Below are 144,179 nucleotides of genomic sequence, written 5' to 3' on the forward strand. Positions count from 1 at the left end.
ATCAATGATAACAAAATAGGACTTTTTACGTCCGATTTCAAATAAAATAAATGGCAAAAATACAAACGACTGTAAAATCATGTACAATATAGTGTTGGTTATATGATTAATATATAAGTGAATGGCAAACAATCTTCCTTTAATTGATATTAAACTAAACAGAGTCAAAAGTGCAAATAACGGATAATTATATTGTTTGAGGGTCGAATACCATAATATAAGTAAGTTTAAACTTATTTTATTTTACAACGATTGTGAAACAAGCTATTGCAACTTATATTAATCACTCTCGTTGGCACGATGTTGCGCGAGAATGTGGTCTTGTGTCGTGGGGGAAACCGGAGTACCCGGATAAAAACCACTTGTCCGGCTTGGTGGCCACTAACCAAACTCACATGCGCCCAGGCCGAGGTTCGAACCCGGGTTGCCTTGGTGAGAAGCGAGTGCGCTAACCACTGCGCTAACCGCAGTTATAAAGTAAACATAATCCCAAACATTATATTTACAAAACAACTTGACATATCTTGTCCATCAGACTTAAAACCTAAGGACACCATCAATAGACTTTTTTTGGTGACTATCCGTGTGCTTTTACCAGTTCGTCTTTCCACATGTTACCTAATGTTTACTTTGCACAAGTTTTCACCAACGGCAGAAAATTATATGTATACCTAAAACATATTTAGTGTCAAGATGGTTTCCATAAATGACTTTAATTTGTTTAGCTAATGCGGTTCACTTAACCGGTAAATTCGTCGAGTGTTTCTAAAGCAAATGACGCTTTAAAATAATAACGACATACGACGGCAATCGGCCACCGGATGACGGGCAACGTATGCTTGTAGGGTCACAATGTCGAACCATGCGCACTAAATTACTAAGAATTAAACAGGGATAACTTCAGATTCCATCAAAACGAACAATTTAATATATGTACTAAAATCGATTACCTTGGCAGACGTTTGAAACGTTTCTACGTCGTGTAACGTTGCGATGGAGTCTACAGCGTACAAATACTCGAAGCCCGGTTCATATCGGATGAAAGATGTTAAGCCCTCCTTCCCGAACAGTAGCAATATAAATATGTATTTCATTTTAGACATTTTGTAAAAGCCTTTATTTTATGTTCATGATTCCACATACAGTGTATTCAATCAGACATCAAATAATGTTTTAAAATTTCTTCGAGTAAGCGCTATAGTAATATATGGCTATATTTCTATTGCACTATCGGTTTCTAAACCTCGCCCAGAGGTGGTATTTAATATGAAACATAAGTCAATCTTATAGTAATTCATCATTAAATTCATTCATTGGATTGGTCCGTAATTTATACCACGCAATACGATTGGCTACATTGTTCTTAGATACAGGTATGACTTATATTGAATACCACCCCTCTGGGCTCTATCAGATTTAAATAATGTTCATTCAAACGTCTTTGATACATTTCCACTGTGCTTTTTAAGCGAAAATGGACTGATTTATAATAAACATTTGTGAAGAATGAAGCCTGTAATCTTAACTTTGTTCTATTTGACGTAAGTACTGATTTCTTATTATTTTAAAATAAATGTACTAATAAACTCTGATGCAATAGTTATGTTACACTAGTGTTGACACGAAGTAATTTAAGAAACGAGCACCATAGGCGGACATTGAAAAGAAAACAACATTACCCGTAGATTATATTATAATGATATTACAAACTATTACAAATAAATATGTAATGTAATTAAAAAAATAATCATAAAGCCAACTTTTTGTCTGGAGAACAGAATGACAATAATGTAATTTCCAAAGCAGGACTAACGACATTTACCAATGCCGATATTTTGATAGTTTTAGTTTGTTGTCTTGTAGCGTTATGTGTCTCTTGTATGTTGTTTGTTTTGCCATCATAAGTGTTCCATTATACGGGATATTTGTTAATTTTGAGACTACTGAGCAATGTAACTATGATTTCTATTGTTTTATTAATCTTACTGCGTTCTAAATAACACGCTTTTTTATGGGTGTATGTTCACGAAAGCGCATTTGCAAATAAAAACACGTAATATTTGTGTTTGAAATGTATGCTATGATATCATAGTTATATCTTAATCTCATTCTCAGTGCAAAATTTTCATACGGTACCGGTATATATGAGTACTGTCAAAATGTACTGTATCACGGGGGGGGGGGGGCAATTTTACTGTCAAAGCTACTGTCTACCGGTACGGATATATTCGGATATAACCGATGTGTTTTTGCATGCGCATTCATCGATATTTAATTTCCGATTGATTTTAATTGATTGGCTTCATGAATCTACTTCGTTACACTTTGGCTTGAATATCATTTCAATGTTGTACCTACGTCGTAACATGGAATTTGTTGAAATAAACAACATGTACGAGTATATACATTCATATCATACCGGTTTCAAACTTAAAATATATTCTGGAAAAAAATTCTTTCGGACGCGAAAATACAATTACAAACAATTGAGGTAATTTGCTCGTTTTAATTCTAGCTGAAAAAGTTGTACTTAAATTGTAAATTTTATCAAGACGATATAGGAAAATGCTCTTGGTGTCAAAAACCCAAGTAAAGGAAAAAAATGCACATAAATTATGTCAATGATATCATGTTCTACAAGATGGGTCTGAATCTTGAGAAAAATTTGAAAATGTAATACGACCCAAAATAGTTTAAATGGGGTAAACAAAATGAAAACAGTAAATAAAACTGCGATTAACTGAAATCCATCTCTAATGCAAAGAACGGTGAGCATTTGACGGGTGTACCTATTATATTCTCTAGTTTCAAAGTCAATTGATTGCATCAGAATGTTGTATTTTTATGTTTTCCTACATTTTTGGCCTAAGACGCTTTTTTATTTGAAATTAAAAAAAAATTGTCTATTGTTTTCTGTATGGAAAGCTATTGGCACACTATATCCTCATGATTAACCAGGTTTTCATCGAAGACCGGGTTATTAGAATGAGGATGTCGTTGGGCGGGCGGACAAGCGGGCGTTACACATTGGTTTCCGACAAATAACTTTAATTAGGATTGATGGATAGTGGTGAGCTTGGTGTGTACTTTATGTGAAGAGCTAGCCTGAGATAGCTTTTGAGGGGGTTATGGTCTTGGTCAAGGTCATATTTTTGGGGGGATTTTTTTTTCTTTTTTTAGTGGGGGTCAGTAAGGAGTCAATGTCAATGTTAAAAAATAGAGTATCATATCCGCCCAATAGGTTAAGTTCGGATTAATGGATAGTAATGTTACTTGGTGTGTCGGTTACGTATGTGAGCTAGCTATCGATTGCTGTTTGAGTGTTTTTGGTCAAGGTCATTGTTACTTAAAACAAAATGGTTTCCGCCTAAAAAATTAGTTAGGAGTATGATGAATAGTGATTGATGTGTATTTAGCTTATGTTAAAGGCTAGATCGGGATTGCTTTTTTGGGTGTGGGGACAAGGTTAAGGTTACTTTATATACAGTAAAGTTTTCCACCTAATAATTTAAGTAAGGATTGATGGATAGTGATGAAACTTGGTGTGTAGGTAGATTATCTGAAGACCTAGTTTGGGATTAAATTTAACGGGGATTGGGTCAAGGTCAAGGTTACTTAAAACAGAAAAAAGTTTTCCGACCAATTTTTTGAGTTAGCATTGATAAATAGTGAACAAACTTGCTGTGTATGTAGCTTATGTGAAGAGCTTGCTTGAGAGAGGTTGGGATCAAAGTCACTCTTACTAAAAATGGAAAAACGGTTTCCGACAAATAACTTAAGCAAGGATTAATTACTTAGTTAGGATTTTAATGAATAGTGATAAAACTTGGTGTCTATGTAACTTATGTTAAGGGCTAGATCGGAATTGCTTTTGTTAGGGTGGGTACAAGGTTAAGGTTACTATAAATAAAGAAATGTTTTCCGACTAATACATTAAGTAAGGATTGATGAATAGTGAATACACTTGCTGTGTATGTAGCTTAAGTGAAGATCTAGCTGGTGATAGGCTTTTGAGATGGTTGGGGTCAAAGTCACTCTTACTAAAAATAGGAAAATGGTTTCCGACATAAAACTTCAGCAATTAAGCAAAGATTGATGAATTGCGAATAAAATTGGTATGTAGGTATCGTATGTGAAGAGCTTGCAAGAGATTGCGTTTGAAGGTGGTTGTGTCAAGATCACTGTTTAAATAAAAAGGAAAATTGTTTCCACACAATACTTTAGTAAGGACTGTTGGATTATAATGAAACTGAGTTTGTAGATAGCTTATATAAAAAGCTACTTTAAATTGCTTTTGAGGGGGATGGTGTGAAGGTAAATTTCACTGTTGCTAAAAAAAGAAAAAAGGTTTCAACCCAATATATTTAGTAAGGATTGATGAATAATTAAACTTGGTGTGTATGTAGTTCATGTAAAGAGCAAGCTTGGGATTTATTTTGGGGGCAGGAGTCAAGGTCAAGCTCACTGTTTCAAAAAAAAAGGTATCCGCCTAGTAATTTAAGTAACGATTAATTGTTAGTGATGTAACTTGGTGTGCATGTGGCTCTTGTGAAGAGCTAGCTTAGGATTGCTTTTGAAGGGGTGGGGTCAAGGTCGATGTCACTGTAAATTAAGATAGAAAATTGTGTTTCCGCCCAATAACGTTAGTGAGGATTGATGGATAGTGGTGTAACTTAGTGTGTAGGTAGCCAATGTGATGAGCTAGCTTCGGATTGATTTTGAGGGCTTGAGGTTATGGTCACTTTTACTAAAAATAGAAAAATTTCCGCCAAATTACTTTAGTTAGGATTGATGGGTAATGAAGACACTTGGTGTGTAAGTAGCTTATGTTAAGAGCTAGCTCGGGATTGCTTTTGTTTGGCTGTGGTCAACGTTATGGTTACTAATTATAAAAAAATGGTGGATAGTGATTGGACTTGGTGTCAATATAGCTCATGTGAAGAGGTAGATTCGGTTTGCTTTTGACGGGTGCAAAGTCAGGGTCACTAAAATAGAAAAAAGGTTTCCCCTAATGTCTTTAGTTGGGATTATGTTAATGTTTAAACTTTTGGCTATTGAGCTTGGTGCGTAGGTAGCTTATGTGAAGGGCTAGCTCGTGATTGGCTTTTGAGGCGGTTGGAGAGGTCACTGCTTCTTAAATAGAAAATGGTTTCCGACCAATAACTTAAAGATTGATGGATAATTAGTACAATGTATATGTAGGTATGTTGTGTGAAGAGCTAGCTTGAGATTGCTATTACTGAGATGCGGTCAAGGTCAAGGTCACTGTTACTGAAAATAAAAAAGGCTTCCACTGAATAACTTTTATTTGGATTGATGAATAGAAATGAAACTCAGTGTGTAGCTTAAGATTGCCTTTGATGGCACTGGGGTTAAGGTCAAGGTCACTGTTTCTATAATTAGAAAAATGGTCTCAACCAAATATCTTTGGTTTGGATTGATGGATAGTCGTGTAAATTGGTGTGTAGGTAGCTTATGTATAGAGTTAGCTTCGGATTGCCTTCCACCCAATTACTATTGTTATAATTGATGGATAGTGATGAAACTTCAACAGGATTGCTTTTATAGGGTTGGGTTTAAGGTAAAAGTTACTTAAAATAGGAAAATAGTTTCCACTCAATAACTTCAGTCAGGAGTAATGGATTGTGATGTGTAGGTAATTTATGTTAAGAGCTAGCTTGTGATTGCTTTTGACGGGAATTGGGTCACGGTCAAGGTTACTCAAAATGTAAAAAGTGTTCCGTTCAATATCTTTAGTTCAGATTGAGGGATAGTGATACAACTTGATGTGTAGGTATTTTATGTGAAAATCCAGCTCGGGATAAGCTTTCGAGGTAGTTGGGGTCAAGGTAGGTGTTACTAAAATAGAACAAAATGATTCCGACCAATTACTTAAGGTAGGATTATTGGATGAACTTGGTATATATGTAGCTTATATGAAGAGCTATTTCGGGATTGGCTTTTGAGGTGGTAGGGGTCAAGGTTACTGTTACTTTAATAGAAAAATGGTGTAAGACCAATAGAATAGTTAACGATTGATGGATAGGAATCAAACTTGTTGTGTACGTTGTTTATGTGAAGAGGCAGCTTAGTATTGCTTTTGATAAGGTTGGGGTCAATTTAAATGTTACTAAAAATAAAAAATAAACTTTTTGCCCAATATCTTTTGTAAGGATTGATGGATACTGGTGCAATTTGGTGTTTATATAGTTTCTGTGAAGAGTTAGCTTGCGATTGCTTTTGATGGTGATGGGGTCAAGGTGAAGGTCAAGGTCATGAAATTGTATTTGAATGTTACAGCGAAAGTACATAAGATACTGTACAAGAGAAATATTCAGTTTTGTCTCTTTTTCATAAAAGTAAAGAGAAAGGCTGGTGCTTTTTACTGACTGACCGTTCCAAGGCGGTACCTAACAATTCTTGATAAACATACCTATTTTTTTATATATATAGTATGTATGCACTGTGCTGTTTGTGGAGTTTTGTGCTGTTCTTCTATGTGTCTTGTTTGTTATTTAGTGTTATATGTCTTTAGCGTTTGCCCAGTGCCACTAAACCGGATTCATGTTTAAACTGTTTGCTACTGAGCTTGTTTCTGTAGCTTTTTGCATAAATATTGATACAGGAAATAAATTGATTACAATTTCTAATTGCCCATAGGACAAACCTGGTTTCGTCGCATTGCAGCGCATCTATTTTATTATTCAAATTGAGGTATATTACATAGTTTGGATAACAATGTGAATACAATAAACGAAATTGTGAATCTCTGGAATTTGTTCGTTGACAAGCAGCGGTGAAACTTTTGAGTTTATTATTATTTTCATATCATAAAATGTTCTAACATGTCATCATCTGTAATTAAAATCCTTAGTTATGTCGCATTAATGTTGTAATTTTACTCTCTTTGTTGGCTCTTAGGCCACATATTGAAAAGTTTTTGACGGTGACACTTTCTGTTATGGTAAAAATAACTTCAATTTGTCTAAAGTGATATTTCTTACATTGAAATAAAGACATAACACATCCTCATTATTTTATAACTGACATTAAGAAAGAATGCCTGTTGCGGATGAACGTGTACAAAATAATAAACAAACTTTGGGGAGATCATTGTTTTGATGTCATAACGAGTTGATAAAATTTCTTAATCCGTAGTTCAAATCTCAAGAAATGCCTTTAATTGTGTTAAAAACAAAGGAAATATAGTGATTTTGGAAAACGTGATTTTTTGGTCTATACATTTTGATTCAGTTTGCTATAAAGTATGGAAAAGTATTGACACTCCGTATCCTCATTATCTTCTATTATCTTACATTAACAAAATAATGAAATAATGCTTATTTTGGATGAAACCTGAATTCAGTAAACGAAACAATCTGCAAGTTCCAGTAAGGAATTATTTGTAAAAGCGTTGATGTCATTAAATGTTCAAACATTTTATTGTAGGATAGAATATCAGTATGTACCTTTTAAATGGTCAATAGAATTAACGATAATAAGCGCTGACAAATATGATTGTGCACTGCACATATTTATCAGTCAGACATTGTAAAAAATGGATATAAATATATACATAATTTAATTCTTATACCTATTATAGGTATGTAAATAATTTTATAATTAGATCACCCTCTCTAACTCATACTGCCACCTATGGTACTACATGTGTAAGGTACAATTAGAAGAGAATCATATAGCAGAAAACAAAAGGTATATACTACAAACAAAATACTACAAACAACTTTTATAATAATTTAGAGTTCAGAAATTGGTCCAATTATCTGAAAGAGACACACACACACTAAGTGAAAAAAACACACACATACCACACATACATTTACAAATATTTATTAACGAATGTTTGGGTTTCCGCCTTGAAATGGCAGCGAGACTGAAGATCACTTGGGTTTGAAATGGAGGCAATGGTGTCTAAAATTAATTATCAACTTTCCACAATTTATAATTAACGTTTAAAGAGTATCACCAGCGAGAAGTCTGTGCTAGGTTTGTCAGGGAAATCATCAGAACATTAATTCTCTGATTTTTTGCCGAGAAGTTTGGTGACCCAAGTGTATCTTTTACATTATGTCAGATGTTGGTCTGATCCTTGGTCTACAAGTATGTTTAGGCTAAAACTACATTCATTTGAAAAAACTTGAGTAGATGACTTACTCTGATTAAAAACCCATAAGGCTTTTCCATCTTTAGGAAAATATATTGATTATTTTCTATAATTCCATGCAATGGACCATGACTGACTTAGTAGGTTATGATTTCCTGTTACGATCAGGTAAAAAAGGCAAACTTGACGACAAAAATAATACTCGTTGAGTATTAACAATGCCTCAGATAGTTTATATATAGTAATGCATTGAAATTTGAAATGGTGTAAGCATATTCTAGAAACCAGAAAAGCATTATTTTTTTTAGATTCTTGGTAGTAATTAATGCATACACTACATAAAGCGCATAATCAACCAGGTTACTTAACAAGGTATTTGATTTACTGTTTATTTTCAATTTTGAGGGTTTAAAGATAACACTTAACCTTTCTAAGCTCACAAATATACGGACCCAAGATTATATTTTAATTGTATGCGATAAAGTGCACTCAGCTGATGTTATAAACCATCTAGGCAATAGGGCTTGAAGTTCACAAATAAAAAGAAATAATTGTTATTGTTCATGTTTTACCGCAACAATTCTGATTTCGCAAATTAATATCAGTCTAAATTACCTCCATGTACAAAAACATATTATGTGCCATGAATCCATAAAAATAATTCTGTGCATTGTATTTCCCCTTATTTTGTAATAGTACTCTGAACAATTTAATATTATATATAATTAATGTTTTGCTTGCTGTTTTCAATAACAGTTTAAGAATATGCTCTGTTTTTGCAACATGGTATAAAATGATCAAATCACTTCTTCATATAACACATCTAACAGCGTGATTAATCTAATGTGTATTTTATATAAAAACAGTGGATTTAGGTGTTAAAAATGGTCGGCTGGTCAAACATGGTCAAACTAGAAAATGAATATTGTTAACTGTCTGTTCCTCACTTTACTTGATATAGAGGTGTTGGTTGATATTCAAAATTTTGTAAAATATTTCATTATTAGGTTCTTATAATATTTAATATATTTATGTTGTTTTTAATATGGGAGATATTTGTTTGCTTCTTTAAAATGCTTATGATGGACTATGCTTACTAATTATCATAACCATTTACACGTATCAGGTATTGCTGAAATACTTTCTAGTATTCTATATCATCATTTAAAGTATGCTTGTCGGACAAAACATTATCTAAAATATAGAGTTTTCAAAAAGTATCGGAGTGCACCTACAGACGAACAACGAGAAAATGTTTTGGAAAATAGATTGATAGTTTTTCGACAAGTTGCACAGGTTGATTAGTGTGATGCACTCTCTTGTTGTTTAAAGTTTATGGTTTCCGTACCTTTGTTTAGGTTGAATGCTAAGCGGATACCTGACTTTCAATTGAAAACTTACGCTCATGTTGATTCAAATATATTTACAGCGCTGTTTTTCTCGAAGACGAATGTTATGCGCAAAGTCATCATTGCTATACTACTAGAATGACAACAACGGAAACGTGCACATCCAACTATTTTTTTTTCCGAAAATGCAAATACAAGTAGGTATTCGAGTAGACGTTTTAGAGTGTTCAGATACTCCTGTCCATTATTCCATTTGATAGCATAAAATATATATTTAACACCGGTTCGAGAGATGTAAACATAATGCAAAAACCGGTCTAAACAAATCTTATAAATACAAACACCTTGCTTTGATTAGAATTAAGAACAAAATCCAATAGTGCAAATAATTTGTTTCGGCAATTTCATGCATAAATCAGGGAGTGGTAAAAAGTCCACACACACACTTCTATTCCAATACAGGTATATATATATATATATATATATATATATATATATATATATATATATAAAGGTTACAATTTCAAACATGTGCTGATTTTGTTCAAATCCGACAGTGTACGAAACGTGTTACAAAACCCTTTTTTATGAATGTTTGTAAACGTATTTCGCAAGGAAAACACACACAAAACATTTGACGGGAAATACATTTTGATGATTGGTTATATAGTTAAACTCGCACCAAATTAAGAAATTATCCAAAATATCCACTTTAGAGTTTAATCGGCAATTTTGATGTTGTCATGAATGTGGAAAACATAATGTTGATATCATGAAATCACATTGAACAGCATCCGGTATAAGTTTGCAAATCCGGTTTACTTGCAAACTTAGTTTTTTTATTATCTTAGATATCAACTTCAAAAGCGACACATAGAAAGTTTGCCCATTAAATAAGAAATATTTTAAGTAAAATTAAAAAAAAAGTTTTAAGAAATATGAAAATTTTAATTCCAAAATTGATTTCTCCCGTTGGCCACCAATTGGATTTTAGGTCCCCCGCGGGGTTTTGGCAAACTCCAAATGGAGAATTTTCCATATGAGCCGAAACGGGGGAAAAAATCAGCAATTTGAAAAAAATCAAATATTACAATTTGGAACAGAAAATTACATTTCTATGTATGTCTGTAGTACTAGATTCATAAGCATAATTAAAATCTAATAAATAATCAAAAATTATGATTTTGTAAAAACGGCTCTCCAATTGGGGAAAATTCCAATTGGAGAATTCCACAGTCAATTTCTATAGATAAAAGCCACCAATTGGATTTCACAGAAGTTGGTGATCACAGAAGTTGGAGGAATCACCAGTTGGAGACTTTCACCGTATAACATCTGCTGGGGAGAAATAAAGTTGTGATATATACATGTCATGATATTATTGCTCATTAATTTAATATTGTAGATTATTCAAGAAAATAACATTGCAAGATGTTACCTGATTTCGAGTATTACATCGGTGTTTTCACTTGTGACGTTGTGTGCAATCTAAAACAGTGATCTTAAATACAACTGCGTCAGATTTGCGAATTATTTATCCTTTTCTGAAGCCTTCTGGTCCTAGATGCTCGAAAATATTAAATACTTTTAAAAAGAATAACTTACTAATTTTCATTTCCTGGTGGGCTCAATTTGTGTCTTTCAGTTAATCGAATAGGTTAGAGAACACCATCTTATATTGTCAGTAGGTACATTAAACTATGTTGACTTAGTGACAAACTTAATTTGATCACTCCAATTTAAAGAAAAAAACCTTTCGATGTGTATCTTTTATCCTATGCAAAAGTGGCTTCTTTTTATTATTTCGTTTCCATCACTCACGGTATGTTATTTTTCTTGTCATATGAAATGGGTACATATATGTATGATAGCACTATCACGAACCTATTACCAGTATAGGTTAAACAATTATTTATAAGTCAGTGATATTATTTATAAATGTTCTATAACATTGTGTATTGACTTAATACTTCGTAAAAAATAAGCTCAACAATCATTCTTTGTTTCAGAATTCATCCATTTCAAATGATTCTTTGAAAAGGAGCCATTATCTCGGTTCACTTATTGTCAGGGTTTAGGAGCTGTAGCTAAAAGCAGTGACGAAATTCGTTTACACTCTTAAATTGTGCTCAGTTACATTGAACACCTGTCGTAACTGAATGATAGCTTTACATTGATAAATAAGAAGTAAATATATCCAAATACTATTGCAAGGGGTATTTTTTTGCAAAAGTGTATAGCCCTTCACGCAATTCATGATAGTTTAAAAACTCATGTCTTGAATGTCATTATCTTTGATCAAGTATACGTTCTAAGCATTAGGAATGATATTGTTCATATTGTTTCATCCTGCTACCTGTTTGCATGTTTTTGTTCGTTTATCAAATATACGCATGTACTTTGCTTATCAATATCATGTCCACGTGTTTGTGAATGGAGGATAAAGATACTGTAATAATGTTTCAAAGATGAATATCGTTAAACACGTTGATTAAATATTAACATATTTTTAAATCACATTTATGAGAGTTAGGCGAAGATTTTGTGATGGATTTTATATTTGCTACTGTACAATAGGGGAGGTTACTGCGTAGGAGACGAACATTTTCTTAAACCGGTTTATAATCAAATCAAGTAGGACCTACTCCGGTGACCTCAGACGAACATTCGTGTAAAAAATGGATTGAAATGGACAATCATAAAATTTTGGGCTATGGACTTATTGAAGACAACTGTATGGTAAGTCTAAATGCCGTTTGTTTTCATGATGGTTTAAATGATAAGAATTGTTTGTTATTTTTGATCACGCACCCCCCACATAGTGACATTACTCCGCAAAGCTTTGTCTGCTTTTTCCCCGCAAAATTTCTTCGGGAATGGGCGTAACCTAGGTTCCCTTTGGTGCGAGGACATTTTACCATCAGTTCATTCCTGCAGGGAAGGAATTTAAGCGGGGGTTAGTCCACCTAAATGGCCTTCAGTCTTTTGAAGATTTTTAGACTATGGCAGACTCGAGACAGGGATACATAATGTAGTTAGTGTCGGTTAGAACCAGCCACCCACCCGGGTAGCCCAGTTGGTTAGAGCACCATGCTAGTGTTCCGGCGGTCGTGGGTTCGAGCCCCACACCGGGCGCACTTTTCCTCCCAAGTTAACTTTAATAACAAATGTCAAAATAATAAAAAAAAGTATCCCTGATTGCTAATTATTGTAGCTTTATAAAGCCGGGGTTGGCTGAACCGAAAATCCCACTATTCCCCGGACCTGGGGAGGCCATGGTTACAATTGACTGCAATCATTTTTTTGAAAAAAAAAAAGGTAAAAAAGTGTTAAAAAAGTGTTATTGTTTATCCTTCAAACTAAATTCAATTGACGCCAAGTCTATTGCTAACGGGTCCCTAGACTTACCGAAATACGATTATTTACCGAAAGACAGATAAAATTACCGAAATACGCATGAAAGTTACCGAAAGACGCCTTCTAATGCATTTATTTTTAAATAATCTTGTATATATAATGCAGGGCCCTCACTCTATTTCGGGGGAAGGGGCCCACAGCCGTTTTGAGGGGGAATTTTCGTGTCGTTTTCCCAAAATAGGGGAATTTGTATTATAGGGGAATTTGTATTAATAGTTAACTACAAAGGTTTCAAACAAACATAATACATTTAAAACAATCTTTAATCACTGAGTAACATTGCAAACAACTTCACATCAATTCAATCACTTGAACAGTCAACTTAGAATTTAACCATTCTATCTTTTTTTCTACCGAAGTAGGCAATGGCTTCGTTCAATTGTTCATCAGTCAAACATTCCTCTCCAATGCTGACGACCCTCATAAGCTCTTCAATCGTCTTCTGGGACATGGAAGCCCTAAGTGGCGTACACAGCCTATTCATTAACGAGAAAACTCTCTCGACCACTGCTGTTGAGGTCGGGATCAAAGCCCCGACCAACATTAGATATCCCATGGCTGGGTAGTCCTGCTTGATTCCTGCGTGCTGCCTCAAAAGAACGTCAATCTTCTTACATGAAAACGCCGTTTGTTTCGTTAACTTTTATCGATATGATTTCGAATTGTGCAACATTTTTCACAAACAGAAGTAAACAACGGAATGAATTAGTGCGCATGCGCATTGGCAAGGGAACTAACACCGTTAGATACAACGCTACTTATTATTCGAGTTACTTCCCCTAGCGTACAATGGCGCGTAGTTTAAAAAAATTGACAATGTTTTTGCATTTTTTAAACCAATTTTTAGGGGGAATTTTCAGCTCTGAAGGGGGAAAAAAAGATACTTTTTCGAGGGGGGACGGCAGCCGAATTTCGGCGGTAATTTTGGACGATCGAGGGCCCTGTAATGATTATACGCATTGTAGCCAAAAATTATAAAATAATATTTAGAAATAATGACTTTATTGACAAAAGAATTCCCCTTTTTTAGTCAAATAGAGTTATCTCCCGTCGTCAACCGAAATACGACGATTATGGATACAGTATGGTTAAACTGGAGTAAACATGATAGAAATTTACCGAAAGACGCTTGCTATTGTATTTATTTTTAATATTCATATATATTTGATGATTTTACACATTGTAGCCAAAAATTATAAAATAATATCTAGAAATAATGAGTTTTTTTACAAAAGAATTTCCTTTATTTAGCCAATAAGAGTATTCTCCTGTTCTCAACCGAAATACGATTTATTGATATGTTTAAGGTGAAGTAAGAACATGACAAATATATACAGTTAACTTAATACTAAATTTTTATTTTATTTTTCATCATTTCTCTACATACATGACACATACATTTGATTAACATCGAACATGGAAGGCTGCATAAAACATAAGTCATACACATACTAAAATTACATGAAATATTGAACGCTGCAAATACAAAATAAAATGATTAACTTACAATATGTATTTAGATCATTGACAAAGACATATACATGTTAATGACAAAAGCTATGGTAAATGTACATTGAAAATTCACCTTGTGTTACAAACAAATGTGTCAGACATACAAACAATAATGTTTTATTATTATGTGCATTATTTATTATTAACTATGTACATGTCTTCATCGTTGAAATCAAACAGTTAATGTTAAAATACTTTATTTTTTTATGGTTTAGCATGGTGCATTAGAAATAATAGCCTGCATTTCCAGTATCTGCAATGGATTTGGACTAGTCTTCTGACGTACATATCCCTACAATGGCAGACATTAACTCTTTGAATTGACCTTCAACTGCTCATTGGACAGGTGAACAAACTTTGTGAATGGTTGTGACCTCCAATCCACAGTTTGTTTTAGGACATGGTTAATGGACTCGCAATTGTTGTTTGTCCAGTTTGGGGGAATTGCCTCATTCCTTACAGGGTCGTTAAATCTGGGAAACTAGTTCAATAGCCTTGACCAAGGCCTTTTCATCGTCAGTTCCAATGACCAATATGAGCATCAGGTGATGAAAAAGGTGACTATATGTTTCAAAATCACTGTGGTCGTGTATGAACATGGGGCCTAAGAAAATTGGGGGGTCACCAGTGCAGCGGCGATTGACGGACAGTTGTTTGTAACAAGTAACTGTCACGTGTTTACAAATTCAAACTCAGTGATTTGGCTATCATTTACTAAAGGTACAAAATGGTTTGGTACAAAGTTGCTTATGTCAACAGACATCATCGTCAACATGACGGAAAATTGGGGTTGTGAGTTTCCGGCATCATATGATAATCCACTATATGCACACGATTTACAAACAAATTTGAGGTTTCTGGCACTCCATGACTTAAGGTCTTGCATAGCAATAACTTACCTTTTTACTCGCGATTGTTATTTATGAATCTTCAAATGAAGCCGTCAATTTGTGTGAAAATCACCCGCAATTATAAATGTACACGTAATGCGGTCCTTTAATGCGTAATTATTATGGTATTTACTCAACACGTGTCACAGAGCCGAAAAGGGTTTACCCAAATAAACACACTTTCAATAATACCAAACTGTCCCCCAAAAAACGTGCCGCTACTTTGTGGGGTGTCATATACCGGGTGATAATTATGTTGTTTTAAACATCGCCTGATTCTGTGTATTTGGTGTGGTCTGGTTATAAGTGTCCATAAGTAAGCTAATTTATCTGAAGATGAGAAATTCGCTGTTTAAAAACCTCTTTTTTTCAATTTTCATATAAACAAAAATTAAAATTTGAAAGCCCTGAACTATACTGTAGATCTAAGTTAGTTTAAAAGAAAATGATTTAAGCGACATTTTCGACCTATTTCAAAGGCAATGTTTCAAGTATATTCCAAATACTTTCAAATGCTGTTTATTGATCTAACATTTCCATAAGAATATAAATTCTATTATTTGAATCCAAATTCATAATCATTTTCATAATACAACAACTAATAAGTTATTTTTACCTGCGTTAAATCGTCTTTCGGTTGCGAAGGGAGACAACTATTTCACTGACATATTGTCTTTATTCAATTGAACAAGAAGTAAATATTTTCATGAACTTTTTCATTTTTATGAGTGTGTTTTAGTTATATGAATATTATGAGATCATCATTAATTGGAATAATTGATTATTTTGGAAGCTTTTATTTGTCTTTCGGTTGGCGAGTCGGCACGCGGAATTCGATCTCGAACACTGAAATTTCAACTGCCTATTCAGGGGTGTAGAAATGTTTTGAAGTAGCAGGGAAGATCCCAAAAGTAGGCGGGGGGGGGGTAGTCTGGGTGTCCTTCCCCAGTTAGGGGCCAATGCCCCTTGTGGGATTGAATTTAACCCCTTTTTAACCAAAATTTCTAGTGTTGAACTGTTCTGGTGCATGTTTATTTTGTAACATTTAGGAAACAGGGAAACTTCTGTACTTGAATATGATACTGAATCTGAGAACTACCCCACTGATCTGAGTTTTACCCCACCCCCACCCCCGACCCCACCTCCACCCCCGACCAGTGAGGGCCAACTAATAAACCAAATAACTGTCAAATTCAGATTCAGGATACTATTATAACATTCCAGACCGCATGCCTTGCCATTTGCTAGCAATTCCCTCCTAATCGTATGTGTACCTTCTTCTCTACCACTTATATACTTTCAGCCACTGAATCTCTGTGATCCTCTGAAAATTAAACATTTAACTTCATTTTCTGTGGTTCTAGATATCTCACCTGCAGCTAGCTAATTCCGTTTTAATAACAACCAAAAGAAATATCTGGACACTTTGTGACGTTTATTAAAAGCGTACGAAATTTCGCCAAAGGTACATGTAAAATTCATCAAAATAATGGATTATTTTTAGCAGTGACATCACCGCAAGCTTGTTTCATTTTGTTAAACATCCGGATAACACTCGTATACAAAAAGGAATGTTGCGTAAATGGTAATAGGACTAACAGAAGGACAGACACGCTCATGTTGCAAACTTACTACGCTTTTTGGTGTCTGGAAAAAAAAAATTCTTTTTTTCACCCTCTATTGCTTCGCTAATCATAAACTTCAAAACATCCCCATGGAGGATGCGACTAATGAGGTCATGTATCGAGCCAATGTTATTGTATTCGGAACGCTGGGAAACCCAAACCTAGAACTTGAAAACATCCCAGAGGGGGATGCGACTAATGACGTCACGAATCGAGCTAACGGTGCATTGTAGTCCGAACGCGTGGAAACCAAAATAAACAATACCATCAATCAGGGTTTTAAACTTATGTAAACATAAAAACATGACAAAAAATAACAGATTTTATTTTTGATGATGCGGGGATAAATAGCCGGGTGAAGATGCTAAAGTAACCGGGTTATTTTACCGGCTTCCGGCCCATTTCTACACCCCTGCCTATTACATCATTATATTTTAATATTTTTCTCTAAAATTTTGTTTGGTAATGTATTTGTATAATATTAATATAAAAACAATAAAATAAATGCACTAGAAGGCGTCTTTCGGTAACTTTCATGCGTCTTTCGGTAATTTTATGCGTCTTTCGGTAAATTATCGTATTTCGTTAAGTCTAGGGACCGTTGCTAACTATTGCACCAGTCAATTGTACATAGAAACAGTGATTCGTCACAATCATGAACATGAGAAAACTAAATTATTACATGATATAAGAAGTAAACAATACCGGTAACATTTTAAAACCACAAAAGTGTGATGTTGAGAACCAATCCTTTTGCAGTTAAATTACAAAGAAAATTTGTAATAAGGTACTGTAGTGAGCTACTGACATGATAATATGACTAGATAACACAACATAGTACCACATGAACATTTCAACATTAACATGTATTGACCTGAAACAAAATATATTTTCAAGACAATCTTTTAACTGGTAGTCGGTAGTGGTTACGTCTCTTGTTTCTATAATCGATTGTTCAAATTTCACTATCGATTGTCGCTGATGAAGGCCTTTCCGATCAATTGTCGATTATAACTGATCTTCGGCACAACACTATTGCTTATACTTCAGCGTTTTGAGATTTCATTAAGTTTCAAGTAATATTTTTCATATACTATATCAATATAATTTCCTTGTTCTTTTTTTTTAATAATGATATAGATAGACTATACTAATTAGTGATGTTCTGATGATCAATTATAATGAAAAAATAACTGGTATGTTCCTGAAATCAGTTTTTCTTCTTTCATCTTGTCAATTTTGTTCAGTTGTAATCATTAACAATATGGCTAAAGCAACAACAACATTAATAGTGGGGATTTTTGGTGAAATTTACTGCCTTACTGCCTTCTTCCCTAGTGAAAACTTGTCCATTTTTCACCATATTTTATGTTTTCCAAATTTGATAAGTGGAGATTTCATAACATTAATGAATAAAAAATCTTGAAAAGACTTACTATAAATTAACAAAATAATATATGCATAAAAATCTTTAAAACATGTAGTATATAGAATATTTTAGCACAAGCCCACAATCCTGCACTGGTGAAAATTATGTCACCGGGGCTTGTTCTAATTCTGAATTTAATATAGCAGGGCTTGAAAAAAAAAATATGCCAAGCAATAGAGTAATAATTCAGGCTTGTTCATCCCGAACTCCAATTTCGATGATATATTTTGCCATTAAAATCTAAATTAGATATTTAAGCCTGATTTTGTATTTTTCCCAATGTCAACTTTTTTCCCCAAATTGTATTGTACAGGTGGTAAAAATAATTCCATAAAATACACTAACTAGATATTTTCAATCCTTTACCTAACATAAGTAGAGTAAAGGATGATGAGTTTTTGTACAAGAATAAAATTACAAGTACGGTACCAGGTATTGTCAAAAAATATTTCTTCTATTAATAAACAGCAACGTGAGTGGAACCGATTACCAATAGTCAAACCAGTGTGTGTATACCACGTGATAAATTACGTCATATATGCTACGTCGGAAGGCAACATTTTGCTTAAAATGAACACTTAAATTAAAGATACCTTTTCCTTTACACCACCATTATAAATGAAACAAAGGGCAGTCTATGCCGCTTAAAGAGCCCCGCATTTGTTTTATTACCGACATTTGATAAAGTCATTAGTTTCATCAAACGCTTCGCCCGTTTTCAAAATCATGTTTTGACAGTGCTCCGTCTGACGGCCGTATTGTGAAAAGGTTTGTCGAAGTGTTTAAAGCAATTAAACTCGCAATCAAACTCTGGTAAATGGCCGAAAGCAAGGCTCCGTAGGTGGCGTAGACTGCGCTTTGTTTCATTTAAAATGGTGAAGAAATAGTAAAGTTATCTTTGTTTAAAGTCTTTTTAGCTCACCTGTCACTTTGTGACAAGGTGAGCTTTAGTGATCGCCTTTTGTCCGGCATGCATCGTGCGTCGTCCGTCAACAATTTACTTAAGACATTTCCTCCTTAACCGCTGGGCCAATATTAATAAAACTTCATAAGGATGTCCCTTGGGTGGTCTTCTATCAAAGTTGTTCAAAGAATTAAATTCCATGCAGAACTCTGGTTGCCATGGCAACCAAAAGGAAAAACTTTAAAAATCTTCTTCTTCCAAACCACAAAGCTTAGGCCGTTGATATTTGGTAGTTAGGATCACCAAATAGTCCTCTACCAAGATTGTTCAAATTATGGCCCTTGGGTCAAAATTGGCCACGCCCCGGGGGGTCATGGGTTTTCTCTATATGTTTATAGTGAAAACTTAAGAAATCTTCTCCTCTGAACTTACTTGGTCTAGAGATTAGATATTTGGCATGATTCATCGTCTAGTGGACATCTACAAAGTTTGTTCAAATTATGGCCCTGGGGTCAAAATTGGCCCCACCCCGGGGGGTCATGGGTATTTTCTATATGTTTATAGTTAAAACTTCAAAAATCTTCTCCTCTGAACTTACTTGGACTAGAGCTTAGATATTTGGCATGATTCATCGTCTAGTAGACCTTTACAAAAATTGTTCAAATTATGGCCTTGGGGTCAAAACTGGCCACGCCCCGGGGGGTCATGGGTTTTCTCTATATGTTTATAGTGAAAAAATCAAAAATCTCCTCTGAACTTACGTTGCTTAGAGCTTAGATATTTGGCATGATTCATCGTCTAGTTGACCTCTACAAAGTTTGTTCAAATTATGGCCCTGGGGTCAAAATTGGCCCCACCCCGGGGGGTCATGGGTATTTGCTATATGTTTATAGTTAAAACTTCAAAAATCTTCTCCTCTGAAATTACTTGGACTAGAGCTTAGATATTTGGCATGATTCATCGTCTAGTTGACCTCTACAAAGACTGTTCAAATTATGGCCTTGGGGTCAAAATTGGCCCCGCCCCGGGGGGTCATGGGTATACTCGATATGTTTATAGTTAAAACTTCAAAAATCTTCTCCTCTTAACTTACTTGGACTAGAGCTTAGATATTTGGCATGATTCATCGTCTAGTGGACCTCTACAAAGATTGTTCAAATTATGGCCTTAGGGTCAAAATTGGCCCCGCCCCGGGGGGTTAGGGTATTCTCTATATGTTTATAGTTAAAACTTCAAAAATCTTTTCCTCTGAACTTACTTGGACTAGAGCTTAGATATTTGGAATGATTCATCGTCTAGTTGACCTCTACAAAGATTGTTCAAATTATGGCCCTGAGATCAAAATTGGCCCCGCCCCCTGGGGGGTCATGGGTTTTCTCTATATGTTTATAGTGAAAACTTCAAAAATCATCTCCTCTGAACTTACGTGGCTTAGAGCTTAGATATTTGGCATAATTCATCGTCTAGTGGACCTCTACAAAGTTTGTTCAAATTATGGCCCTGGGGTCAAAATTGGCCACACCCTGGGGCTGATGGGTTTTCTCTATATGTGTTATAGTGAAAACTTAAAAAATCTGTGCAATATATGACAGGTGAGCAATTCAGGGCCATTTGGCCCTCTTGTTTTAAATCAAAATATTGCCTTCTGACGTAGCATTTATGACGCAATTTATCACGTGGTTTACACACACTGCAAACAGGAACTGATTCCCAACACTTTAGTTCTTTAAGCATTCTGTGCAACTCTCCAAACTTGCCCCAGGGTCTGAAGTAAAAAAAAAATTACCTAATAAATATTCTGCTTTGTGGCATGTTATTAACCCTTTAGCACATAGACAAGTGGCCAGATTACACCTCCCAGTCAATAGCCATCTTACTGATAAGCAGTCCTTATCTGCATAGGTACTTCTCTGGATATTTGAAAATCAGAAAATGAATACAGCAGTATGACCTTAAAATCAATGTTACTCCAAATAATTGTGTCCAAATCTTTTTTATGTGAATTCATTTTTTATAGATAATTTAATTATCTAATAAATGGTGTCAATGATGAAGTATTAAATTATTTTATTTCAGCTAAGAATGTATTTTTAAGATGGATTTGTAACATTTCTTTGAAATGTCATAATTGCATTAAATCAAAGGGTAATAAAATGCTGGGATCGATCTAATTTTTATTACCCCTATCATAAAAAAGACCCATCTGGATTAAAAAGCCGACAATTTATGTTCTTGTGTATTAATACACAGAAATATATCAGGAATATCCGGTGTCATCCAGCTGAGAGATCCAGTCCAAGGTGTCTGTTTAACTTTATTACCCCATAAAATTGTTTACAAAAAAAGAAAGCCGATAAATGATTTTCCGGTATGAATAAAAAGATCTAGATCAAACAAAGCGCTTGCACATGACCTATATTACAGCCAAAACTATGATGGACATTATATAAGCTTCACAGAAAATTTACCCATCATTTTCTCATTTACTAATTGTTTCTTTTGTTTGTAAACAAAATATTACCTTTAAGTAAATATAATCTCAATTGATTTTAATGGTAAACTGAAAACTGACGTAATATATTTAATGATTTACGCATCAATGAATTTGGGGGAAATTCCATACAGTACTTAGCTCGTGGTCTTATTACGTCACAATGGGATATCACACCTGCGATTGGGAGTATAAACACCTTCTCAATTTAGCAGACGATATTTTCAAGGGAAAATCAATACACAAAAGGTTAAACTTTAATTTTATAAACATCCGGGATATTGTTTACAAAAAGAAAGATGCAAAATTGAAATATTGAAATGACCCTATTGAAATATGCGGGCCATGCGTTTACATCCAGTAATGGATACGGTCGGCCAAATGCGTATACATCTGGTAATGAGCTATGTCGGCCTATCTCGTATACATGCGCTAAAGGGTTAAATGCTTGATCAACACATATCCACTGAATAGTATATATATCTTAAAATGTCTGACCTCATCAAATGCAAAAGAATCAGTTACTACAATTCAAAAAAAGATTTTGGTATTAATTTTCTGTCACATAGCTGAGACTTTAAAATTCTTATTAGCTCTTAAAACATGATTTAACATAAGTCATATATGCACTTGCCACTTGACCATTACAAGTTAAAAGGCCATAAATCACTGACTGTGTAAATCACTGATGGTGCAATCAATTGGAAACAAATGGAAATATTACTAGATTTTGATTGGATGCCTCCATTCAGAGTTTATTATATATCAGGATTTTGATCCAATCACATTGTGTGTTATACCTAATCTGATGACAAAACAATTTTTAGGCGGAGCTAAATTAGTCCCACCCAATCAAGAAAGGAACATTACTTTGAATTTGTGTCATTAAGAAACAAAACTCTTCCATAATTCTGTATATTTTCTAAGCATTCTCGTTCATTTAGAATGTCAAGTGTCATCTTTGATCCCATTTCTAAATGTAAATAAAATCCCATATTGCTGTTAGCATTTCTTATTACATCATCATATCATTTTATGTTTAAATAATTGCTTTGCTTATTTACTTTATAATTGGAGATTTTGGAAATGGAAATTTAAGGGGTTTGCTTTAAGAATGAAGGCAATGAAAAATAATAGATTTTACATAAAAAAGTTGTTAAAATTCAAATCTAAATCATACTCTTTACCTGAAAAAGATTTTTTTTATTTATTTTTTTATTCTTGAAGTAGAGATATATATGTCATATTTTCCATTTTAGAATTTTTAAAGAAAGTTGAAGAACTTGAGAAAAAGAAATTTTAGAAAGAAAATTTTCAGTCATATGATTAAGTGAATGTATCAGTTAGTCAGAGACCTAATGTTCTACTTTGCTTTGCAAATGCTTTGTCTTTTTAATTGTAGTGCAGTGAAAGTTGTGTTTCTTTTATGAATATATATGGTACTCTTTATAATAGGAGATTTTACTTAATCATACCCTCATTGAACAATTTCTTATAATATAAGGGAATGGTTTCTGGAAGAAAAATAATTAAAGTAATAGATTTTATAGTATCAAAAAGGCTATTGATTGAAAGTATTAAATTAAATCTTTATCAAACTCTTCACTTTGATAATAATTTAAGAATTGAATGATTCTAAAAATATCGAGCTATATGTAATAATTTAAACAAATTTGAAGAGCTTGAGAACCAGAAATTTACAACTTTTAATATTTAGTGTAGCATCTTTTCTGTACTAGGTAGTGTCAAGGTTTTTTCTGCAGTCCTACTGTGGGGAGATTTAAAAGTGTCTGACAAGTTTATGATATACACAGAATGGTGTCACTGTTTCCCACAAGGATCATAAAAACAATGAAAAGGCTTTTTTTCAAAGAACGAAGTCATTCAATACATAGGAAAAGCAATAAATAAGGCCATTTCATAGTAACTTAAATTTAGACTTAGAAAAAGAAAACTTACAAGTATGGTGGTGCCTAGAATTATACTATTTAAATGACTTATTAGTATGTGGAAAATGCAGCTATTATAATTTCAACAACTTTAAGGTTTAAATGACAGTATATTAATTATAAATTATTATTCACAAGTAGTTTTAAGGTCAATATGTTTTAAATTTTATTGGGACTTTCCTTAGTGGCGGTGGGGGACAATATTGTGCGAGTGTTCTTCAGGGTTGGAGCTGTGGAGGATGGTATATTAACGTTGACACACTTTAATAATTGTTGACACTCAAATAGGATTATCAAATATATATTTTGATATTTAAAATATCCAATCAAGTTCCATTTCTTGAAACACATATATGATATGTAAACGTGAATTAATCGCCAAATTATAATAAATTAAAGCTGCACTCTCACAGATTTACCAATATTACAACTGTTTTTTTATTTTTGTCTTGGAAAAAGCAAATTTTTGGTAAATATCTGCAAATCAATGATTGAAGATTGCTGACAAAAGCTAACATCAAAGATTGGCATATTTCGGTCAGAAATTAATAATTAATGGCTTAAGCCTTACTAACGATTTAAGAAAACTGCATAAAACATTAATATATATGTGTGGCATGTTAGTATTAAAAGTTTAGCAACTAAAAAAGAACACAAGTCATGCATTCAGTGACATATAAAACAATAAAATTGTATTGTTCAGAATTTAAGATATAAAGAAGAATATAGTAAAATTAATGTACATTTTTATTTATTTTTAATTCAATATACATAAATCACGGACCTATAAACCATAGTTTATAGGTCCATGACAATATATCATTGAAGGCTACTGACCCTGATCAAATTTTGATAAGAAATTTTTCAGTAGCAACTCTTTGACTGTTATCTTTGCCTTCATCTAAAAGCACCAAGTATTGTCATGGTAACTGTCTTTACTGTGTATAATTAAGATCTTAGTTGGTCATTTTCCTACTGATATTTATTAAATATAGTCAATTTGCCTGCTAAAAGTTTAAATGATCTTATTGACAAAATAAATTGGAATGGTTGAAAAAAGCATATCATTAAAATTTGCTGTTGGAATAAAATTATTATTCTGTGGAATAAATAATAGAATTATATAGAGATATATATAGTTAACTTAAATAAGTTTTGTTTTTAACTAAATTACATAAAAAAATGAATTGAACTGTTGTTTTTTCACACAAAAAATATTTGTTCATTCCTGGATCTTTTGATGAAAAAAATATGTTTTAGATCACCTGCATCATTGTCATAAAAAAACATTAGCCTATTCAGATCACTAAAACTCAAAACATGTTCAAGAAGTGAAAGCCCAAAATTGGCAAATACTGAGACAAATGAACTTGGTTTTGTTATATATCAGTGTGTGTATATCACATGATATGTGCAGTCACAAATGCTGCAACAGTAGGCAATATTCCTTTGAATGACTTAAAAGTTAAAACAGAAGACAACTTTTATTTTTCTTCACCATTTTGAAATAACTAAAGGACAGACTATACAGCTGCAAAGAGCCCTGTATTTGTTTTCTTACCGGTGTTGATAAGATGATTACTTTTCTCAAACACTTTAAAGCTGCACTCTCACGGATTTACCATTTTGACAAATCTTTTATTTTTTGTCTTTGAATGAGCCAATTTTTTGCCAAAATATCTGCTATAAGTGATATAAGACTGCTGACATAAGATCTGACTAAACTAATTTTAATGGCATAAAGCATTACTAACAGTTTAAGAAAAATGCACAAGTATCCATTTTTTAAATTAAAATCGGTGATCTGATTTTTTGTCAGCACTCTTATATCACTGGTTTCCATTCATTTTCGCATAAAGTGGCTCATTCCAAGATAAAAAAAAAAAACTTTTTCAAAACGATCAATCTGTGAGAGTGCAGCTTTAATATACCTGTAAAGACTTTTCATAGTGTGCCAAGAAACTAAACTCTCAATCAAACTTTGGTAAAAGATCAAATGCGGGGCTCTGTGTGTGCGGCATAGACTGTGCTAATTTTTATTTAATATGATGAAGAGCTAGTTAAGTTATCTTCATATGAAGCAAAAAAAATGTTTCAATACCCTGTATGAATTTTCTTTACCGGATATTGATTCATAAAAAAACTTGCTGTAGGGTGCAAGCTACTTTTCGCTATATGTCTAAATGGAAAAATCTTCTCCTCAGATCCTGCTGGCCTGTTTTCAAAATAATGTCACAGAAATGTTCCTAAGGTTACCATCTGTCAAATTCCTTTACCATATGTTGATCCATAAAAAATATGGTTTCAGAAGGGGGGGAGTAGTGGGTGTGGTAGTGGATCTTCACCAAAAGTGTTCAAATGTCCCTAAAGTGAAATATAGCCCTGAGTTATTTACACCCCATAAAGTAGTAGTCTTACACATTTATTTGTTCATGTTCTGTCAACAACCATGTCGTGTTATTTCAATTTTTATATAAATTATATTGTATTATGAAATATCATTGATAATATAATTATGTAGGATTTGAAAAAACAACAACTGCATACTGTTATAAATAAAATATGTATATTTTACCAATATATTATCGATGTTGGCCTGTCCAATTTGTATTTTTCCGAGAGTCAATTTTGTTCCCCAATGTGCAAGGCACAAGCGGTGAAAATAATTCCAATAAAAGTCACTAATTATTATTATTGTTATTATTATTAATAAACTATTACTGTTTCAGGAGATAAACAGAAACACAGAGGTGCTATACATTCTGATGGAAAAGACAACAAAAGCATCTCCCATCATTTTGGCGTGGCTCAGATCAAGAGGAGAAATTTAAAAAAGGTAATAACTGAGCAACTAAGAACATGCAAGTTGCACTGGTTAGAGTGTAAGACCCATCTCGCTTCATGAGAATTGATAATCATCAATGTATTAAATCAAGAAATTGAATGTAAGTGTCTTGTCTTTTGCAGTGTTTTTGAAATAGAATTTATTAAAAAAAAAACTAAATAATTTTTTAATATGATTGTGAATGTGTGATGTTTTCTTCTGATCATTCTCTCTCAAAACCAGATATAGCAAACATATTTCAAGTTGTAGATTTTTTTGTTTTACTTGTAAATATAGTTCTGAGGTTGTATTTTAGGCAAAGCCTTTTTATTCTGCTCAATACAAACTTATTTTGTAAGAATTATGGCCCTTTGTAATTTTTAAACAAATACATTTTTTTTTATGTTTTTGTAAGCCCATTATAAAGGGACATTTAATATTTTCACCAGCTGCATTATAAAGTCAGACCAAAAGTGTCCAGTAAGTGTTCAAACAATAACTAATTTAGAATCCTTTCTCAAATCTGGTGAGCAATATATATAGGGCCATCTCTGTGTTTGTCTGACAAAAAAACAATAATTTGAGTTAAATTGACAAATATTGTTGTAAAATGTTTTGTGAAGACATACAATTGGATTACTTTTGGGTTAATAGGATTATGGTTTCTGCACATAAAAATATTTAGAATAATATTTGGGTCAGTCGGTTCATGTTCAATATTACTGATAGTATAAGTGGAAGCAGTGACTTAAAATAAATTACCAAACAGTTTATGCTCAATTGCTTTGAGTTAACATACAAGATATGACACTTGGAATACTAGATCTTGGTGGCATAAATAAAAGACCTTGTTTTGTCACATTAACTTGTAATCAAGCACTAACTTCCTCTAAATTCTCTTCAGGTGATGGTTGGGCACACACAAGAAGACATAGATCACTGGCGTATAGCATATGAGTAGACAGGAGTTTCACACTCTGCCAGACTTACTTCCTCAGACGAGCAGATTTAGGCTTCTCAAGATCACGCACTGCACACTAAGACATAGTCTTTGACTACAACAAGGCCTTAGGGGATGAAAGTACAGAGAGGTCCAATTGAAATCAATTCTGTGCTGCATCATTTCTTTATTCTAGAGGTTGATGGACATGATTTATGGCATCAAGTGTGCAGTTTGTCAACTAACTATCAACACAGCAGTCTTGTTTACCAGCTCTGTGCAACTTGAGCTTTTAGCTTTATTGCTTGAAGCCACTGTATAAGAGGAGGGAAGGTGCAGACTCATCAAAAAGTCTCAAGGTTGAAACTAGGAAGAGAAGTTTGTCAAGAGTGTGAATATTTGCTTTGAAAACAATTGTTACAATGATTTGGTTTCCTTTGAAACTTGATACATACTATGTGTATGTTGAATGAATTGAGATGCTTAAATAAAGAACCACTATTCAAATATCAGGAAACTGCATTTTTCATACTAAATTGGTAAATGATGTCACGATTTCCTGTATGTATTTAAATAAGATATGTTTCCACAATTAATATTTTTAGGGACTATTTCTCAACGTAATGAAATAGATTAAATTTGTACAGCGTTATATGAGCTTAATATGTGTTTTCTGTTTCCTTAAAATTGATGAAAAATTGTCAGAAGGTAATGAGACCAGTATCCATTACTGCAATCATACAATAAAAAATACAGGGACAAGCCCACTGCTCATATAATATGATTAAACCTTGTTTAGGGGCATGAGGCAAACAGAGTTACTTTCAAATGTTAAAGATGCACTCTCACACTTTGGATGTTTATGCCCCCACAAAGTGGCGGCATATATAGGGTTGCCCTTGTCCGTACGTACGTCTGTCCGTACGTACGTACGTACGTACGTACGTCCCGAAGATTGTTTCCGATCTAATTCTTGAAAACCGTTTGTCCAATCCTCACCAAACTTTAAACACATGTTTGTGACCATAATATCTTGATCAAGTTCGATAGTCATGGAAATCGCTTTAGTCATTTAGGAGTTACGGCCCTTTTTTGCCAAAAATTCCCGAAGATTGTTTCCGATCTAATTCTTGAAAACCGTTTGTCCAATCCTCACCAAACTTTAAACACATGTTTGTGACCATAATATCTTGATCAAGTTCGATAGTCATGGAAATCGCTTCAGTCATTTAGGAGTTACGGCCCTTTTTTGCCAAAAATACTTCAAAAATATATGTTTCCAATCTAATTCTTGAAAAGTATGTGTCCAATCCTCACCAAACTTTACATACATGATTGTGACCATAATATCTTGATCAAGTTCGATAGCCATGGAAATCGCTTTTGTCATTTAGGAGTTACGGCCCTTTATTTGCAAAAAAAGACTTGAAAAATACGTCCCGAAGATTGTTTCCGATCTAATTCTTGAAAACTGTTTGTCCAATCCTCACCAAACTTTTAACACATGTTTGTGACCATAATATCTTGATCAAGTTCGATAGCCATGGAAATCGCTTTAATCATTTAGGAGTTAGGGCCCTCAGATTATCCTGAATAATCATTATGGCTTATTTTCTGTGACAAAAAAGTGGGGGCATCCGTGTCCTATGGACACATTTCTAGTTTGACAACTGTTTTCATTTTTAGCTCTACTGGCCAAAGGCCAAAAGAGCTTATGCGATGGTAATGTGTACGTAGTATGTGCGTCTGTAAACAATCCTCGTTTACATGATACAGCCTACAGTTCCTTTCGAAAACCAGCCAGATCCGCCCATGTATGCCTAGTTTATGGGCCTTGATAGTATACAAAAATCAGTGTGTCAGTAGGCAATTGCTCGTTAACATGATACAGCCTTTTTGATTGTATCTCAATGAAACTTGTACAGTATCTACATATCCATATGAGCTCGGTTCCTTTCGAAAACCAGCCAGATCCGCCCATGCATGCCAAGATTATGGGCCTTGATAATAAAAAAAAATAGTGTGTCAGTAAACAATTGCTCGGTAACACGATACAGTCTTCAGTTTTGATTGTATCTTGATGAAACTTGTCCAGTATATCCATTAGAGCTCAGTTCCTTTCAAAAACCTGATCTGCCCATGTTTCCTGGATTATTGGCCTTGAAATTATTAGATGATGGGCCTTGATAGTATAAAAAATGCTATTTTGTAATAAATGCTTGCGAATATGATACAGTCTTCAGTTTTGAGTATTCAGATACCCATAAGGGGTTGGTTCTTTTCGAAAACAGTGATGTTGACCACACAAACCCAGCCAGTAGTGCATAGGCCCTTTTGTTTGTTTTGGATTGGTACCATCCAGTCTTTGCGAAAAATGCATGGAAACCAGTAATATAAGACTACTGACAAAAAATTCAATTGCAGACTTTTTTATTTAAGTTAAAACATTGATGTTTTATGCACTTTTCTTAAATAACATTAATCTTCGAAGGAAATATGAAATCTGGGATTTGATGTTTTGTCAGCAAGCTTTTACCATTGGTTTGCTGATATTTACGCAAAAATTTGCTCATTCCAAGACAAAACAAAAGTTGTTAAAACGGTATATCTGTGAGAATGCAGCTCTAAATGTTTTGGCAAACATGTTTTTGATTTGGCAGCACAATCAATCTTGAACATTGCTTGATTTTACTGCTGTATTAGAAATTACAGGGGTAATGGGGGATTTTTTTTAGTGTTTTTATTGCTTTTTGTGATTCATACAGTCATACTTCATTCCCCAGGGCACAACTTACAAATAGACAAAACAGGAAAATGGTCATTTTAAAAGGTCAAGGACAATGCAAGTTAAACAATCATATTGTTCATGGCTTGTATTTTTGGTATATTTTGTTGCATATATGCTATAAAAAAGTTGAAAGTTAAAAATAACTTCATAGTTGAAATGATGGCTTTGAATGGTTTTGTCAGTTGAGAAACAGCACTATTAAGAAATATGTTAATGGTACTTTATTATTTTAATCAATTTTAGATATTTGTATGAAAATTATTATCTTATTTTGTACATGAGACCTTTTAAACAGTTATTTATAATTTAACAATGGGTAAATGATCAAAACTTAAAGCTGCACTTTCACAGATTGTCATTTTAGACACTTTAAAAATTTTGTCTCAAAAGCTGATTTGGTTATCATTCCTTTAATTCAGTCATATTAGATAATTCACAATAGAACCAATCAAAAATGTTTGGTAAGACTGCCGAAAAGTTCATTTACATTAAATTGTTCGTAATGCTACTATACCCATAAAACATCATTTTAGCCATAAATATGACAAAATGCAATCTGATCTTATTTCAGCAGTCTTATATCACTTAAAATTGGGTCTATGCAAAAAATGGTCTATTTATAGACCAACAATAAAAGAGTGCCGGTAGTCAAAACGATCAATTAGTGAGATTGCAGTTTTAAATACACCTTTTTAAGTCCGCTGTAAAATTCCAATGGTTTGCCTCAATCTTTAAAGCTAGCATACTGTTTAATTGACAGCCATACTTTTTGTTTAAAAGTGTCATGATATGTTTGTACAATGTGTTTATATAATTCATTAAAGAAGTCAAAACAAATTTGTTTATCTTGTAATTTGTTTTCTATTATTTAAATGACCCAGACGAAAATTGGGAACGTCAGTGCTAGTTCTTTTACTGCTAATATTCAATGAAGTTTCTATTGGTGTAGCAGCAAGGAGGTGTTACATTAAGGATGCATCATATAAACCAAATTATACATTCATATGCACAACATACAGGCGTGTAGCCACCTATACGTGAATACGCGGCTGAAAAAACATGGTTCTGAAAAAAAAACCACTGAAGTAGCAGTATGCGAATTTGACTACATGATCCAAAAACTGGTTATTTTCCAGTACAAAATAATGCACATCGAAACGCCCAGAATGCACTAGATTGCACCATGGTTTTCAAAATTTTCTGAGGGGGGGCATGCCCCCGAACCCCCCAGCACATTTATGAATCCACATGAATAGAGGGGTAGCTACGCCCCTGACATTATTGAAACCACAGTGTGGCTAAACAACACTTGTATGATTATCCTACGCAGTGATCTCCCATGGAAAATGCAATCGTCAAAGAATCTAAAGGGGATGTTTATATGGACTAGATTTGAAATACACCAAGTGTTTAAAAATGTTGATTTCAGTCACGAAGAGAATCAACCATACTCCTCACTTGTTGGAGTAAGATGAAAAGTCCACTTACCGCGGGAAAGAAAGTACATTGAAAATATTCATTTGATTCAATTGACTTTATCTTTTTATAAATATGTTGCAATACATAAAATAGATTATTTTTTTTATAATTGTTCACCCAAGTTGAATTTTATTTGGCAAATTTATTAGAGATTTATATATTAAGAAACTCAGTTTTTTAGTATGTGAATGGTTTGGACCGGCTTCCTCAGCCGCTAAAGGGATATGTTTATGACATACTTTTTTAAATCTTTCTCACTTGAGTATTTGAGTGAATTTAAGTGAAGCGTAAAGGGTTTTGAAAATGCATCTTTTACTTGGACTTTATAGCTTGTTATTACGAAATAAAGTATTGTGAATCAAACTAAGTGTTAAAGCTAAGCTATTGATGGCTGGAACCCTAAATGTTGATATGTGCTAAAATATATAGTCTTTGAAACGCGATTCAACAAAAGGCTGTTGCACAATCAATTGATTGACATAATCTTCGAGTATGTGTTATCTGCACCGGCATGGGCTTGCTCCCATCTTTTTTTTAAAAATGCAATTGAAGTATAAAAGAAAATCAACCTGGTTACTATTATTTCTGCAAATTCAGTACCAAGGAGTAAAATAAATATAAGTGTTCAGATGCATTACGAGAAAAAAATATGTCTGGTGTTAAAACATGAGAGAGTCTCTTTAAACAGAAAAGTTTTGGCAGATAGTCAGTCAGATGATCATAATTGTATAAATAATAGCTTTTAAACGTCGTCATTCCTGTTCATCAGAGGTCGGATGATAAATATAATGCATAGCATCATCGCACTGGAGTACGAGAACGTTGTATACAGAGTATGTTTAAACTGAACATGCGTCTGTTTATTTCGATGTCCTAAAACGTTTAAACTGTTTAAAGGAACTATAACATTATGAAACAACAATTCTGATTACAGAAACTCATTGTCTCAATCTTTCCACATCCGCCCCTCCTTCAGAACAGAAATTGAATATTGTATTTTCCCCGATATTGACTAAGAATGTATAAACGGACGACTGACCCCCCCCCCCCCCCCCCATCCCCACTGAATCTGCAATTGAGTACATGCATTAATACCGTCTCCGTAGCCTATTGGTTAAGGCGTAGCCTATTGAAGTCGTAGTCGTGGGTTCATTCCATGGTCCATTTAGCTCGATCCCTTTGCCGCGTGATGCCTGCCTCTCGGTACTTTAAGGATGAAAGTGGTTTAGTGGTGTAGGTTTCTGCTTCTTACCCATGACTATGTGGGTTCGATCCCTACCAGGGGTACTGTCTCATGGATGGCCTCTCAAAAATGACACAGTAACAGTTTCTAGCCAGGAAACGGACTAGAGAGTGATTTTATCAGCTAATCACCTTTAGCAAAATCGAGCTTGTTTATTTTAGTTAGATTTAACCAATGAAGGTTGTACCCCTTCTTCGGTGCTTTGAAAAATAATTAAAGGACCCTGTTTGAAGCAAGTGCTTGCGCTTTCACGGGTAATCCTTGACCGAGTGGTCTTAAGGAATACATTCAGTGTTCTCTAACCTTAAGGTCGATTAAAATTTCAATATTATAACCAAGTACCACCAGGAAGTATCTTTGGAAAATGCAAAATTAAGCAAATAGTTTGATTTTTTAGATTTATTAGTGAAATATGCATTTTGATAAAACAGTTTTCTGAAAAGGAATAATAAAACTACACATCTGACGCAGTTGTATATAATAAAACTGCTTTAGATTACACACAAGTTGAAAATGCCGATGGTATACGCGAAATCAGGTAACAACTAACATCTTGCATTTGTTATTTTCTTGAATATTCTATCAATATTAAATTAATTAGCAATTATATTATGACATGTATATATCCCAACTTTTTTTTAACCCAGCAGCTGTAATACTGTGGAAATCTCCAACTGGTGATTTCTCCAACTTCTGTGTTCTCCAACTTCTGTATTCTCCAATTGGTGAATTTTATCAATAGAAATTGACTGTGGAATTCTCCAATTGGAAATTTCTCCAATTGGAGAACCGTTTTTACAAAATCATAATTTTTGATTTTTTTTTAGATTTTAATAAAGTTAATAACTCTAGTACTCAAAACATAAATAGAAATGTAATTTTCTGTTCCAAATTGTAATATTTGATTTTTTTCAAATTGCTGATTTTTTCCCCCGTTTCGGCTCATATGGAAAATTCTCCAATTGGAGTTTGCCAAAACCCCGCGGGGGACCTAAAATCCAATTGGTGGCCAACGGGAGAAATCAATTTTGGAATTAAAATTTTCATATTTCTTAAAACTTTTTTTTTAATTTTACTTAAAATATTTCTTATTTAATGGGCAAACTTTCTATGTGTCGCTTTTGAAGTTGATATCTAAGATAATAAAAAAACTAAGTTTGCAAGTAAACCGGATTTGCAAACTTATACCGGATGCTGTTAAATTTGTTTGAATTGATAACGTCACACAATTTAACGAATACTAAATCGTACACGGAGTATTTGAAATATGGCACTCTTTTTAAAGTAGTAAATGCCTTAGTAAAATAATATGTTCCCGTCTTTAATTAACGCAATGATAGCGAAAACATACATTTTCTCGAGCTTGAACATTCGCGAACGCCACTAAAATGTGTTTATGCGCACTCGGGTATAAACGCATTCCGTCTCATGTCTCATTTGTCAATTTTGTGTATTTTGGAATTAAATGTTCGTTTTATATTTTTCAAGAAAGGTATCTACAAAAAAAAAGATATGTTGTAATGGTTACACTGGATTGAACTGTGAAACACGTAAGTTTATATATGTATTTACTCTTTTCTCTCTCTATTTTGATTGTTTACTTTATAATTGTCCGTGAAACCTTTTGGTAGTATTATGAACTAGACAGTTAGTTATAAATTATCAATCAAATGAAAATCAAGTATTACAATAAAACAAAATCTAAACTAACTATAAATTTGAAGTTGGGTAGAGATTAGCTGTTGCAGTACAGTAAAGAAATGGTCCATTACTGTGGCTCTTTGAGTCTTTAACTGCTTTTTGATAGATAGTTGATCCCGGTTAACGATGTATATACTGTTTCAGGATTAATTATATGGCAATGTATAACATCAATATTATTGCCAAAACGTCCATGCATTTACAGTCAAACGCTGTATACTAATTAATATAACTATTGTTTACTTCACAGCTATATGCGGTTCGTTGTACTATCCTAACTGTAATGTGAACAATGAAGGCATGGTTATTTACAAAAATGGAACAGTTGTGACAAATAGTGGGGGTGAATGCATATCACCCGATACATGTATACAATGTAACGAAGGATTTTACCCAAACTCTCAGGTCGGCAAATGCAAAGGTATGATGACTTTTTAAGTGAAAGGGCTTTTTCAAGTCTGAAGATTGATATTTGAGTGTAAAATATCATTAAATAATGTTCAGTATTTACATCAAATAGTACGGCCTTTTAATCTCATATTTAATTTCCGAAAGTGAAGCTCTGACATTTCTTATTCGAACAGAAATTACGATAGTATGCCTCGTAAACCATTCTAAAACAAGGTCTTCATAACTATATGGTTACTGTTCTTACTTAAACTTATACTGCAGTATATTTCTTGAAGCATAGTATTGGACTAAGACAACAGAACGACTTGATTATCGCATTGTAGCACGAAAGAGACTGGTATTACCATTAACTATTCATTGCTTTTTTTTCTTCAAAAGTCCCAAGTTCCTTAAGCATAACGGGATGATATTTAAAAGTAACGATCTTAAAATACATTTTCAAAGTTCTATTTTGACAGTTTGCCCTTACATCGAGAAATGTAATGTCCATCGATGTACAAATACGGGCGATGTCACATGCCAGTTTTGTCACCACGAGTTCAACGATAAAGAATTGGGTTGGAATGAATATACTGGACTACCTTACAAGAAGCAATGTACCCGTAAGTATTTTTTTTAAATGTTATCAAATATCCGATAGTTCATTTACAGCCCTTAGTCTTAATATTTAGCTTAGTCTAAGGAAAGTCATTTATTACATATATATATATATATATACAGTTCACATTGCTCCAAAACGCGATCGGCGACGCAAAACATAACTCATATTTCATTAATTGGGGAGTTTCCCTACTCATATTCACTGTCTATGAATAAATTCCAATTAAAACCCGTTTCATTAGTTACAGAATTACGTTAGCATGGACGTAGAACAAAGAAATTACGTCATTTAAAGAAGACTTTTATTAGTACGCATTTTGGCATTGTCGTGAACAATTATTGATTATGTTTTTTTCTTGCATGTTCATAATAAATCTGGACATTTGTTCACTGATAAAAAGACCTATTAGTCTTTGCTGCGCATCTGTCAATATGACTTTCTATCAGTGATTATCATAGCATTTTCAATTGCTGCCTAGTCAATAAATGTATATAAGTTTGGCCTTAATACATTGTTTGGCCCTAAAACCTTTCTTACCTCGTGGTAATGCAATATCAATGTCAGGAGTAAGACACCAATGTATATTACCTGAATGATGTGACAACTAGTTTTCTTACGGTATTTTTGAAGTATTGCATATCTAGAACCACATAGAATATGTCATACGAATATTACAATAAAAGTTATGCACCAGTCAATTGTAACCACGACTCCCCCAGGTCCCTGGAATAGCGGGGACTTTGACTTTCGGTCCAGCCAAGCCCGGGTAAAATATCCGCCCTGCGGGGACGAACTGAAGGTAAAATCTCCGCCAAATGACCCCGAACCCCAGGGACCCTAGGTAAGGCCCATTCCCCGCTATTTTTGACGCGAAGACAAAACTACCGCATGCTCCCGGCACTGCGGGGCAACCTGGAAGGTAAAACCACTGCCCATTCCCCCGGTTATCCCCGGTATACCCCGGACCTGAGGGGGCCGTGGTTGCAATTGACTTGTGAATTACAGGGACTAGCCCAGAAGCCAATACTGCAACGAATAAAATAACATCTTATAAACTCAATGAACAAGAGATTAATGATTTGACGTTCATAATTAAATCATTGTGGATATCAAACTGGTTGTTTTGTGTATAATTGATGGTCAAAGCCTTGATTATCAGTGTTCCATTACGTTGATCAGATGCACTGTTGCCCCTCAAGAAATGCTTGTGTTATTATACCTCAATTATATTATCACTTCAAAATTTTAACACGGTAATGGATGTCCATTGGGAGAAAGTTTTCTTTTAAAAGTACTGTATATATAGAGTTTACCGATGAGTGGGCACATACACATTAACATTTTATTCATGTACGGTGTAAAATCGCTTTTAACAGGCGATAATGGCTCGTAAACAATGTTGTACAACTGTTACAATTTATAAAGAATATAAGTAGATCCAGTAAAAGGATCCTTTAAAACAAAACGTTGGTTCAATAGGGTGTTAAATATTTAGTGATCTTTGGAACAGTCCTAGCGAATTAAACAATCTTTTTTGGTATTTCTGTGCTGCTGATCGTCAAAAGAATTGTACAAAACAGAAGAAAACATTCATTGATAGCCTGAACGCAGGATTTTTGTCGATCTAAGTTCGGTTTCACAAAGTAACTTAAGTTGTATAATTGACTTTCAAGCTATGTGATTAGATTGTTATCATTACTGTCTAATTGAATTATAGCATTTCAATTGCTTCTTGCCTTAAATTTTGTGTTAACGGCCCCGGATGGTACAGAATTAAATTTAAGGAGATATTTAAGCGATCAAAATATCACTTCTAAAAAAAGAAGTAAGCGCGCGCTATTAATTAATTAACACAGATTAGAAAACGTTCAAAATGGGAGAGACTCTGCCACTGATGTAAATATGATATGTTTGTTGCAGTATTTGTATAGGTTGTCTTGTTTTACAAATCGCTTAGGGTATTCGATGTACTAATAAGCGTGTATTTTATCAAGCCATTGGCGATAATGTTGAATTGTTATGCCTGATGACCCTATTATATGTTAGTTTCATATCAAAGAATATTGCTTGCTGATTACTTAAAACGGAAAGCACGTGATCGATATTGCAGTGTGTATTTGTGTCCTTTATGCCAACAACTGAAATTGGATGTGAAATTACCTATTTTGCAATATCTCACCCTAAGGTGTTTGTAAGAAATGTTTGAGAACGTTTTCAAATTTTAATAAATAAAACAAAATGATTAAATAAGAAACATGAACAAATGTATGTTTCACAAATGCACAGGAATCAATTGAAAGCTGCAACATAACATATTTTTTTGACACTTTTTGTAAAATTGTTGTCTCAGAATCTGATGATTTGGGCATCAATGCCTTCAATTCAGTCATATTAGATAGCTCACAATAGTACAAATCTCAATTGTTGGATTAACTGCCGAAAATTTCATTTTTCTTAAAGCGTTTGTAACGCTTATAGCCATAAAACATTTTCGTACGTAGATATGATTACTGCGATGTCATTTTTTGTCAGCAGTCTTTTATCACTGGTGTCCAGACATTTACGCAAAAATTGACTCATTCAAAGACAAAAAGTTGTCAGAACGATCAATCTGTGAGAGTGTAGCTTTAACCGGCCTGTAACTGTAATTCTCCGAAACATACAAACGAGTGTTTGTAAGTGAGTATAATTCCATAGAAACGACTTTTCAAATTCAAACAGTATCAGTTGAGATAAATATTGTTACAAACACGTATTTTGCATGCTCTACTGATAACATTATTTTGCATTGTCGACGTTTGATTTACATTCCAGGAGCCTGCTCTTGGGTATCGGGGTTTAGATGTTTTCCGGGTTCCTGCATAGATAGTTATTATCGTTATTATGACTCTAGTGGAAGGACAAACTGCAAATGTTCCACAGGATTTACTGGTACTGATTGCAAAACAGGTAATGGATTTTAAATTAATGTTATTTTGGTTTTAAGATCGGGCATTTAGTTCATACTCACTCTCCGTATTCATACACCCGGCAAGATGTAAGACTAAGTAACTTGCAACTTCAATTATTATAAAACCTACTTTCATTTTAACAACATGCTCAGCTTGAATTCGAATACTGACAACAACAAAATTAAATCTAGTTGTAACGTGTGCAATTTGTCATATGATCAGGTGACGTATACTATACTCAATCACCTGGCAAAGTGAACGTTAAGTTATTATTATATTTGTTTTGTTTCAAATCAAGAACAATACAATATTTTTATAACCGATACCATTATATTCAATGAGCGTAGTAATTTAAAAGCAAAACGTTTCATGCTTCAGGTTTCATATAGCTTTAGCAAAAAGTACTGGCAGATAACGATTTTCAACTTTTATTATTTTCGTACTAAATAAAACAGCTGTATTTGACTAAGTCACGTATATACGAACTAATTGCGTAGCATGCACCATAAAGCAAGCAATTATTTATTTGAATTGCGGGATTAAGTCATTATCCCCGATAATGACATCAATTACGCAATACATTACTTATATTTACACCAATAGTTCATTTTTTCATTTAAAAAAATGTTAAAAAAATGTGTTTCATTTAAAAAAAACTAACAGTAATTCTTTCTCAACCGTTCTGTAAATAGAACGACCCGGCCGTAGCCGACAACAGTTTTTCAAGTAACGTCACTATAACGCGGGAAAATATCAATCACTTCAAATCATTTTTAAACGTAAAATTGAAACACTAATGACAATAATACATTTAACATATCATAAATTTACACTTTCTAACATGTTGATTTTTGGGGGCCTGCTGACACAATACAAAAAAATAACAAGATAAATTATATAAATATACATGTAAATTGTTATGCAATGACTCGCGATCCGAACATATCCGAAAAAGTTTTGTTTATCGGATGGTAATCGCAATTGCCGGAAGGCAGTTTATTAAGGAATGGAAGTTAAGGTGTAAATATTACTTAGTACCACACGAAACAATCACACATAAAACTCAAAACTAGATTAATAACAAAAGCCATCTTTACCATTGCTCTTTCTCTGTTTCTGTTACAGCAACGCAAGATTACCAAATGGAACTTATTGAACAGGAGTTTGAATTTCATGAATGTTCAAATGAAATTTGTCATACTATCATTGTTTCCGGGTCGAAAAGTTGGTCAAATGCCAAGGAACGCGTATTTATTGCAATAAAAACGCTTGCAAAAGATTCCTTTGATCCCCCCAAACTACCTACGTACATCTTGACGGATACCAAAATTGGATTGTATAGTATTGCTGTATCGGTAACTGCAATACGAGGTAACATTTCATTAATGCGTCTTCATTTGAAGTGAGGTATCTATTCTTTGTTTACGTGCACGGACATTCAATCATATACATGTATTCATTATGTTGTAAGCTGGCGTAATACGAGAGTAGGAGACATGTTAATGGTGTAGTAGGCATGAGTTCAGCCTTTTTTTCCATCGCATTCAAGATGGCTGGGTGGCACTTATATTGGGTTCAGTCATCACAAGGTTTGACCGCGCGGACTTAAGTTTGATAGTTTTGCCTTAAGATCGACATGTTTCACTCAAGTATTTTTCACAGAGTAATGGCCTTGTAAGTTTTTGTATACAGAGCACATAGAGATGATTGTCTACAGGTTATCTCCAGAAAAGGATCAAATGTATTTCTCGAAATCTTCAAAACATGTAGGGGAATCATTAAAGCCGCAGCATTTTGAAATTGCTAAAGCTAAATGTTGACGACGTAAACAATCAGGATGTTCATGAAAAATGTTATCGTTTCGTGGGTTTTAGCAATTCCTTCACATATATGTAACTTTCTAATATTGACAAAAGACTGCGCCTTTATGCATTTTAGAATTTAATTTGCTATACTTGGTGCACTAGGTTCGATTTTGTGAACGTTGTTGTGCCAATGAATATATTGTGGTGCCAATGAACCGTTGTGGTGCTTATGTACTGTTTTCTCGTTTTTTGTGGGGTTTTTTTATTTACTTATTTTCAAAGCGATTACTAGGTTTCTATTTTATGATGTGTATTAATTTGGTTGGCATTAAAATTCACATAACCTCACGAGAATGAAATGTCAGATAACTGTATTTATAACGGAGCATTCAATAATTTGTTACCGTTAATTAGGACGAAATGAATAAATCTCGTATAGTAATTCAACCAGTAAAAATATGGTTTGGACTGCCCCTTGGGTTTGTAAGGTCCCGGGTTAAATTGTACTCCTTTTACTGGTGCTCGGAATACGACGACAGAACTTGGAGGTTCTCATTGCTACTTAAAAGCAAATTACACCTGTCTTCCGTGTTAATGTGCCTTACACCGATCAAGTCAAAGAATCAAGGGATGTATTCAAAAAGAGCTAGGGTCTCATTCCGTTTCTTCAACACATGTTATATAGTCGGACTTGCAACTGTAACTCATGTGCAATTTGGCATTTTGAATCTCATTAATTTGTGATGACACACGGTTAAAGTCATAACGCAACCAAAGGACGCGAAGCAGACCTTTCTTTAACCCCAAAATAAAACAAAAATAATATGTCTAGTTCCTTTAAGCAATTAAAAACATAAAGTGATAATTACTTGACCGGACTGGGCCCCGATTCCTATTCCCTCAACAGACATGCTTCTAAAACAATATAAACACATTCGTGAGTTTTTGTTGATTTAAGCGTGGTAATGAGGATGTCAAAAAAAACGTTATCAACAGTTTTCTTTCATTTTGCTCAAAGATCAAACATACGATAGTAAGGAAAAATCTAAGAAAACGTGTTGAATCGCCCTTGGAATTTGAACAATGTGTGCCTTAAAATGTCTTGAATTACAGAATATGAATTACGAAGATCATTCGCAATAAATATACAAACTTTTTAAAGCATATTTTATTGCATGAAGATACATTTACTCAATATAGATAAAGGCCACAACCGAGAAATAGACAAAATGCCATGTTACATCATTTGAGTTCATATCAAAACGGACATGCAACGGATTTGGCCACGGGATTGTCAAACATCAGTAACGGCCCTTTCCAAAAAACGTCACATAATAAGCAAAATAATTACGTTGTCACAAAAGCTTTGAAAACAAATGTCATATTTCATATAAGCACATGCATAAGAATGAGCATAATGTTTCCCAGAACTATGAAGAAGGTGCTTTTGATAAACAGAAACCGTAGTGAAATTGTATTAATCCATCAAACGAAAAAAACGATAGTTAGTCATACATCGGAAAGACCGACAGTGATATTTAATACGTTAATTGTTGAATTACTTAAGTTTTATCATATAATGTTTCCTACAAAGTTATGCATATGCATCAAGACGGGTCATTGGCCCCACAAAGTATTCATTGGTTCTATTACGTAAGACATAAGTGACCCTAGCGCACCAAATATAGCCAAAAATATTTATCTATAGTATGTGTATAAAGGCAACCTTTTGTCAATAAAACACTACAAATATGTTAGGGAATTGCTAAAACCCACGGCACTTTTCATGAACATCCAGATTGTTTACATCGTCAACATTAAGCTTAGCAAGTTATGCAAATTCCTGACAATCAGATTTTGATTATTGTTCAGAACTCAAATAGTGGTCTGGTTCGTGATATAACTGGAAATGGTTTCAACCAGATCTCCAGATTCCCATCGACAACACGTAACACACTGATAGACAATATCTAACTTTAGCCCTAGTAAAGTGAGTGATGTAATTCCTATATACCAGGTTATAATGATCTAGGATATATGGCCTGTACGGTTTGCATAGGAAAGTGCAATTTCCATGTGTTGTTAATCATCGGCTTTTTGTTTTACTTAGGCACACATGGGTACAGTTCTAACATGACAAGTGGAGGGCACAATATAAACTGTTAGCTCCATGTTGTATGGCCTGTCCATAATTATCAATTATAAACAGAACTTTCAATAAGTTATCTTAATTGTAAGGACAAGTGAAAACATTTACACCCAGCAGTTCATTTAAAACCGCCCCTACCAAGTCAATTTCAATATTGAGCAAAATTAAGTGTAAGCATTGAAATATTTTATAAATCTAGCTAAGTTGATATCAATGTATATATCCAAACTCAATCCAATTTAGTTTTTTTTAAAACCATACCATGTTGAAATTCAATCACCAACCAAAGACATTCATTTCGTTTTGAATGTTTATGACCTTATACACGCTCTAACAAAATCGTTTAACGACATTAGCAAATGACTTAAAAATCTGTGTTAGGTTAAATATGAACTAATTATTTGGGCATATTTGCTCATGTCTATACTGTTCCGCACATATTATGGTATTTGTATTATACATTTTATGCAATTATAGCGGAAATACACTTTGTGTTGGTTGTTACCATCTGCATAGGCCCTATAATGTTGTAAACCATTTACGGGGCAAAATTGTCCACTATTCACTTCAGGAAAAAATTCAGTAAAATGGACAGGTGAACATAAATGCAGCTACGCAAAGGAATGTAGATATGATAAAGATATCCGCATTTCCGCAGCTGGACTTTCTTTAATAGAAAATGGATTTTATCATGGCGATAGGTAAGTGAATCTTTACTTTTACAGTATAACATAATGTATGTTTGATGATTTCCTCCAACAGTTGAGTTGATGTTTCCCCGAATTGCATCCACATTTATGTACGCAATAGTATTCGTTTAAAAGGTTAAAACAAGATGAGGAATACGACAGGGTAAATGTAGATTGTTTTGTTTTTTTATTGCAGAGTTATTTTAAATGTTCGCATAAAAAATGGTGGACATGTACACTACCAAACAAGAGATTTGAGGGGCTTAAATCTCGTCAGAAAGTACAGCATAAACGGTATAGAAAAAACCTACGACAAGGAAATAGAGTTTGACATGGTTGCTCCAATTCATTGCAAAGAAACCAATTTATCTTGCTCCAGCCAGTCTCTAAGAACGTCTACCGACTTCTTAACTGAGGTGATTTATTTATTAGATTTAAAACACGCACATACTGGTAATAAAATCAAATTGGGCATATTCCTGGTTCAAATCAATTCATTGCTTATATGAGGTTTTGAGAAAGTATAAGTCAATTTATCAACAAAGCCTATCTATTGTGTCTTCGAACAACAATATTGCTCACAAAAGGCATTTATTAAAAAAAACTACATAATGGAATCATCACATATTTATGTTTCATCCGTACTTCTAATTACAGAACCAGTTGGTAGTGTATTGGGATGGATGGTCAGACGAAAATTCTGGTATTAGTACATTCGAAATAAATCTGTATATGATAGTGAAGGCTGGCAGCAATACTTTAAAACAGGATCATGGAACGACTGGAGAAAGTATCACAACGGACTTCTCCTCTGTAAGTTGGGTTTGAATAAAAATGTTGAATTCTTACACTGGCAAAATGGAATCAAATTCGTGCACGTTTTTACTATAAATGTTTAGAGTACAAATGTCACAAAACTCCAAAGAAATTAAATCGTTGACGTCTACAAAGAAGCGTCCAGTGTTTCATAGTTAAGGTTATTTTTATGTTATATGTTTTTTTTCAGAGCTCGGCAACACTGAATTTGGAACATCCTGGCCCATACGCTGTAGAATTAACAGCTATTGACAATGCCGGAAATAAGAAGAACGCACGAAGGCTATTTTTCTTTGACAATACCTCGGAAGTGTCATTAAACACAAACAGTTCCACAGTGGTTTCAAATGCAAATGAACGTGGATGGATAACACAGAATACGGATTCGATTGATGTTGCATGGGCATACAGGTTCCAAAATAACGATCATGACAACAATTGCTGGTTATGTCGATTTGAACCGTCACCTACGTCCGTGCCATTCGTTTTAGATGACACGTCTGGAGTTTCAGAGAGGACATGGGAAACTATTAACAATATTAAGGGCAAGCACTATATTCCTTTGCAATTGATTAGCATATGAATTCACAAATTTATACATTGTTGTTGTTTTGTTTATTTTCATGTTTGATTTTCTTATCATGTATTCTTATTAATAGTGTATGTTTAGTGCAATTTTTCCACTTGTAGGTATTGTACGTTTTGATCTGGCTTATTCTGAGACCTATGAAGCCATAACAACAGAAGAACCGTTCAATCAAACAACCCAGACAGAGTTTAATCAACAACGAGCCGAAGTTAACGGTATTTCGATTCAGGACGGTAAAAGGGTAACATTTACCGTGAGAGGATACGACATTGTTGGCGCATATGCAGAAGATAACGTCACTGTCTGGATCGACACTTCACCTCCAGTAATTGAAAACCTTTGGCTTACAAGAGGGGATATTGTCAACATCAGTGTACATAACGTAACGGAGCTGGCTGCTATGACGTAAGAACAATAATAATAATTAAACCATTATAAATTTTGTCTGTCGTGTATAATAATATTAATAATAATAATTATAATCATATTTATGATTTGTACGAGCTGACAGCTTCTTTGATTAAAGAAACTCAAGGGTTTACCTTCCGATGTGCGATATCCGTCGTTTAAAATGTTCATCTGAACAATAAAATTGACTCGGCTTAATTATGTAAAACTTAACAAAAACAACGGCATGTTTCTGCAAGAAAGTATTGCTCTTGTTCACACAATTAATAACATATACTCTTAATTTAAAGTAAACAAATGGAACCTATGGAACTGAATTTTAGTAGATAGGACATTACATTCTTTCTTTTTAGACATGTTATGTTTGTGAAGAATTGCATAGGTAATTGTACATTGCTGTTAATCTCTTTATGTTTATACGAGTAATGTACAGTTAATATTTAAAATACTAATCAGGTGTTTTCGAAAACACATTTCGTAGTCGAAATTCGTGAGCAAAATCTTAACTTCGTTACTTTACTGATATTACTGTATACGATGCAAGTTTGTACTATTTGTCGTCTCGTAGGGATATATATCTTAGTTGTTGTTTTTTCTGCATATGTTCATTTAAACAGGATCTTGGTTAAATGTTGTGTTTCTTGGCCTGTGCTTAGATTCCATTGTTTTATTAAATCTGGTATATCACTACTTTAGTATGGAGATATCATCGGCAGACATGCAAGTAATAGACTGCTTTGCACTGATTTTCAGGATCGAGTGGCACGTTTTTGATGTACATAGCGGCTTATACGAAATATCTTGGCGATTATTTGACAATTTTAGTAATACGGAGGTTTTACATGGTCATTCATACGAATCTCCCCAACTTGAATCGAAAGTATGTTTTCAGACAGTTTTGCAATAGTCGTAATATACATGTATATATATATATATTTATACATATGTATATATATATATATATATATATATATATATATATATATATATATATATATATATATATATATATATATATATATATACATATACAGTACATCGCGGACATTCGAAAATTATTTTCTCTTTCCTCTGGTTATAGTATGTTTCAATTTAGTAGCATTTCAAGAAGTAATACTAAACATTTCTTTTAGAAATAATTTAAATTACCAAATATAAATTTGGCGGTAAAGCATGCATGTTGCAATTTACAAGTCTTGTAACTGTAACGTCACAAATACACGTACGAAACATTCAAGTAAATAAAGCAATATATTTTAATATATTGCCCTTCTAAATTGTTGAGTTTACAATATGAATGTAAACTTAAAACGTGAACTGAGGTAAAACTTTTTTGATTGGTAGTCGTGCCAAAGTGTTTGCCAACTATATAATAAGTATTGTCTTGTTTGTCTGTTTTTAATTTCCATTCACTTATATTTACCTTATACTAGAAAATGCCATATTCTTTTCGTTCAGTTATGTGCAGGTTTGATAAGGTATATCTTCAATAACTTCAATATCAAATGACGATAAGTTAATTTGTCCGTCGTCACTGTATTAAAGTAAGTATGACGTATGCCTATTTCCCTTAATAGACACTGACTGAATGCGAACAAGAGTATGCGAACTATGCTAGAGGTCACAACTGTTACTGTTCGCCATACCACGGCTGCTTCCATCAACATTTCCAAGTGATTCCTCCAGTAATAGATATTAAGACAGCCGGAGGTTCCACTGAACAGATTGGTGGGATCGATGCAGATAAATCAGATGGAGTGCATGAAAGTGAATACTACATTGAGGTTACTGTAATAAACAATGCCGGTTTGACTACCGTCCGGACTCACAAGGTAGCATATTCCCTGATGTTTCCCCGAATTGAATCCACATTTAAAAGAAATATAAATGGACAAATAAATGGAATGTGTTTTGCTGAACACTTGCTTTTGGGTGTGGTTCAATGATTTGATTATAAGTCCAATTTAATTAGAATAAACCTCGTCTGTTAAAATAAATTACCCTGAAATCGTATCATGTGCAAATCCAAAACCATTTATAAGTAACTAATATTATGACAAGGGAAGTAACTGTTCTTATATACAAAAAAAGTATAGGACAGATACAGCCATAACTTAACTGCCTTAGCATCTGTTATCCAAAAATCGATAAATTGACTGGATCAATACTTAATACTGTCGTTGCAAATTCAATTTGTGTGTACAATGTCAAATGTAAGATTGAAATAAACATTATTTTGAAACATTAAGTTTTAGTGAGCGTATGCATATTTTATGCTCATGTACCTACTACTCGCACATTTTAGCGCAAACTACACACAGCGGTTACTTCCTTTTGTTTAGAGGTTCCCCCATAGGCTCTGGTGTCAAACAAGAATGTCTCGGGAAAAGAAATTTACAAAAAGCTTGAAATGCATATGAAAATATCATTTTCTATTACCACTCGTATAATAAAATACGATCTTATACCTTAATCAACAAATTTCCTCTATATATTTCGATGTAAAACACTATCAAACTGACCACCGATCTTCAACGTTGAGAACATTTACCGCCTTTCATGTGGAATCTGAAAAGTGTGCCAATCCTTGTTAACCCCAGGTCACTGATATTCTGCCGTTTGTGGATAGCAAGATAATGATATTAATAATGATTACTAAAGACACAAGACACAATATTCGTTTCTATAAAACACCAAAACGCATGTACTTAAGAAGGCTTTTTATTTTAGTTACACATTTCATTATAATTGACGTCAGGCATTTTTCAACAGATAACAGTCGACGTCTCCCCTCCTAATGCAGGCCATGTACATGATGGTACTTTAGGTTTCCCCGAGATTGACTTTCAACAGTCGCTTACTCTAACTGCACACTGGGGTGAATTTTTTGACAAAGAGAGCGGTATTAAGTTTTATAGGTATAGTTTTGCGACGAGATGTTTGTCAGCTGACGAAATGCACTACGACAAGAACCACACTGAGGTGAACTTTTTACTACAATTTTTTCACTTGATTTTGTAATACATGTTTGTAGAATGTTAATTTCATAGCTAACTTACATAAAATAGGCCGAACAATGTTTTATATAAACAGTTCAAAACCTAGTTTCCAATGTTTTAATTAGATAAGAGGATTAATTATCTTCGTAGGACAATTAATACATAGCTTTCTAATTACATAATTTAAGAAATATAGGTTATTGTCATAGTTTTGATCTTCTTATTTTAGAAACTTTAATCTTCTTTTCCATTCTGCTTCACATGAAAAGAACAATACAACTCCATTGTGTAAACTAACCTATACATTGTTAGAGTAAAAGGTTTCTTAATATAATCTCAGATTGTCCAGACATATGAAACGACTGCAAGCACTACTGTCCAATCCCAAGGGCGATATTATACGACCGTTGTTGCATACAACCATGCGTTGGGCCAAAGTGTTCCAGTGTGTTCGGATGGAGTGGTTATCGATAGCACTCCAACATTGATATCAGAAGTTGTCATTAACGGTGGCATTGTTATTCCAAGAATTATCCAAGACATTTTAACAGATGAAGTATTTGTTATGAAAAATAATAGGGTGATCCAGACGATTCAAAATCCGACAAAACTGTGCCGGTAAACCGTTCTATAACGTATTAATTACGAAAATTTAAGGAACTCCATTTAAACAGTGTTTTGTATCATTTAAATAGGCATTGGCAATAAGTTAAAGTCATTTTGAAATATCGATACCTTGGTGTCGTATGAGTAGACTTCGATAGGATAGTTTTATGAAGTTGCACCTTACATTTTGTCAGAATTAAATATTTAGACAAGTTTGCAAATAAATAAATGATGATTATTATATCGTCAGCAGATATAACGTTTTCATATTTGCAATTACCCTGAGACTATTTCTGATGGGCATAATTTTATGTTTAAACAGACAAAAGTCTTTTGATGTTCCGACTATGGACATCCAACTGATTCCAAGGCTTCGGAACATAAATGGATCGTACAGCTCGGTTGACTCAACAGTTTGTGAAAGTATCAGCAGTGTTTCAAGAAACATTGTTACGTTTATTCGCTCAGATTCTCATGTAAGTCATATATTATTGTTTTTAGAATATTTTGTGATTTTTTTGTTGTAAATTTTGTTTTAAGATTTATTGATTTATAAACATTATTCACTTTTTCAGCTGGATATTTCTTGGAACTACACTGAAGGTCCAAGTGGCGTAAACTGTTTTGAAATTGGCCTATCGTCTGACAATACCGATACTCCAGATATTATGAGTTTTCAGAGTTCAATGCACCACAGTTTTATGCGTTTAGTTCATCCCGGTATTTGGGATGGACAGGAGTTCTTTATATTGCTGAAAGTTACGTCTAAATCAGGTGTTGTTGAAACAAAGGTAACTAGTTAAAAAGGTTCAGTCAAAGCTGTTTGTCTTTCTATTAGATGCGAAGTGTTAAATCATCATAGCGAAATGTGCACAGTCTTTTAGCAATCGCAATTCCTGAAAATAGCGTTCAACGATTTTATTCTGATATTGATTCTTTTCATTAAACATGTGCCATAGGCAGTCGGACCGGTCATGGTTGTGAAATCCAAACCAGAGTTTACGGGCGCTATACACATAAACATTGAAGGGAATTTCTTAGTTGCAAGTTGGGGATCTGGTGACTTTGTTGATCATGGAGAATCGGGAGATTTGAAACTTGAATTTGCATTGGGTATGTGTATTAATTAATTAAGTTGGAACATAAAATTTATTTATTTCTGATGTGCATGAGCGAGTATTAAAAGAGTATTTTGGTTTTATCGCTTCAATTTCGTTGTAAACATGTATGATTAGAGCATTCACATTTTAAATAAATCGATACATGTTGCAGGATCATCAAAGTTTACATCAAATGTATTACCGTTTTCTGCACAAAGAAGTGGCGGGAGTTGTAACATAAATGATACAACAAGTTGTACTGCAGTCGATATGCGTAATCTGAAATGGGTCTTACACGAGAGTACAGACTATTATGGGACAGTCAAAGCTACTGATCCACTCGGATTGTTTGTCGTTGCATCTTCAGAAAAGTACACACATTACTACGAAGTGCCATCTTCTGGAGTAGTTTACGACATCGACCCAAGAGACGATCGCCCGGTATGCACCATGTACATCGACTTTGTTTTAAGCATTTTATTTCTATTTTTCGCGACTTTACACGGTTGTAGTGAAACATATACATGCTGACAAGCATAATCAATTTATAAATGTATAGCATTATACAAAAGTCACAAACAGTATCATTTGAGCACGTTTTAAATTTATTTCTTGCCTCAATGATTGTCATTGAGGCTTCTTTATTTAGTTTACTAAAAGTAAAAAATTCGTTCATCGTTGTCAGCTTTGCAATTATCATTGATCAGTGATAGATACATCGTTTACTTTTCATACTTGCGGTATAGTTGATCACTATTCCAGAAGAAATTGACATTTTAAGACTTAAAAAGGCCAATATATTTTCGATTTTTTTAACATGTTCATGTTACCTATAATGACACGCTATCATCTAAATTGTATCACTGCATGTATAGAAAAAAGGTTTGACTTTTTGTTTTCAGTTTGTTGACATTGATGACATTGACTTTCAAAGCAAAACAGATGTACTCGCTTCAAGATGGGATGGCTTTTATCATCCACACTCTAATGTTCAAATCAGAATCTGTATAAACGACCAAAATGGCATAAACGTTGTTTGTGAAACAGCTACTTCTGATTACCATCACACTTTCAATGGGATCCGTCTTCAGAGCTGTGAGGTAATGATAAATTCAATATATGTGTCTACTATAACTCTAAATGTATCTGACTTTATTCTGTTGAACATCCTGGTTTAGAGTTTCCAATCTTGGTTTGCACATTTGTTAAAATGACCGATTCTGATTTTGGAGCAGTAAGTCAAAGGTCAAGGTCATATTGACCTTAAATAAAAAAAATATTACGAGCGCTTCCGACAAAAGACACATCCTATTCGCGGATATATCTATTTTTGTAGGAAAATAGTTATCAAACTAAGCATTTCTTATTAGTTGTCATGCTATTAAACATTGTTTACGTAAAATATCAAAACACTTTAGAAATATTACCAAGAGGTTACTGCAATGAGCATCGCGGGTAATGTTACCGCATCATCTGACGGTGTGATTGTAGTCATTCCTGAGGAGGAGCACATATTTGAGATATATGATGGCATAAGATGCAACAACACAGTCACAAATGGTAATTGGCTATATATTTGAGGAAAGTTGTCGATATATATTAATTTTACCACAACAGTGTTCCAAAATAGTGTATTAACAAAACAAAAACATCTTAGTATTGTTTTCTTTAAATATTAACCGGTGCAACACTTATCTAATGTATATTCCAGAGTTCTACACAGTGTCTCACTACAAACAGGTACCAAGTAACTTTTATATTCTAATCGAAATGATATTGTTCAAGTTATTATAGTATCAGAGGGATAATTTCATTTACCTTTAATTTCAAAAACGCAAGTGTATCAACACAGATCAGTGCCTATTTGTAGTTTATCAGGCATTATCCATGACAACAAAAAAAATAAGAGATTAAAACTGCGATATTTAAGAAATGTGTTATTTATTGCAGTTTGACACCTTTAATTGTACGGAAGATATCGACTACCAGTATCAGACATCATCGCTTTATGCTTACTGGCGGTTGCCCGAAGATAAGAGGCACTTTATGCAGACCATACTTTGGAGGATAGAAGAGAGAGCTCCCATAGCAGGTATGTTGCTCGACACATAATGACAAGAGCCCTTTTTACAATGTCCGTGTTATTGTTAAAAACATTACATTCAACTCATTCCCGTAAAATGTGGATGTTTTACTTAAATACTTTTTCAGATATGTGGACTCCTTTGTCAGAATACCAGAATTTACGAAACAGAGACGTTTTACATGTTACTGGACTGCATCTGATTTCGGGGCGGAAATACCGTATATCTGTAAAAGCCTGTGCTAAACAGTTCTGCTTCAAATCAATGTCTAGTGACGGTGTCTTCATTATTCCAAATTCTCCTATAACTGGTTCCCTTTCTGTAACTTACGATATGGCAGTTAACACGGTAATTACTTATCGATGGTGTTTTTTGTGATATATAATTCATTGCATATGACATTAGATATATTTCGACATAAATTAAGTCAAGAAGCAAATAAGACTATGTTTTAATTCATCTTCCAAAAAGCATTTAAAATTGGCAAAGAAAGTTTTTCGCTTGATAATAATTATAAATGTTTACAGATAGCAGTAACCATGGATAGATTTTACGACAGTGACATTGAGGATATTAACGAAGCTCTGACAGTCATTTTGCGGTATGAATACGCCTTTACAGATGGAAAGAATGACTCTAAATTGCTCACCAAATGGGACATTATCGGCATAACATCGGGATCTGAAACAGCGGTACCGTCTGAATAAATATAATACGACAATTAGAGAAGTTTAAAACTTAGCTGATGAAAATAATTGATGAAGTACTGTTTTGGTAAGCGACTACCCATTGACTCCCTAACTTTTATGAAGCAGTGACAAATTTGTAAAAATATATAAAGATAGGTGATAATTATCTTTTTAGATTCAATTTGAGATAATTCCCCTTCAAAAGATACGATTTGTGAAATGTTGGAAACTAGCAATCAGAGGAATTACAAAGGCGGGAACATATACTACTATTTCATCCGAAATACGGAACTGTTCCAATTTACAAGAAGTAAAGCCAAGCAGTGTCATTGATGTATTCGGTAAAACCATTGGAACACAAGGTTTGGCTGCAGTGAACTTTAAAATAGTTTTTCTCTTATGAAAACCATCTTATTTTACCAGATTTATTCTCTTAAAGTTGATAGCATTTATACAATCACTAACACTTTATTGTTAAACATGCATTGACTTTTCTAACGTTTTCATGTTTGGTCAATGTCATTTAATATAACTATGTATACATGTGCATTCGGTTTACTAAAAGCTTTTCAACAAAGAGGTTATTATCTTATTTCGGTTTTTTGCTTTAAAAATTTCAAACAATTTTGCTGGCATTGAGTGTTGGCAAAACATTGAATAATAATAGAAACATAAATTACATACATGTTGTTAATTTTGCTAAACAGATGGGCATGAGATCGGTGGAGAAATATTCTTAGAAAAAAATCTTGATTGGAATGAAGACGACAAAGACTACACTTCTTACACAAATATTATATCGGCCGTATGGCCGAAATTAAGGTAATCTCATCATTTATTGGTAAAGCTGTTCTGATGCATGTGTGGTCTTTTTGGTGGGTTTGTATGTTTTGGCGTGTCTCGTACAGTGTATGTTGGCCCAGACCGTGTGCCTCTTTACAGGATTTATGTTTAAGGCTTTGCATACTGGGCTTGTTCGTGTAGTTTGCATTGCATTATTGTATTCACCTGTGTTCATTTTTCCATTTAGCACGCCAGCCGGTCTTTTTGTTTCTATTGTTTAGACTTGTAAGTTATGCGAATTGTATGTATCATGCTTGTCAAAGGCATATTTAGGACAGAGTATGATAACATGAACAACGGACCATCAAACGTCGTTTACTATTGTTTTGTTCATCATTAAAATATCAAAAACGACTGTAGAACTCCTTGCCGTTCATTTAGACAGAACGTCCATTATTCTGTATTTTGTCCCTACATGAATCAATGCAACGGAAATGAGTGAGCACACAGCCAAACGTGTACTGATTTGTTTATCTCAACTCCCTTGTTGTTTCAGATATAAACATTACAATTGGGCAGTTATTTCAATGAGCAACGAGGATCCTACGATTTTCTACGGCACAAATGACCATGTTGGCCTCCGTTTTCCATGCACGCACCCTGAAATGATTGCTTGTGGTGAAACAGGTACGTCTTATATAAAAGGTATAACAGTTTAATTAACGATATAAGTTAAATCATGTTCAACTAACTTTTTGTTGTTTTAAAGCGTTTTGCAAAGTACCTTTCAGTAGTTTCAAAGAATTTCTTTACATTGAACACTATTTGTAGATGGAGAATATATGAATGCAAAATTTGATGCTGGAGTCATTACACATGGCAAACGGTACATAGTGTGCATCCATGCCAATGAGACCTACCTATATCATGAGAAATGGACACAACATCTTGATGAGTTCATGGAATGCAGTGACGGTGTAACAGTGGATATAACCCCACCCATTGCTGGGAGGGTCTGGATTGGTCAGGACATGAATCACTTCTATCAGGCATGGTTTCCATTGTTTAAGTGCAAACTAGTATATTGGACTGGGGTCCCGTTAGTGCATTATTAAAACGAATTTCTGCTTAATTAGTGTGTTATTTAGTTCAAACAAATGTGTATGTTGCTTGCAAGTGTATCATCCTTAAATATTTTACCGAATGCTAAGACGTGCTTCAAATTATAGCATATGTCGCACAACTCAAATGGTAATACATATGACTAATGTTATGAGACAAATCCACCTGGAAATATGTTTCGAGTATTTATCATTATTTTAAACTTTTAGATGTCAACATCAGATATACTTGTGATGTGGGACTCATTCTCTGATATAGAGGAACACCAATACAATGTACACGAAGGTGGAATTGCATACTACGCAATACACATAGGTGTGTGTTTTACAGGTATCTGGAACCTGAGTTTAACTGATAGTGTTTAGTTAAACATTTCTTTAAACGATGAAAGACTTTGACTTTCTAAATATTGCTTTGTTTTACATGTTTATATTCCATAGGTTTTATAACATGTAATGCATCTGAAAGTATATGATTGAATGTACATTATTCTGCCTGCATACAGGTTCATCACCAGGTGGAAACGATGTTACTAATTTAGTCACAGTTGGATTGGTGAACCATAAAGTGTTCCATAACCTTTTTCTCCAAAACGGATTGTCCTACTATGCTACAGTGAAGGGTAAGGTAACTCGTACTTATGGGTTATGTCTTAGTGTGTTTTGAATAATACGTATATCAAAAATAGTGTATGATTGTTTTTTTATGTTTGAATGTAAAAGAATCAATATATTTCTAGGATACGACCACGTTGGACTGTCAACCAGTGAGGTATCACATTCTGTAGTTGTTGACTTTACACCACCGAAAGTTACTGGGAATTCCATCCAGATACCCAATAGGCATATATTGAATGTAACGTCGATATCTGCTTGGTACGCAAACTATTTCAGCTACGGAGCATTTTCGTTTATTCATATATACGTGGTACATTTGGACAGAGTTATATCAAATGTAGCGACAATATAACTTCAAAACATATGTTTCAACTTTTTTAAATTTCTAGCTTTCAAGATGGATGAGCGTCAATAGTTTATTGTTTAGTTACAAGCACAACTAATGTATCTCTCGTCAAAGGTGAAACGTTATTAGTTGACGCCGCTGTGTGTTTTCAGCTGGAAAAACGTGTTTGAGGACCTAGAGAGTGGAATGAACAGATACGAATGGTCTGTTGGTACAAGCCATGGGTACGAAGATGTACTCGAGTATACAAGAGTTAACGGAGATTGTGCCGAGTCTGAGCTGCATCCATCACGGACATTGAAAGATGGTCACTCGTACTTTGTAACAGTAAAGGTACGATATTCATATACATTAACGTTTTTGGTACAGCTTCAACTTTTGTAGTTGTTTATTTATTTATTTATTTATTTTTTAAATTTTGATTACAATCTTTTGGATTTTGATACACGTACGAAGAGTAGGTCCAGACGCTAGAATCCTGTTTTAGAATACATTGCGTTTATTAATATGTCCCGCATTCATAGCATCACAATATCCATATAAACATTATAATTATCGAGTACTGACATTAACAATCTAAAAGTTCTTTTTTATCTTGACATATTTCAGGCCTATAACAACGCCGGGCTATTTTCCATTGATACGTCATGGGCTTTTGTTGTTGATACAACGCCACCCGACTCTGGTTTAGTTTACGACGGTCAATATGACGGCACAAATACAGATATTGATTACATGACTTCATCAAACACAGTTCAGGCTTACTGGACTCATTTTATTGATGCACACACTCCAGTTCATGAATACTTTGTAAGCGTTGGAACGTGTAAGGAATGTGACGATGTGCTGAGGGAACAGTCAGTTGGGATTAGAAATGGTAAACAATTCGTATTATGGTTAAAAATAATTGAGAGTGTTTGGTGTTTGATTACAGTCATGTAAATGTTTAAACTCAGGCATATTTCTTTAGCAGAACAATACTTTATACCCAACATGGGATGACAGTATACACACTATTTCACTGTTTAGCTGGTATAATAAATTAAGCTATATTGGTTTGCATGGCATTTAAACTCAGTTCGAATAAAAGCCCATTCCTACATGAACACATATGCAAGTTTAAACAGTCATTGGTGTCTCCTTTGTATGTGTGTATGTATGTAATTACTATGTCGTTGTAGCAGTTAAACAACTTAGTTTGTTTTAAGCTTCACGATTTTGTTATAAAATAAACATCTCTGTTCCAGAAATGGAGATTACTGGTTTGGCACTAATGGAAGGCCGTGTTTACTACACAAGCGTGAAGGCATGCAATACGGCTATGCTTTGTTCTAGAGCATCTTCTGACGGTTTTCTAATAGACAAATCACCACCAACTAGAGGAACAGTTATTGATGGCCTCAGCGGAAGTGATATTCAATATCAGGCTTCAAGGTTTTAAAAGGCATTTTGAATACAATAAAGCTTCATTGTTTTATAATCAAAATCAGAAAGGTGTTCATAAACAAATTTATACTATTTAAAATTTAGCTTCAGTCAGGTTTTCCAATTCATTCGATAATGTTTCTTTTTAGACAGTTAATATTATGAATATATCAAAAGGACATATCTTTTTTTAGTAATACACAAAGTATCGAGCAATTCTAAAACTAAGTTTATCTATATATCATTAAGTATGGTTTCTTTACAGAACTCATGTTGGCTGTAAATGGTTTGGCTTTTCGGATCCTCAGTCTGGATTGAGTCACTACGTTTGGAGACTTGGGACAATGAAAGGTGGAGACGATATAGTATCGGCGACAAATGTACACAACCATGAAATCGCGTACATTTTTGATGTTCAATCACACGCAGGAAATCTTCTCCCTGTGGGAAAACTGGTTTATTGCACCGTTCGAGCATATAATAAAGCGGGTAAACGAACTCGAAATAGTAATGTAAATTATCAGAGATAAACATCACTTATAATAAGATAGTCGTTAGATAATTTAAGAAGACATAGCCGACATATAAATACAAATAAAACTGGAAACTTCATTTAGAAGTTAATTTGATATATCTAAATACGCCGATATAAATTAAATATGGTTATAATTACAATAACAGAAACGGTAGTCATTCGGGTATATGTTTTTCAATTATGTAGGATATTTCTCTGATATGTCTTCCAACGGATTTGTTGTTGACACAAGCCCGCCGACAATTGTCAAAGAGTTAGCATTGTCACCGTTTGGGAGGAGTAGCAGCTATGACAGAACAACACTACTAAGGTCGTCTTTAAAAGTCCATTGGGAGACCTTTGATTCAGATTCTGGAATTTCCGCCCAGTATTTATCTGTATCATCGCACATTGGAGGCGATTTCAATATATCAACTGTAAAGGTATCGTGAAATTTCTAACAGGGTATTATTTATATGTTATTGCAATGATTTAAAGATTTTTGTATCATAGTTGATAATTAATTTCTGATGGTACGCCGTCTACGGTCTTAAATAGTCATATTCTAATGTGGTACCTGTTGTGTTTCCACTAAATTGCAAAAAAGTATACAAATTACTCAAATTGACCTTTACATCTTTTCTAAAGAATATTCGCGTAAACTTCCATATTAATGTTTTCTTTGAAATGTTAACTTCATTCCTTTTTAGAACATATACACTGTATTTATGACAGATTGATGCTGTCGCAACCGATTATACTTTCTTGAAATTGGACCTCCATGATGGCAGCTATTACGACATAAAGCTTACTGTTTGCAACGGTGCCAAACAGTGCACACAATCTTTGTATGCAAATCTATTGGTCGACAGCACTCCTCCAACCATGGGTATTGTTTTCTTTATCTCGGAGATTAAATCGTTATATCTATCAAATATAACTGCCAAATTAAACGCATTGCTATATATCATTAGGATCATTTGTGTTGTAGGTACCTTTGCTATAAACACAGACCATGCATCTGAGTTAGGAAGACAGCCTGAAAACTGGATGAAATGGAATCCTATTATGTTGATTATTTCTTGGTTGGGGTTCGAGGATATTCATAGTGGGATTGACACGTATATTATAAACGTTGGAACAAGATATATGGCGAACGATCTAAACAAGGTATGTACTCATTATATGTTAACTATCATAAATAATAATACTAATAATAATAATAATAATAATAATAATAATAATAATAATAGGAATAAAAATATCATGATAATAGTAACAAAACTGCACTGACATGCACACGTACATTCCAAATCCACCTGATACTGTTTTTGTTTGCCGTGACGATAAAAACATATAATGTATTATTGTATAGATCTGTGTAAGTATAAATTTCATAAATAAGAAGCTGTGTAATTTTCACTTTTTGCAGAATAGCGATAGTTTAATAAGGGTAAAACATGTCAATATTGGATTTGAGCACCGGGAAGGATTCGTTCAAACCTACTCAGTAGAAACAAAATCGCTGTCTAATAGAAAGAGCGTATATGTCAGCGTGTATGCGATAAACACGGTAAGACATATATGTGTGTATTTATTATATAGCATTTTTATTGCATATAAACGACACACACATGTCTTGAACATTGTTTTCATTTTAGACAACCCAGTATATTTGTTTGTGCTTTAGCCAGATTCATTTGGGAAATTTCTAATCGATGTGTAATTGGATTCCTGTTCTAAATGTTATTTCTCCCCCCAACAGGTAGGACTGCATAGCCCAATACTACACGCTAAGTTTAATCTATTATTCGGAGGAATACTATCCATGGTAAGGCGTTGTGAAGCCGAAACCTGTCTCGGACATTGTGTGTGCGCTCCTGTACCGGCCAGATGTAATTACACCAGCAATTCTTGTATATCTGGCAATATTGGTAAGTATGCAACCATATATTGATGATGAGGCTTATACACTCAACGACAAAATAAAGTGTACACTGCATATATATTAGAGTTGACGTTTTTGTTCCAGTGCAGCTGCATTATCTGTTCACTGTTAATGGTGATTTATCAGCCAAAAACATTCGTGTGCATCTGGTGTAAATGTTCGGTTTTTACTTTTTAAAGTTTATATAACTGTTGTTGTTGTTTTTTTCTAGAAACTAAAATCAAAAAGATTTCGGAACCATTGAGCAACATAAATAAGGAATGATTTGCTGGTGACAATGAATTTAAGTGTAACCCGTTTATATAAAGAATATTCCCAGCATTCAAAATAATCGGAAATGTATAAACTCTTTCTTTGTTGTGTGTATATCTCAGTTTGCTCTTATTGATTAATATTGTCACGATTATAAGGTTTGGAATACATAAACTAGTTGAAGCCCCAAGTGATTTGTTTAACTGACCGTTCAGATGCCTTCTCTCCAATACTTATTGATAAAGACATTTTAATATTTATGTAATCTGTGTCTTTTGTTATGTCTTTCTGCATTGAGTGTCTGTTAGGCTTTAACCACTGTGTCTTTATATAAACTTCCTGCTAAACGATAGACTGCTGCACTCTACACTGTAGTTTCCATCGTATTCTTGACAAAATGAATGACAGAGTCAAACAGTAAACACTACAACATAGCTTTGCCCTCATTCGTTGTAATTAACCCGGATAGATGTTTGGACAAGTGTGAAGTACTGGTCTGCTGACCGTTAACTAATGTTCTAATTATATACGCTTATAAAAACAGATATGTTGATGTATGTGTACTTTATGCTTGTTGTTTTGTGAAATTGTGTATATCTCGTTATGTGTCTGTTAGGCCTTGTGTCTCAACAGGGGCTGTTTTACATTCATGGCTTACAGAAGCAAACTATTTACGTCCTGTCAATCATTGTCAATCCTATTGTATCAACTTGTGTATTGTAGAGAACGTAAATGCAGTATCGGTAAGAGACCATCTCGACTTAGATTTTATTGAGAATCAAGAAGCAGCCCAATATTCACCATTCGATTCCTTCTTAGCCGCCGTTTGGACTGTGGTAGACACTGGAAAATCAAACCCACTATGGTTTTTAATTGTATTATTGTTTAATGAATTTCATGCTCTTTAGCTGAACACAGCCAGCGAAAACGTTTAGAATTTTTGTTCTACCATTTTAGTGTCAAAGTTTATAAATTAAATGTGTTTCAATTATTCTTTAATTGTAGCTGTGATAAAAAAACAAGTGCATGTGTATATCTGAATCACTCCTTGACAGGTACGAATGGAGTGTTGGCGAATCAAAATATGAAACTCCTAAAGGAGTATTTGATGAAATTACCGACAGAGTTTGGCATGACGCAGGTTCACATATGACATGGGTGTATACGCTACCACGAGGTAAATTTATTATAATTATTTGGACTCTGTCATTTGCCGTCCAGACTATATATTTACAATTGGAACACGTTCATTTGTAGCAGAAATGTGGTAAAAAACGTAATTCTCGTAAGAAAAGGTTACGTCGATATGTGGCTGATTCACTTGTTAGTTTATATATATTGCTATATTTATAAAAATGTTATTTTACAGAACTTCTGCCCTGATAACAAACATATTATCTATTTAATAGAGCTCATCTACAATCAGGTCAATTGTATGGGGAAAAAAATAAATGTTCTGTAAGAAACAGTTCCGACCCTTTATGGTGGGATTTGTGTTGTTTTTTTATGTTTATTAATATATAACTTATAACTTTATCTTTATATTACAGGAAGTATTCTCCGAAGAAAGTTTAAATACTCGTTTTACATACGAGCTTGGTATGATGACAGTACATATTTTATCTTTAAAAGCAGCGGTTTAACTATTTTATCAAAACCACCACAAACGACAAACATCCGAGGTGTGAGTGTTAAAGAAGTTTTGTCCGACACTCTCAAAGATGTTGATTATATTTCTGATTCGAGCCATGTAATGGTAGACTGGACTGGAAAATTCCTTGGTGACACTATCAAGAAATTTCACCTTTATCTGAGTACACAACCTAACGGTATGTTGATTTTGCTGTTACTATAGACAACCAACACATATACTACAATACGAGTCTCTGTAATAACACTTTAATAAATCGGCTGTAATTGACTCTTTATCAGACAAATACAGACCATCATTTTCATAAACAGGTGATATATGTTGTCACAGTGCCTTCCTTAATACTTGTATTGATATTGAAAAAAAACAACATATTACGATGCCTCCTTAACTACAGTTTTGGAATACTCGTAGCTTACAATTTCTATTATATTATTATTAGATATATATATCTTCTTTGAATACATGAATTGGCAGTTTGTTAACTTTTTTGTGTGATATATGATATAAGTTGGTTGTTAAATGTTTGTTAAATGTTTGCTTTAACGACCACCTGATAAGTAAACATAAAGTAAATGTAACATATATCTGAACGGTCGTCATTTGCTACTTTTACTAATGCATTGTACGGGGCAATATTATATTACTTTTGTAAATATGATTGTGCGTGCAAATAAATTGTGATGCATTTTAGGAAATGATCTGCATGTTATATCCACAAATATCAATGCATCGGTGACGAAATACGATACTACTGGAGCTAAGTATAAAGAAAATACAAGATATTTCTCAGTTGTGCAAGCTTTCAACTATGCTGGACTTCACACTACTGTCAGTTCAGATGGTTTTATGCTGGATACTGAAAAACCGGACGGTGGCACGGTGAACGACGGCATAGGTATCACTTTGCGTATTGATGTGTACTCCATCGGAATAAGTTTTATGATTTATATTGAGAAAAAATACCAAGTTAAATACTTATGGGTTTTATATGTGTAAGATGCGTATTTACAGATTTAAATCTAGGAATATTTCGAATTACACCAGTTTAGGGTTATGTTCTCAACATATGAACTTTGAATGAATCTTACCGGTAAACTGATAAAGTGATCAAATGTTCCCATAGCATTTATTTATTTCAGTCTTACATGATGTCCAGTTTCTGAATTCATCGAACCAGCTTTCTTCGTTTTGGTATGGATTCAGTGATGCTATTTCTGGAATTGACCATTATGAACACTGTGTTTCGTCCCTGAAATACAAGGGTCGATGTGACAAACAACCATTGATCAATGTTGGGTTATGGACCTATCTTGAGAGAAAATCGCACGAGGAATTTATCCAAGGTATGAATACATATACATGTTTCGTCATTCCTCGTTACCTATGGGTCAAATTCAAAATAAGAATAAAAACTTATGTCGATGGCGTGACCATCAATCTACATACACGCGAAATCAATTTATGCTTGAGTTTATTCTATGTCATTGCAAAAACAAACCACGCAGGGTTTGCTCGAAATATGTCTGAAAAGAACCATAAAAAACACTTTGTTATTTTGTTATAAAGTGTTTTCATAGTCTCTCTTTTCGAACATGTCAACCAATTGTAGGTAATATTTGATACTTAAACAATGTCCCCAACCTTACCATATTTATTATTAAACAAGTCCGCCATTTAAATGTTTTCCAGGAGACGTATTGTTCAGTGAGGTTCGTGCTTACGATATGGCCGGTCAAATATCGGACTTGGTAGCGTCTGATGGTGTTATTATCGATAGAACGCCACCACTTCGGGTTACTTACGTTTTATCCGACGAAAATCTCGTACGTAATGGATCGTTTGAATATGCTGCAAACAGCTCTCTGCAGTGCGAAGATTTGCCTAATTCATTTTGGAATGGACATAACTCCTGTCTTAAAGCTATAAAAGCCCACAACCTGCCTCATGGGAACTCTTACTTGCTACTTCAGGGAAGTGTCTCTCAAGAAATAATTGTTGAACATTCCGGAAAATTTAAATTACAGTTTTTCACATCAAATATGCCAACGGAATTAGCGCAGATGTCAGTTCAAGATGGTTATGTCGTTGTCAACGAAACCAAACATGTATTTCTGATGCATAAAAGGCCATCGTCAACAGAAGCGGTAATTTGGCAAGAACACCACTATCTTTTAAACCTTCCTGTGGGAAAAACAACAGTAACGTTTGGAGCTGAAAATAAAGCCAGCTTTGGTATAGACGATATTAGTATTCGTTATTATTCCGGGAAAGCTTACCTGGAAAACAGCACCGATGTTAAACACCTGCAAGCTTTAACTATTCATGCTCACGACTGGTCATCTATTTATTCTGACTGGCACTTCGAAGATCCGGAAAGTGGAATTGTAGAATACTTCTGGGCCATTGGTAAATAACAAGTTAATAGGATTTGATTGTAGGTCAAAAGTGGTAAAAACATTGCAAATTGGCATGCATTAGAGATTATTTTGCGGATATGTATAATGTTGGTTGATAATGATAAGTGATTAAATATAGTAAGCTCTATAAGATAAAGTTGCAAAACAACGTACACAAAAATAAATATTATCTTAAAATTGACCTATATTTAAATTCATGTGCTTTAAGAAAAAATAATGTATGCATATTTTAAAAAACAACTATGGTGGCATTTAGATATTGTGGATATATATTTAATGTAGGATAGCAGTGTTATTAAGGGTCATGCGAAAATAATGTGATATATTTAGTTGTCAATTATTTTAAAGAACTGCATTTCCCTAAATCTTCTCATGATATATTAGGTACTGTTCGGGGTGGCACACAGCTACAAGAATACACCAGTGTTGGTAGAAATGAATTTGCGTCAAGCAATACCATTCAGCTACAACACAACACAGTGGTGTTTGTCAGCGTAATGGCAGTAAACGGGGCAGGCTTAAGGACGGTGAGCCATTCCGAGCAGATTTATATCGATTTGACACCACCGGAGTTTGAATACGTTTACGATGGTGATAGTTCAGGTATGATACTCCAGTGTGACAGTACTGACATTATTTGTACATTTTATTGACATATATATTGATATTATATTTATTTATTGAGCGCTTTGAGATGAGTCAAGCATAATTCAAACACTTTCCTCATCTTAAACTATCAATAAGGCTTACACACATATAGTTTGATATAAACAGCACAACACAGACATACGACCTACAAAACAACACCGACATACCACACACAAAACAACACAGACATTTGACACACACAACAACATTGACATACGACAAACAAAACAAAACCGACATACGACAAACAAAACAACACAGATATACGACATACAAAAGAACAAAGGCATACCACACACAAAACAACACAGACATACGACACACAAAACAACACAGATATACGACACACAAAACAACACAGACGTTAGACACACAAAAGAACAAAGGCATACTACACACAAAACAACACAGACATACGACACACAAAACAACACAGACATACGACACACAAAACAACACAGACATACCGCACACAAAACATCAAAGGCATACCACACACAACACAACAACGACATACCATATACAAAACAACAACGACATACGACACACAAAACAACACAGACATACCACACACAATACAATACAGACATACGACACACAAAACAACACAGACATACGACACACAAAACAACACAGACATACGACACACAAAACAACACAGAAATACGACACACAAAACAATACAGACATACGACCCACAAAACAACACAAACATACGACACACAAAACAACACAGACATACTACACACAAATCAACACAGACATACGACACACAAAACAACACAGACAAACAACACACAAAGCAACACAGACATAAGACACACAAAACAACACAGACATACGACACACAAAACAACACAGACATACGACACACAAAACAACACAGACATACGACACACAAATCAACACAGACATACGACACACAAAACAACACAGACATACGACATACAAAGCAACACAGACATACCACACATGCATTAAGTATTGTTGGGGTTACCAACTTTAAACGAACAGTGAAACAGGAGCTCACTGGTGTTTACTTTCTAGTTAACGGGTAAGCAACTTCATACATGCTCAAAAATCTATTAATAGTTGCAAATCTAAACATATAAGCCTAACGAAGGAAATGTACTCGTTTATCAAATTTGTTTTGAACTACTGCTTAACTGTATCCCCCACACACCCATTTTGTGCACTTACTGTTCCAAAGTGTCAACCTAATCATTTATTGATAGCGACTTTTTAACATAATTTAAAGAAGATTGAATATGTGGCTGTTGTCTGGTCGCGTCGTTTGTTTCGAGTATGTTGGGGTTTCGTTAATAAGCTAATTGTTAAATTGTCAGGGTGGGCTTCTCTCTGTACTTGTAATTGTATAACATAATTTAGCTTCATATTTAGAAGCTCATATTTTATTTTTGCAGATTTTGATATTCAATTTCAAATGTCACTCAACGTCAGCGTGACTTGGTCAGTGAAGGATCCAGAATCGGGAATACAGGAATGCTCCTGGGCAATAGGTAGATTTATACTTTTATGTTTGTATCTAATTACATTGATTTAAATACTATTATATATAAGTGATAAAATTATAAAGTATGTCGAATGAAAGTTTATGCTATTCAAGTGATCGATATCGTTCCAAATAAAATGATATACACGTATATTTTAGCTACTAAATACCAAACAAAACCAACTAAAGATACATGCTCAAATAAAAACATATATATAAGCAGGTACGCTTGCATTTGCTATGAACTATTGAACAACTGTGATATTCCCTCATATTCCATTGAATTCCACAAAGAAATGTTCTTATTATAATCAGTTCAGTACTATTCCAAACTTGCTCATCAATTATCAGGTACATTTGCATTACCAAAGACATATGCAAAATTATCTTGAATTATCCTGTAAATATGATCACAGTTACAGGACATTAATAAACAAGATACGCGCAAACCAGGCCCCAACATCACAAAAATACTCAAGTCAAATCTCAATCTAAATCTCAACTCATTTTTCCCCATTTTTCATTCTTTTTAAACACGTATTTTCTCTTAAACAGGTTTTGTCAATATTTCAAAGTTACTAATTCTAGAGCAAAAGTACTCAAGTACACTTTTTGGCTGTATACAAGTTTCCCCTTGACTTCTATACACCGAGGCTTTAATAAACATATTCAATAATGGAATGTGGTTTTAAAATGTGTGAAAACATACGTTATTTAGATAAAAAGTAATGTGGTAAACCGAGTTGAGACTGAGATTGAGATATGAAGTATGTTCATGATATTGGGACCATTGTGTTATGCCTTAAGACAATAACAAACTGTTTGCATAAGTTTAAGTGGTGTAGGTTTCACGTGTAAATACGTAGTTAATGCATGTATCATAATGTCATAGGCTTGTCACCAATGGATACATCGCTTCAAGATTATACACAGATAGCCATAACGGAGAATGTTGCAAGTACAGTTCTTGGTTCAACACCGTATGATCGAATATTTTCGACCGTGAGATGCACGAATGCAGCTGGACGTAAGATTTCGATGTCTACAGACGGGCTGAAAGTTTTAAACATGTCGTTGACAACAAATGACGTATACATCTCCTTAATGGCAATATCCGAGACACAATATCCAGCTATTGGAAGATACCATGGCAACAGGACTGAAATCAAGTTTCAGTGGGCGGGTTTTAGACAAGATGAAGGAATAAATAATTATTTGGTGAGTTATTACAGAATTATATTTCCTCATGCCAGCAATATTTATATACTAATTGCAAACAGTTGATACATTATAAAGAAATGTTCCATGTGCTTGCATGCTGCTGTTTTTCTGAAAAATCCGGCTAAGAAATTGGCTAGTTTTCCACTAGCTCGATTAACCTCAAAGTACAAGATTGATAGTTGAATGAGTCAAATTAAGTTTGCTGACATTTTATACCTAATAACTTATATGTAAATCACCAAACGCATATCATACATAACGTTATTACAGTATGTATATTAACTCTTTATTTCCCCATAAATCGGACATAAATAACATATTTTGCAATCGTTGAATAAAAACAACTTATTTTTATAACAGAATATTTATCGTTTTCTTTTTTTCTGCTCACAACACCTTGTCAAATGATGCCCAAATAATACAGTGTCAGCAGGCATCCATAATACATAATATATAAGAGAGTCGGATCCCTTAATTTGAGTGAGAGTGGTCGTCGCTGTGCCCTGTTGTGGAAGCTTGTTTCGGAACAAATATTTCAAGATGAATCTTCACTACGCTTACTTTTATGAATTAGTTGATAAATCAGTATCAGTAAACTACTGATACATATTCTAAACAAACGTTATTTCATTGCTTTTTAATTAATGCTAATTCAGTTTTAGGTTGATAAGCTAAAAACCATAATTTCACAATGCCTATCATAATATTACACACTTATTATAACATAAGCTATTCTGGCTTTTCTTTGATTTCAGATATCCCTAGTTGGTGTTGACACCTCGTTCTCTGAAACAGTCATCGGTAGTTCCTCTGATGTTAACTTTGCTAGTTTTACCGGATTGAACCTTGAGGATGGCCAATATAAAGTAACAGTACAGGCCGTTAACGAAATTCACATGTATAGTGAAAAGAAAACCATTGGCTTCTATCTTCTTACATCTATCCCAACTATCACGGGTACGTTATGACATACAATTCGTTAATTAAAAAACTGATTATATATGATAATAATCAAAATGGCATAGAAAATCAAACCGACAACACTCCCAGGAGTATGCCCATATTGTAGGCGCATGAGAATATTCATGTTGTATAAGTCATTGGCGGTAATTCCCAAGGCGCGGACTCTGTTTGTTATTAACTTATATAATCAACTAACAACTGTATTTGTTAGATTAACTCAAAGTGTTTACCTTAACCTTGTCTTATTTCAAGGAGGATCGGTCGTAACATCATGGGACCCGAAAACTCTTAAAGCAAAAGCAGAATGGTCAAACGTATTCGATTCCACCCATCCGCTGTATTACGAAGTGACCTTGCGTCAGGAGAATGGCGAAGGAGATTTGATACAGTGGCAGGAGACAACGAATACTGAGATAGAAGTTATGCTAAAAAAGGATGACATTTCTTCCTCGGGCAGTACGCTTAAATTCAGTATAAGGGCGATAAACCATGCTGGATATTTTGACACATTGTACGCTGACCTTTTTGTTATTGTGTGATGATTTACCAACACATTTATAACACTATTTGAATGTTGGTAGTTAAATTGCGTATATCTATTTTGTTTGCTAAATCATGCTGGATATTTTGACACTTTGTACGCTATTTTTTTGTTATTGTGTGGTGATTTACCAATATATTAATACCCTATTTAAATGCTGATAATTTAATTACGTATATACGCTTTGTTTAATATACTGAATTAAATTAAAACAATATGATGAATTGTGACAGGTCTCGTATATTGTTTTGGGCGACTATACCCCGCTTAATGTTCAATAACATATTTTAACTGCAAATTGTCAATTTAGTATTTTGGGCGGGCCTAAACGCTATTAGTATCGACACGAACCAGATATCGCTGTACCTTACTGAGTTTAAATTCAATGAGTAAAACGTGAACTGAAATGCTGGGGGCAGTGAATAATAATAAGTGGTTTGAATTAAGACACTATTAATGTTCTAATCCGCCAGCATAAAGAAATTGACGTCCAAATCGTTGAAGGAGAACTGTTAATTAAAATTGGATGTAAAAATCTGACGGGCTCACATATGTTTTAAAAATATATTTAAATGTAAAGATTATGTGTTAAACGCTTTTTGCTTTAAATAAACAATACGCAATGATTTGTATTTTTTGCCAAAAAAATAATAAATAGCTTTTTTGAGATCGATGTGAATTATATTTTGTACCCTTATAAAGATATTTCTGGGTCCGTATTACAGAAGCATTTTAAGTTGATTTTTATAGTATCCACAACTTTGACAATATTCTTACGAAAGAATGAGTTTTGATTTATGCATACCTGTACTTGTGATTTAGAATATAGAAACTCAAGTGGTTTTTTTGTGGTGGGTTTAATTAATGATAAACAACTTTAAAGAAATATAAAACAAGAAATAAAACATTTAAAGAATAACCACTTTCAAATAATATGTAAACCAACACAATTAAGTTGTTTCTGTTAGACGGACCCGCATCACAAATGTGGAAATGACTCGCACATATCAGGAAATATGCGAGTTATATGAGGGTTAGTTCAGTTGGCAGAGCGCCTGACTTGTAGACAGCTGTCCCGGCTGTGAACGGAAAGGCGGCAGTGCCTTAAACAATTGGCGCCCAAATTTGGGCCGTGGCTAGTGCCATGGGCAAGAATGGAACTGAGAATTGTGGTGAGTCGAGATAATAATACTCACCGATGAGGTAATAACACACACGTTGGATAATCTTTAATACAGGCTATATTAATGTGATTAAAAAAGAAGTTAGCTTAAACATTAAAGGTAGAAAAGAATTCTGGTTCTATTTCGAACGATTCACGGCAGGCAATATATTTGGTAACAAGATCTTATTATGTTCCGGTCTACTAGCCACCCCAAGAATGAAACTTTTGACCTTCCGGTCCCCGTAGTTCCTTGCGGCTAATGAACGTGGCAACGTCAAGAAGGGCACTGTAAGCTGCGTTATTCCGTTTGCTCAATCGTATACAGGTAGTCCCACAGTCGATCGGTGAGTTTGATTCTCTTTGCTGTATTGCCCACAGTAGAAACGAAACCGTATTTGTGTTGAAATCGTCATGAATATTACGCTTTCCAGCTTTTAAAAGCAGGTCACTGGTAACGTAATTGGTAAAATCATGTTTAGCTTCTGGTGATTTGGCAGAGTTCGGCTTAGCCCAAACTCCCGATAAAACATTTTGTTGATCTTTTCTTCCTTGAAGTAGATGAAATTTTAGGTAACGACTGCTGTGAAATATTCGATCCTTATACTTAAGTCTGTCATATATTTGAGACTCCGTAGCATATGAGTCAGCATTTAATCCTGAAATTTCTGGAATCACCTCGTTGTCAGAAATGTTATCATAGTTAGTATAAAACGATCGGAATTCTTCTTCGAAGGGCCATACCCTGTCCGCAATAAAACGCCGGTCTACGGAACGTTTTACAAAAGAGTTTCCCGAATTAGTTTGTTTCACAGGCATCATTATCATCGCATCGATAAGTTGATTAAGTCTAGTGTCTATACTATGAGCTACCCTGGCAGTCAGGAATGCGAAGAACATTCATCGAGAAAATCTCGCTTGTTCAAACATTTGTTCTGCACACATGTCGTCGCTGGAAACAGTTGGTATTGGATCTGAAGAAACGCAAATAAGACGCTATCAATACTATTTGCAAGTTATGTTTTCTGTTGAGCTACAATTCATTTATTTCCATTCGATAACATAAGTTCTAACAATATCTGATATAATGTTTGTTTGTTTTAAATGTAGTGATTTTCAAATAATTGTACATAATAAACAGTACGACGTGCGATATTATCGATAAACCGAAATAATGCAAAACAAAACAGAAGTGATACGTATTTAAATATGACATTCAGAAGATTTGTTTGAATGGTAAATATTATGCAAACCACAATATAAACATGAACCGCTTTTTTATAACCCAACAATAAATGCCCCTGTATACAGAAACATTTTATATCCCTTCAAGCGAGTGTGTAAAACCATCAGAGTAGTATGTCCTTAATATATGTTCAAGACACATTCATATATATCTTTAAAGGTCATTTCTATTATTAAATATCTGATAGTGGTGATCTAAGCATAACAACGATTTACCTTTTCATGATTTATCAATTATAATTTTTGATTGCCTCGAAAGCACATTTTGGGGACTATGACATAGGACAATTATCTACAACCTCAGATTAATTACAATAATTGAATTAATCAAAATTTATTTTGTCCTTTGTCCACAAATTACACAACCTCCTTGTATTTATTGCATTATAAATTGTCGTTTAACAGGAGTTCACACTTTCTAGGTTTTAAATCTTAGTCAGAATAACAAATTCACTCTTTCTATACACTTCAGTTACAAATGTGCTTCCAAGAACAGTTTTTAATACATTGTTTTAACTCTTGTTATCATATTACAAGTTCATGCTATCGTGACTTTACAAATGTTTATCTCATTTTGACGACGAAAGGGAGAGGTTCTTGAAAGCACCTCTGTAATTGATACTGTAAATAATCAGGAAACGCCGGAAATGGAATCACAACATTGTTTTGACAATTACAGTATTGATATACGGAAAATGTTAATTGATTCGACGAGTTTGTTAACCGACGTTATAATTGCATTATCATAATTAATGAGTTTGCTTGAAATCACATTTCAACGGTTAACTTCGTTTTGCGTTTATCGTAGAAAAATAAATAATTATTGAACAGTGTTATCTTTAGCGGTGAATAACTCCTCTCCGTGTTTCTTGTCACGTTACAATAGTATTTTCCCCTGCGAGTAATGATTGGTCAACTGACTTACCGTTGAAGTGCTGTTATCTGACTGATAGTGCCTCTTAAAATGCATTTCCTTATAAATAAGGATGACCCTGCATAATACATAATAAATGAGTTTGTTTAACTTCATTCATTGAGCGCACCTTTTGGCGCGAGTTTTGGGGCGGTAAACATTGACCTTAAATATAACGTATACAGGGTATACAATACTATTTATAATAATGTCTTCATCTATAATACATTAATTCAGTTCGTTAATTTGAGGTTTATTTAAAACGCGTTCGTTTTTACTTGGAATAAGTGCTGAAGATTTCGTTCTCAGCAATAAAACGTCGAAATAAAACATCAAAAAAATCATCTCAATGGCAAACAAGTCTCTTTCTGACTTAACCTCTCGATAAGATCTTAAACGTACAAGCTTAAGTATCTTACTTTGTTTCTTAAAATAAATAATGTAATATTTGTTTTTCAAACTAAGAAAAAAATATCATGATAATCATAAACATAATTTCATTTAATCGTCAGAATATTACACAAATGATACCGTAACAAACTTAGGGTGCTTATTCTGATTAAATATAATCATTCTGGGCTTCAGACCGTTCAATAAATTTGAACCTGGACGACCTTAAAAGTAATAATTCAGTTTAGCATTAATTAAAAGCTATTGATCAGTGTTCAGTACTCACTTAGTACTTAAAATTCCCTATTTGGTTTGTGAATTGAAATACGCTATGTACACAAAGAAGCTCGGAAATAAGTATAAATCAATTTAAACAGGTCAGTCATAAAACACTCGGTTACGACCATATACCAAGTGCAGTGAATCAAAATAAGTGCAGAAATATGATGTGTGCTGACAAAAGATACTCGGATCACTACCAGATAGATAGCTAAAACACAAAGCATATCCAACGGATCTGTTTAAAGATCAACGAAAAAGTTTTGAGCAACAAAGTATCCAGCACATGATCACTTCTGAACAAAGGATACGCCGTAGTATGACAGTCTTTAATTTTATGAAAATATTAACATTTTTTACTTTGTTACAGGTGGGTAGATAGGGAAGCATTTCCCTAAGCCCACAAGACAACAAATGGCGCTCTATTCATATCAGTGCGGAAAAATGCGATGTACTCTTTTTTCTTCGACAGTCGTAGTAAAAGGATATACGTTGCCCAGGGGCAAATCAGTGGCTGGGATTATGTTTCGGGATCGAGTAATAAAGAACTAACAAAATGTAATTCCCCAGACGTTGGATTTTCGCGAATGATATAAGTGCTGCCAAGAGGTCCGAGAAAAGTACCTCTTTTTCGACGAACTAGGGTGTATTTTAAATGCCAAATTCCTTTTATTTTCTAGACCTTGCACCATGCCACTACTTTTAATTCCTTCCTTACAAACACGTATATTTCACAAAATAGATGCAGGAGGTTATTATTTTAAACCCGTTTGACCTTTATGATTTAACCCAAAAAGCGTATGATTTGTACAGTTAAAAAAATATGCCTTAATGAATGCGTTTTTTTTTCAATTAAAAACCACGTGGTCACAACTTCTCCAGTTTAAAAGGCGCTACAATGTAATTTTAAGTGTAGAAATACGAGGTGTGATGACAATAAAGAATCGGATAACTACCAGGCTCCAATTTCTCGAAACTTCTTAAGTCCCTTATGATAGGATTAAGCTAAGCTCACTATTTTTGGTTTACAATAAATTGCGTAATATTACTTTCTTTTAGAGTTTTTATACTTTGGATAGGAATTATCATGATGAAAATCACATTAAACCATTTTTCATTTATCAAGATTCAATTTAAGTATGTATTTTGCTAATTGAAAAAAGTTACTTAAGCCTGTTAAGCTTAAGAAGTTTCGAGAAATTTGGGCCAGAAGGATAGGCTAAACCCATAGACATATTCAACGAATCGGTTTTTAGATTTTAAAGACAATATTGAGAACGGCAGTATCCAGCACCTGTTCTCTGCTGATCAAAGGAAACGCCGTAGTTTGACAGTCATCAATTTTATGAAACTATTGCCAACATATTGTACTTTGTTACAGGTGGGTAGACAGGGATGCATTTCAATGAACCCACCAGACAACAAATAGCGTAGTATTGGTATCTGTGCGGGAAAAAGGTGTACTCGTAGTAAAAAGATATACGTTGCTAAACCCCCGGGGCAAATCAGTGGCTGGGATCGAGTAATACAGAACTAACAAAGTATAATTCCCCAGACGTTGGATGTTCGCGAATGATGTAAATGCTGCCCACAGGTCCGAGAAAGTTACTAGTTTTTGTTTGTTTTTTTAGGAATAAAGAACTTAGCTAACGCGTTTGAGCTTCAAATGTCTATTAACTAAAAGAGGGATTGCTTTAAGAAGATATTGCATAAAAAGATGCGAATATGTATCTTGTTTTGTGTTGTAAGTGGTAGTTGCATTATACAGTGTACGTCTCTCGTATCCATGTTTCCTGAAACATTTGTCCTCTTAAACATGAATTTAATCACAGTTTAGCGACTTAAAGGATAGTATCAATGGTATAGTAAAATATATAAGAGAACCAATCCAAATACTTTACCTTTGCGTATAGGTTTAACGTTGACTGTATCCGTGTTTTGATATAATCCGTTTTCAATTAATATATTCCAATAGGTTTCTACACTCAACAAAACTTACTCACTTAGGCATGAAGAACTTTGAACATAAACGCGTATTGAATCACTTTTTCTTCGGTATTTATATTTAAAATATATATTAATTACGTTCGCTATATAGTAGGTAAATAATTGTTTGAACGTTGTAGATCAATAAAAATTCCATATGATATATTTCTTTTTCAAAACATGATAACTGAGAATGAAGATTCCTATATTATACAATTATTTCTAATATGGGAATATATCAGCTCATTTCCAACTCTTATATCTGTGTTAAAATTCAGGTCCTACATATATTAATCAAAACCAACTGAAGTGAATGATTTTCATATATTTTTTCAATTTTATTCGAATGGGAAGCAAACACAAAATGAGGTGCAGTCCTGAATTCATCTCGTTTATTTACCATTCCATTGTCAGTTTTGTTCTGTCCTCGGTGGCTAAGTGGAGTTGTTGACAGAGTTAATAGGCGGCATGCGTATTATTGAGAACTTTGTATTACTGGTTCGGTCTGAATGGTTCTCTTCCGTCAACGTGGGTAGTCTGGCTGTCAATCAGCAGCCCAGACCGGGTGTCTAAATACAATTATGTTAATGAAATATCTCCTTTCTTATCCAAAATATAGAGTCGGTAAGAAACACTTAAATCCATTATAGGCAATAATCACAAAGAAAGAGATAACAATACATAGACTAGAAAGCAAAGGGTATTGAATCAAGAGTGATATAATGGTACAGTTAAATGTCTCATATGTTTAAATATAGAGGTGTAATATGGAGGTGTAAGCTACGGCAATTCTTCTGACGAAATGCATGCTCCTTTTTACCGCAAATGTTCGCCACGTCGCCATATATACATATATGTTTTGTTCCTATCTAAATGCAGTTATTTAGAATATTATGCAAATATTTTTAAATGCAAAATGGGCTTTTATTTTATAATTGTACACAGTTTTATTGTTAATTATTTACACAAACTTAGCAAATCAAGCGATAAAGTGAAGGCTCACAATACATACTGAATATATATCGACCTGTGTACTTAAACTTGTTTTCGAATAATGTTTGCTATTTTTCCTTAATACGTATTAATACGTTATATACAGTTGAATATGCATTTGGGGAAACTAGTGTAACCGGCTCGACATACTATTGAATTATTGTAGCCATAGTGTTTTATTACTAAGCTTTTATGAGAAATCATTCTATACATATTTATCTCAGGATATGTGATAACGTTATAAGAAGTTATATTGTCTTTGAATATACAAAGATAATTAGTGAATACGCAATGTACTGTAAATTTCCTACAAACCCGGGGGCTATTATAGAGGTCTTTGTGATATCAAAGGTGTCAAATTGATTTTTTCGCATACAGAATCGGAGAGAAGTTAGTTTGCGATACTTGGATAAGAATAGTGTATTTAAAACATGTAATGAAAGTGTAGATTTATGTCATTAGGAAGCAATTTTGATGAATCATCTGATATGGTCAAAGGTGAAGAAGCCGCCGAATTTTCTATTTACTATAATTGTCTATTTTTCCAGGTTTGAGGACCGTCTTTTATTAGCTCGTTTACTCTACACTCAATATCTTCATAGACCCCAATCGATAATGTTCATCTGAATTGCAATGTCAGGGATAGGACGGTTGTCAGCGAGTGAGTTCGTAATCTCCAGTGACATCAGCACGCAGATATTCCTTCAACTTTAAGTTCGACGCCATCACGGATGCAAATCTGATGACAAGTTTATTAAGCTGTTGTTATACTTTACCAGAGAGTCTATGTTCGCGAGTAATCTCCTGTTTGTCGGATCCCTCACTGAGAGACAAACAATTGATGCGGAATTAGATTACATTATTTTGGAATTAGGTTTGTCGAAGTGTTTGATGAAACTAATTACCTAATCAAACTCACGTAAAAAACGAAGGTGGGACTCTTTAAGCGGCATAGACTGCCCTTTGTTTCGTTTAAATTGGTGTTGTAAAACAAAAGTTATCTTTGTTTTAAGTGTTCATTTTAAGCAAAATGTTGCCTTCCGACGTAGCATATATAACGTAATTTAGCACGTGGTATACCCACACTGGTACTTAAAAGATGAGAAATGCTAAAGCCAAATAATGTACTATTAATGATATGACTTAAAATTGTACTATGAGCAATATAGTGCACGTTCGTACTCAATCTATACAACGTACTCGTTACAATTTCATATGTAGTATGAAAACTGTATGTATGATTGATAAGCATATATTTGTCTTGGTATTGTTATCGACAAATATCTGGATTACAATGTGAATGCCCAAGCTTTTGCTCAAAGTGCTAGCTCAATGGCGCCTTGGACTTCTCATGGCTAAACGTAAACTTCCCGATGACATTTACTTAATTTAACGACTCAATTGTTTTTGTCGTTTCTAAGTTACATTGAGTCTCTTTGGAGTGTTAAACGGTTTCAGGCTCAACGCCGTTCATACCAGAGCCATGCTTTTCTTTTTGGTGGTCGGGAAATACAGACCCAGTGATGCTTTGTCAGGTGAAATGGCATGAGTACAATATTTGCGATTAGATCCATGTATGTTAGTGATTACCAAGACTCAGTATATGTGTCTGAAGCATACGTTGCAGACAAAGCCCGTGTGTTTAGAATTATTGTAAACTTAATTCCTGCAAACCATAGGTAAGCGTTCATTAAGTTAGATGTAGAGTAGCTCCAATTCGAGCTGAAACGGAGCGATATGGAGTTCTACCCTGATCAGACAATCACGTGTTGTATATTGAAGACTTTGTGACTTTATGATCAGAATGCTACTGTTCGAAAAGGCGAAAACCATCATTCAATTATTTCAATATACGTCTGTTGTTTATTCAATTAAATAGTATTTTGTCAAGACTATGTGCCAAACTTTTAATATTTTGCCGTGTTACGTAAAGCTATAAATGGGTACTAATCAGTTTATCCGCGGTATGACAACGGTGATATCTGATTGTTTACTTCTATTTCCTAATTATGCATGATAGAGCGCGTAATTTTCAGTATTCTAGTATCCTTTTTTAATTTATAGTTATACCTTATTTTGATTTAAAAAAGGATTGAAACATTTATGTATGGCAACATCAAAAGAGCTATCTCAATATAACCAGTGTATAATTGCACTATGCAGTGTACATGTTGTTGTACCGTGAAACTTGTCTTGAGCAACATCAACTGGTTCGAAATTTCAATGTCGTTTTAGACAGGTTGGCGGTTAATCAGGTTCTTTTACGAAACAAAACAAAGTGAATCGACCAAAGTTCATTGTCGGTTAATGTCGTCATATTGAAGTGCCACAATGGACAAGTTTAATTGTTCGCGCAAGTAATCTTACAATGTATGATATTTAGTTGATATGGATAAAGATATATAAGTATTTTATTGTTGACATATATTTAAATATTACTTACAGTAGTGTTAATTGATAAATAATTTTGGATATGGGGTTTCGATGTGCGCGGAAATAAATTCATATATCAATAAATATTTTCAGTGCTATCTCTTACATGCCAACTTTTTGTTGTAGTAAAGTTATTGTGCCATTATCTGCCAGGAAATTGGCGGCGTTCGCATTCCTTTGCCGTGCCATTATATTCCAGGAGTTTGGCGGCGTTCGCCCTCCTTTGCTGTGCCATTATCTGCCAGGAGTTTGGCGGCGTTCGCCCTCCTTTGCTGTGCCATTATCTGCCAGGAGTTTGGCGGCGTTCGCCCTCCTTTGCTGTGCCATTATCTGCCAGGAGTTTGGCGGCGTTCTCCCTCCTTTGCCGTGCCATTATCTGCCAGGAGTTTGGCGGCGTTCGCCCTCCTTTGCTGTGCCATTATCTGCCAGGCGTTTGGCGGCGTTCGCCCTCCTTTTTCGTGCCATTATCTGCCAGGAGTTTGGCGGCGTTCGCCCTCCTTTTCCGTGCCATTATCTGCCGGGAAATTGGCGACGTTCGCCCTCCTTTTCCGTGCCATTATCTGCCAGGAGTTTGGCGGCGTTCGCCCTCCTTTTCTGTGCCATTATCTGCCAGGAGTTTTGCGGCGTTCGCCCTCCTTTTCCGTGCCATTATCTGCCAGGAGTTTTGCGGCGTTCGCCCTCCTTTTCCGTGCCATTATCTGCCAGGAGTTTTGTGGCGTTCGCCCTCCTTTTCCGTACCATTATCTGCCAGGAGTTTGGCGGCGTTCGCCCTCCTTTTCCGTGCCATTATCTGCCAGGAGTTTTGCGGCGTTCGCCTTCCTTTTCCGTGCCATTATCTGCCAGGAGTTTTGCGGCGTTCGCCCTCCTTTTCCGTGCCATTATCTGCCAGGAAATTGGCGGCGTTCGCCCTCCTTTTCCGTGCCGTTATCTGCCAGGAAATTGGCGGCGTTCGCCCTGCTTTTCCGTGCCATTATCTGCCAGGAAATTGGCGGCGTTAGCCCTCCTTTGCTTTGCCATTATCTGTCAGGAGTTTTGCGGCGTTCGCCTTCGCTGTGTCATTCTTATTATAATAAATATGCTATGCGTTTGGATTATTCGTCCATCATCTGCGCATGGACATTCTTAAACATGTTTTTACAACTTTTTCCGTGGTGTTGTAAGCTTAGTTTCCGAACGTATTAAATTGCTATTTTTTTACTAGCAAGCTAATTTCTTTCATAATTCAAGATGTACTTCTACTTGAAAGCAAAAGTGTTGTTTGTATTCGATAAATCCTAGAACAATTTTAGTTATGTTTTTCACGAGAATTTCAGTATCATCTCACATTCAAGGGCTTGATAAATCTTGATATATGTAAGGGCCGCCATCAGTCAAAAAGAAATTCAAAAAATATCAACAGTATGTTTTTTTTTCATTTACTTTTGATTGGGATTTTTTTTTCTAAAGATTGGGAAAAATATCACATATGTTGCTTTGGGAATGGGTCGTCGGACCCGTGGATACTGTAGAATAAGGCCTTCTAGGCCTTTCAGTATGACGTTACTTCTGGTTCAAAAGCCACCTTCTACCATTTGTGATCGTGTATAAAATAGAGGTACACCTCTTATTATTCCCCAACAATATTTAGTCCAATACGTATGGTGCCATATAACCGTCGTACGATAACCTGTTAACGTTCGCGAATTGTTTCGTGTTTACCACTTCATTTTCGCGATAATTATCTAGCTATCTAGTTAATATTCGCGAAACTTTTTCGGTAAGATAATATCATAAGACTAAAAACCGGCTTGAAAGTTTCCAGAACTGCCACTTATTACATTCTTTATAGGGCCATTTCACCAAGGATTGTTTTGGTCCCGAGAGTACCGGATCTCTTTTTTAGTCGATCGGCCCTTTTTTTGCAAAATAAGTCGGGAACCTGCGTGCACTAACGTGCACTAACCTATACCTTCGGGGTAAGATCTGGCGCGATCGCATTAGTCCCCCGAGGGTCGGGTTCCTAAAAAGTGATCGGCTACTGTTTTTAAAAAGTTGAAAACCAGTAGCCGATCAAAAACAGTCGGCCCGTGGTCGCCTTGGTCGCCCGAGTGTCCTCTGAAGGTCCACTTGTCTCGCCCGCCCTCTGGAGCCCTCTGGAGCCTTCTGGAGCTTTCGTTTTGCCTCTGCCGCTCTCTTCCGATGGTCGTGCGTAGTGTCGTCGGAGTGTAAGCACCCGACCATCACCAGAACATATAGAAATACTTTTAAATGTCACAAATAATTAATTGTTACTTAATAGAACAGCAACGCATATTTTACTCAAAGTAATTATAAATAATAATAAATGTACAAATTAATACCAATGCCAGAGAACTATAAAATCTTTATAATAAAAAAAAACTGCAAACTTTTCTCAGAACAGGTACTGAAACAAAACACCAGTGAAAAACCTTTAACAATTCACAACAACTTACTTCTTTTTAGCATATCTTCTCTTGACACTGTTCCTTCTCCTCAGCATACTTTCTAGTCTTGTAACATTTTGCTGTGTTATAGCAGTACAAAGTTGTAAAGCTGCAACAAGCCCCAGCACTACTTGTTGGTCCATGACCTTCACTGGCTTGTCAGAAAATGGTAAAAGGCTTCGATCTGGCTCGATATATATAGTCGGGCCACAATAACACCGATCTCTCGCCGATCTGGGCATATTTAGTCGGCCAAAGATCGTTTAAATCGTCCGAAGAACGTTTACTTTCGGGTTTCTGCGCCTAAATGCGTCAACATAAGCCTACATTCGGCCACTCTCGCGCGAAGAACGGCGTAAGAACGGCGGACATCGGCCTCGAGCCGGGATCGCCCATTTTCGGTCCCTCTCGGCCGAACAACGCGCGAACATCGCTCACTTGCACACGAGATGCGGGTCTCTACCGGGCCTTTGTCTTGTACCTGCGGGTACTTGCGCGTACTTTCGCATACTTGCGCCCCTTAAACGTGTCGATCGCTCGAGGAACGTCCGTGAATCGTTCCTCGCCGTGGTTTATTGGTCGGGATTCAATCGGCTTAAAAAAATGGGGACGATTGGAGGCGATTCAGGACGACAATCTGGCAGATCAAAAAAATAAATCATCAGGGATAATCTGGTACAGATCGGGCCGATTGGAAAAAAAAACATTCCTTGGTGAAATGGGGGCATTAGCTGTACAGTATTAACTGGTTAACTATTTAAGGCTAGATAATTACCACGAAAATTAAGCGGTTGACACGAAACAATTCGCGATCGCTATCTAAGCTGAGGTATAAAATCTTACGGCAGTAATATGCTACCATAAATTATTCCCCATCAATATTTAGTCCCATACGTGCATTTTCAGAGTTTATAAACAACTATTTTGTATAAAGCAAAACCGTATAATTACAAAATATTGCAGCATTAACATATTGCTAGCGTGGCGTAGTGGTCATAGTTGTGGAGTCACAAAACATAATTAGTGATGTTTTTGGCATCAAGTTATATTTATTTATAAAGTCGGGTTTACAACATATAGAACACAAGCTCTGAAGCTCTGAAGAATTTTAGAAGCCTATTAATGTTCCCATTCAAAGATAGGTATCACTTGTTTTTAAACGATCGTCTATGCTAACAAATTGTTGTAATATATAGTAAATAAATGTTTCTCGAAAAATAAAAGATATATTTCCAAAAACAAATGCCATATTTGGATTAGAGCAATTGACGATACAATTATATTAAGCGTGGTAAAATCATACCAAGGTGACTGCTATTCCACACTTGAAGATTATTAATACGGTATATCGTTTTGTGATATAAAGTAATTTGTTTACAAACTCTGGAAGGCCCGTATGGGACGAAATATCGTTGCCCCCCAGGTCCAAGGGGATAGCGGGGTAATGGGCCGTGTTTTTACCTTCCAGGTGGCCCCGCAGTGCCCAGTGAATGCGGTGGTTTTGTTTTCGCGCCATAAATAGTGGGGAATGGGCCTTACCAATGTATTTCGGGGTGCGGGGCATTTGGCGGGGATCTTACCACCGGTTTGTCACCGCAGGGCGGGGATGTACCCGGGATTGGCTGGACCGAAAGTCAAAGTCCCCGCTATTCCCTGGACGGGGTGTGTGTGGGGGGTGGGGGGCGTAGTTACAGTTGACTGGTGCATACCTCTTTCTAAAACTATACATACTAATACGTAAAAGTCTATGCATTTCCGCAGTTTCGACCGCTGTATGGTCGATAGTTCACGCCCCACTTATCATGGGTGTTCTATTTCTATTTTTTTACAAATCATTCTGACTTCCATCCAGGTAAAAAAATGGCACAGTATTTAGCTTAAGCCGAAACAAAATACTCCTTGCGTGAACTTGTATTCTGAATGTAGGTCGCAAGGAGTTACCAACCTATTTAAATCTTTAAATTGAGAAATGTATTTACTTTGTAACATGAAGTAAAGCTATCATTCAGTCGAGATAGTGACATGCATTTTGAAACTTAATCGTATAATTTATTCACAGTTTCCGAATGCGAATGCTTAGTCTAGGAGTATGTTACCATTTAAATTTTAAATATATGTATATGTGTGTATGGGAAATATCAGTCATTCATGTAATTTATAGTTATATCGGAAAACAACTTGAAGGTGTGTGTATAATGATCGGTTTAATTCATTTTCTTCTAGCAGCTTTGTCTAGACTGACTTTAAAAGAAAACGAAAACGAAAATTGTATTTGAATTAGAAAACAATACAAAATGTGCATTTCATATAAAATACTACAATTAACTAATAATGGTGCAGATGAATTTGTGAATATCCTGGACAATTGAACAAGTTATCGTTTAAAAGGTGGTAAAAGAACAACAAAAACGGAATTATATCCCCGCCATTGAGTGCAGTCCCTCTGTGCTTTGCAACCGGTTTCCTTCATCTCCGGAATTCGTCACATTTGGAGTAATGTCAGAAAAGCCGCCCCTCCGCGTCGAGGACATTCCCGTGACGAACCTTACCGTATACCTGCTTGACAACATCCGAAACACTGGAGATAGGGTCGCCATGGTGAGCGAATAAACGGGGAAATGCTGCTCTAAGTGGTTTTCCCTTTCTATAGTGTTACATATATATAATCCTTTAGATACATATGGAACACGGATATTTAGTTCGTAAAGCATGAACTCAAACAAGATTATTTTGTACTTATAACTTTCTATCTAAAAGTTTTTTTTACCCTTTCACAAGAACATTTTTTTTAAATATGTCTCAGAAACAAACTATGTAAAATTACAAACAAAGAGGTGTTATTTTATTCATTTAATTTGTGTATGTTTGTGTGTAGTTGTTTGTTAAGCATGTATGTACATTAGCACTATTGTGAGTGAATAAAAACAGATATTCGGTCCCTCTCAGGACGTTGAACGTATCATTTTGGTATGGCTAAAGCACGTGAAATATAATAAAACGAGTTTTCCTTTCAGTGATCAAGATAATTGTCTAATAGTTCCTTAGATGTAAGTTGCATAAACACATAAGATATGGCTTTATCCTATTTGGCAAGGTCGACTGCACAACAGAAACAACAATAACATATTCGGAGCTTATCGCGCGCATAGAACGAGCAGCTTCGGGTTTGCAGGCGTTGGGAGTGAGGAAAGATGACGTCATTGGCGTGTTGACACCAAATCATCCTGACTACCTGGTAACGTTCTACACATGCGCACTGATCGGAGCTACACTTCAGCCAATCAATCCACTGTTTACAAAAGGTGCGTTGAATACAGAATATAATTATGCTATTGATTCTTCAGCTCTATCACATACATAACGGAATACACGATTCATTGAAAGTTGGAAACGATTGGCAGAATGTGTAGCAATCGCTTTTTTTCTTTTCTGTAATTCTGTGTGTGTATACAACGTGATAAATAACATCATAAATGCTACATCGGAAGGCAACATTTTGCTTCAAATGAAGACTTAAAACAAAAATAACTTTTCTTTTACTACACCATTTTAAATAAAGCACCATATAATTTCGTAATCACCTCAATGATAGATTGTAATCGAATTGTTCACCAATATGTGTATCTATAATTATAGGTTATAGGTGGTCGTATTGGTCAGGGGGGGGGGGGGGGGTCATCCTTTACTTTAAAGCCATGTTGGCCATTTGTAAAAATATTTAAACTATTAACAGGTTGGAAACGTGTACATGTATTTTAAGCAAGTGATATTCCTTAAACAAATATTTAAGCATGCATTTAAAGAATAAGAGATAATCATCCCAACCCAGTACGGCCACCTATGGTTGGGTGTAGTAACTGGTTTATATCCTATTGTCAAGAATTATGTGCGTATATTGACATAACATTGTAATCAGAAGGCGCGTAGCTGCCTATACGCGGGAACGCGGCTGAATACACATGACTCTGACAAAAAAATATATAAAAATCAACCAAAGTTGCAGTATGCGTATTTGACTACATGATCCTAAAACTGTACATTTTCTAGTTCTAAATAAAGCACCTCAGAACGCCAAGAATGCACCAGATTGCACCATGGTTTTCCAAAAAAAATCCGAGGTGGCATGCCCCCGACCCCCTAGCACAATAATGAATCTACATGAATACAGGGCTAGCTTCGCCGTCGATCAGCATGCTATTTATCGCAAGGTAAATGCTTTGCCTACTGAAAACCGTTTTAAACACAAAGAAAAGAATCAAATATGGAAAAATCTCAACACGTACAATGTCTTATTACAGACGACTTGGCTAAAGTTATCCGACAGTGTAGCACCAAGTATTTGTTCACAGTGACTGATTTACTACCAAAAGTGGAGGAGGCGACACAAGGGTACGATAACATAAAGGTATAATGTCAATTCACATTCACCTAACGTTTTCCTACACCCTCTGTTAAACAAAGCTCCATGTCGAACGCATATTTATAGCTCGGACAATGTATTTGTAAAAGACTTGTACACCGATTACTCGTTCGTAACATTTCATTTCATGAACAAAATATTTAAAATATGTCATTGCATTTAAAGCTGCACTCTCACAGATTGAAAGTTTTGACAACTTTTTTTTTATTTTTTGTCTTGGAACCAGGCTGTTTTTGCGAAAATCCATGGAAACCAGTTAAATAAGATTGCTGACAAAAACTTAAATCACAGATTTTTATATTCAAGTTAAAAAATTGGTGTTTTATGCATTTTTCTTAAACCGTTAGTAACGGTTTAAGACATAAAACATTAATTATGGAACGGAAATATGAATATCTGAGATCTGATCCTTTGTCATGAATCTTTTATCATTGGTTTGCAGATATTTCAGCAAACTTTTGCACTTTCCAAGACAAAAAATAAAAAAGTTCTAAAAACGGTATAACTGTGAGAGTGCAGCTTTAGAAGAAAAACGCATTTACTTCTGTATAGTCAAGTTTTTATCCGATTTTCAAATTCGGTACTAATGCTTTCCACCAAGAACATTTATTTATTGTTTGAAGAGACGTTTTTTGGTGATTTCCTCACCCATTATTCGCTTATAATATCACACAGCCAGACACACACTTGAGAATGGTATGAATGCTTGGTAAATGAAACTATAAAATATAAGAAGAATCTTAACAATGACCACAGGTATTAGTTTACGGGGAAGCCAAAGGATACACGACATTTGAGTCCCTCTTGCACCCCCACCAGGCCCCCTATCAGGCCCCCGAAATGGACCCAAAGACGTCAATAGCGGCCCTCCTGTCTTCTTCCGGTACGACAGGATTCCCGAAGGCCGTCTGTGTCTCACACTACGCGATTGTCACCAACTTCGTCCAACAAAAGTGAGATATTTTGTTTCTAAGTAGAGTTTGTACTTCTCAGACACAGCTGTATGGATCATCTCTCGTACTGCGGATAGAAAAGTGTACTGGACCCAATTTCTCGAACAAGTTCTTTATTATAGGATTAAGCTTAGCTTTATTTTTGGTATTGATTTAACTTGTGTAATGTTCCTATTTTGAAGAGTTTTAAGACATTTAAAGGCATTCATTTTTATGATAATCACGATAAAAAATAATTTTATTTTTCAAAATAGAAAATAAGTAAGTATTTTGGCTAATTGAAATAAAAGACTTAAGCTTGCTATGCTTAAACTTTTTCGATAAATTAGGCTCTGGTTTCCTTCGTGGAAGTGCGTGCCCCTGGTGGGGCTAATAACCACATCCTCTTCGGTAACGGCCATTAAACGCCAGCTCCATCACTTAACGGTGGTGCAAACAAAATTTGCTGTCGACACTTCCGTGTTGCAGCTGTGCGCCGTGTTACTTCTACAAACGTGAATGTGATTTAAATGTTGTTTGATAATTTTATTGAAAGGGATATATTTCGAAAATCGGACAATGTGGTACGCTGTAAGATATTTTTACTGTAGGCTGGCTAAGATTTCGTTTCAATATTGTGCGAACTGTGGTGCCAGAAGCTTTTCTACCGAATCGGACTTATGAATTTTTTTAGTTCTGCTAGCATGCTAACAAAAATTGTTTCGACCTCTGGATGTTTAATATGTTGTTTGGTTCTAGACAATATGTTGAAAAAAACCAAGATGGACTTAAAAGTTGATACTTCTGGCTGAATGGGCTTACATGAAACTAGGCTTGTTTACCACTGGATGCGCTCAGAAATGGACATTGTATGATTGACTTGACTTTGATATATGCAAAAAAGATGAAATATAATTAAAACTGATGATTTTATTAATCTAAGGACTTTTTAGGTTATAGCGCTGTCGATATTGGTCATATTTGCATTTTGACATTGAAATGATTTGGACCTTAATTTTGAAATGCGTAACATGTTAGAAAGAGTTAAGTAGAAGAATCACTGTAAGGTTTTTTAAATAAAATGAAGCATTTTTTAACATTTATTGATTCAAAAAGAAATGAGCCCTTGGTGTAAATATAAGTAATTAATTGCTTGATTAATGTCATTATCGGGGATATGAACGCAATTGGGCTGGTTAAAGTAAGCGTGGAGTCCTTTGGACCAGATCAACTACGATCATACCCCGATAACGATATCAATTCCGCAATGCATTCCTTTAATGAAGTGCATTGTGGAACTGTTATATCATCTATTCATTACGATATCTTGCGTTTTAATGCAACGTTTGCAAATTTACATCTGGAGTATTTTTGGACGCGTTTATATGGTAATTGATAACACTGATCTTTTTTATTTAAAAATATAAGACATAATGATGAAGCTAATATTATGCACGGAAGATATCAATATCTGTATTTAATGCAACTCTTTTTTTCTAAGCGATATTATGTTGCAGTAATTTAAGATAAATAACTGTATTCCTGTCAGAAAAACATTTTAACTGCACGCATTCACGTATTTTTTCATTCTAAAAAAATAAGAATCAAGCCTATGATTTATTGTATAAGATATATTAGCATTCCATTTTGGTAGCATATGAGTCTTAAAGAATGTTCTAATAGATCAATAATCTTAAAATGAAAAAACTGATATTGAACGGAATGTGGATGTTTTCATACTCTGGCCATGAAGTTATTAATTATTATGTTACGTATTAAGTGTAATTTGCAAACCATACCTAGATAACAAGTTTCTGCAAGAAGCCAAATGTGCATTTATAGATAAATGTAAGTGGTAACACGAATCTTATCTAATTCACCAGGTGTTATGTTACTTATTACGTGGAATTCGCAAACAATAACTAGATTACCAGTTACTACAAGAAGCCAAAGGTGCATTTATAGATAAGTGGTTACACGAATCTTATCTAATTCACCAGTTATCACGCCGTAATAAACAAGCACTCCCTTGCCATCTCAGAAAAAAAGATTCCTCCCTTGCAGCATTGGAAAAACGATAGTTACTCAATGAGCATGGTTTCTTTCGTCGATAATACATGCGGAATTATCTACCCACAAAAGTGAAATCATCTAATGCAAACGAAGGATTTTTTTTCTGAGATGGCAAGGGATTGCTTGTTAATTTAGGTGATTGACTGTAAAATACCTTTTCTTGCAAATTTTGAGCTACGGAGTGATTTTTTTTCTCGACATGAATATACCCGCCCCTTTGTCCCTTTAAAGACACCCATCTGAAAATATATAAACACAATCGTTAGATATTTGCCTTATAATACCTGGAAATACAGAATTAGAATTACGACGACCATTTGCTATCAAGTATTAATTTATTAGACACTGAATTAACCTTTAAGTTCGCGAAGCTGTGTGGTAGTAGGTCATACTTTAAAAAGATCGAAAATGATATTAATTCAGTTAATTATTAATTTTCATGTCATGAAATTGCTACAGTTTTTTCACAATTCGTTTCGTACCAAAATTACTACTCATAAGCACCACAACCTATTCATCGGCACCACAACGTTCAGAAAATCGAGCGTAGTGCAGCAAGTATAACAAATAAAGTTCTAAAATTTGTAACGCGGCAACCTTTTGTCAATAAAAAAGCCACATACATGTAAAGAAAATGCTTAAACCTAAGGTACGAGAACAATTCTCACGAAAATCCAGATTTTTACGTTGTCAACACTAACGTCTAGCAAGTTATGCAAGTTCTAGACGATCAGATATTTAATTTTGTTGAGAACGTTTACCTTCAGAACAACTCATGGCCATTCCTATGTGGAACTACATTCTCCCTTTTTTTTAATTTACTCGTATAAACCTCTAAAAAGGAAAAATAAGATACCATACTCACTGTTTACATCCATAATCCACTCATTGGCACTATAACGGAAGACGCGTTGGAGCATTTTCCACACATAACAAAATGTTATGGCTCCAATGATTACCCGGCGTGATTATGTTACTTATTGAGTGGAACTTGCAAACCATACCTAGATAACAAGTTTCTGCAAGAAGCCAAATGTGCATTTATAGATACATACCTGTTTTTACACTCATCACAGCTATGTTTATAATCACTAATTAAATCGCTAGCTCAAATAACAATGTGGACCCGTTATAAGATGAAAAAAAGAATACAAAACCTTAAAACAAAAGCGTCCAATGTACATATGTGTAACTAAATGTATACATATTATATATAATTATGTTAGATACGTTTTCCTTGTTTATTGTCTTAACTTGTTTTATATTGCTCAGTGTAAGAGTACTTTACACGTTGTAAATATATTTGCATATCTTCTGTATAGGAGGAAATAAAGATTTGATTGATTGATTGCATAAATTGATGCATGACCTTCTCTAAGACATACAGCTCCAATAAACACTATTCTCGCAAATTAAGATATGTTACAAGTCAAAACCTTTATGTTACTTCGGACGCAAAACATACCCGACAGCGCCACCACTACTCGACAGCGCCATCACTAGGGCAAAAGCGCCGCCATTTTTATTATAAAGTGCATACATGTAGTTCCTCTTAAAGAAGTACTTATTGGATGTTGTTTTTTTGTGTTCCGGTGGTAGTACTCAACATATCAGTCATATTTGCATACGCCGGAATGCTCTTACAGTGTGTGTAAGCAACGAAGTGTACTTGAAATGCTAGCAGATGTCAAAATATGCACAGATCCGACTCAGGAGAAAAGCTCCTGGCACCAGAATTCGCACATTATTGAGACTAAATCGTAACCTGCCTGCAATAAGAATGCTCTTACACGCTACCACATTCTCCGATTTTCGAAATATGTCCGTTTAGTAAAATTATCACCTACAATATAAATCATACTCATGTTTGTAAAAGTATACACAAGGTACAGCTGCGCCACGGATATGTCGACAGATCATTTTCTTTGCACCACCGTTTAGTGGTGGAGCTGGCGTTAAGTGGCCGTGTAGGTCAGAGGCGAAGATCCATACCTTAAATTATGGCTTAATGTGAGTAAAGGCTTTGGAGTTTATCTAATGTTCAAGCATGTTTATTATAACAACTTTGTATGCTACTTAATGAATATTGTATGAGCTGACCGATGTTGTTATTTAATTGACATATCTCTCGTAGTTTTATATCAATCCACTGTTAAGTTTTTTTTAACTAAAGTTGTAAATTCTGACAAAGTGTAATGCTGTTGTAGTGTATCTTCCAATTTCATCTCTTGCTGGTTGGTATTACGTCACGACTGTGCTGACGTATTGTTTATTCAGATCAGACGATGTACATGAAGTGTAGATCTTGTATTTAAGAATTATTGTCGTAAATTTTGCCTATAGTAAATCAATCTCCTACGCAGTGATCTCCCCTGACAAGCAGAATTGATCAGCCAGTATAGCTGTATTTCAGCTATTATAAAAAAAGGTTTTTCTTCTCTCTTTTTTGAAAGTTCTTTTGCAATTTTATGCGCAAAATCCTTAATGAATTTCAAAGAAAGGGAGACCTATCAACCTACCATGTCGGACTTGATTTAATACCTATGTGATTTTAAGTATAAACTATGCTATACTACCTACCAATGGCTTGAATAACCGTCACAATAGCCACATGGTTTCAAATATATATATGGCATTATCAGAACAAATATACCTCCGTTTTGCAGTTGGTTTGGGCTAAGCAGTGCTGACGAAACATTTGTGACGTTCCTTCCGTTTTTCAACATTTTGGGGCTTTCTTTAGTAGCATACACGGGCCACTGTTTAGGATCCCGCCTCGTCATCATGTCGCGGTTTGATTTCGAAACCTACCTTAAGTTGATAGAGACATATAAGGTGAGAATAGGACAAGTTTAACGCTGGGTTATTTTATACCAGATGTTATCAGACAACGAAAATACCATTTCCATGTACAGGGGCGGGTCCAGGATTTGACGTAAGAGGGGACGTAAGTTAGGGGCATAAGCTTTTGAGTCAAAACCGAAATTTATCGGTTTAAAGTGTTGGCAAGGGGTCGGGGTACTCCCCATCGAATTTTTTAACAATTTCTAGTCAGAAATGGTTCATTTTGGGCGTATTTGTTTTACCTTTTTTCTCCTATATTGAAATAGAAAGTAAACTTGGAAGATTTTAGGGGATGGGGCATGTGATATGTGTTCACATTTTAAAATATTAGCGATATTGTGCTGCTTCATTAACTGGGGATCTGTAGCCACGTAGCTATTAATTTAAAAACTCCATTGATAAAGGCTAATATCCGAACTGTACACGTATCATATGCTTTTTTGTTTTGATCATTACAGTCAATTATATTGAGTTAAACATAAAAATGCAATAAAATAAAATAAAAATTGCATCAACCTGTGTGATGCCCCTTTAAACCTCATGCTTAAGTTGAATGCCAATTTCAGCCCAAAACTCTAACAATGGTTCCTCCAATCATGGTTTTGTTTGCGAAAAGTCCGAAGGTTTCCGAGTACGACCTGTCGTCTGTTACCCAGATCAGTTGCGGAGCTGCGCCCCTTAGTAAGGAAATAGAGGACGTGGTCAAGGAGAGGTTGAAACTGCCGTGCATATATCAAGGTAAGTTCTACACGAAAAGGGTCACATGGTGAAAGAGAAGATAGGCTGCTGTGAAAATACAAAAAAAGGAATGACACTTGTCTTTAAGCACTTCCCAAATGTTTACAAACTATTGTTTTGTTAAAATCTTTAAAGTTTGACGATTGTTAGGTAAATTGTCCGCAATATGTATTTTGTTACATCATTGTTGTTATATGGGTTACCCAGCATTTGATATTTAAACACATCCGAGCAGAACGTATTTAAATGTGATAACAAATGTCATAAACGTATCATTTTATGTAAACTGATATGCTAACTATACCGCGGGCTTGGACGAACTAGTGTATAAAGACATTAGATACGATTATATATGTGTACTGCTAAAGCTAGCACAATCAAAAAAAAACAGACAACTTGTTTAGATGTTAATAAATTTAAAATAAGGCTATACCAATTTAATTTTATGTTTAACGTCATCATGTTCCCATCTCACACAGGAATATCAAGTAAAATCAAATTAATGAAAACAACCCACAAATAAGCTATCTCTCTAAAATGCTAATGCCTGGTTATCCCACATAATTATGGTATCATCTTACTGTACATCTAAACCGCCTTAATGTACGATTTAATCTTAAATGGCACGTTATACACCCGCTTTGCAACCTAAAGAGGTGGCTTATATACATAAAGTAAAGTATCAATTGAGAAGAACGGGCCATGTAACTGCTATCATTGTTTTAGAGTCATCACATAACTATACACTATACATATTAGGAATGGTCCTTGCTCGGGACGGTCAGCATTGCTCCCCATACCGACCTGTATGTTAACTATCAGAAATGAAAGTTGTATTACTATCACCATTGCACCTCTAGGAAGTAACTACATTAAACCATCTTGAATAATGTCAGGCTCACTGTTGACTGCTTCTTTTATTCCTTCCATTGTGAATGTCTATACAATTATAGCATTGTTCTATTCTATTCTATACTATTCTATTCTATTATATTATATTCTATTCTATTCTATTCTATTCTATTCAATTTTGCTCTGCTCTACATAAACAGGTCTTCGTTCATTGTTTTGGCTTTTGGCTTGTCATTATAGTTTCGATTTCAATTTGGAGTTGGATAACGCCTACTTGATATTAATACCGTACATATACAACGATGTTACCTGTTGGGCCTTGCGTAACGTCAGGAGGGCTGTGTTGGACGAGGTCGCCCAGTAAGGCACGCTCTCCGCCAACACCGTAAATATCATCTTCCCGTTCTCCATCAGCATCACAGCAGCCTACAAAATACTTCTGTGCTATAAAATATAGGAAAAGCATGTAAATGAAGTATATGCCAACATTTTTGAGTGCTATTGATGTTATCTAAGGTTAGTTTTTTTCTCACTTCATATTATTCATATTTAGGCTCATCAAAATTTCAAATTGATATACAATGTAATAACTACAAATGTTTCAACGTCAGAATATATGGTTTTAGTTAAGCGTATTCAAATTCAAATTTTAATTGATGTACCACATAGTTATTACAAAAGTTTCATCATCGAACATAGTTGAATCAAGCTAATTCGAATCTAAACCTTAAATCAATCTATACATATTGACTACAAACGTGTAAATTCTTTTACGTCTATAAACTTGTAAATGTTGCAACAGATTTTACTTGTCTACTTGACAGCTAATGAAACAAAAGCGGCGACAACAGGTATGGATATATTTAAATGCTTAAGTATTCGTTTAATTTGTATCAAACAAACGCCCTATAGAAGTATGATTGGTGTATGACTTTGTACTTTGGTTCTGTTCTGTACCGATATTCGTAGACTGCTTAAGTATGTGCCATGTATTATACAAGTGAATAGGTCATTAAAGCAACAACAAGAATATATATATTCTTAACAAGGTAACACGGTTATGTATCAGTGAACAACTGAAGATTAAAATGAAGTCACTTCTTCATTCAACAAAACACAACCTATTACAAAACCTGTTGGCGCCCTGTGCAGCAGGAGTATTAGTTGATGCTAATATGTCCCAATTTATATTTAACAACCTGTTCTGTTGCATTTTGACGCCACTGCATCGCAATATTACCTGTCGACGCCCCGGTGCCGCATTATTAGATTTGGCGTAACTGTGACGCAATATTACCTATTGACGCCCCTGTGCTGTAATATTTCATTGTGTTGTCAATGTGTTGACATTTTAGCTGTTGATGCAACAGTGCCCCAATATTACCTGTTGACCCCACTGTATCGCATTATAACAGTTTGCTACCTGTATAGCAACAATACCATTAGCGCCACTGCGCCGCAGTACTACCTTTTGACTCCACTGTGTCGCAATATAGCATTTTGACACCCCTTTGTCGCAAAAGTATCTTTATTACAACCTGTGCAGAGTAATTAACTTTCGACATCCCTGTGTCGAAATAATACCTTTTGACACCACTGGTTCGCAAAATTTCCTGTCGACACCATTTAGCCGCAAAATTACCTTTTGACTCCACTGTGTCGCAATATTAGGTGTTGACGCCCCAGTGTTGCAATATTTTCTTTATTACAACCTGTGCCGCAATATTACCTTTTCACGCCCCTATGTCGCAAACCACTGGTTCGCAAAATTATCTGACGACATCACCGTGCCGCAATATTACTTTTCGACGCCACTCTGTCGTAATATTGCCTGTTGACGCACGTGTGCCGCAATATTACCTTAACACGCCTCTGTGCCGCATATTACCTGTTGACACGACTGGTTCGCAAAATTACCTGTCGACACAACTATGCCGCAATATTACCTTTTGAAGCTACTTTGTCGCAATATTGCCATTGGTCCCCTGTGCCGCAATATTACCTTTTGACTCCACTGTGTCGCAATATTAGCTGTTGACGCCCCTGTGCCGCAATATTGCCATTGGTCCCCTGTGCCGCAATATTACCTTTTGAAGCTACTTTGTCGCAATATTAGCTGTTGACGCCCCTGTGCCGCAATATTACCTTTTGACTCCACTGTGTCGCAATATTAGCTGTTGACGCCCCTGTGTCGCAATATTATCTTTATTACAACCTGTGCCGGAAAATTACCTTATTTCGCCCCTGTGCCGCAATATTACCTTTTGAAGCTACTTTGACGCAATATTAGCTGTTGACGCCCCTGTGCCGCAATATTACCTTTTGACTCCACTGTGTCGCAATATTAGCTGTTGACGCCCCTGTGTCGCAATATTATCTTTATTACAACCTGTGCCGGAAAATTACCTTATTTCGCCCCTGTGCCGCAATATTACCTTTTGACTCCACTGTGTCGCAATATTAGCTGTTGACGCCCCTGTGCCGCAATATTGCCATTGGTCCCCTGTGCCGCAATATTACCTTTTGACTCCACTGTGTCGCAATATTAGCTGTTGACGCCCCTGTGTCGCAATATTATCTTTATTAATACCTGTGCCGCAAAATTACCTTATTTCACCCCTGTGTCGAAATTTTACCTTTTGACACCACTGTGCAGCATTGTAACCTTGTGACGCCACTCGGTCGCAAAATTACCGCTTGACGACCGTGTGCTACAATATTACCTGTCGAACCCCCTGTACAGCAGTAGTATCCGTTAAACACGCTGTATCGCAATATAACATTTTGATGACCCTGTGCCGTAGTATTACTCCTTTGCGCCTTTGTTTCGCAATATTACCTTTTGACGCCCCTGTGCAGCAACTACCACTGTAAAATGATTAGTGCCTGAGTAAGGGGCAGTAAACTTTCCGGTCATCGGGTCGTAAGCTTCGTCTACATTGGTGACAACTTTGTCCATTATGAGGTCAGTATTCGCGTCTATAGGACCAAGGTTCTCCCCAAGCCCAACAAAGAATGCAACTTGATTGATTGGGGCCGCCGACTTACCTGAAAAGAGGTGCAATCAATCATGTATCAATATTATGCCATAAGGGAATTAACATTTCCTCAATCCATAATAAAACAAAGATAAACAACCGCGAACTCATGTAAAACAAAATGTACCCATTCAAGAAACAATGTTAAAATGTATTCGCCTGCTTTAAACTAAACAAGTGACTAAAGATTCATCAAATGTCCGTCAAGAGTGAAAGAGATATGAAGTGGACACATCAATGGACGCTCGCATGTGGGCCTTTGTTGGGTACCTTCCCATTACGGCCCATTATAAGAAATATTCCAAGCCAAATCCAAACTCTAACTTACCCTCCACCAAACAAGTACTACCTCATATACGGGAGGAAGGAATAAGTACCCATGTATGCCTATCTTGGTGTGTGCAATACAGTCGGGAAAACGGACGGATGGGTGGACTACGAACGGTATGCCTATTACTATCGACCTCGTCGTCACGTGGGAATAATTCGTATAAACGAAATTCATATTTTGGTTACTAAATGTTTGAATACAAAGCGGAATGTTAAATGTGAAGGTTCGACAACTGAGATGTTGACGCTATTGGGTATAAGGATTTTTTTCTTTATATTTGTGCAATTACGGATGAATCTACGTAGCAATAAAATTTATGTTGATGCATTGAATAGAGATACATTTACTTAGAAGTTACAACGATTTTAATACCAGTTGCTATTTTGCTGTTTATGGCAAACATAGTTAAAACAATAACAGTACACATAAACTCGATTATGAGCGTAAATATATTTATCAGTTGGTTGTAAAAATGGCTTTTATTTGCCATACTGTGGAGTTGTGGCTACAGTCGACAATAAGATTGTGTTTCCAAAGTACAACTTAAAGTGTTGTGGTTATAGTCGCGCAGCTACTTTTGTTTACCAAATTGTGGTGTCATGGTTATAGTCGCACAGTTACTTTTCTTTTGCCAAATTGTAGTGTCATGGTTATAGTCGCACAGTTACTTTTGTTTACCAAATTGTGGTGCCATGGTTATAGTCGCACAGTTACTTTTGTTTTGCAAAATTGTGGTGCCATGGTTGTAGTCGCACAGTTACTTTTGTTTTGCCAAATTGTGGTGTCATGGTTGTAGTCGCGCAGTTACTTTTGTTTAACAAATTGTTGTGTCATGGTTATAGTCGCGCAGCTACTTTTGTTTAACAAATTGTTGTGTCATGGTTATAGTCGCGCAGTTACTTTTGTTTTGTCAAATTGTGGTGTCATGGTTGTAGTCGCGCAGCTACTTTTGTTTTGCCAAATTGTGGTGCCATGGTTATAGTCGCGCAGTTACTTTTGTTTTGTCAAATTGTGGTGTCATGGTTATAGTCGCGCAGCTACTTTTGTTTAACAAATTGTTGTGTCATGGTTATAGTCGCGCAGTTACTTTTGTTTTGTCAAATTGTGGTGTCATGGTTATAGTCGCGCAGTTACTTTTGTTATGCCAAATTGTGGTGTCATGGTTGTAGTCGCGCAGTTACTTTTGTTTTGCCAAATTGTTGTGTCATGGTTATAGTCGCGCAGTTACTTTTGTTTTGCCAAATTGTTGTGTCATGGTTGTAGTCGCGCAGTTACTTTTGTTTTGCCAAATTGTTGTGTCATGGTTATAGTCGCGCAGTTACTTTTGTTATGCCAAATTGTGGTGTCATGGTTGTAGTCGCGCAGTTACTTTTGTTTTGCCAAATTGTTGTGTCATGGTTGTAGTCGCGCAGTTACTTTTGTTTACCAAATTGTGGTGTCATGGTTATATTCGCGCAGCTACTTTTGTTTAACAAATTGTTGTGTCATGGTTATAGTCGCGCAGTTACTTTTGTTTTGTCAAATTGTGGTGCCATGGTTGCAGTCGCGCAGTTAATTTTGTTTTGCCAAATTGTGGTGCCATGGTTGTAGTCGCGCAGTTACTTTTCTTTACCAAACTGTGGTGTCAGTATTATAGTAGCATAGTTACTATATTTGTGTATGCGACTACCTTAAATATTTCCTTGTTAAAAAGATATGATGTTTATCATATATAACATATATTTAAATTATAATAAACGCAGCTCTTCTCTACACAATTTATTGCATGAAACATATCATAAAATGTATATTTATATCAGAACAAAGACATTAATTTGTGAAATATCCAACCACTAGTTTGACCAGAGAAGCAAACAAACGAATAGTAAGGATAAATGAAACCGTGAATACTTGTTCCGTAAGTAAGATGTGTGCATATAGGATAGCCTTCGAGAGCTCAATCAGGGATTTCTTTCGAATTTACAGTAACAATTTCACAATTTTTAACATCATTGCCTATATTAAATAAACTAAATAACATGCCACTTCCTAATTGCTAAACAGCATTATATAATAGTTGAATCGATCCCAATTATGGGAGAATCCTCTTCAATCATTTGGTCTTAGACAAAGTACTGTTATATTTAGGAGACATAGTTCCAAGAACGGAAATGGTATGTTATCCAATTCATCATACATTGACATGACGGGCTTTAGCTGTTCTCAAGAAATTAGAATTAATGACAATAATAAACATTGGCGATCTCACTGGTCTAGCAAAGGTGAGGAGATACGATAAAATATCCATCGAAGAGCTGTTTGTAGATACGATCCGAACGAATTTAATTATTTTCTTAGAAACTCCACGTACTTTGACACACAACGTCTTAATGAAAAGTAAACACGTTATCAAGCCTGGGTTTTTTTTTTATTATTTTGTGACTGATATAAAAAAAAGCGAAATTGACACGCAAAATAACATTAGAAGTATATTGCGTATGTAGTTAATTCATCGTAAGTATGGCTTCAAAGAACCTTAAATCATTTACAATGTTTCACGATAACTGCTTTTACGGAGATAATATTAATGCTTGTAAACAAATCAACACTTCAATCAAAATTGCGCAGAAAACAACGTTACAGATACGATTCAATACTGGCAACAATAATAGTTAAAAGTATGAAAGCGAAACAAGTGTTACATGCTAATATCTAATGGTATTTAGATCTCTATATATTTTTCCTTCCTATATGACCTTAAGGCAAAACTTGAACTACATGCTGCATAAAGACAAACCATTTGCCTAAGGTATTGAACACATAGAAGTTCGACTTTTTGAAAGAAAGCCATATACCAACACAAGAGTTTCACTATTTGAAAAAGAAATCATTATGCTTGTCAACATCGTCAATTTTGTCTTTTTGATAAAGCATGCCAAATAAGATTTATGGATCAACTGTTTTTTGAACGTAAACGCACACAAGAAGAATGAAAACAAAGGATAGCTTCTCGAAAAACAGCCTCACTTTAATCAACATTTGGTTATCGATCGTGAAAGCAAACTTTTCCGTCATCTTAGCCTCTCAAACTCGTTAAGATACATATTTTGCACTTATTCCGACATCCGTGCATATAATTTCAAGTGTAATTGTAGAAGTCTGCAAGTAAGAATGACCCAGTTGATCACGTAAAATCAGCCCCATAAGACACCAGTCGAACGGAAGTGCTGGCGGAATGCCACGAATGCTCCAACAGTCCCTGACACGTGACATTTCGTGAAAATCTGCAATAAACATATCTCTAGCATGTAAAATTATACTATGGATCAGTGTTTGTCCTTTGGAAACGACTTATGATTCAGTTTTTTTTTTCTTTTCCGTAGTTATTTCAGATTTACATACACTGGAGAATAATTGTGTTTTTTTAAGTTTTCAGACATTGTATTTCCTTTCTTTTAACAAAGGAAACGATGCAGAATTTATGTGATGTTTATGTTAATGTGATCAAGGAATGACGGGTTCTGCCATGGTGTCTTTGTATGTATGGGTATTTTGTCTTTGTCCTTTGAAATATAAGGAAAATCATTTTTCTCCGCTTTGAATAGTAGCTTCTTAGACCGACTAAGTACAGCGTCTCAAGATGTTAACCGTAGCTTAGAATATATCAAATGTTAAAAATCGTGAGAATCGAATACGTAAAACAAGCAAGCTATTTCATGGTGATACATATATGATTTTTATTAGACGTTAGGAGTAGGACAAATGTTGGGACAAGTGTGAGGCTGTTTGTATATCACACAATCAGTGTGTGCCATTATGAACTGTTCCTTCACTGACCGTTCAAAGGCGACAATTCAAAATTAATTGATAAGCTAGTTTAAAGAACGTTTGGGGTGTCTGTGTCAATGTCTCGTTCAATATCTCGTTCAATATCTCGTTCAATATCTCATTCAGTGTCTTTTGGATTCTAGCATTGTGTTTGTAAACAAGACGTTTGCTTAAATATTTGACTATTAGGCTTGTCCCTGTTTTATTGTATTTTAAGGCATATGTGAAACTCTTTATCTAGTTTATGTATACATAAACAACTTAGAGAAAGGGTGTTTATGTTTATTCAAGAAATTGTTGAAAATGGACAGGAAACAATGGCACGTAATACAATTATTTTTTTAAAAATATGCCATATCTGTTACACAGACGTTTACTTATTACAGTTAACTTCATTTAACACTGCTAATCACACTGCAAAAGTCACCAGTTAGGCTGTGTTGCAGGTATATGATCACTCAAATACATTACGACAACAGTCACTACAGGGGCTGTCCAAGAATTGACGTTAAAGGGGCCGTAACTTAGTTGGGTGTACTTTTGGCGTGCGCACGACCTAACAAACCAAAATGTATATGGCATAACAAATTTGCACTGTATTTGTAACCCATTATTAATGTGTAAACATACCATCTTTGCATAGCTTGTTGTTTACATATCAACCGTAACCATACAGCCTATTTAACATTTTAATATGTTTTATGTTACATGTTTATGTACACCACTTAATATAACTCATGTTTTGTGCGGCCTCTAGAAACATATACTATATGAAGAGGATAAAAAGAAACATGTGAACCGGAAAAGCTTTAAGTGGTACTAAAGGGCGCTTTTGTTGAAACCAAACTAGTTTCAGTTTTAGTTTCTAGGGTTGCGGTGGTTTTGAAACCTGTTTTCAAAATTTTGCATGAAGTAACAGATGCATGAGTTTCTGCATGTAGCCATAATTTCAGAATTTCTACAACACAATGATACGGCAGATGGTCGTTCGCCTGTTTAATCTAAATGGTATTTCAACACACGTGTTGGATCATTATCCGCAATGTTGTTGTTTTTCCATAGTGAGCTAGTTTGCGTATGGAACGAACCGACGAAACCGTCACCGGAAGGGGGTTTGATTGTTTCAAACACCAGTTTTGGTTTTCGTCCAACAGACAATAAAACTGGTTTGCATTAATTTTAAACTGTAACAACAAAAACGCAGTTCGTGAAAAACGATCCAAAACTAGTTTATTACCAACAAAAATGATTTAAGTAAAATAAACGTTATATATAAGACCGCTGTTGCCTTAGGCGGTAAATGTAAAGGACATATTCGGCCGATTGTCCAGGACTTTGTTAAAGTTAACAACGTTGTTAACAGCGTCGCTATAAACCTAAAAGTGAACTACTTCATGATGAGCCTTAATATTTAATTATAAAAATCACAGCTGAATTAGTTACTTATTGTAAGAAGTATTGAAATTCACAACTGTATCCATAACACTTCGAGAGCAGTAAAGCAAACAAGTTAAAAAAAAAAGACATTAACAAGGCTGTCAACTTTAACAATGTTCTGAGCAATTGGCCCATTGTCGACCAAGTAAAAGGATGTGCTATCGTCACACAAGTATAACTTATGATTAACGTGGCGCGTCATTATGGTATGTTATCACATTTTTCCCTTCGCAGTGACTTAACTATTACAGTGTTCATTTTCATACAAAAATGCAGAGGGGGGGGGGGGGGGGGGGGTCTAATCAATTTTCGGCCAAAACCTAAGGTAATAAGATAATTCCCAGTTTGACTGTTCAAGAAAAAAACATAAAAAAATCAGAAAAGAATTGAACAAAAACGCCTATAGGTTGGAATTATTGAGGCTTTTCTTTAAAAAAAACCCCAGACTTTCTGTGTGTATATGGGAATTCCCAAATGAGGTCAAAAACAACACACGCGATGTTCTAATTAATATGCTGACAATGTACAGGATGCCCGTGTAGTCAATGTAGAGGAATGAATATATAGTTGCTTCAAATTTAGAAGCTATGATTTGATACATGCTAACGAGCAATTAAGGTAGAGTTGTAATCACGGACTTGTCTGCTGAAGCTAAATTGCGTAATTTGTTTAAATGCCTTCACTAAATGATTATGATTTGTATCCGTTTAAGAGGTGTTACAATTTGACAAAGTAAGTTTTAGGATGCAAGTGTCTTTCTTTGCAAAGTTACCTTGTTATAATTCAAAAACTACATGAACGGTCTGAACCGTTAACTGGGATCAACAATTGTGTCCAAGATGCCTTGAAAATGAGTCTTTAGATTGCCAAGCATGTTGCCGTAGTCCCCCGACTGTTCGGCCATCTTATATTTGTCCCTGGCTCTTTCATTGTTTTGGATAAATATCACCTTAATTAATTTTATAACCAGATTATTTTGAATTCGTAAAACGCCAACTTGTTTAAGCAAATCTAACACCTACTGGTGAAAGTGGCAAAACATGAAATTTATTTGATGTATTTATAGCCAGTTCTGGTAACTGCCTTAAAAAAGCATTTCGTTATTTGACTCTTTAGGCGTAAAAAATAATAAGTTTGTTCATTAGCATCACTTTTATAAGAAAACATGAAACAAATGATCAACAAATTTCTCTAGGCAATAAAAGGACCTAGGATCGGGGCAAACAAAACGTAGGTTGGGTTAACCTGAAACAATAGTAAGGTAAATGATGATGAGTTTGTTAGGGTATGTAATCATTAATGAGTCAAAACCCCAGTGAACTCGTTCTTCGCTGCCCGTTTTAATGCGGTAATCATAATATTTGTTAATAACTATGATTTCATGAATGTGTGATACCGATGTGGTGTTTGTATTTCGCATGTATGTGTTGGTTTGTAATCCTCTCGTTTAGTGTTGTTTGACCTTTGACATTGTGCCTTTATGAAGATTCGTCGTTCATTGTTTGGCTACTGTGCTAGTCCCGGCTGTGTTCATTTTTATTAATTATATATATATTTCAACAAGTACGACACAAGACGACATATCCCTACCTGGTGCTCCTGGTGTTCCGGGTATCCCAGGTTCTCCGGGGGGTCCTTTCTCACCGGGGCGTCCCGCCGGTCCCCGAGGGCCCCTTATTGGCAGTCGCACTGGTGTCCTGCTTGTGGTGTCGCCTTTACACGTTATTTCCAATTCGCAATGACCAGAAGTGACATCATCACCATCTTCGCGCACCTGTCGACGTCCTGAGTGACGCGTTTTGTCACGTCGTTGTTCATCATCACGTTTGCCATAAGTCATAGTAATGGTATAAATAAGAAAAGGCATGATAAGTAGCAAGGCCTTCATGATGTGTACTTCGACTATCTTTTCTTACTGTTCAATTGCAGGGCATTAAACCGATTCACTTTAAACTTGAATTCGTGTTTATGTTGTTTTTAATTAACACTTGATATGTCACGTTTAAGCAATTGTATATAACGCTGTAAGTCATGACAAAAACCATTTATTACACATACAAACCTTTTCGTCGTTTCACTTTCCACAAGTGTATATTTAAGCCCGTAAAGTGTTTAGATAATAAGTTCTATCTTGAGAGTGTCCAGAAGACATCTCTCCCAAGAAGGAATAAACACTCGGTTGAATAAAGTAGAATAATCAGCTGAGATTAATCATCGCCATAGTGGGTAATGGAGAGATTTCCATATAAGATATTAATTCCGGTCTGTCGCCCTGAAAATGATAGAAACTATCTTTCATATATCTATTTGCAGATCACGTAAACCTAAACACACTGACATGATATAAACTGTATTTAGCAATAATAACCGTATTTCATTTCATAAGCCAAATTTAATACGATTTTTGAAAAATCTGTCAAGATCACAACAATGATTTTTTTTTCAAACGGAATAAAATCACGGTAAAAAAGTAATTAATTTTTGTAACGCTTTTTAATCACAACGTTTCATGTTAAGTTCTATGTAATGTTCATACAAATTGTTTACATACCCCTAGGTTATGATGTTTTAAGACGCTGTCGTCCATGTGTATGCAAATGGCAAGCAGAAGTGTTTGTTGTCCTCTGCTGATGACAACGGTCTTCCACGTCGCCTGGCCGCTATATTGGTTTACAGGAATGTTCTCGAACGCAAGATGTATTCAATTGCTCTCCAAAGGAATGCGCTGTTTATTAATGGGAGATTTATTGCTTGTCGAAGGTGATGGAATGCTGTTTTTTTTTTATTTGAATAACATTTCCCGCTTCCTTGATTGCAAAAGAAGTTTTATGTGTGTGTACCATGCCACTTAAGGTTTAGTCAATGGCGAGATTGACGATTAAAATAAAAGGTTTGCGACAGAAAGGCATGGTGCAACTTTCTAAGCGATGGTTCTTTGAAAGGATATTGCAATCAATGTGCCATTTACTGACAATGAAAAGACTCCTGAAATGATACGCCCGGCTTGCATACGCACGCTATCGCAAGCATTTTCGCATAACATGTATACTTTGAATTTAATAAATGAATTTGTACTAATTTCAATTTGTGTTAGGTGTTTGGGGGGGGGGGGAACCGATTACTAATTTTTGTTTTACGATGGAGCGTTCTGGTATGTGGTTTTATTTTACTCTTATGTTTTCCATCATATTAGGGTGCAAGCCTTGATCCGCTAGCATGTGCTCATTTACAAATACAATCACGAATGTTTTGTTTTAAATCTGTGCTTTAATATGTGTAGAGACTACACAATACATTAAAATCTCAAAATGTTGTGAAATAAGTTATTTGAGAATGTTGCGGTCAATTAAGTTTCAATACATTTCTAAACAAGAAGGGAAAGCATATCTTTTATCTCTAAATTTGATTGGGTGTTTTATTCTAAAAAGACCGAAATATAAGTAATAGGTTACACATGTAAAACGGAAACTTCCGCGATTGAGACAGTGAGTGAATATATAAAGTTGTTAAATGTGTGATACATGAATGTATAACTGGCTTTACCATTAACAAGCAGGCTAGTAGATTATTGAGTATGACGCCCTGGCTATATATACATATATACATATATAATAGACTCCGTCAGGTCGACCAATAACCGAAGTACAGTGCACGCAATACTTGGTTCTGATTGGCTTGACGTTTGAATCGAGGACGTCCGAGTCGTAACGGTCACAATGGAAGATATATGTTGTACATACATGTACGGTAGAACTATAAAACCAATACTTTGAGATTTTTTTATCTTTTTTCGTTTAAATTTTGAACAATCTGACCCATGTGTGATAACTTCCAAAACAACCGCTGTGTGAATTAACTGGTTTTAAAATCTACAGATTATCCAAAATGAAAATTATTGCTTTTTAAAGGGATTGAAAATCGGACAGTTAATTAATATCGATTATCGACAAAAATCGGAGTGATCACTTCAATAATTCAATCTATTTTACAAGTATAACAAAAATTATCATGTTTTTTTAATTACTATCGATCATAAGTTTTGAAAACCAGAATCGATTATCCTCGATTTTGAAGTCAAAAAAACGATTTTCGACAATAAAAAATCGGCAAACACTATTTAGCCAATATGATTTTTTGAAGCATTGAATGTGATACAATATTAATGCTTACAAAATAAAGTATTTGTATTTGATAAATTTCTAGTCGGGAATAAAACTTGCAAAGTCGTATAAAGGTTTTTCCAAACATAGCATTTTTTCTAATCGTAAAAATAGTAGTTCCGTTTTTCATCCTTAATGACCTGACAGATTATACCAAAAAGGAAATATGTCTAGGTCAATGGAAGTATGAAAATGCTGATATGTGGAATGTTAATGGCAGAGTTTCAGTGAACCAGTTTAAATGGCACCTAATCTGTCTCTATAATATGTTTAGATTGTCCAATATCCTGTGACACGGAATTCCACTAACACTAAATACAATTAATCAGAAACCCATTGGTTACGATGAATATGCCTTAAGACGAAGTCCATATTTTCTAAGAAACTTTGTCATATTAATCATTGGTAAACAGGTAACAAAAATGACGATCATCGGAAAATAACAATGTATTGTGGCCAACGGGCATTGACTAGAACCTAATTTCTGTTCATGTTAAGGCTAACAACTTATTGGAAGCCGATAGTATCAGTGTAGTCTTAAAAGCCTATTACTGTTACTTCAGTAATTAACGTTACAAACTAGAATTAAATCAGAAATGATCAAGTGAATCTAAATCATTTTATTGTCTGCAATTGGTGTTCGCACATATTTGTGGGCCAATGACAATCGAGGATTTACCCTGTTTACTGTAGCTCCATATCATGTGGAGCAGATCTGACGGTAAATACAAACATTTATATTCGAAGATAGAAAATTTGTCAATCTAAATGGGTTTTTTAATTCGTCTATTTTTTATACATCGCTATGCCCTCTGTGCATGCGCATAGTAACAATGATTGACAGGGTGCAGTTCTTTGGAGGCAATTGAAGCTTACGCCATGAACCCAAATTTGCAAAAAATGTGAAATCAGCTTTTAAATCGTATTGACATCTATTCAGTGCACAATTAAAAACATGTGTCAATCCTGGTCAGAGTTATTCTGTTCATTTCTCATGCCGCCCTTCAATAAGATAAAAAAGCAATATGACCATTTTCCTACCTAATGTCATGTATTCAATTGTAACGTTAACATTTTTCATTACAATTTCACATGAATATTTGTCTTTATTTCAAAACAAAGTACAATCAGACATATATTCAATACTCCTTATAATAGCATTAGGACCAATCAAAAAAGGCGTTTCAGAGGCGGCTACATTATATAATCAAATAGCGTTCATAGGTGACGTAAGATTTTGTGCGAACGTATTCGAAATCATATGCCTGTCGCCAGAAAAAGTAATGGGAACAAATGGAAGATTGGAACAAATGGAAGATTTGCTTGATTATTACCATTTCAGCAACATATTTTTCAATGTTATTGTTTTCAAATAAGGAACAGTTTTGTAATTGTACTTTAGAATTGGAAACAATATGTACAATGTCTTCTGTCTTTGTTATACTGTTACATCTATAGAGTGTTGTTTTTTCTCGTTATGTGCATATTAGACCTTGAACAAAGTGTGTTTAAGTAGAGTGCACATTTAACACTGTTTGTTGTGTGTCTTGTTTATTAGAGGTTAATACTGAGCCGGGCTGTAGCGTGGGTTTTGTCCAAAGAGTCTCATACCGGCTCGAGACGTATGATCACGAGGGACAGTTATCACGCAACAATCCGGCTCCGCCATGTTAGCATTTAATTCAATAAGGAATCACTAATAGTGATACTCTTTCTTGTCATGTCTTGAATTTCAAAATCTAAATTATTAATTTTAAAACAATAATTAGAAAAACAACTGTCTTTCCTTAAATAATCAAATACCTTGTATTCTAGTTTTGTTTGCGATCTTTTTTCATTATATACACTGAAGAAACGCCTCCCTAAGGTTCAGCGCAGTTATCGATCATATCATACTTGAAAAAAGTTTAGAAAACATCAACACAATGGGATGATGTTGTTGATATGACCTCCGACGATACGAAAGATGAATTAACTTACGAACGTTCCACAGGCTGGCCGCAAGTAAAATAAACACCATTGGCCTAGGTCGCTAAACATATAATCGCTGAGTTTTGTCAATATTCTCAACAACATTGTACAATCGTGTAACTATGTATTCAATATAAATCTCACTATTGTATAATGATTTTAAAACTTGAATATCTTGAAGTTTTGGCATGAGGCCTTCATCTTTTTATATTGATACAATTAATTGTGTAGTGAATTTTACAATTGTATATGAATGGAAACCATTCTTTATAATATATTAAATGAATGGAAAGTGCAAATGCCCGAGTCAGCATGTATTGACAGCATTGATTTGTCAATTTCAACAGCCGTTTTACAATGTGTATGAGCTGAATCATAATTATAAGAATGTGAAATTTGTCTTACTAGAGGACGGCTAAGGGTTTTCGTATGTATGTTGTGCAACACTACTGTTTATAAAGGTTGCCTATGCAGAGGATGTAAAGGAGTTGCAATATGTATGCCGTATCTCAATGTGTGTATGAATGTTGTCTTCAGAAGGGACGAGGAAGCGTTGCAATGTGTATGTCATATCCGAATGTTGATATGACGGTTGTCAACGAACAGGATTGGGAAGAGATAGGATAGAAAATAGTGAGAAGTTTTTGTTTCAACTTTTTTCTTGTACACGTATAAGACTCAACACAGTACAAAAGAAAATATGTTCTAAAGTCTACAAATAAATATGTGATATTTTAAAATTGCATATTTATAATGAAACATTAAAATAATACAATTACTGTTAAAACGCCAAAGTTGATGTATTTTACTTGAAAGTTACAACGTTAGGCTAAAGGCCAATGTGAATAGTATTCAAAATAATAACACACGACAACAATGTTCAAGGTCCACACTGTACAGAGTTATTTCCTGTCTCATATTTAAGCATATTATAACGCTTTTAATCAATTAACAGTCGAAAATCGAGCATGTTAACATATCACAAAACTTTCAACTGAACAATCAATACATAACAATGCTAATCATCTACTTCAACCTCGGGTAATATGTTGCTTTTCTGTTTCGTGTTCTTCTTGGTGTTAATTTCTGTTGTCTCTACCATTTCGTTAAGCACCGGAAGTTCGTTTTCCGTCCTATTGCGAACATCCGGGTTCTCAGAGAAAAGCATGTAACCAGAAAACGAGGAATACATGTAACCATGTAGATAAGGTGCGCGCTGCAGACGAACGAGCCATACCTAAAACAATAATATAAATGGTAAGAAGTAGGTATTATATAAACAATCACTCGAGTTACATATTTATCACAAATTACAATTAGCTTCATACTGTTTACAAATGCATTTACAGAGTATAGGCTGTGTGACAGACTAGTCCATCCCCGAATTCGATTATTTACATGGGTATGTGTTTTTACTGTCAATTTCTTTAGCTTTATGGTATACATTAGGACTCTTAGGCATCGTTGAGTTGGCTTTTTGCAACGTACTTTTCATTTACAGGACTGGGTTCAGGAATACAAATGTTAAATAAACAGCCTGGTATCAAGCGATAGGGTTTTGGGTTAGGACGAATATTGTTAAGATACCGAGTTGAAGGCTTTAGGAGATTTAGATTTGAGTGTAAAATGAAAGTAATATTACAAAGCAACCGTTGTGGTTTAACAAAGTTTGGAAGTGTTTTTATTACTTTATGAAAATGAAATTTCCTAGGTGTTTAAGGACTTTGACCAGTGTTGTGATTTTGTTGAGTTAAATCAAAATTGTTTTAATAGCTAATAGTTCCTCATAAAGTTGTAAAGTCATACAAGTTGTTTACCTTCTAAATTGGACTTAATCAAAAAGTTAAAAAAATTGGACTTGATGTGTGTACTTATCAACTGAATAGTTGTGCAATTGAAGGCTGCAAGGTTTGTTCGTGTAGTTTCCATTTACCTTTTAAACACCAAAGCCCAAACACATTGTCCATGACACAAGCTATATAACTCAAAGGTGCTCGTCACATTGCCGGGATACAGTAATACATTATATTTTTTTTATTTTTTTTTTAATAATTGTTGACTCGTTGAGTAAGACGCGTATTTATCCAAATAGAACGTTTTTTGTTGCAGTATTTCTACTTTCACTTTGGATAACATTTGAATGTTTTTCCAGTTACGTCATTAAAACAAGGAAAGTCGATGGTAGCCGTCCAATGAAAAGGCTTCGTGTATTTAAGTCATAGCCGAGTGCGCGGTCAAGGTCAAAATTGCAAGAAGGTGTTTCAAGTGAAAGTAGAAATACTGCAACAAAAAACGTTCGATTTGGATAAATACGCGTCTTACTCAACGAGTTTTAACGAAAGGAATGATATTTTAAGCTTCTCTTTGTAATGCATACGGATAGTTTGCATGTCAGTCTGTTTTTAACGTGTTTTAGGGCGGAAAAATCAGTTGTGTTTCAACCTCCCGGTTCTTTCGTAATGGCGAATTTCAGCTTCTTGTCGGTGCATTTTGTTTGAATATGCCGTAAAGTTCAATCTTACTAGCATTAAAGTTATATTTTTCTTGTAGATGGGAAACTAACATTATCAAAACAGTAAAAATTATTAGATTATCTCAATTATTATAGGAACTATGCTCTATTGATTAGGTCCGTTTGGAATTGATGATTTTTTGCACATGTTTACCTTATATTTATTTATATATTATAATAATTTTCTTTCATGAAAAACTGTGGAATATTGTTTTAAATGACATGTATTCACTATCTTGACCGAAATAAATAAATAATTTAAAAAAGAATAAAAAACATAATAATAAAATAAATAAAATAAGAAAATATGAAATAGGTATGTATTACTGTATCCAGGCAATGTGACGAGCACCTGTGATATAACTGTTTTGCAGTATGTCTCGCTAATAGCTAACCTTTTGAATAAGTCAAACCAAACTGAGTTGTAAGACCTACGAAATTATTTTGCTGTTATCACATGAAGCATAATGCTGTTACCTGTTGGCTCGCTCGAAGCGTACAGACCTGTTCATTTGCCCCGGTTTTATTTGAGGTAAATTTTAATTCGCGTTGCCTATCGTGACCGTGTGATCACGACTGTACTGGACGATGTTCATTCATTACTAAGATATATGATTGATAAACGCTAAAGCGCATTGCTGTTAGCAGCATCGGCATAACATAACTAATATAGCAATACATGTTGGGCAGCTCGTAGGCTAAGAATGGATATGCAAGACGTGGTTCATTTATTACCAATACGTATGCTGTCTACGGGTCAAGATATATTTTACATATATGTAACATAGTTATAACAATGTACTTGTGTAATTGAAGATATTCGGATGTGTGGTATTTTGTGTGGTACATTGAGTACCTGTTAGGCTTTTGCTTTGCGTCTATAATCAGGTCTTAGTTTATTGTTTTGGCCTTTTGCTTGCCATTATAATTTCGATTGCATTTTTGATTTAGCTAATGCCTATTTGATATTAATACTTTACATTTACAGCGGTGCTACCTGTTGGTCCCTGTGTAACGTAAGGAGGGCTGTGTTGGACGAGGTCGCCCAGTAAGGCACGCTCTCCGCCCACACCGTCAACGTCATCTTTCCGTCCTCCATCAGCATCACAGCAGCCTACAAAATACTTTTTGTTAAAAAAATAAAGGAAAAACATGTCCATGAAGGATATGCCAAAATGTTGAATGCTATTCAGGTTAACTTTGTAAATGCGTTGAATTAGACATTCTATTTAACTCAATATTCTTTTTCATTTTTAAGCTTATTAAAATTTCAAATTGATGTATCATGTAATAACTACAATGTTTCAACCTCGGAAAATTTGATTTTTAGTTAAGCGTATTCAAATTAAAATTCAAAATGATGTATCTCATAGTTATTACAAACGTCGAACATAGATGAATTAAGCTAATTCGAATCTAAACTTAAAATCAATCTACGAATATTTACTTGAACTCTTTTTAAGACAACAAAAGTAAATGTTACAAACAAACTATACTTGTAGCCAACAGTGTCGACTTGGCAGCTGAAACAAACGCGGTTACAATAGGTATGGATTTTTAAGTGCATTAGAATCCTTTTTATTTGTATCAAACAAACGCCCAATTGAAATATGATTGATGTATGACTTTGTACTTTGGTTCTGTTCTGTTCTGTTCTACTCTGATATTCGTAGAACATCTTAATAACTATTCCGACTGTTTACTAATTTGCCATGTACAAGTATTATACAAGTGAATAACTCATTAAAGCGGCAATAAGAACAAATAATTTTATAATGGTAACACGGTAACGCATTGGTTAACAACTAAAATCATAAATGACTTCCCATGTACTTCATTCAACCAAACACAAACAATGCCGATACCTGCTGATGCCTTGTGCAGCAGGAGTATTTGTTGACGCCACTCTGTCGCAAATTACCTTTTAACAGCCTGTTCCGCAATATTACATGTTTAAGCCACTGATTCGCCATGTGACCTGTTGACGCCACTATGTCGCAATTTTGACGCCATTACTTCGAAATATTACCTGGTGACACCCCTGTATCGCATTATTACACTTGGCGTAACCGTGACGCAATAAAACTTGTTGACGCCCCTGTGTCACAATATTACATTATGACGTCACTGTGTAGTAAAATTACCTGTTGCTGCAATATTACCTGTTAACGTCATTTTATTGCATTATTATATGTTGACGCCACTGCGCCGTTCTCATTTTATTATAACGCAACTAGGTAGAAACATTACCTGTTGACGCTCCTTGTGTGGCACTATTACCTTTTGACTCCACTTTGTTGCAATATTACATGTTGACGCCCTTGTGTCGCACTATTATCTTAATTACAACCTGTGCCGCAATATTACCTGTTGACGCCCTTGTGTCGCACTATTATCTTTATTACAACTTGTGCCGCAACATTACCTTTTGACGCCCCTGTGTCGCAATATTAACTGTTGACACCACTGTGCCGCATTATTACCGTTTGACGCCAGTCTGTCATAATATTACCGCTTGACGACACTGTGCTACAATATGTCGAAGCCCTATACAGTAGTATCTGTTAAATCCTCTGTATCTCAACATTTTAACAACCTATGAAGCAATATTACCTTTTGACGCCACTGTGCCGCATTTTTACCTGTGACGCAACTGTGCCGCAACTATGTCTCAACATTTCCTTTTGATGCACCGGTGCCGTCATATTACCCATTTGCCACCCCTTTTTCGCAATATTGCCTTTTGACGCCCCGGTGCCGAAACAGTACCCATTTGACACCCCTGTGTCGCAATATTTCCCACTTGACAACCTTGTGTCGCAATATTAACTTTTATCACCCCTGTGTCGCCGTTTTACCATTTGACAACCCTGTGTCGCAATATTTCCCACTTGACAACCTTGTGTCGCAATATTACCTTTTATCACCCCTGTGTCGCCGTTTTACCATTTGACACCCCTGTGTCGCAATATTTCCCACTTGACAACCTTGTGTCGCAATATTACCTTTTATCACCCCTGTGTCGCCGTTTTACCATTTGACAACCCTGTGTCGCAATATTTCCCACTTGACAACCCTGTGTCGCATTACTACCTTTTGACACCACTCTGTCGCAATATTACGTTTGGTACCCCTGCGCAAAATTTCTCATTGGACACCGCTGAGTCGCAATATTACTTTTTGGTGCCCCTGCACAATATTACCCATTGGACACCGCTGTGTCGCAATATTACTTTTTGGCGCCCCTGCACAATATTACCCATTGGACACCGCTGTGTCGCAATATTACTTTTTGGTGTCCTTGAGCAATATTACCCATTTGACACCGCTGTGTCGCAATATTACTTTTTGGTGCCCCTGCGCAATATTACCCATTGGACACCGCTGTGTCGCAATATTACTTTTTGGTGCCCCTGCGCAATATTACCCATTGGACACCGCTGTGTCGCAATATTACTTTTTGGTGCCCCTGCACAATATTATCCATTTGACACCGCTGTGTCGCAATATTACTTTTTGGTGTCCTTGAGCAATATTACCCATTTGACACCACTGAGTCGCAATATTACTTTTTGGTGCCCCTGCGCAATATTACCCATTTGACACCGCTGTGTCGCAATATTGCTTTTTGGTGCCCCTGCGCAATATTACCCATTGGACACCGCTGTGTCGCAATATTACTTTTTGGTGTCCCTGCACAATATTACCCATATGACACCGCTGTGTCGCAATATTACTTTTTGGTGCCCCTGCGCAATATTACCCATTTGACACCACTGAGTCGCAATATTACTTTTTGGTGTCCATGCGCAATATTACCCATTTGACACCGCTGTGTCGCAATATTACTTTTTGGTGTCCCTGCGCAATATTACCCATTTGACACCGCTGTGTCGCAATATTACTTTTTGGTGCCCCTGCACAATATTACCCATTGGACACCACTGTGTCGCAATATTACTTTTTGGTGTCCTTGAGCAATATTACCCATTGGACACCGCTGTGTCGCAATATTACTTTTTGGTGCCCCTGCACAATATTACCCATTGGACACCGCTGTGTCGCAATATTACTTTTTGGTGTCCCTGCACAATATTACCCATTGGACACCGCTGTGTCGCAATATTACTTTTTGGTACCCCTGCGCAATATTACCCATATGACACCGCTGTGTCGCAATATTACTTTTTGGTGCCCCTGCACAATATTACCCATTTGACACCGCTGTGTCGCAATATTACTTTTTGGTGCCCCTGCGCAATATTACCCATTGGACACCGCTGTGTCGCAATATTACTTTTTGGTGTCCTTGCGCAATATTATCCATTTGACACCGCTGTGTCGCAATATTGCTTTTTGGTGTCCTTGAGCAATATTACCCATTTGACACCGCTGTGTCGCAATATTACTTTTTGGTGCCCCTGCGCAATATTACCCATTGGACACCGCTGTGTCGCAATATTACTTTTTGGTGTCCTTGCGCAATATTACCCATATGACACCGCTGTGTCGCAATATTACTTTTTGGTACCCTTGCGCAATATTACCCATTGGACACCGCTGTGTCGCAATATTGCTTTTTGGTGCCCCTGCACAATATTACCCATTGGACACCGCTGTGTCGCAATATTACTTTTTGGTGCCCCTGCGCAATATTACCCATTGGACACCACTGTGTCGCAATATTACTTTTTGGTGCCCCTGCACAATATTATCCATTTGACACCGCTGTGTCGCAATATTGCTTTTTGGTGTCCTTGAGCAATATTACCCATTTGACACCGCTGTGTCGCAATATTACTTTTTGGTGTCCTTGAGCAATATTACCCATTTGACACCGCTGTGTCGCAATATTACTTTTTGGTGTCCTTAAGCAATATTACCCATTGGACACCGCTGTGTCGCAATATTACTTTTTGGTGCCCCTGCGCAATATTACCCATTGGACACCGCTGTGTCGCAATATTACTTTTTGGTGCCCCTGCACAATATTATCCATTTGACACCGCTGTGTCGCAATATTGCTTTTTGGTGTCCTTGAGCAATATTACCCATTTGACACCGCTGTGTCGCAATATTACTTTTTGGTGCCCCTGCGCAATATTACCCATATGACACCGCTGTGTCGCAATATTACTTTTTGGTGCCCCTGCACAATATTACCCATTTGACACCGCTGTGTCGCAATATTGCTTTTTGGTGTCCTTGAGTAATATTACCCATTTGACATCGCTGTGTCGCAATATTGCTTTTTGGTGCCCCTGCGCAATATTACCCATTGGACACCGCTGTGTCGCAATATTACTTTTTGGTGCCCCTGCGCAATATTACCCATTGGACACCGCTGTGTCGCAATATTACTTTTTGGTGCCCCTGCACAATATTACCCATTGGACACCACTGTGTCGCAATATTACTTTTTGGTGTCCTTGCGCAATATTACCCATTTGACACCGCTGTGTCGCAATATTACTTTTTGGTGCCCCTGCACTATATTACCCATTGGACACCACTGTGTCGCAATATTACTTTTTGGTGTCCTTGCGCAATATTACCCATTTGACACCGCTGTGTCGCAATATTACTTTTTGGTGCCCCTGCGCAATATTACCCATATGACACCGCTGTGTCGCAATATTACTTTTTGGTGCCCCTGCGCAATATTACCCATATGACACCGCTGTGTCGCAATATTACTTTTTGGTGTCCTTGCGCAATATTACCCATTTGACACCGCTGTGTCGCAATATTACTTTTTGGTGTCCTTGCGCAATATTACCCATTTGACACCGCTGTGTCACAATATTACTTTTTGGTGCCCCTGCGCAATATTACCCATATGACACCGCTGTGTCGCAATATTACTTTTTGGTGCCCCTGCACAATATTACCCATTTGACACCGCTGTGTCGCAATATTACTTTTTGGTGCCCCTGCGCAATATTACCCATATGACACCGCTGTGTCGCAATATTACTTTTTGGTGTCCTTGCGCAATATTACCCATTTGACACCGCTGTGTCGCAATATTACTTTTTGGTGCCCCTGCACAATATTACCCATTGGACACCACTGTGTCGCAATATTACTTTTTGGTGTCCTTGCGCAATATTACCCATATGACACCGCTGTGTCGCAATATTACTTTTTGGTGCCCCTGCGCAATATTACCCATATGACACCGCTGTGTCGCAATATTACTTTTGGTGCCCCTGCACTATATTACCCATTTGACACCGCTGTGTCGCAATATTACTTTTTGGTGCCCCTGCGCAATATTACCCATATGACACCGCTGTGTCGCAATATTACTTTTTGGTGTCCTTGCGCAATATTACCCATTTGACACCGCTGTGTCGCAATATTACTTTTTGGTACCCCTGCGCAATATTACCCATTGGACACCACTGTGTCGCAATATTACTTTTTGGTGTCCTTGCGCAATATTACCCATATGACACCGCTGTGTCGCAATATTACTTTTTGGTGCCCCTGCGCAATATTACCCATATGACACCGCTGTGTCGCAATATTACTTTTTGGTGCCCCTGCACTATATTACCCATTTGACACCGCTGTGTCGCAATATTGCCTTTTGATGCACCCGTGTCGCAGTATTACCCTGTTGAATCCCCTTCCTCGCTATATTACCTTTTTATGCCTCTGAGTCGGAATATTACAACGCCCCTGGGTCACAATATTTTCTTTTGATGCCTTTGTGTCTCAATATCACCAATATGTCGCATTTGTGTCGCAATAATACCTTTTGACGCCCCTGAGCAGCAACTACCACTGTAAAATGATAAGTGCCTGAGAAAGGGGCTGTAAATTTTCCGGTCATCGGTTCGTAAGCGTCGCCTACGTTGGTGACAACTTTGTCCATTATGAGGTCAGTATTCGCGTCTATAGGACCAAGGTTCTCCCCAAGCCCAACAAAGAATGCAACTTGATTGTTGGCGGTCGCCGACTTACCTGAAAAGAGGTGCAATCAATCATGTATCAATATTATGCCAAAAGGAAACTTACATTTCCTCAACACCATAATTAAACAAAGATAACCACCCGGGAACTCATGTAAAAATGTAATTTTTGAATAAAACATTTTAAAATGTGTTTTCCTGCCTGAAACCAATACAGTAATCAAATGCCTTTCAAGCGTGTAAAAGATATGGAACGGATACATCAATGAAAGTACAAAAGGGTAGATGTACAACCATTTAATAAAATGCGAAACTTGTGTACAGCTATCATTTATTTTTGTCTGCGATTCAATGTCAATATAGCATCCTCGTCAAGAAAAACATCAAATTCAGCGATATACAGAAAATGCCCCTAGCATCCTTTTCTTCAAAAATTTAAATAGGTATTACTTTATACCAAGCGAATCGTGCATCGATTCGTTGATCGCAAGTCAAAGATTGCAATTCGAATCGGATCGCAATTTTAATGGCAGTACATAGCCCTATTTGTTAGGTACTTTCCATTACTGTCCATTACAAACATATGCCCAGCAAAATCCTAATCCCAACTTACCCTACACCAAACAAGTGCTACCTCCTACACGGAAGGAAAGAATAACAACCCTATGTCTACCCATCTTGGTGTGTGCAATACAGTCGGAAGAACGGACGGATGGACGGACAACGAACGAAATTCCCATAACTATCTACTTCGTCGTCACGTGGGAATAATTCGTATAACGAAATTCATATCTTGGTTACTGAATGTTTGAAAAACAAAGCGGAATGTTATAAAAGTTAAAATTTCTCAGCTGAGTTTTTTGACATTATTTGGTATAAACAAATATATCGTTTGATTATAGATTGATCAATTATAATTGAAATTACGCAGCACTTTTTGTTGATGCGTTGACTAAAATACTTTCATGACGTCATAAAGCCGACGCCCACGTGTAATTTGACAACCATTCTAACTATACAAATTGCTGGTAAAGGCATAACAGTAACAATACACATGAATACGAAAACGAGCGTAAATAGATTTGTTCTTTGTTCATAAAAAGGCAAGTATTTACAGGAGTTGCATATACCATTAGTTTAACTGTCACCTTGTTGAACATTTATGGAATATATCATATATATATATAGTATATTTGAATTATAAAAACACCGCACTACTCAACTCTATTTATTGCATAAAACAGGTCATATATCTTCTGTAACATATACAATACATATTATATTAGAGCATGAATTTGTGCATTATCCAACAAATTGTTTGACGAGGGGAACAAACAAACCAATAGTAAGGATAAATCGAACAGTGAATACTCATTTCTTAAAATGTTTTCATATTAAATAACATTCGAGAGCTAAATCAGGGATTTCTTTCGAATTTTCAGAGAACAAATTTACATTTTTTTTACATCATTGCCCACATTAATTAAACTAAAAAACATCGACTATTTGCAAATTTCTAATTGCTTAACAGCATTATATAAAAGTTAAATCGATCCCAATAAGGGGAGAATCCTCTTCAAGAGTAGTTCGGTAATTTGGTCTAAGACAAAGTACTGTTATTGTTAGGAGACATAGTTCCAAGAACAGAAATGTCCTGTTATCCAATTTATCATACATTGACTTGACGGGCTTTAGCTGTTCTCAAGAAATTAGAATTAATGACAATAATAAACACTGGCGAACTCACTGGTCTAGCAAATGTGAGAAGAGCCGATAAAAATCTCCATCGAAGGGCTGTTTGGTCTGGTACGATCCGAACGAATTTAATTATTTTCTTAGAAACTCCGCGTACTTTGACACGAAAGGTCTTAATGTAAAGTAAACAAGTTTTCAAGCCGGGGCTTTTATTTTTATTATTTTGTGACTGATACAAAAGGCGAAATTGACACGCAAATTAACATCAGTAGTATATTGTGTATGTAATGAATTCATCTAAAGTTTGGCTTAAAAATACCTAAATTCGTTATACAATGTGTAACACTGACAGCTGTTACGGAGATAAGATTTATGCTTGTAAACAAATCAACACTTCAATCAGATTTGTCTGCGTAGAAATCAACGTTACAGGTACGGTTTAATACTGGCAACAATAATAGCCAAAAGTATGAATGCTAATATTATAATTGTTGTTACAAGACAAACACTTTTCTTAAGGTACAAACACACAGTAGTTCTACTTTTTGAAATAAAGCATCGTACTTGTCAACACAATAGCTCCACCTTTTGAAAAACAAATCATTATGATTGTCAACATAGCTGGTTTTGTCGTTTTGAAGAGGCAAGCCAGATAAAATGTACTGCTCTACTGTTTTCAAACAGTAAAACATACACACGATTAATGAGAGCAATTTAATCAACGTTGGGTTATCGGTGGTGAAATTAATCATTTTTGTTTTTTTAGCCACGCCTTTTCCATACATCGTTTGCACTTATTCCGACATCCATGCATATAGTTTGAGTGCAATTGTAGAAGTCTGCAAGTAAGTAGGAACAAGTTGAACACGCAAAGCCAGCCGCATAAGACACCAGTCGAACGGAAGCGCTGGCAGACACACGAATGCTTCAACAGTCTCTGACAAGTGACATTTCGTGAAAAACTGCAGTAAACATATCTCCAGCACGTAAAATTATACTATGGATCAGTCTTTGTCCTTTTCATTCACACGAATTATCATAATGTTTTCGTTTTCTTTTCCAAAGTGATGGGAGATTTACATTAACTGGAGAATAATTGTTTTTGAAGTTTTAAGACATTGTAATTACTTCCTTTTAAGCAAGGAAATGATGCAGAAATTATGTGGCTTTAATGTTAATATGAACAAGAATGACGCGTTCTGCCATGATGTCAATGTATGATGGCTGTTTGGTCCGTGTCCTTTGAAATTCAAGGAAAATCAGTTTTCTCCGCTTTCACTCGTAGCTTCTTATACAACTTTCGTATAAAATGCAGCGTCTCCAAATGTTAAACTTGGCTAAGAATTTATTAAACGTTAAAAATCGAGAGAATCTATTACGTAAAACAAGCAAGCTATTTCATGTTGGTACATACATGATTTTTATTAAGTGAGTAGTAGTAGAATAGCTGTTGGGACAAGTGTGAGACTGCCAACGTATGGGAATTCCAAAATTAAGCAAATAAAAACACACGTGACGTTCTCATTTAGGTTAGTCAATAAAGACGAATGAATATATAGTTGCTTCAAATTCAGAAACTATGATATGGTACATTCTAGTGATCAATAAAGGTAAAGTAATCATGATCTTGTACGTTAAAGCTGAATGACGTAATTTGTTTCAATACCCTCACATAATGATTATGATTAAGGATAGGTATTAGAATTTGACAAAATAAATTTTAGTCTTTCTTTGCCAAGTAATATTGTTATAATTTAAAAACTTCTTGAACGGTCTGTACCCGTAAACTGGGACCAACAATTGTGTCTTGTCTTGTAAATGAGTCTCTAGATTGCCTTGTATGTTGCCGTAGTGTCCCGACTGTTCGACGTTCTTATATTTGTCCCTGGCTTTTTCATTGTTCATTTATCCCCTTAATTAATTTCATAACCAGATTTTTATGAAATTCGTGAAACACTAGCATGTTTAAGGCGTAAAAAATAATAAGTTTGATTATTAGCATCACTAGTATACTTAGCCAAAATACTTGATTTTTAAAAATTATAAGAAAAAATGAAACAAATAATAAAACACATTTCTCAAGGTAATAAAACGATCCAAGGTCGGGGTAAAAATCAATGTATAGAAAAACTTATTGTTTCCTCTTAGTATAAAACGTGTAATGAGAAGTCATAAAGCTAAATGATGGTAAGTTTGTTAGGATATGCAATCATTAACGATTTTAAACCCCAGTAAACCCGTTCTTCGCTGTTCGTTCCAATGTGGTAGCGAAAACATTTGTTAATAAATATGATTTCATGACTGTGTGATAACGATGTGGTGTTACGCATGTCTGTGTTCTATTGTAAGCCTCTCATTTAGTGTTGTTTGAGCTTCGACATTTGCCTGTGCGAAGATGCATCGTTCATTGTTTGTCTACTGTGCTAGTCCCTGTCGTGTTCATTTCATTTATAATACTAGTATATATTCCAAATAATATAACACAAAACTACATATCCCTACCTGGTACTCCTTGTTTGCCCGGTATCCCAGGTTCTCCGGAGGGTCCTTTCTCTCCGGGGCGTCCCGCCGGCCCCCGTGGGCCCCTAATTGGCAGTCGGACTGGTGTCCTGCTTGTGGTGTCCCCTTTACACGTTATTTCCAGTTCGCAATGACCAGAAGTGATATCATCGCCAACTTCGCTCACCTGTCGACGTCCTGAGTGACGTGTTTTGTCACGTCGTTGTTCACCATCACCTTTGCCATAAGTCATAGAAATGGCATAAATAAGAAAAAGCAGGATAAGTAGCAAGGCCTTCATGATGTGTAAATCGACTATCTTCTCTTACTGAAGTTCAAATGCAAGATATTAAACAGATAATATCACGCTCACTTTGAATTTGAATTCCTTTTTATGTTGTTTTTAAACACATTGGGAATTACGACGCAGTTAAATTATACATGCTTTGTCACATTGAAGGCATTGTTTATAAAGCTGTAAGTCATTTAATAACTATTTATTACAATTATTCGTCGTTTCACTTTCCCCAATTGTATACTTAAATCCGTAAAAATGTTTAGATAGTAAGTTTTATCTAAAGCATGTCCAGAAAAAATGTTTCATAAGAAGGAATAAGCACTCGGTTGAATAATGTAGCATTATCAGCTGAGATTAATTATCGCCAGTGTTTGTAATGGGGAGATTTCATGAGATATTCATTCTGGTTTGTCGCCCTGAAAAAGATAGAAACTATCTGTCATATGTATATTTGCAGTATTATTATTACCCAAACACACTTGCATGATACGCATTGGAATAAGTATTAATACATTAATAATATGTAATATATAATAATACATACGTTTAATAATACAACATATTAACATGAACGTTTTAATAGGAATTTGTCCCAATTACAACATTATTTTTTTTTTTCAAACGGAACAAAATTACGGTAAAATCTCATTTAATTTGTATAAAGCAATGACGCACAACGTATCATGGTAAGTTCTATTTAATGCTCACACAACATGTTAACATACCCCTAGGTTATGATGTTCCAAGATGCTGTCGTCCATGTGTATGCAAGTGGCAAATAGAAGTGTTCGTTGTCCTCTGCCGATGACAACGGTCTTCCACGTCGCCTGGCCGCTATATTGGTTTACAGCAATGATCTCAAGCACAAGACGAAATCAATTGCTCTCCAAAGGAATGCTCTGTCCATTAATGGGAGATTTATTGCTTGTCGAAGGTGATGGAATGCTATTTTCTTTTGAATTTGAATAACATTTCCCGCTTCCTAGATTGCAAAAGCAGTTTAATGTGTGTGTACCATGCCACTTAAGATTTAGTCGATGGCGGGTTTGATGATAAAAAGAAAAGGTTGGCGACAAAAAGGCATCGCACAACCATCTAAGCAATGGTTCTTTGAAAGGATATTACAATCAATGTGCCATTTACTGACAACAAAAAGACTCAGGTGAAATCTGCACAGCTCGAAAAACTTCTGAAATGATAATCCCTGCATGCAAACGCACGCTACCGCAAACATTTTTGCGATTATTTAGCTGTAACGTATTTTCGTTAATGTATAACATATATATTTCACTTCGAACTAAATAAAAAATGAGTTTGTAATAGTTTCGAATTCAACGCATTTTGATCTTTATGTAAGGTTGAACCTGACTTTGCAGAATAGGGATTTATTGCTCATGGTTATTTAGGTAATTTCGGTATAAACAGACACTGTTGTACCTCAATATTCACAAATCATATGTTTCACAAATACGTGAAATATGTTATCAGAATTATAGAAATTTATTCGTGAAACATGCTTACGGTTAACCTCAAACGGTCGCATTCCCAAGCACACTTTTTTTTCAAAAAAAAAGAAATACTGTTCATGTCTTCTGCATTTCATACTTTTGGATATGTGTTAAATAACGTAGTGAATATTGTCCGCTTGTTCATTTGCCGGCCTGTCAATCTGTATCAATTGCTTTAACGGCTTAAAATAAAGTACAAGAATGTCAAAATTGTATTTTAAAAAGACATGTTTTCTCCATTTTCTTCTCTATAAGAAACATATACCACTTACGTCCATTGAAATCAAAGTCATTTGCTCTTTCGAAATATACGTTTTTCGTTATATGTGTATCAGAAAAAATGACGCACTGATCAGTTAGCGTTCCGTTTTAATTGATTAAAAATAGACTGTGCTGATTTCTATGATATATTATTAGGCATGGCATAAAAAATACACCAACCATGTGTAAGGATTCTCGAGTTGACCGAACCTAACTTTTTTATTTTAAATTTAACGAAAGTTTTTCAATGTTTTAGATGTATACCTTATTTCCTTTATACCGGCATCCACTGTGTACGGGACTATGTCTGGGTTTTTTGCCTGCCTTCTGTCTTGTCAGATATTTAACCATATGTCTCCGTGTTTATCTGTCATAGTCCACAAAATTGAGGTAACCATGGGAAGAGCGTCTTCTTTCTCTTACACTGTTATATATCTGTTCTAAAATTTGTGTTAGGTGTTTGGGGAAGAAAACGATTACTAATTTTTGTTTACGATGGAGCGTTCTGGTATGTGGTTTTATTTTACAACATATTAGGGTGCGAGCCTTGATCCGCTAGCATGTGCTCATTAACAAATACAAACACGAATGTTTTGTTTAAATCTGTGCTTTAATATGTGTAAAGACTGCACAATACATTAAAACATCTCAAAATGTTGTGAAATAAGTTATTTGAGAATGTTGCGGTCAATTAAGTTTCAACACATTTCTAAACAAGAAGGGAAAGCATATCTGTTGAGTGAATAAATAAAGTCGTTAAATGTGTGATACATGAATGTATAACTGGCTTTACCATTACAAAGCAGCCTTGTAGATCATTGGGTCTGACATCCCGGCTAAATATATATTAATCGACTCAGTCAAGTCGACTATTATCCGAAGTACAGTGCACAAACACTAAATTCTGATTAGCTTGACCGTTGATGTTTGAATTGGTGAAGTATAAGTCTGAGTAACGGTCATAGGGAAAGTATTTGTTCATACATTAACGACAAACTATAAAACTAATACTTTGAAATTATATCATTTTTGAATATATTTTGAACAAATTGCTCCATGTTTGATAACTAACAAAATAGCCGCTGTGTTAATAAACAAGTTTCAAACCCTACAGTTTAACCCAAATGGTATTTAAAGTTCTTTAAAGGGATTGAAAATCGAACATCGATCATTATCGATTAACGACAATAATCGGAGTGATCACTTCGATCAATCATGACTTTTAGAATATAACTGAATCATGTTGATGAAATAGAATAGAACATTTAAAACGTTATTATAGAAGTACCAAATGAAATTAATGACCATTTTCGAACTTTTGAAATATGCTGGAAATTATTTGTAAAGGTAGCCATTTGTTTTTCCGATTTTCCGACTGTTTTGAAAATTTTGTGTTTCGTTTTAACCTAATAGATTTGGAATTACTAGCCTATTTAATACTTTAACCACTTTTTGATGTTTGATATTACAGTTGTATTTAACCCGTTGGTGGTTTTTACGATATTATGTGTTTGTACACCGACAAAATAGACGATGGAGGTGAAAAATTTGACGTTATGGCCAACGATTTTCGAAATTAAGACATGCTTTCCTAGACTGCACAGTGCTTCATCCTTAAGCATATGCAATGTCACTGTAAGGATGCACGTCAAAATCAGCAAAACCAATTCTAGAAAAGCAGACACCATGAATGAAAAAGTGATAAATACGGAATGTTACATTTTTAATGTTTTAACCAAAATGTTATACCATACGTAATTAATATTAGCATTGTTAATTAATAAAATACTTATTCAGTATGTGATTTCATTTTCGCCGAGTAATTTGTCCTCGGTCAGCTGTATTTGCTTTCACCCTTGTGGGCTCAGGCTAATCAGCAGCTGACCTCGGACAAATAACTGCACCAATATGAAATCAACAATTAATAAAATCATATTATTAACAAGATTCAATCTATTATGGACGTATTACAAAAAATAAATCCAGAATCGATTATCGCCTTTTTTTAAAGTCAAACTACCTATATTCGACAGTAGAGAATCGGCAAACACTATTTAGTCACAATGAAGTTGTTATGCATTATTTGTGATACACAATTAATGCTTACCACATACTACATATTCATTTGATTAATTTATTTTCGGGAACTTGCAAAGTCATATCAAGGTATTTCTTTTCTTAGCATTTTTTGTTCTAATCGTAAAAATAATAGTTTCGTTTGTTAATACTTAATGACCCGACAGGGCATACCTAAAAGGAAATAAGACTAGGTCAATGGAAGTATGAAAATGCTGATGTGTGGAATGTTGATGGCAGAGTTTCAGAGAACCCGTTTGAATGGCACCTAATCTGCCTCTTTAATATGTTTAAAGTATCCAATATCCTGTGACACGGAATTCCACTTACACTAAATACGATTACTCAGACACCTATTGATTCCGATGAATATGCCTTAAGACGAAGTCCATATTTTCTAAGAAACTTTGTCATATTAACCATTGGTAAAGAGGTAATGAAAATGACGATCATCGGGAAATTACAATGCCTTGTGGCCAACGGACGAGTAAGTCAACCTAATTTGTGTTCTTTTTTAAGCTAACAACGTATTGAAAGCCGATAATATCAATGTAGTCTTAAAAGCCTATCCCTGCTACTTCAATAATTAACGAAACAAATTAGATTTAAATCAGAAATGATCAAATGTATCATAATCAAACTATTGTCTGCAATCGGTTTTTAAATTTGGTGTTCTCACATATTTCTGGACCAATGACAATCGAGGATTAACCATATTTACTGTAGCTCCACATCATGTGAAGCAGATTTGACGGTGAATATAAACATTTATTTTCGTAGAGAGAATTTTTGTCGATCTTAATGATATGGTTAAGTCGTCTATTTTTTAAACATCGCTCTGCCCTCTGCGCATGCTCATCATAACAATGAAACAATGATTGACAGTTAAGAGTGCATTTTCTGGAGGCCGTTGAAGCTTACGTCATGACCCGAACTTAAAAGATGTGTAATCAGCTATCAAAACGTATTGGCATCTTTTCAGAGAACAATTAAAATCTTTGTGTCTTTTCTGGTCAGAGTTATTCTATTCATTTCTGACGCCGCCTGTCAATAAGATATATAAAAGCAAAATGCCCATTTTCCAACCTAGTGTCATAAATTCATTTGTAACGGTAAGATTTTTCATTACAATTTCACATGAATAATTGTCTGTCATTCAAAGCAAATTACAGGCAGACATATATTTAATAGTCCTTAGAAATTTAATAAAATTTAAAATTTAAAAGCGATAGGACCAATCAAAATAGGCGTTTCGGAGACAGCTGCATTCTATATTTAAAAAGCGTTCATCGGTTTAGTAAGTTTCTTTGCGAACGAATTTGAAAGCATATACCTTTCGCCAACAAAGATTTCTTTGATTGTAACCAATTCAGAAATATATTTCTCAATGTCATTGTTTCCAAGGAACATTTTTGAAAGCGTACTATAGAATCGAAAACAATGTGTACCATGTCATATGTATGTGTTATACTGTGACTTGTATATCGAGTTGTTTTCCTCGTTATGAGCATGTTAGACCTTGAACAAAGTGTGTTTATGTAAAGTGCATATTTAACACTGTTGTGTTGTGTGTCACCGTAATTAGGGTTAATACTTGGTTGAGCCGGGCTGTAGCGTGAGTATTGCCCCAAGAGTCTCATAACGCCTCGAGACGTATGAGCACGAGGGACAATTATCACGCAACAGCCTGGCACTGCCAAGCTTCACTTTTATAATACATTTGTTTTTCTTCCATTGTTTATTTTGTCATGTTTTAAAAGTTTAGCTCAACTTTTAATCCTATTATCTAACGATTTGATGACTACGAGATAAATTTATCCTCAGATTAAACATATATTTTTAAAACTAAGTGAAGTCGTAAAAAACAAATAACGTAGTGTTGCCAATTTTCATATTCCTCTCATTGTTAAAAACACTGTTACTGTAATTATGCAATTCCACAATATATTTCTTTTGCCTGTACGAATCACTAATAGTAAAACTCGTTCTTGTCATGTCTTGAATTTCAAAAAAATAAACTATTAATTTTAAAACAATTAGATAAAAGCAACTGTCAGTTCTTCATCAATCAAATACCTCGTCTTCTTGTTATGATAATTATACAGTGTACACACCCATTTCAAGTTAATACATTATTACATTTGCCGCTTTGTTTGCGATCTATTGTCATTATCATCACTAAAGAAAAACGCCTCCCTCCATTCAGCTCAGATATCGATCACTATCGTACTTGAGAAAAAGTTGACAAACATCAACAAAATGGGATAATGTTGTTGATATGGCCTCCGACGATACGAAAGATGAATTAACTTGACGTATACGTTTCACAGGCTAACCGCATTTTTTAAGTAATTGGCCTAGGCCGTAAAGCGTTTCATCGCTGAGTTTTACTAAAACTCGTAAACACTCTGTACACTTAATAACTTTTAAACCTTTACCTCTAAACGTTTCGCCATTAGGCCTTTATCGGTAAACACTTAATATATTTATACAAACAATTGTGTCCTGATACTAAACAATATATATGAATGCAACTGATTCTATATACGCAACATTTCATTCGTGTGCTACCATTTTACTCGAACATGCGGTTATTCGTAACTCAAGTAATAACCGAAGCATTTCTTTGAATACATTCCGATCTTCCCTCCACCATGCGATTCGGTACATTGGTAAAACTATTCAGTTTCTTTCTTCTATCGACTATAACGGTATGAGATGCTCTTGAATACAAAGGATAATACGATCTGCTCTATTTCTACCATTTTTCAATTAATGAGAACTGCTTTCCAGTTAAACTACAATGGTCAATCGAAAATGAGTGTCCCTCATTCAAGACTTAACTACGAATGCATTGTAACAACCCCAGCAAACATTTGTTTTACAAAATACAGTTGTAACTCGCTATATCGAACTATGCTATATCGACGTTATGGTTATGTATAACTTTTTCAAATGTATTGGGTTCAGTTATTCATTTTTTTGTATTTTTGTTAAATCAGTATTCGTTATCTCGAAGAATTTCACTAGTTCCTAACGACTTCGACATAGCGAGTTTTAAACTGTAGATGATAGCCCAGATTATGCAGAGGAAACATTGAAGTTATGAACCTGCCTTTTTGTTTGTCCGCTTTACAGCGACATGCCATGACAAGGGGACAAATCCTTCTTTTTGAATACACACGCCAAAAACAAGATGAATTGAACAAGTATTATCATGTCATATTTTGAAAATGCCATATCAACAGCTGTTGAATCTGAAGGCGTTACTAATACTAAGAAAGACTAAGTACATACCTCTTGAATCGACCTCATGGACTTGATAAGCGTCCCGCTCTCTCACTTCCTCCTTCCTCCTTCCTCTCCTCCCCTTACCATCTTCAACCCACCCTTTCTTCCACTTTCTTCCCCTACCTCTCTCTACTTTCCTCCCTCTCCTAAAGACGGTCACGTGATAGGTTTGAATATACGCGGTCTGATATTTCAAACCTATAATGTTATCGTTGTATATATGTTTAATTGAAAACTTAATGACGTACTGTCGAATGTTATAATTATAATTATTGAATTACGTTACTGGTTTGATTACAAATTTGGGAAATTAAGGTTTTCGTGCAAAACAATTGTAGGGGTTTTTTTTGGCGTGCATGCAAATCAAATATACAAAAGTATCTTTAAACACAACTGTTTTGTCCGATTTGCACCACGATATTCTATCTTGATACTAAAAAGGAGGCTAAACATAGAATGAGAAAAATATTAAAACATACCTTCATTTATTTTTATTTTTTGCATTTAGCTCTCAACTATTAATGACATAGGATATGCAACACATTTTAACAGATTTTACAACATTCAAAGAAAAGAAATAAGATTATTTTTACACCACAATCCATGTGAAATATACATATGTTAAACCAAGCGGCAATGAGGGGAAGCAACAAATGCTAAGTGTGATGTGAATTTCTCCGTTGATTGTTTCCCTATTGCTTGATAAGCGTACAATCTAACAAGCTTGCTAGAGTAGAAAGTTCGTTAAAGATATCGGAGTCGGAGTAATAGCTTTTAATAGGTCAATTCATATGATTAAGAAGGGCTAAGCCAGCCAAGCGAGTGAGACTTTTTGAGTCATTAATATTTGGCCAAATTTGTTACAAATATCTTAAATTATAACCTTAGGCGGAGAACCAAATTTTGACGTTATATCTATTCAGTTGTTAAACTATTCAGGGTGGTACTTATAGGTATATCAGGCGTGAGACCACAGTTATTTTTACTATATGTTTCATATAGACACTAACCTGGCTTTTGACTTTTTACACACCCCAATTGAAAAACAAGGACATGGCGTCTCTAGAACAATTCAAGACACAAAATATAATCACAAGAAAACACCATGTTGACCATTGATCCGACTGTCAAAATTGAGTTCAAATACATAACCCTTCCGCCAGGGAGTCAATCGGCTACAAAAAACTAATTTTCAGTCTTCCACAAGCTATGATTTACCCAATATTTACATTGAAAACTATCAATTTCTGCAATAGAGTGTCAAATTCAGTCAAGTGCTCTGCAAGAAGAACATTTTTTGCTTCTTTTTCATTCAATTTTAATAAATTATTGATACTTGAACGCAAGCACTCTTTTTTCTGTTTTCACATCCGGATCTTGGTCAACGGGGGGGGGGGCAGATAACTGTGGTCTTGAGCCATATAGGCTTTTTCATTGGCTGAAAATGTAGGTTATAATCTAATATTGTGTATAGGGATACCGAAACATTGGATTCAAATAAATAAATCATAATTATTAAGCAATGGCTATTTGTTTAATTCAATTTCTGAAAAAAAAAACTTATCTTAAATGATTATGTTGTGTAGTCTTATCTTATCTTATCAAGTTCTTGTCAAAGAACACAGCACACAAGAGGGTCATAACTTTTACATGAGGCATGTTATCCATCGTTTACGTTCGAATGATTTAACAGGCTATAAAGACATGACGAGAGCTGGACTATCTACTATCGGATACCTAGCATTGCATCGATTTTATAATATCCAGTTAGTTTAAGGAAATGTTACAAAGAAAACGTACCTAGCAATACAAGTATTACACTAATCAACCAATTGAATCAATTTCTAAATACGATAGAGACTTGCGCTGTAAATATGTCAAAAAGATGTCACCCCGTTTATAGCATACACATTTTTAAATCGACACCAACTATACATGTATAGCCACGTTACCACGGACGAGCTGAAGCATGTGGTGAAGTGGAAAGTATTTATTCAACTTTTCAAAATGGTATGGAACGCGACAACTGTAATATTTTGTAACAACTTATGTAATTATGCAATTGTGGCGTTCCTTAGAATGTAGTCAAGCATTTTTAAATTGTACTGATTTGATAATAAGAAAGCAGAATGTGCACTACATATGTGTAATATAACACCTTTCGTGACGTATGTTTGTACGCAGGAGTACCAAGGTACATAATGACAACATGTTTAACCTTTCCATTAGAATATTAAAATTTGGTATAAGAATAATATAACAAATAAGCATTACGGAGCTTTGAAGATCCGACTTATTATAATTATATTATGACAATAAATATGAATCCACCAGGGTACATTACTCGATAAAAACAAGGGTATTATATATTAAGTATTTATTGAATGAATGGCAATTATAATATATATGCTCAAAGTGAATAAGTTTATAATAACTGTCATCCACTCGCCATGTAATTTTCTTTATTCTTTCGAATTATGATCGTTAAAATGTGAATAACAATATCAAAGGGAGAGCAATCTAGTTGCAGATCATCTTTATCATCTTTGTGAGTGCATCCTCGTTGTTGGTAAGACTACTGAGGATCACAGCTTCGTGGAAAGAGGCGAGCTGGACCAGCTCAGCGGAGTCAATAGAATAGTGGGTGTTGTGAACACCGACAGCGATGACGTCCGCTCCTCCTTGTTTTAGAAGGCTAGCCTCGTGTACAGCCGCTTGGTGATAGGTCGCACGTCCGTCAGTCAGCAGGATGATCACGTTGTCAGCGCTGGGACGATCACCTTTGGCGAACTATTCGTAATAAATAAGTACTTCAATGGTTCTCTTCATCTATTAGAGATCAATGTCAAATAAATTTGAATGTCATTCATTTATTAAGGCATGAAAGAATGAATCCAGAATTCCAAAACAAAACGGCCACTCTATCATTTAGGTTGCAATTCAAAGTTTTTGAATATTATATTTTTTCATGCATGTAATTTTAGCATCAATCATAGCCGTTTGTGTAAAATAGGTTCATCCCAACCTTCGCGCATGCTGTTTTGTGGAAAATGGGTAAACCTCGTTTTCGAGAAACACCCTACGCTCGGGTCGGGATGAACCTATCTTACACTCTCGGTCATGTAAGATACGGTTAATCCTTAAATCCTTAATCCTTATTAAAACCCATTCGAAATCAAAAGCATATCAATTTCTATTGTCGTACAGTAATCACTGTTACCACGCATGGCACGTGGTGATAATGAAAATGTCATTAAATCGTTTTGTTTTGTTTTTATCTAAAACAAGTCTTTAAACTTTGCAAACTACGTATTTTGATGGATTGGTAATGAAATATTGCATAGATTCGTGTAAAAACTATTTATGTCCAAAGTAAACTTATATGGCTGAAATACATGTTGACAGTGATTTTTTTTGCATGTCAAGAAAAATCACAGCGTTCTAGGTTGTTTACATACCACAGTTACATTCTGGCGCACGAATCTCAGGGCGAGGTCCATACGTGACGTGCCGTTATGGTAGGGGACGTAATTCAGTGCGGACAGCATGGAGGCCTTGTTCGTGTAATCATGAAGGTACCACTGAACGTGCGGATTGATGTCATACAAGAGAAGCGCCACCTACAAATAGGCGTGTTATTTAAGATATAATTCATATGTATGCAAAGTATGAATAGCGCGATATTGCATGTACCACTGAACGTGCGGATTGATGTCATACAAGAGAAGCGCCACCTACAAATAGGCGTGTTATTTAAGATATAATTCATATATATGCAAAGTATGAATAGGGCGATATTGCATGTATTCCCATTGCAATATACCGTGATTTAGTACCAGTACCACACTGAATAAGACGTTTGTAATTTCAGAGAACTTGTAAGTATCGAAAAATGATCAAGGTGTATTTTTATGTAATAATGTAGATCAAGAGCAACCTAAAAACATAAGCAGTGTTATGACGATCATGTCATCCCTGTTCACGACTGAAGGTCATAAACGTCACATATTGTCTATATATATATATATACATGTGTATAGTATTTCAGCATCGCGTTTCTCTTATAAATTAATACCTTAATGTCGAATATATAGACAAATGAACTGAACAATTTTATTCGGATAATACATTTTCAGGAAAAAACATTTTCAAAAGAGGATCGGCGATATACGATTTTCTGATACACGAAAGTTAAAATAATTATGGATATTTATACTTGAATTATTCGCAGATTGAACATATCGATGGAAGTTTACGGTTTCGACTCAGCGTCTGGTATATTAAACTACAATGAAACTGTTTCACCCCACGCTATGCATGTAATACACAAATATATGATGTTCAACCAATCAACCAAATTTGAAGTAGAATTTCATAGTTTTACTTCGATACTGGGCCTGTGTCTGTTACTCTTTTGAAATACCTGATCGCTATGGACTCCAATGTCAAGGCGTAGGACAAGGTCTCGAATAAACTCGATCACTTTTCGGAACACCACATAGCCAATACTGCTTGATTCATCCACCACGAACACGATATCCTTGTTACAACCTGTAAAATATAACATGATTATTATTGATTTTTTTTGTATCCTCAAGGGTTTCTGAATATCAAATTAGATATTCAACAAAGATGACAACCCTATATATGCCATGTCTTTGGTATTTATAAGGTATTCATCAGATTACCAGTGGAAATCCAACGTCATGCTGAGTTTGCTAAAACACGAAGAGTAAATACGTCTACTTGATCACGAAAGTGTTTAAATAATTAACCATACAATGGAACGTACGTATAGTGAAAAGAATGGATCAAATTGTGTCAATATGACGGTAGCTTTTATAACATTAAATTTCAATGCATTTTTGTCAAATTTCGCTGCTGAAGAAGCATGTTTAGGCAAAAAAAAATACCTGTGTTTCCGGTAAACCGACCGACCCTAATTTTTCCTCGCCGACCCTAATCTTTTTTAGACATAAAAGTAAAAAAAAAATCTATCGTAAAAAAATATATATCGTTATTATTTTCACATTTGTCTTTCAACGTCCCCGGAGAATATACTTTCATTCCTGGTTATGTATTACCGAGACGGGAAAACAAAATGGCGGAGGGCGGCGAACCCTGTCCGATATCTTAAAATTGGCATGTTTACTGTCCAAACACGTGGTTGATCACCGGAGACATATTTTGCTGTCTTTTTAATGAAAATATTTTGAATCATAGTTCGCGGTGATATTTATCCATATCCATGTCCAAAATAAAACTTACTTTTTTACGATTAGGCTTAGCGTATTCATGCAGGCTTCTGTCGATTAGGCTTTGCGAATTCATGCAGGCTAACTACCAGGTTCCAATACACATTTCATTAATCGTTATATTAATTTATCCGCAATAATCAATGGTTATTTATTTCGCCTTGTTTAAGTCTCATCAACTGAAATCCAAACAAAAACCTGCGAAAGTTAACAACACATTTATTGGAATGTGTCGGCTGCAGATCAAACGGTACAATTTGTGACGTCAAAGCACGAGCTGTGATAAGATCAAAGAGAGTCAGTCGGACACCGTATGATCCTATTTGATTGCCAGGATTTCGCATAGGCTGGTACGAAAATACCATACGATCGAAAAAATAATAATTAATAATCGTCGTCTGAGAATCTTAAAACAATGACCGAAATGTTTGAATTCACTATAAATATGAATGAATTTTTGATTGTAGTAATGTACGAAAATAAGATACGTAAAATAAATCCATATCCGCGTTTACTTGTTCTTTTATTAACCTACCTCCACTTGAAGGCCTAGTTTAAGGAGCTCACAGTTGACAAGAAAATCGGCGATTTCCCTCAAATTAAAATTTTAGTTGATAATTGACTGTTTGGCTAGAACATTATTACAGATTTGTTGAAATTGAAGTGCTGGATTTTTCCTAAAAACCGATCACGACTTATAAACGAGTATAGTATACAAAAAACACCAGATTTCTTTGGCAAAATTTGCGGGAAAATACGGTAGTCGAAGGTAAGGAAATGATTTCAGACATTAAACAATGGTGTTTTATCAGACTGTTGTTAATTGGGAAAATACGGTAGTCGAAGGTAAGGAAATGATTTCAGACATTAAACAATGGTGTTTTATCAGACTGTTGTTAATTGGGAAAATACGGTAGTCGAAGGTAAGGAAATGATTTCAGACATTAAACAATGGTGTTTTATCAGACTGTTGTTAATTAGGAAACGCGTAGATATAACATAATCGATATGATGCAATTGATCTGATGCAACAGAAAATTGCATATATATATATATGCAAATATGGAAAGTGTAAAAAAAAAATCCCGACCTACCGACCCTATTTTTTTTCGCCATGTTACCGGAAACACAGGTATTTTTTTTTGCCTTACCAATACTTTATACTAACTACTTAGCAAATGCAAACAGTACGTACGGTTTAAATGCATCCTCTATCAGAAAACATACCCCCGTAATGAGTTCAGGAGTAAACACTTTAAATATTAAACTTAAGCAAATGTTTGTGTACCGTGGCCCTTCGAAAACATATCACCGAAGGCAATATAATTCAACTGGTCATTCGATAAGCTTTATCACAATTGAAAAATAAGTTGTTGTTTTTAAAATGGAATCTCTGATTACTCATTAGGACCAATTTACCTTGGCATCAAAAAGGACACGTTCGCTTTATGATAGCGTTGTAATTGTTTTATCCACAGTGATGGTTTACCTTTTCCACTCTATGCTGGACAAGTGATGTACCAACATATTATGAATTTAAAATTGTAGATACATATTTCATCACATAGTTTTTGCAACCTGTCATAAAAATTCGACCATAAGCAAGACGACATTTCTAACTTAATTTATGATATCAGTTTGTGTTTGCAACTAAATTTAAAAACATGCAACCAAAATCATTGTTACCACTAAACATAAAATAACGAAAAGAGGGAAATGTAAATATAAGGGTGCATTCATATTTTGAGTCTAACTCAAACACGTGCATAATGTTTACCCAGCGAGATGCATGTGAAGCAAAGTGCCTGTATCTGAGCAAATACTTGAAGTAAGACTGAAATGGTAAGCAATGATGTGTGTTCCAAGTATAGCAAGATTATTTTGGGATGGTTTAAACTAGAGTGACGTATATTTTAGAGAATGACGTTGTATAGTTCATTTTTTACTTGACGCCGAAATAAAGAATAATAGTTGCTTGTTTGAGGTAATAAGGGCTCAACAACTTTATGACTTACAACACGAATCACGTGATGCCGACTGTAACCCTCTGAGTAAAACCGGATGGTCCGGTGCAATGTATTAATTGAATGAACACGTTCAGATAAAAACTCAATCAATTTAAACTTAAAACATAAAAAAGTGATGTCTGACCATCATATGAATCTTCTTGCTTCCGTGCACTATTTGTCCATATATGTGCGTTTAATTAACCAGCGTGAGGTTAAATTGAAGGGAGGAAATACTTACTGTGTATTGTTGGAGATGGGGTCGTGATTACCGGGGTGGTTGGCCTTGGGGTAGTCAGAAAGGGAACATTGCACAAGTCGTTGTGGCAACAGTGGAGTGTGACGTCACGTTCGGCCACCCTCCGCCCGACAATAGCACCAAAGCCTTGTCCGAATCCATTGCAAAACTGGTTTTGTGAAACATTCTTAATATTGAAAAGCAGACCTTGTGAAGACTCTATATAATGACTAAACAACAAAAACGTATATCAAAAACAAACACACACGCGACAATTTATCAATACGTAACGTATTACTAGAGGTTTGAAAGCACATGTTATAAACTATTTGCGATGTGTCATTTTAAAGCAGCTCACTTGTTGTATTGTCTGATGATGTCGTAAACATGCTGGAATGACTGTTGGGGCCATTCTATATACGTGCAAGTGTCATTGCGTATGATCAAAACAAGCACATATATAATCTCAGACAATTCTACATGCATGTACGTCTATACAGAAACTTACAAATATATCTTTTCAATTTCGAACAAACCGTTAACGGAAGGAACGTTGCATGTTGAAGCTGCCCTCTCACATATTTACCATTTTTACAAGTGTGTTTTTTTTTATTTTTTGTCTTGGAAATAGCAAATCTTTGGGTAAATATCTGCAAACCAATGATATAAGATTGCTGACAAAAAATCAGATCGTAGATTTTCTTATTTCTATTCGAAAATTAATGTTTTGTAGCCTAAACCGTTACTAACGGTTAAAGAAAAATGCATATTTTACATGATTTTATGAACTTTAATATAAAAATCTGCCATTTATTTTTGTCAGCAGGCTAATATTTCTGTTTTTTATGGATTTTCGCCAAAAATGGCTCTTTCCAAGACAAAATAGAAAAAAGATGTCAAAACGTTCAATCTGTGAGAGTGCAGCTTTAAAGGAAAATATCTAGTTTACTGTGACTGTTATAACAGACAGGATAACATTTAATGACTTGCAGTATTTAGATTTATTATCAACAACAATATTTTATATTTTTAACATATGTTATAACAAGTTTTATATAATGTACATGAATCCACCTTTGAGTTATTGCATGACATGATATACTCATACTTGTAGTGTTAAGAATTGTTCTCAACAACAATATTTTAATGATGTTATCACCATGACTAAGTTTAATATAATACACATAAAGACACCTTTGAGTCATCGCATGACATGATGTGCTCATAGTGGCCGTCATTAGCATGCAGGGTCCTGACCACACACAGCTGAAGCCAGAAAAAACGTAGGTGAGACAGACATGTCAATAGCAAAGCATTTGAATGCAATAAAACAAAAGAAATCCAGAGACTTCTTTTGTTACCATTTTTATTTATACTGAAATAAGGATATAATGAAAAGATGTGGTATTTAAAACTGAAAGCAAGTTTCCAGGAAAACCAAGCGTTATACATAAAAACACTCTAGCAATCAGCTTGCTTATAAATAAATGCATTTTAATTAAACATTAATTTACATTAATTTTTTCATTAATGCGGAAACGCTTTTCAGTATTCCTCATCACAACCTATGTTTTGCCAAAGCAGTATTTCTAGGTAAAAACTAACTCTTTACGCAACGAAAAACGCGATGTGCTTCCCTTAATACTTGAATAATTTCGTAGTTCAACACGAATATGTTTAAACCGATTAAAAGGAGGTACATCTTACTTCTCCCTGTGCGCAATACTCAGTGGTGTTACAGTGTGAGGGGTCAGATACAGCCTGTCCAGGGCAGTGATAGCACGTCAGGGCTGTAAAAAACTTGTTTCATTCTCAGACGCAGAACTTCGTTTTGACTGTATGCAATGCTAAAACATGTTACTACTAACTTTGTAATAATTCCGGAATGCAGCAAAAATTGACATTAATTGTCTGAATTCACATATAATGTTTACTAACATCCCCATTTCTATAAAATATTTATTAAACATCCCCATTTTTATAAAATATTTAGTAAACATCCCCATATAAAATATTTAGTAAACATCCCCATTTCTATGAAATATTTAGTCAACACCCCCATTTCTATATAAAAAAACGTACATGGCGATATATTTCAAGAAAAAAGACGTGCTTTTAATATAAAGGCAATTATCGTAGTTTATCAATAGATATGCGTTATTAAAGTCATATGTTTATGCTGATGTTTAGACGTTTGAACAATTCCATGAAATAACGACTAAATATTGTTTAATAGACGTTATAACCAAACCATTCAATGTATACATAGGGAAAAGTTGTGAAAAATTGTAAAACACTTACGGCACTTGTTACATGTCCTCTTACAGTAGCTGTCAGCGAGACTGTTAGTGGTGCAGAAGTCTGGACTGGCAGCGAAAAGAGCGCACCCCGTGCTGTCAAGATCCTTGCAGACGTCAACGGAGATGGCGGACCCCACTTAAAAAAGTTGTAGTCAAAGAGTCAGCGAAAAGTGATTTGTTTGTATCTGAAGTCTTACTTATATAGTACTATTACGGTCTAGGTGTCTTTGGGCCGACACCGGGAGTTCTATTTAAATAAATGTTAATGATAAAGATAAACATTTATTTTAATATCATGAAATATTTGTTTTAAACGTATTTATTTGGGCACAAATAAATATGATTAAATGAATAAGGGATAAGAATACAAGTTTGGCAATTTTTTGTAAATTCCTCTTCATGAGGTTAGAATGCAAAGGTAGCAGTATGCCTGGCAAAATTGAGTATGGCAAAAGACAGAAGTGAAAGAAAACTATTCTAATGATAGAAGAAGATAACATATATGCGAAGTTAGTGTAAAAAAAGTAATGAAAAGAAATGAGAAATACACTAAAAATGATATATAAATGAAGGAAAACATGTAAATATTTCAGTAACAAATTTAAGATTTGGGCCTAAGTAAAAGGCAACAATTCGTATAATAAAATGAGAACATCTACACAGTGTATATAGGTTAAAAATGTACCTAAATGATTATACCAGATGAGCATACTTACGAGAGTACATTTCAATATAGTTTGATGTTGTTTTCTCTAACATTGAAATATTATGCTAGTGAAAGTGTATTTGAGTCATGAAATGAAGTGCGATTTCAAGCAAACGGAATAACGTTTGTCAATACATACCCGTATTCTTACTAAGTCTGTTATCCGTAAAAACTGCTCATAGGTTTGTTTTTATAGAAAGTGATATTTTTCTTTAATCTTTTACGATGTAATATGGGGTTTTAACTGTGAAATAACACCAGTGAAAATATCAATTTGATATTTTCACTTCAAAAAGAGGAGTGAAAATATCAACTTTCAGAACTACTTTTAAATTCCTTTGTTGTTACATGTACTTGCCTTGATCAAAACAGAACACTGGACTTCAGTAAATTATGTCAAAAAATGTAAAAAAAATAAAGAAATATTTTATAAATTTAAAGAAATATATAATTGGAAATTAACAACTTACCGTTTATTACCGGTTATCCCCTGTATCAGACATTTTACTGATCTTTGAAGCTGAATGTTCGAACATTTGCTTTCATACCAAACAAATTACAGAAAAAAACAACTGTTCGAACATAAATAAAATTGTATATCATCGTTCAAATGTATATTGAACTGTTAACCGTTGTAGTACGTAAAATGAGCTTCCTGGGAATTCACACACCAATTTACAGATAGATCCGATATTTTTTACCCCACCCACATCTCAAAATGTGTCAACAAACTAGCGTGGCATTTGTCTCTGACAGTAAGAAGACTTAATATTAACTTACTATAAAAACACGCGTACATGCAGTCTTAAACTAAGAACAATTGTTAAAATCCAATGAGTATCCACATTTGTTTTGCTAACACATTTGACCTTCCAAATGTTCATTCTTTAAATAGCGGCGTAGTAATTTGGTTATGTATTCATGCCCATCTTAAAATAAAAAGTGTTTTCATTATTTTTTTGGAACATATGTGCACTAATAATACTTCATTGTTTACTGTTCATAAAAGCTTTGCAATAAAAACGAGCGAAAATTAAGCTATAAGAATGGATAGCAGAGAACTATTTCTCAGCAAACCGAAAGTTGAAAAGTTGACAGCTATAATTATGCATGAGGGGCGCCCCACGGTTAGCGGCGTAAAGCCCACCATTTTCAAAAAAAGGGGGTAATTCAGAAAAAAATAAAAAAAAAAACTGCGAAAATAAGCATAAAAGAAAAAGAAAATTTGTTTATTTCAGTGTAAGTATTTAATTTCACTCGTGATCATAAAAAAACTACATTTTCACTCGTGGCTTCGCCACTCGTGAAATAAAATACGATCTTACACTGAAATAAACAAATATCCTCTATATCATATCAAATTTAAATTTAAATAATGCGCTGTCACCTCTTATATCAATTATTGATTTCAAAATTCATAACATCTTAAAAGAGTAAAGAAAGACTTATTATGCACCAGCACTATTCTCTTTGATAGGTCAAATGACAGCTACTTAAGTATGTTTGGCAATTGAGAAGTGCTGAAGAATATAAACATATACATGCTTATCAATAAATGCCTATAACCCAAAGATAAATTTTGGTTTGATCATTAAAGATGTAAAAATGAAGTCAACGCCATTTAAATTAGGTAATTAATCATTCGAACGTGTTATTAATGTATAAGTCATGCCACACTACGGTGCCTTCACTAACACTAATGCAGTGACCGTAACGTTTATTGATAGGTAATATTTTGCAATGGGTATATGCAGTCTTGGTGAGGTCAAGTTCTTCATCCTTAATAAAAGTGTGCCCTTAAAGTACAGTCTTTGTACTGTTTTGAGTTTTGGAATTAGAAACGGGATATGACTAACAAGTGAAAATTGTGACAAGAATGTTTTAATGATTTTGTTTATAATCAGTGTGTAGAACGGACCCAAAGAGTTTGATTGTTCTCTGTAGGAGGAAAGGCTAAAAATGAGTTGTGTAAATGGCCTATGACAATGAAGCCAACTCACCGTGTAGTATAATTTTGTTAATTTAAGTGCACATATATGAGCACAATAAAAGCTTCCTTTTATATCAAAATGCGTCCAATTCCCAGGGATATATTAAATAAGGCACTCAACTAATTTTGTCGCGTTTGTTTACATTTGTAGCGCGATGCAGTGTAATAAAAATGTTACGAGATTCCATAACGGCTCCTCAACATTCACAACACATTATTTTTCAAAAAAGGTTTAATGAAGATTAAAAATAACTCATCCTGTATGGAATGTATCCAATAAAATATAAGAGTACACACATTTACAAATACGTTAAAAATCGCCTACAATATAACGTTTTATGATTTATGAGATTTTTTATCAGGAGAAAGCACAATGCTTGCTCTCGCTTTCATTAAGTTAATTTGTTCCATTAACTGGAAGCATGCCTATACATATACCGTGTGATTACACATTGATATCTGATTGTAAGGATCTTCCATAGCCGAGAGTGTAAGAATATAAGAATTTTCCATGGCCAAGAGTGCCAAAATAGGTTATTCCCAACCCGAGCGTAGGTTTTTCGAGGATGACGCAAGTAGTGCGAGGGTTGGGATGTACCTATCTTACACGAGCGGCCATGGTAAATGCATGTCAAAACAAAATATAGTGAGTTTGTAAATTTGACATACGTGTACTTTTTATTTTTGCCCGTGTTTGAGATTAGGATTTCCAGGATGGCTTAATATTTAGATCAACAGATCTGGGTTGAAGAAATAAACCTCTACCCCTTTACAGATTCCACACAATAGTTGATGACACCAAACATACTTTCAGTGCGATTGCGGACAACGGACAAAGCCCAATTCATAATTCATCAATATGCTACGCGCGTAGCCAATGAATAACTAAAGGTGTGGCCTTATCCCCTTTGCCCAAAGAAATCGCTTAAAGAGTCCCAGGAGGCCAATTGTATAAGACAATGTAACTCAAATTTCGAAGGTCAAAAATGCGTCTTGGCTTTTGTGTAATGCATAGCACTCAAACGCGCAAGACCATTGACGGTTATTCTCCAAACATATTAAGTAATTTCCTACTTGAAGTGGATTAATTTGTCAAATTAAAATAGGTGTAAATGGTTTGTGAAAAACTGTATGTTTTTTTTTTCAGAAAGTATCAAATATTTATATCAAATGACTAGTGAGAAACATTAAATACGAAAAGGACTAATGTAAGGAATAGAATAAATGTTTTTTCCCGTGTATGCTTCATAATGCGCGTTTCCATATGTAGATACCTGTACCTTTAATTGCGAATATTCTAGATAACGAGTATTTGGTTATGAATTCAACCGTCAACGAAAAGCCTATTACACATTTCTACAAGTAAACGTTTTTTCTAATATTCCAGTTAGATATGGAATAACCTTACAACACGTTTACAGAGTAATTTGAAATATTAACAAGTAAATGGATACCTTTCTATATTATTCCGAAGAAATATGACACAAACGAATAACAACTTACCTAAGAAACCAAGAAACAACAAAGATGGAATCATTGTTAAGCCTAGACAGTTGTCTATCGACCTACTTGTTGGACCTGAAAGATAAGGACGGTAGAGTATATTTGAAATTGAAGATTGCTATCATTGTGTCGGTTAATGTTTATAGATTTGCACTAGAGTCTTTTATCATTGGTATACTGTTCAAATGGCTCAAGCCTTTCTGTTTCTAAGTTTGTCATGTACATTGCCAGATAATGGTGTTTCAGTTATAGTCTATTTCGTTTTGATAACATATTTACCGCATTATGTAACATTATAACATTTCCATGCATCAATTTATATTTATCATAGTTGAAAATTGTTTGTTCACAACCATATCGTATCAGGGGCGCCCCAATACATGTTCCAGAACGCCAGGGCGTACAAATTAGTTTTTGCATCCCAGAAATGACAAATGCTTAAAACGAAATCATGAATTAAACAATAGAACGCCTATGGGTGTTTATACATGTAGCTTATTATTGGTTAGAATTCGTCGTAATTCTACTGCATTTTGGTATTTAGAATGCTTGAGACTAAACTAATGAAATGTGTGGGGATATTGATAGCTCGCTCATGTACAGTGCGTATAATGTAATGATAAAGGTACGTCCCTGCATATGTATTCTTGTTTCATGTTCAAGTATATGTCTTCATTATTGGAAGCAGTTAATCATTGAATTGAATAGTATTGCTTCTTTTCTTGATCAAAAAGTGTACAGATCAATCCTCTTCATTTCATTGACTATGAGTTTGCAAAGAAAACGTTGTTCTTCATATTTTTTTTGCATTGAAAAGAGTTATTATTTATATTTTCCTTTAATAACAAGTTTAATACAAATAATTTCACCGTTGATGCTCATGTCGTCGTCGTAGTTTTCAATGTCTACCCATCGCCGCAGTTTTTGCTCCCAACGTGATTGCTTAACTGCAGTCGGCCTAAACATCCTCTGTCGGCGTCATTTGTTACTTTGTCGATGTGGTTTGGTCTCCTGTCGCCACTCATAATCCTGTTGTATTGTTTCCATTATAATCGACGATATAACCACTCGTGTTGACATGTATTTACTTCCTGTCTGATATGCCGTCATTAATACATTCAAATGGCAGTCGATTCACAACGGTACAACGGTTCGCACAAATACTCATACCGTTGTTGGATGGCATGTTCATATAATGTTCTTAATGATCGAAAATAAGCATATTCATTGTTGTAGTAAAAAAACTAAAGAAATGTTTATCAAACAGACATTAAAGAACAGTAAAGGTTGCAGATTGATAAAAGCGCTCTTATTATCCGTTCTTCCTCGTGTCCTTCAAACCATGCGATGTCATATCATTAATTAGTTCTTACTATCACTGATACCTGCCGCCGATTATTACAACTTTAAGGATATGTTCAAACCAGACATTACTAACCTATGATCTGTATGTTTTTTCGTTCGTATGGCATTGTCGCTAAGTTGCAGTATGTGTGTCTTTACGGACTACGTTACTGATGACTGTGAAACCCCGATGCTTCATACAATACACACTGTTGGTAATTTTAAACAAATAAAACGTCGTTTTACAAACGATAGTGGATCTATCTGAGGTGTGTACCGAGTAACTGGACGGTATAGCGCCATTTCGGTACGACGTTCAACCCAACACGTATCGCGATTCACAGGGCTTGTATATATCTATACGTATAGGCCACGGTTAATATCGATCGAGTATCTTTATTCTCTGTATCGTCTCATTCCTAATATAAAATACATATATGTGAACACCGGTTCCACGGCCGATATGCATAAAACATCTTAAATTATTTCATAACTAAAGTCGAATTCCTAAACTTATCAATATTAAACCTTAAATAAGGGAAAACAATCATAACAATATGTATATCACACACAATTAATGAAAGTAAAGTGTTTTAGGTATTATTAAATTATTAAAGTATATGACCAGTGAGATAATTAAAATGTGTTATGAATACCGGCCCTGATGTCATTAAAGATACTTGACTAACGCTAGTTTTGCTACTGGACCCATATTTATTGCCAAAACCTATGAAAGTTTTATACACTCGCCTGCAGAACCACAGATGATCTTTTGGCTTGTTTGCATTCATATGTGATTTTT

The 144,179-nt window shown here is 34.9% G+C and overlaps 5 protein-coding genes and 1 long non-coding RNA gene across 6 annotated transcripts; 3 read left to right on the plus strand and 3 right to left on the minus strand.

The window, feature by feature from the left end:
- Window positions 1-1,460: 1,460 nt before the first annotated feature.
- On the plus strand, window positions 1,461-69,196 carry LOC128233583 (uncharacterized). Its single transcript, XM_052947322.1, has 53 exons — window positions 1,461-1,541; window positions 9,555-9,671; window positions 34,454-34,515; window positions 34,917-35,087; window positions 35,536-35,679; window positions 38,493-38,627; window positions 39,755-40,000; window positions 43,155-43,284; window positions 43,469-43,688; window positions 43,930-44,085; window positions 44,279-44,633; window positions 44,779-45,082; window positions 45,839-45,965; window positions 46,663-46,917; window positions 47,858-48,067; window positions 48,425-48,702; window positions 49,013-49,166; window positions 49,266-49,481; window positions 49,650-49,803; window positions 49,963-50,231; window positions 50,693-50,890; window positions 51,209-51,350; window positions 51,502-51,530; window positions 51,741-51,882; window positions 52,002-52,222; window positions 52,402-52,566; window positions 52,739-52,925; window positions 53,271-53,385; window positions 53,903-54,033; window positions 54,178-54,395; window positions 54,678-54,783; window positions 54,974-55,090; window positions 55,208-55,343; window positions 55,584-55,764; window positions 56,041-56,308; window positions 56,679-56,865; window positions 57,122-57,345; window positions 57,578-57,813; window positions 58,106-58,259; window positions 58,362-58,540; window positions 58,803-58,943; window positions 59,136-59,304; window positions 60,294-60,435; window positions 60,626-60,747; window positions 61,121-61,399; window positions 61,916-62,119; window positions 62,364-62,567; window positions 62,914-63,630; window positions 64,026-64,244; window positions 65,714-65,809; window positions 66,695-67,020; window positions 67,779-67,980; window positions 68,239-69,196. The coding sequence occupies exons 1-53, from the start codon at window positions 1,507-1,509 to the stop codon at window positions 68,523-68,525; spliced, it is 10,182 nt and encodes a 3,393-aa protein (XP_052803282.1). The 5' UTR covers window positions 1,461-1,506; the 3' UTR covers window positions 68,526-69,196.
- LOC128233584 (uncharacterized) lies at window positions 11,792-31,210 on the plus strand. The gene is made up of 3 exons (XR_008260730.1): window positions 11,792-12,213; window positions 26,421-26,527; window positions 27,420-31,210. It is a non-coding gene; the product is annotated as an uncharacterized LOC128233584 (long non-coding RNA).
- Window positions 69,197-82,868: 13,672 nt separating the features above from the next.
- On the plus strand, window positions 82,869-91,902 carry LOC128235450 (probable 4-coumarate--CoA ligase 1). Its single transcript, XM_052950272.1, has 7 exons — window positions 82,869-82,970; window positions 83,467-83,674; window positions 84,671-84,777; window positions 85,549-85,745; window positions 90,464-90,632; window positions 91,208-91,379; window positions 91,859-91,902. Exons 1-7 carry the CDS (start codon window positions 82,869-82,871, stop codon window positions 91,900-91,902), a joined length of 999 nt encoding a protein of 332 aa, XP_052806232.1.
- A 65-nt stretch (window positions 91,903-91,967) lies between these two features.
- LOC128235451 (complement C1q-like protein 4) lies at window positions 91,968-102,732 on the minus strand. The gene is made up of 4 exons (XM_052950273.1): window positions 102,435-102,732; window positions 95,071-95,279; window positions 92,541-92,657; window positions 91,968-92,027 (listed from the first exon to the last, which is right to left on the minus strand). The coding sequence occupies exons 1-4, from the start codon at window positions 102,730-102,732 to the stop codon at window positions 91,968-91,970; spliced, it is 684 nt and encodes a 227-aa protein (XP_052806233.1).
- A 5,154-nt stretch (window positions 102,733-107,886) lies between these two features.
- On the minus strand, window positions 107,887-120,902 carry LOC128233941 (complement C1q-like protein 4). Its single transcript, XM_052947840.1, has 4 exons — window positions 120,605-120,902; window positions 116,251-116,459; window positions 110,485-110,601; window positions 107,887-108,212 (listed from the first exon to the last, which is right to left on the minus strand). The coding sequence occupies exons 1-4, from the start codon at window positions 120,900-120,902 to the stop codon at window positions 107,994-107,996; spliced, it is 843 nt and encodes a 280-aa protein (XP_052803800.1). The 3' UTR covers window positions 107,887-107,993.
- Window positions 120,903-130,475: 9,573 nt separating this feature from the next.
- On the minus strand, window positions 130,476-142,112 carry LOC128236136 (collagen alpha-1(XII) chain-like). Its single transcript, XM_052951003.1, has 8 exons — window positions 142,034-142,112; window positions 137,836-137,970; window positions 137,242-137,324; window positions 136,729-136,800; window positions 135,538-135,703; window positions 132,459-132,586; window positions 131,494-131,655; window positions 130,476-130,825 (listed from the first exon to the last, which is right to left on the minus strand). Exons 1-8 carry the CDS (start codon window positions 142,065-142,067, stop codon window positions 130,556-130,558), a joined length of 1,050 nt encoding a protein of 349 aa, XP_052806963.1. The 5' UTR covers window positions 142,068-142,112; the 3' UTR covers window positions 130,476-130,555.
- Between the last annotated feature and the right edge of the window lie 2,067 nt (window positions 142,113-144,179).

The sequence above is a fragment of the Mya arenaria genome, chromosome 5 (assembly GCF_026914265.1).
Source record: "Mya arenaria isolate MELC-2E11 chromosome 5, ASM2691426v1".
Taxonomy (NCBI): Eukaryota; Metazoa; Mollusca; class Bivalvia; order Myida; family Myidae; genus Mya; species Mya arenaria.

Coding starts and splice junctions, on each gene's coding strand:
- LOC128236136 (XM_052951003.1), bottom strand. CDS start 142,067: ATGATTCCATCTTTGTTGTTTCTTGGTTTCTTAG. Junction 135,704..136,728: donor TGTCATGCGATGACTCAAAG/GTGTCTTTATGT, acceptor TCACAAAACCAG/TTTTGCAATGGATTCGGACA. Junction 132,587..135,537: donor CCCATCTCCAACAATACACA/GTAAGTATTTCC, acceptor TATATTTTACAG/GTTGTAACAAGGATATCGTG.
- LOC128233583 (XM_052947322.1), top strand. CDS start 1,507: ATGAAGCCTGTAATCTTAACTTTGTTCTATTTGAC. Junction 1,542..9,554: donor TTAACTTTGTTCTATTTGAC/GTAAGTACTGAT, acceptor ATATATTTACAG/CGCTGTTTTTCTCGAAGACG. Junction 48,068..48,424: donor ACGACAAGAACCACACTGAG/GTGAACTTTTTA, acceptor ATATAATCTCAG/ATTGTCCAGACATATGAAAC.
- LOC128235451 (XM_052950273.1), bottom strand. CDS start 102,732: ATGAAGGCCTTGCTACTTATCATGCCTTTTCTTATTTATACCATTACT. Junction 92,658..95,070: donor CTGCACAGGGGCGTCAAAAG/GTAATATTGCGA, acceptor AGTATTTTGTAG/GCTGCTGTGATGCTGATGGA. Junction 92,028..92,540: donor CGTTACGCAAGGCCCAACAG/GTAACATCGTTG, acceptor CCACCTCTTTAG/GTTGCAAAGCGGGTGTATAA.
- LOC128235450 (XM_052950272.1), top strand. CDS start 82,869: ATGTCAGAAAAGCCGCCCCTCCGCGTCGAGGACATTCCCGTGACGAAC. Junction 85,746..90,463: donor ACCAACTTCGTCCAACAAAA/GTGAGATATTTT, acceptor TCCGTTTTGCAG/TTGGTTTGGGCTAAGCAGTG. Junction 90,633..91,207: donor AGTTGATAGAGACATATAAG/GTGAGAATAGGA, acceptor TGCCAATTTCAG/CCCAAAACTCTAACAATGGT.
- LOC128233941 (XM_052947840.1), bottom strand. CDS start 120,902: ATGAAGGCCTTGCTACTTATCCTGCTTTTTCTTATTTATGCCATTTCT. Junction 110,602..116,250: donor CTGCTCAGGGGCGTCAAAAG/GTATTATTGCGA, acceptor AGTATTTTGTAG/GCTGCTGTGATGCTGATGGA. Junction 108,213..110,484: donor CGTTACACAGGGACCAACAG/GTAGCACCGCTG, acceptor TTATTGTTTTAG/GTATGGCTCGTTCGTCTGCA.